This window comes from Perca flavescens, chromosome 12, assembly GCF_004354835.1.
Source record: "Perca flavescens isolate YP-PL-M2 chromosome 12, PFLA_1.0, whole genome shotgun sequence".
Taxonomy (NCBI): domain Eukaryota; kingdom Metazoa; phylum Chordata; class Actinopteri; order Perciformes; family Percidae; genus Perca; species Perca flavescens.
In genome coordinates, this window is record NC_041342.1 from 17890878 (window position 1) to 18035056 (window position 144179).

Genomic DNA, 144179 nt, shown 5'->3' on the forward strand with positions numbered 1-144179 from the left:
CATATAAAAAAGAAGGCATAGCAAATGCCAATATGGTGCACTGCCCTGAGATTTTGCAGGAGTAATTATCACATCTTTTCAAGAAGAAAAATACAGGCATTTAAAATTAAAAAATAAAAACAGCATAACCTGACACATAAAAATCACAAATCATATTCAGCATACTTTCTTCCCTTTGCCTCTGTGATACTTTCTCCTACGCTTTTTCTGCAGACATATGTTTGACACTTGAAGCTGTTATCATAGCTGGAAGTGTGAAAGAGAATTGTTGCAGTAATATGCCGCTCTTCTTGAGTGTTGTGACAGAAAAATGCTTTTCCGATACAGAATTGGCATTTTCAAGTCTTGTCTGATGCAACAGTGTTTGTCTTCCATACTGATAACAGTGAAGCCAAGTTTGCAAATTAATTTCTCCAGCAATGCTTTGATAGATTATTTGGATAATAAGTTCTGCGATAAAATTGTTTCCACACTTATTGGAAGACTTATTACATTTTTTAATGACATGTTTTACTCATAAAAAAAGATCTCATTTATTGCGTTGTCTGACCCTGTTTGTTTTGAAGCTTCCACTGAAGCAAGACGAATACAAAACACAAATGGACCATTAAACTGACCTTCAAACTGGGCCCTATGAAAAGTGTGTCACCACACTGATGGGTAAATTCACAGAACTACAGCCTGTTTCCCTCCAGTGACAAATATGAAAAATACACATCAGATGCTCGTTTTCATGAACCTCCTTTTTGAAGTAACAACAACGCTCACAGCTCGAGTGAATAAATATGAAAGCTTCGATGACAGAACATGAAAGGAGGGTTTACATGGATGGAAACAGCAGACTCTCCCCTGCAGACTTGCTTTGTTGGCCCGCTGATCTTATTGTTGCTTTTCTGTAATAGCTGTAGTACATTTTAACTGATCCCCTACTGAGCCACACACACACAAACACAGACAGCCCTGTTTTACTAGAAACATGTATGAAGATAAAACGACAGGTTGAGGATCGTGCCTACGAGGTGGATCTTCTGTCTGTCAGTTCCACAAACATGAACAGAAAAGTGTATTTTCGACATTAGCTGCAGAATTTGGCCAAGTCTATCAAAAAATTAAATCTTGTAACTTCTTTGTATCCCTTCTTTTGATATGTGTGTGTGTGTGTGTGTGTGTGTGGGGGGGGGGGGTGTATTTGACGATGGTACTGTTTGATGGTGCAATTGATGAGAAAGTTCTGAAGAAAGTCCCAAAGCCTCAGAGGAATTTGATTACCTCCATCCATTATCTGCACAGTGAGCAATCGCGAGGCTTACCATCTGTCATCCGTTTCATTTGCATCGTCAACACCTGCCCTGCCTGTTTATGCCTTCACATTTTTTATAAGCTGTCTTTCATAGCAGGAAAAAATTTTGACTTTTCCTTCTAAATACATTAATTCCACAAGTTCAAAGAACATATTGAACGCAAACAACTTGGTTTATATCTGATAGAATATGGGAACTGTCCTTTTTTATTGCTGCAGATTAAAAAAAAAACATTCAAGCTGCTTTCACAGCTTGGTGAACAATAAAGTGTTTCATTTCACTGATAAATTGATAATGATAGATAGATAGATAGATAGATAGATAGATAGATAGATAGATAGATAGATAGATAGATAGATAGATAGATAGATAGATCAATTTCCATATCATACATACACACACAACATCCCCCTTTTTTATTACGAACACATTGTGCTGCATACACTCCATTTTCTCTCCCCCTCTCCCTCCCTCCGTCCTCAATCCTCCCCCATCCATCCATCCCGTCTCCCATATCCCCAGGTGGTGCCGACGGCTGCGGGGCCCATTAGCAACAGAATTCCTGCCTCCAGCAGGCCATGCGTGTCCCGAGTGACACATTTTTGGACCGGCACCAAGAATCCAACCCTCCGCAGACAGCTCACTTCCCTATGCAGTCACCACAGTATGTGCATGTGTGTGCGTGTGTGTGTGTGTGAGGGGGAGAGAGAGAGAGAGAGAGAGAGAGAGAGAGAGAAGAGAGAGAGAGAGAGGCCTTGCAAACACAGCATGAGTCCCACAGGAAATGCTTGAAAGGCAGTATGGGACAGATTGGTGATGGCGCAGAATGGACTAGAATACTAAAAAGAAACGCAAAGATATTCAGAGAGATCATACATTGATAAGATGACTCTTCTGCCAAGTTGGGGCATTTGTTACAGTTGTAACCTCCACAATAATGTGCATCTGCATGTCTTACAATGTAAACTGCATAGAAGTACGTTCTTCTGTAAAAAAAGAAAAAGAAAAAAAAAACTTTAATTGGATTTTGCTGATGCACGTTGTTGTTTGTTGATGTTCTTTGCCAGCTGATGCTTGCGTACCAAATTTTATTTGACAAACAAATCCTGCTCAGGGAAGAGAACTACTTCAAATGAGATTTTTTATTAAACTTTGCATTCATTGCATATAGTGAAAGGTAAAACTGCAGTGGTTGCCTCATCTGAATCGAGTGATATTTGATGGTCGATCAAGATTCTTATTAATCATAAAGAGGAGTGATTATGAAACAATACGTTATGAGTTAAGAAAGAACAGTAAGTCCTATTAGTATAGATATTATGAATGGATTCTTTCTCCATACTAATAGATAGTTAATTATGTACCTAATGACTCCTCACAAAGCGCTATATAATTAGTCTTGATGAGCCAAGAAAGTTCCTACTTGTTCTTACATGTTTAATGTTGGTGATTTCTCATTTCCAAATGGGAATGTGGGTGATGGTGGTATAATATTAGTGTCAGTGGAGCTTCAGAAATGTCTGTCTGTCTGTCTGTCTGTCTGTCTGTCTGTCTGTCTGTCCGTCCGTCTCCAACATCCAATATACAGACTTGGACTTGTAGATTTGATGAATATGAAAATACTTATAAAGCAATTTAAAGACAAAAAAGTAGGGTATTCCTACAAAGTGACGTTACTCATGTTTGGGCACAGTTAGACCCCAGAGAGGTACAACTAGTTTAACCTCTTATGAACAAGCTTTGTATGTATCCATATTTTACAAGCTGGGGTGACCTTGTTGTTATTTATAAGCAATTCTTATAAAATGAGTCATGGTCATGAAGTATCAATCTGATAAATCCGCATTCTATCAAATTTCCAGCAAGGGGAGACTCCACTGGTTGCAAAAAGAATAGAAGTCTGCGTTTCAATAGGAGTCTATTGGATAACGACCCTACTTCTCACTTGATTTATTGCCTCAGTAAACATTTTCTTAACGCATTTATGGCCTCAATCGCTACTTTCAAGTCTTCTTCAATACAGCATGATGTTCATTTTGTAAATTATGGTCCCATTTATTTAAAAAAGAATATAAAGCTAATGTTTAGGGAGTGGTTACGCACCGACCTGTCAATCAGGACAGAGGCTAAGCAATGCACAGCTACCGCTAGTTAAATGGTAACTTAAGGGAAAGTTTGCAAATTTTCTGTGTACTACCGTACATGCAGATGAATGGCGCCAATACCTGGAGGTCCGCGTTTTCCTGCTGGTAAATCTTCACTGGATGACTCGCTTTAAGGCGAGAAAATCTTGAATTTTCCCTCTTTAGCATTTCGCTTAGCGCAGCGTCATTGTAACCATGAGCAACACTGGCTTGGCCGTTTCCTCCTCCCCAGCTCCACCCTCTCACCAAAAATCGCCACGTCAAAAGACCAAGATGGTGACAGCCAAATTGCCACACTCAAGGCTTCAAAACGGCAGTCCACAAACCAATGGGTGACGCCACTTCTGCTACGTTCACTATCTTACAGTTTATGACTATAAACCAAGTTATGTTCTTACAACTTGTGAAATAACCGTAAGAACCTGACATGAAAATTACACTGTTTGTCTCTCTAGCGTAGCTCCATCTATCTTGCATCAACTTATCTATAAAATGTATCTTTTATTGCTCAATCCTTTAATGTATGTAAGGAAATATAAGGAAAAGTCAATCTATCTATCTATCTATCTATCTATCTATCTATGGGTTGTACTTTCTGGCACTGTATTACCTGGTTTGAATCCTACTTAAAGAAAAGGGACTAATTTGTGTCTATAGGTAATTACCCATCTGAGCAGACAAATATGACATGCAGAGTTCTCCAAGGCTCCATTCTGGGGCCTCTTCTTTTTAACATCTACATGCTTCCACTGGCTCAGATTATACAACAACATTCGTTACCATAATTATGCAGAGGACACAAATTTACATAACCTTATCAGCAGGGGACTATCGTCCAATACAAACAGTGAGTTTGTATTGCAGTTTGTAATGCATTGCACAAATCAACAATTAGATGTGCCAGAACCTTCTTTAGTTAAACAAAAACTGAGATATTTATTTTTGGTGCTTATAAATAGGGTTGGGTACCGAAACGCAGTGCCAATAGGGCACCGGTTCCGACGTAAACGGTAGTAACGAGACCAAATAAGAATGAAAATTTCGGTGCCTGACTTTGAAGCATTGCTGCACGGGACGCTACGTTACCGTTAGCTAGTAGCTGGATTAAACACAATGGTTAAAATGCTGAAATAAGTCATTGTTATAAGTTATTGTTATTACATTATTAATCATTATAATAATTAAATAATCATTTAATTTTGATCATATGGCCTTAGCAATAAACAAGCCATTCTTTAATGTCGCCAACTGTCGTTTTGTGCTCCTTTTTTATACTTCATATTGTATAAATTATAAATATATTATATATATTTCGGTTCAGGCACCGGTTCAGGCACCGTTTAGGCACTGGCACCATTTTAAAAGTATCGTTTTAGCACCGGTATCGACAAAAAACAAAAACGTTACCCAACCCTACTTATAAAGCACTGAAAGGTTTAGGGCAAAAATATATCTCTGATCTGCTGCTACATTATGTACCATCCAGACCTCTCAGGGCATCTGGGACAGGTCTGCTTTCTGTCCGCAGAGTCAGAACTAAACATGGAGAAGCATGCGTTCAGTTTTTATGCACCACATATCTGGAACAAACTCCCAGAAAACTGCAGGTCCGCTGCAGCTCTCATTTCTTTTAAATTACGGGTGAAGATCTTTCTTTTTGATGCTGCCTTTTTTAAATCAAAGAATTGTTTATTTCTTCACACTGCACTGTAACTTTTATTCTTGGATTCTGTATGAATGTTTTTAATGTTTAATGTTAAGCACTTTGAACTGCCTTGTTATTGAAATATGCTATATAAATAAAGCTGCCTTGCCTTTGTCTATCTATCCATCTATCTATCTATTATATAGTCATGATTACAACACGCTCATGTTCACAGTCGAGGGAATCGATAACACTTCACCCAGCAGCACCCTCAATGTGCCCTGAAATAGGGTGTTGCTGGGGTGTCAAAGGATCACACTCCTGTATGCTTCCCACCTGCTCCAAAACCCACCCTATAGCCTACTCTCTCATATTGTAGACACACACTTTCTCAGACACATGCATACACCCAGTCAGAGTACCCCTAGACAAAGACCACAAAGCACAAAGGTGATGCAGTGACAGATGCTCCTGTCACATACTTAGCATATCTCCACCTCCAAAATAGTGCAACTGCAGGAGCTGGTCTGACTCTCTCACTCCACAGAAATCAGCACTCCTATTCATAACTCATTAATTTCACTGAAAAGCAGCTCTTAAACCACAATCCTTCACCCAATATTTATCTAATCTGACCAAATATTATAATTAATGCCCCGTCTCTTCTCTCTCCTTCAGGCCAATATATTCCCCTCATCTTCCTCCCTCCCACCCTCTCTAACCTCTCGGTGCCAAGTTCACAGATAGAGAGAAAGTACTTCCTGTGAGAGGCCGGGCCGGCTGCCAGAGAGACTGATCCACCAATCTGACACGTTAATGAGATCCTGGCCCATAGAACTGGGGTGTCAGGCCTCCTCTGCTGCAGCATCAGCCCTGCCATGACCTGCAACACACACACACACACACACATACACAATCTTTACTCATATGTGTAATTTTTTCACACATGCACCCCCACACACAAATATAAGAATACATGTATCTGAGTACTACTTTCCACACACACACACACACACACGCATGCACACACACACACACACACACGCATGCACACACACACACACACACACACACACACACACACACACACACACACACACACACACACACACACACACATTTTGAGAGGGGGTTCAGCTCCTTAAATCTGTCTAATTAAAACACCAAATCCCTCTACTCCCCTCACCCACCAACCCAATCCTCACTTCCCAGCCACACACACTCACACCCCACCCTCCTCCATCCCCACTGCCACCACCCCCGATTCCACAGGAGAAATGATTATTAGGAATTTAATGGGGGAACGTTTCCCATCCCACACCATCTGGGGCTTGGGAATGGCACAAAATTTGAGGATGCTTGCCGACGTGGCGGGGAACATTATTTTCATTTTGTTTTTGACTGGTGCTCAGATTTTCAGACATTGCAGGATAAAGGCTCCTGATTACAATAAATTACCATAATATATTACAAAAGAAATACATATAAAGAAGCATTTGTGTTTATTTTTCTGTTAAAGGTGATTGCACAAAACTTTTCTCAACTTCTGAGGTTATTGTTGTCTTTCTGCAATGCATTCCTATAGAAACACAATGTTTCTTTTGCACTAATTATGACACCACATCTCAAATTGCGAATTCACCTCTATACAATATATCCCCCAGTCCTGTCCTTAACCTCCCACACAGAGCCGGGCCATATGCTCCCTCTCTCTCTCTCCCTATATTCCTTCTCCCCCTCTCTCCCTCACTCTCTCTTTGCAGCTTAATGAGCTGCATGAGTGTAGGGGTACGTGTACACATTTGACCCTGTGCTAAACTGCTGTACGGCGCCTCGTGGACCCTGTGGGCGTGAAACACCCCCCACCCACCCCCACCCGCCCCCTTCCCTCAACTCTTCCAGTTTTATGGTGATACAGAGGGAGAGAAGGATGAGTGAGGGAATGAAGACGGTATTTCTAAATCAACAGGATACATGCTAACACAATTTGAAATTCTCTGCAGTTGCATCCACAGAACAGGTAAATGATATGTGGTGAAATGTACATGGTATTCTAGTTTGTGATCTCTAAAACTGATTCATTCATTCATTAGGGTTACTTTGTGTTTCCTGATTTTCATTTTGTTGTTGCTCTTTTAACTCTCCACAATTAAATTAGTTCAAATGTTTGCAAAGCTCTTATATTAATGTTGTGTTCACCTATAAAATCAAATGTGATTTAACCATAGATACCAGTAGGCTATGGCCCTTCAATTTCACTCTACAAAAAAGTAAAGAGAACAAGAATTTCATGATGATTTGCAAAGATGTGCTGTCTCATTAGTTCAACTTTGACAGAATAGAATACATGCTGAAATAGGTTCACTGCTCTTAAGTCATGCATGCTTAGTACACAAGTTTATTCTTCTTTATAAGTGGCTTGACAGCAACTGAAAAAAAAATAATATGTGTGTCAATGGCAAATAGGCGTCATTTGTTTGTATCTCTCCTCTCTCTTAAAGTAAATACAGTCAAATATGCAGGCCTCTTCTCAAACTCAGTTATCTGGTTTCCCTAGATCACTCATGTATCATCTCCTTGAAAGTCACAGTTATCCAAATACATCATATAAAAAAAGACAGTCATTTAATTAATGACAGGTTCTATAAGATTTGTTTTTTATGTCCTTAGAGGTTTTTTGCTGCTGTTAACTTTAATTTCATTTTCATACAAGTGGCTATCTCAACTATCAGAATTTCAGTAACAGCGTAAGCCTGTATATGTTTTTCTTTAAGCATTGCTTCACATAAAAATGAGCTTTGCTGCTGTGTTGTTTTAGAATTAATTTATTAATTAATTAGGGATAAATTAGACTTGGATACAAGTTTGGTACATAAGCCAAATGTTTAACAGCGTTTGTCCCATGTGTCGCCGCAGTGAACAAGGTGAACTTTGCGCACTTAGGCCTCAACGTTTTCAATAATCGGGAGTCTGGATCAAAGATCATTTAGTTTTCACCAGGTTTTAATGATGATACATGTAGAAGAAATTCATGTTTTTAAAAGTGAAAGTGAAACACAATCAAATCAGTGAAAATATATACCAGTTAATTCAGCCGGTAATTATAAACACTGATATAAACACAAACTAATTACTTTAGCCACATAATTTCATTAACGTCGGCTTGATCCTTTCTTCCACTGATTAGGATATATGAAATTATAGTCCTGTATAATAACGGTTTGTAAAACCGCGAGTAAAATTAATAAAATATAGGTGCGTACAACTGGCTGACATCCAACACCTTGTGGGCATATTTGTCACAAATCAGCCATCTGATCGACTGGAATTTAAACAAGCCTCTCATATAAAGAATTTCAAAACTCTTTTTGCGTTAGGTTTGCGTAACTTCACAGATTTATATTTTAACTTTAACTGTTTAATTAAACCCCCCAATTTAAGGGAAGTTAACACATTTGTATCGTTATAGAAAATAATTGATTCAAAGCATTCTTACGGTTTGAAACTTAACATATTGTAAAAATAAAAATGATATACGCATCTATGTTGCTAATATACAAAAGGCCTTACTGTGTCACCCAAAACTCATGAGGGTATGCAAGATGAGACTCCATTTCTCAAAAAATAAATAGGCTAAATAAAATTACGCTTGGAGCGTTTTTATCTCAATTTATTAATCAAACAGTTTTTTTTAATTCGCCGTTCCTGCCTTCCTGCTGTCGATCATTTTCACAGAAAGCTGAAAAGCTTCAAAAGCCTCTAACAGCCTCTTCATTTTATTGGGACGAACACATCACAAAACATTAACACATTACTTCACGAATATTTCGATCCATAACGAGTTTCCAGTGTGTGTGTGTGTGTGTGTGTGTGTGTGTGTGTGTGTGTGTGTGTGTGTTAAAAATGAAGAACACCATCCAATAAACATTCATCATTCGGTTAAAGTTACAAAAGCAACAGAATTTATGAGTACAGTCACCAACATTGTGCAGAAATACATGAAGTGTATTACAGCTGCTCTTCAGCAGGAACAAGGAAGTGTAAAAAGTTCACATCAAACTATCCAAAACTGTCATTTCGTTGCATATTGATGGTCATCATCTCTTTTTTAAGGCATGTTCGCATTTATATAATTTTGAAACATTGTGTTCACCTCACACAAAATTATTTTCCTTTCAGCTGCAGGGAAATATACAACAATGCAACATAAACAAACTGTTAATGTATGGGAATTCACATAAAAAGGTAACACCATTGATTTTTACAATATTTCTTAATGATATATTATCCACATTAAAATTGACGGACTTATAATAAATAAGCTTAAATAAATAAATACAATAATAATTTATATTCACCTCGTTACCACACTATTTACTCCAACTACAAATGCATTTAGTTTTTAAACTTACTTTCCCCAAAACTTCCTGCATGACATCATCATCATCAGGCTCCTAAACACGTGCACAATTCCAAACTGGCTTTTTTCTATAACCAATTTTGTGTTATTGTCATCATTTTAATTAGATATTAGATTATGAGAAACGCCTTGTGGGAGGAAATAGACACGTTTTTTTTATAAGCAAAGATTGCATTTGGCTGCCTTGCATAGCTCAATTGACCTTTATTGCTAACAGACTTAATCTCTGAACTCCAATCATGGCTCAGCAAACTTCCCTGATGAGGTGAAATGCTTTAGATTCTTCTTCCTCGGTTGTTTCATTTAGCTGATTTTATTTCGACAGGTAAATCATTTTTCACTGGCTGCTGTGATCTAATTAAATAAGCAGAAAATTCAATCATATTAAAATCAGCTTTAAATAACCCATATCACGACCGACATCTGCAGTACAAACAAATATCATATCATATATGTCATTTACTCGAACCCTGCATCTTTAACGAATTAGGCCTACTCTATATTTGTGGTTTTCCAAAGGAAACAAATATGTGGCGGTAAGCCATTTAATCTTAGTTTTCTTTAAATGAATCAGAGAATCTGCCTTCAGATTGAAATCATTTCAAAGCAAAAGCGTTCTTGTGTCTTTTTGTCTGCCTTATATCGACACAAGACTTGAGATCAAGTGAAATCCTCATATCTCATTTGCAGACTTTTGCCATGTTTCAAAGAAAAACAAGACTGAACATTCAACAGATAATGTTAAAATTGGCATTTTTGCAGTACATCAGCGTGTCTGGAGTACATTTCTTTCCACTCTCGACATCTGCGGGGGGAAATTGCATTGCTTCTGAAACTTGAACTTTGTCCAGCTGATTGATTAATTGTGGAAAGAGCCATTAACTTCCCCTTGTGCTTGAAAGGACTGGCTGCGGACGTGCAGATCGTAGGGGAAACGGCCCTCTGGGGAGACGCGGTACATGGAATTGTGCGCAAGAGCCGTGCGCCCTGGCGCACTGCAGTAGCGCATGCCATAGTGGCTGCTTTTGCCGTAGTCTGGCGGCTCGTCGTGTTTTAGAGAGAAAATCCCGTTGAAGTTCATCGGGGGGCTCAGCTGGCCGTCGAAATGCGGACTCCCGCCCTCTGGGGACGGGTTCTCGTAGTAGGGCTCGTACGCGCCGCTGTAGCTGTAGTGTCTGAACGGCTTGGCGCTGCTGTCCAGGTTGCTCCCGCTGTGACCGGGGGGCGTGTTCATGTCTGAGCCGGGGTACGAGTACATGGCATCGTAGGGCGATCTGCCAGAGAACATGACCTCCCCGTTGTGATCTGTAAGGAAATTTCTCGCGTTCAGCTGCAAACAACCGGCCACCAAGTTGGTTGTTGGCTGAGATAATCCTTTGCACAAAGTCTGTACGAAAGCGAGGAGGTCCGGTCTCTTCCCAGCGCTCAGAGTCTCTGACAGGGCCCAGATGTAATTTTTAGCCAGTCTAAGGGTCTCAATCTTGGACAGTTTTTGTGTTTTTGAGTAGCACGGCACAACTTTGCGCAGGCTCTCCAACGCGTCGTTCAAGCTGTGCATCCTGGTGCGCTCTCGGGCGTTGGCTTCATGGCGCCGTACTTTGGACCGGTCCATCTCCTTACCGGGCCTCTTTTTTCGCGGGCCGCGCTTTTTAGGAAGCCCGTTGTCATCGTGATCGCCCTCCCTTTCGTCCTCATCTCTGTCGGAGATGTCGTCCTCGGCCTCCCTCATGTCTGAATTGGACCTGTCTGGGTCGTGTTGTCGCTCCTTCTCCAGGCTCTCAGGTAAGTTTTCACGGGGATAATTGGCACCAAACCGCGGCTCACACATCATATGAGGTTCCTCAAATGGCAGTGTCAACATATTTCCTGGAAAATCAAAGCCAAACTATGAGGACAGAGTACAACACTGAAGTCTTTTGAAGGTTGTCAGTTAATTACCTTGTGATTGGGCCCCCCAAAGAGGAAGAGGAACAAATTGGCAACCAAGGCCAATGTCACAGCTGGCTACCTTTTCAAAGACACTCAACTTCATTGTCTTTTGACTTGTGGAAAAATAACCTTAATTGTTTCAAGCCTCTTATAACATGATATTTGTTGATAATAGGCTATACGTGATAAAAGCCTATTGTTTGTTTTTTTTAGCCAAAGCGCAGCACAAAACATAACAAAACCAAACATTTAAAATCAATAAACGCAAACTCTCAAAGTCAAAACATTAATAAGTCATAATACTAATAATACTAACCTCTGATCAGCGTGCACCTTGCATGTTCCCAAATAGCTCTTCTGAATCTGCGCTGCAGCTTCTTCTCTTGCAAACCACAAATTAAAGGAAAAAGCTTAAACCGTGCACACTCTTTTCTCTGCCTTGCTGTGTTGTGCTCTTCCTCCTCCTCTCTCTCTCTCTCTCTCTCTCTCTCTCTCTCTCTCTCTCTCTCTCTCTCTCTCTCTCTCTTCCCCTTCCCTCTCTCTTTGAGGAATGACACTCATGCCAACAGCGGGTACCCATGCCATCTGCCGCTGACGTCTTGTGGCAGCCGAGACCACGTGTTCAGTGTCCCATGGGACCTCCATTCCTACCGATCATCTGGCAGCTCCGGTAATGGGCACCGGGAGGCCCGCGTTTACCGTCAAAAACACAGACCGGAGAGGGATAACAATATAATATCTGCATCTCCCCTTGTAAGAAAGATGAATTAATGTATTTTTATGTGGAAAATAACGAGGGACGTGCGAGTTTGCAGGCATCCTCAACAGGTGAGATAGATAGATAGATAGATAGATAGATAGATAGATAGATAGATAGATAGATAGATAGATAGATAGATAGATAGATAGATAGATAGATAGATAGATAGATAGATAGATAGATAGATAGATAGATTAAACAGGAGAATAGAAATATCAGTTTTAAACAATCCTAGTTTTATTCAATTTAGTGAAAGGCAATGGGAATAAGTGAAGTTAAAACCGTTAATTAAAAAAAAAAACATGAGATGGAGCAAACCTCAAGTCTTTTTGTGGAATTAGCTCCTGCTATAAAAACGGAATGCTGCTTTGTTCAGTTTTGACTCTGTTTGTATTTTGGTCCTAAACCATGGTCCTGAATTGTATTTATTCAAGAATTTGCACATACATACAAATCTAGGAATGTAGAAGTGTAAGACATATGCAGTTAAACACACACACAGTATAAAACCTGTGAAGGTCTTGTACAAAGACCTGCCCTAAAGCTCAAAGCATGATAATTTAATTACATTTAATGAAACCAATTATAAATGCATTTCTGACCAGAAGCTGCAAATAAGACAAAAAACATGTGACCAACACGATTTGAATTATACAGCTGTATATGTAGATCGTCTGTCTGTTAACTCTAATGTTAGGCATTTATGCGCAAAAAGCTGACACAAACGATTAATCGATTATCGAAATAGTTGCATACAAATTTTCTAACTAATCGTTGCAGCACTATGTTAAAAATTCCAGCAGGCACCTCACATGCAGAGGATGGTGTGATACCAGGGGGGCGTGCACAATGTTGGTACCTCAGGACTGTAGACATTAAGTACACCCCGTGGAAAAGGCCCATTGGCACGCTGCCAAATCCATACTGGGGCACAGCTGGCACTCGATATGGGTACATGCACTCCTCAGTTATGTGAAACACACACACAAGCGCACACAAATGTATCCCTGTGAATGACCTTGTTGCAAGGAGAATCAATTAAAGTGAAATATCAATCTCTCTGTATTGGACATTATAAGACATTGATCAGCAGTAAGGGCCCAGCAGCAGAGTGCTACAGCATGTTGACGACACCTGACGGTGTGAGCTCAGAGCATGAAAAATGAACGGCAAAGGTAAAGATTGCAGGTGACAACGATAGCATCATCTCACACACTGGTGACTGTGCATACACTTAACCCTAATGTGTGTGAGACAGAGCACCAAACGTGTTCACACAAATACAGGCAAGTGTGTGTGAGCGTGCATGTGGACAAACACATACTGTACATGAGCACACACCCCCCCTAAAAAAAGAGAATAACAAAAAAAAAAACAGTCCCCTCATCACTGCCTTCCCCCTAAAATGCCTCAGCTGGTCTGCTGATCGTTCTGGACCAGCACACACACACACAAGCATCTGATGAGTCAAACTCCCCATCTCAGACTAATCAGTTGACTGCACTAATTGCAAATGCAAATATGCAAATTTATATTAATTAATTACTCCACTAATTAGTTCTCTTGTCTTTTCAGGTAATAAATCATGGTGTGGTTGAGAGGGAAAGAGAGAGACATGGCAGTGATCTTTTGTCTGCTAGAAATCCTCCTTTCAGGCCTGAATCTAATCTTGTTCTGATGTTTTAAGGGCGGTTTTCATTTAAAACTGTTAGACTTAAGCAGTCCTAACCTAGTTCATTATTTCAATTGATATTTTAAGTGTCATACTTCAAAGGTGGAAGCATTGTAATTTGAGAGGTATAACAAATAGCAGAGGTTGGTAGAGCAGGGTGTCTCGCTGACAGTTCTTGCCTGTCAGCTCTTTTAATTATCACATTATCAGCTTTTATAGGCACGGTGCGTGGTGTTGAGCTGCAAATGAAGGCGCCACTGATCGCACGCTGAGTTGCAAGCGTTTCTCAATTGATGTCAGCAGTTAAAGCGAGTTTGTGTCTGGATGATGAGTGCGAGGTGAAGTGGTTGAGCATACGGACTTCAGACATAACACAGGCAACTGTCAACTTCTAGTAGTTCTCTGATGATACAGCCATCATTAGATGTGCATCAGAAGGGAACAAACTGGAATACAGGAAGGTCATCAAGGACTTCAACCACCTTCACCTAAATGCCAAAGACAAAGGAGATGGTCATAGACTTTCGCAAGACGACACCCCAGACTTCATCGGTGAACATGCAGGGATGGTATATAGAGACAGTGGGAGCGCAACAATACCTGGGTGTTCACCTCAACAATAAACTGGACTGGTCAGACAACACTGATGTCCTGTATAAAAAGGGCTGAGGTCCCACGGAGATCATTTGGAGGTTGCAGGACACTGTTAAGAACATTTTAGGACACTGAGAGGTGGCATGTGGCATCTGCAATTGTCTACGCAGTGGTCTACTGGGGAGGTGGAAGCACGGAGAGGGACGGAAAAAAGACAAAGTGATTAGGAGGACTAGCTCCGTCTTGGACTTCCCTGTTGACTCCATAGAGGTGGTGGGTGAGAGGAGGATGTCAGCCAAGCTGACTTCAATCATGGACAACACCACTCGCATGGGACTGCGTGGGCCTTGCGCAGCTCCTTCAGTAACAGACTGCGACACCCACAGTGTAAGAAGGAGCGCTACCGCAGATCCTTCGTTCCGACAGCAGTTAGACTTTTTAGCACAAGCATAACATAACGTAACACTGTTGTTGTCTGTCACCATCACCCACCACTTACAACATGACAGACTATCCTGTGCAATTTCCTGCTTGTATCCTGTACAATTATATTTATACTGTAGATATTGTTTTATTTTCTAGTACAATGCTATGTACAACGCCATGTGTGTATTACAATGGGCAATTAGCTTGTGCAATTATCCATTATGTACATATCTGTAATAGTTAAAGGTGTATATAGATTTTATATGATTTGATTTCATTTGTATTTGTCTTGTTTTTTTCTCATTTCATTTTTAATCATCACTCAATCACTTTGCTTTTTGACTCCTGAGCTGCAGTAACAAATATATTTTGTGGGATCAGAAAAGTTCTCTTTATTCTTTAGTGAAGGTGTGGTGATACAACGGGATACTGTCCAAAATTAAATTCCCTGCATTTTTCTTTATAGTTCATTTCTTTAGTTCAACCCTGTGAGGCAGACGCTCCAAAATGCAACGCAAAGCATGTATTTTTTTAATCATGACACTGACTCCATAATGAGCCTGCTGTAAATTTTCAGTTCAACAATCTAACAACTCTCACTATTTATTTTGCATTGCTTTACGCTAAGGTGCATGTCCAAATAACTAAAGCTAAATAAGGAAGTGCTTAAGCAGTCCCAAATACAAGTGCAAGTCATTTATTTTGAGCACCTAATACACAGATGAATACCTTGGTTGTTGCTATTAAATCATTCATTCATTCATATAGTTTCAGATTTTTGTTCTCATACCGAAAACCTGATGTTGGCAGACTTTATTTATTAGAAAATGTTTCCAAACCTGACATTTTGCTCTTTTGTAACACCAGTTTATTTAAGTTTAAATGTATTTGTTCCTTTCTTTTCTCCCCCTTCTTTTCTTTAACCAGGTAGAAGTCTCATTTCAAGAGAGTTCTGGTTTAAGAGGGCAGATTAAATTGTGTTACAATAATAAAGCACACAATATTACCAGCGTGTCTCCTCGAAATGACATATACTGCTAATTTGTTTGTTTTTTCAAACAAAACACGACTGCTGCCTGGATTATGTTCAAGTACACGCTATGTTGTTGTACTGTGCAGGACTCCCAGTTGGTCGGGGTGGATTGTGGACATAAAAACTGAAGGACTTTGTGGCCGGGTTATCTCAGTTGGTAGAGTAGGCGCACATTTATAGAGGTGTATGCCTCAACGCAGAAGGTCCAGCGTTTGAGTCCGACCTGTCATCCTCCTCTCTCTCCCTTTTCATATGTAGCTGTTCCCCAAAAAATATATTAAAAAAATATAAAACTAAAGGACTTTTACACTGGAGGCCTCACCTCCTGAGTTACACATTCTGTCAACAAAAGACTTTGGTTTAGGTGGAGCGAGTGGGGTTTGGTTAAATGTTAATAAAGTGAACATGTGCTTTAAGTCTTAACTACCTAAACTCTCTAACCTTAGTCATTTGAATGTCTAAACATGAAAAGTAAAAAGCATTATCACCTAACCTTTAGTTGCTACAAGTACATATTGTATTGCTGTGAGCAAATATAGTAATGTATTTAGTAATAATAGTGACATCGTGACACGCTCCACAGTGACACTCTTTACAAAATGTGTACAGAATCAGTCAGCATAATTAAGACAAATTGGAAATTAAGTCGACATTACATTTCAGTCATTCTGCAAATGATTTTGTCCAAAGCAACTTGCAATAAGTGCATTCAAACCCAAAAGGAACGAGCGCTAAATGTCCAAAACTGGAAGTTCAGGCTGACAAGTCACGATTTAAAAACAACCTTGATTCAAAAGGGAAAACATGTTGTTAAACACTCTTAGTGGACAAGTTTCATCTTGGTTTCAGCAGTGTATCACACTCAATAACCCCCACCCACCCACCCAAGGTGCACACGCAGCACAGTGGATGTGTAGAGGAGGGCTGAGGATTGTGGGACTGATTACCAGAGGCCAGGTCCTGGACTGGTGTCCTCCAGCTGTGCTGTTCTACCCAATTAGAAACTCCATATGCTGCCCAACTCAGCTGCTGAGTAGCCACACCTCCCACCCACACAGGTGTGTGTGTGTGTGTGTGTGTGTGTGTGTGTGTGTGTGTGTGTGTGTGTGTGTGTGTGTGTGTGTGTGTGTGTGTGTGTGTGTGTGTTCATGTTCGTCTATGGAATCAACACAAACACTTTGGTGAGAGGTAAAAACAGAGCTTCTCCTGTGCCCAGTTGTGTTTGTATCCAATATTGTATAGCGTACAAAAATATAATCAACTCACAGATCTGATTTCATTTTGTGTGATGGTCCACAATACTTTCTTAATCCCAACCCATTTCTTTACACCCAAACAAAGTAACTCTGACTGTCACTCCTCCTTTGATAAGAAACACACAGGTATTTAGGTGGGTGGCATAGAAGTGCTAATAGTATTAAAATATGGGGATATGAATAATGGATATGTTTTTGAAGATGTATAATGTAAAGATGTTAGTCCCGTTTTCAGACAGAGATGGGATGCAGACGTGAAATGTTGCCGGAGGCGCTCGTTTCTTTTTCAAAGCACAATCTGTTCGCATACGTTCAAAGTGGCTGTGACAATCTGTTGTGGTAGAATGCAACACTTCCATACCCAGAAAGTGATACAAATAAAAATGTGTCAGATATCAAAAGTCACATCTTTAGTTTAATATAAGTATTGTATGAAATGTATGATAAACTCACAGCAGAGGTGGTGTCTGACAATAATGACCTACAGGAACTATATATGTCAAGAAAAACATTCATATTCTCTGACATGAGGAACACTGTTGAAGGAATTTCTCACTAGTATGTAATAAAAGTTTTAAAAAGTGTTTTTGCCATGCACTACTGACTTGCCAATTTCTACGCATTTTTCTTAATAGCACCTCTGCTTTTTTTCCAAGCATGAAGCCAAGATGATTGACAGGGTTGTAATGTCGTTTTCTCACCTAATCGACGCTCTAAGTGTTGATATGTCTTTCTCAACTGTGCTCAACTCCCCATCGTCTCGCTGCGTTTGAAACTACTTCTCATTCTTAACAAAGTGTGGCACAGATAGAGCTTTAGTGTGCAGTGCAAATACATTTGAAAGTTGGTTTAGACTTGTTTTTGCTGACTGTAATGCTGCTGTGTGACATGCTGCCAGTGTCATCAGCCACATACAGTAGAAGACATTAGTTTGGCTGGTACCACAAGGACTACAAATAGAGTATTGTTTGAAATGCTTCTTCCCCACTTTTAAGCTGTAAGTATAGAAGAGCCTTTGATTGCTTTGCATTGCTTTTCTTGTAGGAAAAGTTTAACATTTTGGGAAATACACTTATTTGGTTTTTGCTGAGAGAAAGATGAGAAGATCAATACCACTCTCATATCCATTAAAACGAAGCTACAGCCAGGAGATGGTTAGCTTAGCTTTGCAATGTATTCTCATCCACGGGTTTGCATGATATCTTACGGAATATTGAAGTTCTATTTAACGTTGTGTCGCCGGTTAAGTTTCGGCAGCAAAACTACCGTTAAGTGAACAGTTTAGTTTAATATGACCATTCTATTTAATGCTGTGAAACAACAGTGATGGTCCAAAACGACTCGGTTAAGATAATAAAAAAAGTTTTTGGTTTGGGTTAAAATAAGTACTTTTGGGACACAAGCACTGGTCCCCCGGGTGAATGTTCTGTGTTTGGTAAGAATATTACTCTTTAAATCGTGTTTCTGAGAAGAAATATCTGCAAAGTCATATTGTAAGGTGAAGAAGAAGTGCATTATTCCATATTGTGTCCAAGAGTCCTAAAGAGGAAGAAGAACAAGGACCTCACAGTGACTTTACTAAACATGCTGCTAGTTAGCAGCAAGTGGGTTTGTTCAGTCTTTTTTAGTCTGACCTATATTTAATCTTTTGCTCAGACAGCTTATTCTGTGAAAGGAACAAATTCCTAGAACTCGCTGCCTGATCACTTGAAATTTGCTGCACCACTTTTAAGAGAGCTACCAATCCTGTTTAATTCATCAACAAATCTGTACTCATGTCAAGTTTTAAATGTGATGTGTCAATGTGTGTTTTATTGTATCTTGTTGTATACAGTTGACCTTTTTAGCTCACTGTTCTAATCTCTTAGTTTCAAAGCCTTTCTATTAGGGTGTTGCAAACTAGCTATAAACACAATATACTTGCATCGGATAGCTTTTCTATGTATAATGTATCTGTCCCTTTCAAATAAACTATCAATAATGATAAATAAATCTGCATCATAGCCTGTTAGGTCACAGTCAGTTTATCAAATTCATAGGCCCAATCCCAAATTCCAAACTCACAGACACCGACTTTGAGGCACGTTAAATGTCTTTTGCAGACATTTTAAGCCCTTTATGCACACTTCCCATAAGTTTGCATTTCTTCAGACTTTACCTGAGGGATTTACCTACAATTCATAGCATTGTGACGTTAAACACAGCGTTTCCAGGGGAAACCAGAAGGCCTTAACAACAAAACAGTAAACAAGGAGGACTGGCACATAGGTGTTCAGCATGGCATATTAACTTGACAAAGGATTAAACATGGTACATTAAAAACACCAGGAATGAGAGCATAGGCCATGTTACACACCTAGTTTATTCATCAACTATTTATTAAAATTTTTGCTTTTCCACTCACACTTAAACACTTATGTGGACTTTAGGTTTCACACAGGACACAAACCTCAGTCCTGTATCAGACCCATTCATTCACCACAACCCTAAGACATTTAGGGACTGTTCGTTATTTATTTAAGGGGCCACCAGAGAAGTTTTGGGACCTTTAGTCAAAATAGACATAACCCTCCCATCATCAATTTTTCTAAGACCCTCCAAAAATCTTCGGAAAAAAGGAATGACCCTTCCCCAACAATTTATTGATACCTTCTGTACTGGTTTGTGCTTGGCAAAGATATACAGATTCCCATTGTTTTTTACAGCAATGACATATGTGACTAAACCTCTGCTTTCTCAACTGACGCATCACACTCCTCTGTTATAGTGTGGTGGCCATTTCTGTAGATTTACTCACTAAAATAGTTGTGGAAACACAATAAGCATGGAAACTAAATGCACACTTCCTGCATTACTGCATTACTTCAAATACTAAGTTACTCCTCTAGTCAACTAGTATTCACATGAAATAAAACAATAAAACATTGAGATCATTCAGCAAAGCACTCTGGGTAACATTCAACACACAAACTGGTTGCTATGGACTCGTCACTAGGCTTCCTCCACTTCGCCATTTAAACAAAGTGGAATGTAAGTCCAAATCTACACAAAACCTGCAAAAGTAAGCTGACATCAAATGTATATATATGGCATTTAGGAAACCTTTATTGCAACCTTGGCACGGTAAGATGTCCAGACTAGAAACATTCATTTTTGTTTTTTGCGTCCTGCTTCAGACTCCTATTTTAAATGGGTGCCAGTGCTTTACCTTCAATTCTTTATTCAGTCCAAGGACAGGAATAGTTGAACATTTTGATAAATATACTTATTCACTTACTTGCTGAGTTAAGCCCCTTTCACACAGCCTCAAGGCGGGACTGATGCACCCGTAAGCCGCATTGCCATCTGTGTGAAAGTTATGAAGACGCAATGGGGGGACAGAGTTGTTGCGCCTTTAACACAAATCACACATTGGGAAGGCGTTAGTGGCGCCGGCAGCCGTAACTGTACGCACTGTGCATACATTTGTTTTTTTATGTAGGCTATCTCTGTTGTTGTTGTTGTGACCGGGGTTGGATTACCGAGGAGTAAAAGTGCTGTTTTCTGTGAGACAACATACCTGTAAGTTTTCTCTGCACTGTTTTTCCTTTGCTTTCCTTTATTTGGATCCCCACTAGCTGCTAAAAATGTAGCAGCTACTCTTCCTGGGGTCCACATCACACACAGTCACAACATATACGTAAAAATACCAAACATAGAATTGTACATACATTTAAAACAAGACATATAGTTCAAGTAAAAGAATGTTTCGTAAATTAGCGTCAAATAAAATAACATCACATTCCGACAATACAGTCCATCATAGTTGGATCAATTAATGTTTAGTTATTGTTGAAGTGTTTTCTAAGTAGTCTTTTAAAACTGGCCTTATAGCGCCTTCACTATGATAGTTGGCAAGCTATTCCACATTGTGATGGCTCTAAACATTAAGTGGTTTAATAAACCGGTTAATGTGAGTACTTTCCTCGTCTCTGAATCGTAGTGAATACTTACAGTGAGCATGTGTATAGAGAACTGTGAATAAATGGATCTCCCAATACAAAGTTACACAAAGTTTTTGCTCAGAAAACGCGTTTGAAACAAGTTGAGGGGCAAAAGCGTGAACTTGCCACTACAGATATGAAACCATTAGTTTGACCATGTGTGAAAGTATTATTGTGTGAGAATGTGTGAGTGTGTTTCTGTGTGTGGTATATTTGGCCTTCTGGGTGATTGTTCTGCAAATATGAGCTACGGTATGAGAGGCTATTGTGTGTACTATGAAATGGAATCCTGCCAGCGCCACTGCTGCATTATGCCGCCTTTGCTTGTTGCTTGTTTTTTTTGTAAATAAACAAAGCCAGCAAAACAGCGGACTTTCACTGCAGCATTTTAAGACATTTCTGTGTGAAAGGAGCCCAGAGGTGTTTAGCTTAGCTTAGCATTAATACTGGAAACAATCTAAAGCTCACAAAGTTGGCATACAGACTGAAAACAGCCCTGCGCTGAAAAGGAAAGATGAAGAACTCATAATTCATAACGAGTAAATTCACCTCTGGCTGTTCAGAATATCTCCACCTACTTCTCCACTCTATTACACTCCATTGTAAGGTTGCTGGAAATATCTCAACATGACATCATGCCATCTGTGTTTAACCAGTTTTAGCAAGAACGAGCAACATGGTGTTGCAGTGTTAAATTGGCTCGAGTTTGATTTAAAGGGAAAGTGCTGCTGATGAACAGCAGCTCAAAATAGAGTCAACATAAGTATAATCAATGATAAATTTGCAAGTGGTAGTAGTAATGTTGTTAGTACCTCCTCAGCAGCCAGTTAGTTAAGTTACCAAAAGGTGGAAGAAGTATTCAGATCCAGATAAGGGGCAAACAGTATTACAGCAATGTAACAATACTCCACTACAAGTAAAAGTCCTGCATTCAAAATCTCACTTGCATTGGCTCTTGTACAGGGGAACTCCACTGATTTTACACATCTGTTTACAGGTGTTGGAGAGTATTACTGCATATGTGGAAAAAGCTTTGTATAGCTTTTTGTGGCTCCAGAGAGTGCTCAGTGAAATCTAATGAATTAATAGCATTGGTTGGGCTGAAGACTACAAGTTTGAAAATTAAACAAATCTGTTGTTGTGGAGTTAAAAATTAGTGAACCTACTAGACCTCTGTAGCCCGCTCCTCATCTCTGCTTTAGGTAGCGGCTCAAGGCTACATTATAGTAGAAGTACAACGTAATGGAAATACTCAAGTAAAGTAACTAAAAACTACACTACAGTACAGGACTTGAGTAAATGTAGGCTATTTTCCACCACTGGGAGATAATGATTAAAGTGAAATACATTCAGTCACAAATTTTCATTATTCTAAATTAACTCCTCACAATTTTGTAGTTAAAATATTTCTGTATTTTGCATAATGCATCACTGCTGTGGAGTCTACTGGAGTGATTACCCCTTTCACAGCAGATCTTTGTCTCGAGACAGGGATCTCAATGCCCTCTGCAACTTGCATCATCATCTGCTGTGTGTCACAATGCTGGAACCGTGATGGGGGTCTGCCCTGCCTCTTGTGCTCACCTGAGGGGGGGTTACAGTTGGCAGCCTTGCTCCTCACCTGTCAGGCTTCCAGAAAGGAACCTCTTGGCTGCCAGCAGAAATAGCTTCTTCCTATTTGGGGGTCTGCCCCAGTCAAGATGAGGGAAGCTTGGCTCTTTAAGAGTTGGGCCAATTCCCAGACACATAGCAGCTCGTGCCACAGGGCCCTTTGATTCTGGGCTCTCGATCAGTCACTCTAAATAGAGCTCTGTGCTCTTTCTAGTGGATAGACTAGAATTAATTTTTATTAAAGAGCTTGATATGCAAAGTCTACTTTACATACTGCGTGACACGCCTCTTCAACATTGCGTGGAAGTCTGGGACGGTGCCAAAGGAGTGGCAGACCGGGGTGGTGGTCCCCCTTTTTAAAAAGGGGGACCAGAGGGTGTGTGCCAATTACAGGGGTATCACACTTCTCAGCCTCCCTGGTAAAGTCTAGTCCAAGGTGCTGGAAAGGAGGGTTCGGCCAATAGTCGAACCTCGGGTTGAAGAGGAACAATGCGGATTCCGTCCTGGTCGTGGAACAACGGACCAGATCTTCACTCTCGCAAGGATCCTGGAGGGAGCCTGGGGGTATGCCCAACCGGTCTACATGTGTTTTGTGGATCTGGAAAAGGCGTATGACCGGGTCCCCCGGGAGATACTGTGGGAGGTGCTGCGGGAGTATGGGGTGAGGGGGTCTCTTCTCAGGGCCATCCAATCTCTGTACGACCAAAGTGAGAGCTGTGTCCGGGTTCTCGGCAGTAAGTCGGACTCGTTTCGGGTGAGGGTGGCCTCCGCCAGGGCTGCGCTTTGTCACTAATCCTGTTTGTAACATTTATGGACATGATATCGAGGCGTAGTCGGCAGAGGTGTCAAAAGTATTCACATTCATTACTCAAGTAGAAGTATAGATACTAGGGTTTGAAAAGACTTTTGTAGAAGTTGAAGTATCAACTCAAGCTTTTTACTTAAGTAAAAGTGTAAAAGTACTGGTTTCAAAACTACTTAAAGTATAAAAGTAAAAGTAATGTAAGGCAGAGATCTTCAACAGGGGTCCTCAGAGTCATTGCAGGGGGCCTCCAAATTATTGTACATTTTTGAGTCTTTAAAAAAAATAAAAATAAAATGCCTTAACATAATTCCAACATATTATTAGCAAATATAAATTCCCACTGATGATAGGCTTACTGGCCTATAGGTAAGGTAGTCCCTAAGATATCAGCCCACAGATAAAGTTAATCCTAGATTTACTGTGCCACATACAGTATGTAACATTAAAATATGATTTATAAAATCATGCCAACAATTAATATTTTAATAGCTTATGAAAAAAGGGTATGTAAGAAGGCTTTAGGTTACCCTAACAGTTATTGTAGGCCCAGTTTAATATGCAACTTAATTTCATACAATATGTAGTAGGGGGTCCCTGCTACATCTCACTTTAAGTTAACGGGTCCTTGGCTTAAAAAACGTTCAAGACCCCTGATGTAAGGGGGGGGAAATGCCATTAAGGACAAAAGCTTAACTCTAAAACGCGGGGACAAAATCATATGACTATAATAATGTTACAGTATATTAAAATCATACCTGAAACTCAGAAGGGCTGAAAAAGTAAGGAGTGAAAATGTAAGGAGTAGAAGTAAAAAGTATGCTGTAAAATAATTACTCCAGTAAAGTATAGATACCCAAAATTTCTACTTAAGTAAGGTAACAAAGTATTTGTACTTCGTTACTTGACACCTCTGGTAGTCGGGGTGGGGAGGGGTTGCGGTTTGGTGGGCTGGGGATCTCATCGCTGCTCTTTGCAGATGATGTGGTCCTGATGGCATCATCGGCCTGCGACCTTCAGCACTCACTAGATCGGTTCGCAGCCGAGAGTGAAGCAGTTGGGATGAGGATCAGCACCTCTAAATCACTAGCGGCGCCATGATATTGATTGTAGGTGGGCCTCCAGAAAACTGGATGGGCCAGTTAAAATAACCCAACAGGTTCCCCCTGCATACAGACAGCCAGACACTAACGTTAGCCTAACTGTTAGCCTACTTGCCTTGCTGGTGTGAGGGGGGGTGGCTACGGGAGGACTTGATGGGGAGAGGGCGGCCAAGCAGGATGGTAACTCGTCACTTGTAACCGCGTTACTTAAAATGTCCTCCTCCTGCTCCTCGGAGCGTTTCTTGCTGAATTTAAATGAAAACGAGCTGCTTTGCGTTTCATATTAGCTAATAGCTACCGTCTGTGTCTTTTTTTTTTTTTTTTTTTTTTTTTGAGCTTGCTTGAAAAGCTTGCGCACAACGTCATTCATTTCATTGGATCACTTGCTGGTGATGATGCAGCCTGTGGGCGGGGCTTAAGAGGCCGGGGTAGAAGCCGCTGATTGGCTGAGAAGCTTTCACTCAAAGCTTCCCTCTGGCTGCTTATTGGATTAACTGCTAGAATGAAAATCACTCACTACTCACTATAGGCCTGGGTCAAAATGGGTGGGCCCGGACCTAAAATGGGTGGGCCCAGGCCCACCCGGGCCCAATGGTAGCTCCGCGGGTGCTCTAAATCTGAGGCCATGGTTCTCAGCAGGAAACCAATGGAGTGCCTACTCCAGGTAGGGAATGAGTTCTTACCCCAAGTGAAGGAGTTCAAGTACCTTGGGGTTTTGTTCGCGCGTGAGTGGACAATGGAGCGGGAGATTGGTCGGAGAATCTGCGCAGCGGGTGCGGTATTACATTCAATCTATCGCACCGTTGTGACGAAAAGAGAGCTGAGCCAGAAGGCAAAGCTCTCGATCTACCGGTCAGTTTTCGTTCCTACCCTCTGGTAGACCTTTGGTCATGAAGGCTGGGTCATGACCGAAAGAACCAGATCCAGGGTACAAGCGGCTGAAATGGGTTTCCTCAGGAGGGTGGCTGGCGTCTCCCTTAGAGATAGGGTGAGAAGCTCAGTCATCCGTGAGGAGCTCGGAGTAGAGCCGCTGCTCCTTTGCGTCGAAAGGAGCCAGTTGAGGTGGTTCGGGCATCAGGTAAGGATGCCCCCTGGGCGCCTCCCTAGAGAGGTGTTCCAGGCACGTCCAGCTGGGAGGAGGCCTCGGGGAAGACCCAGGACTAGGTGGAGGGATTATATCTCCAACCTGGCCTGGGGGAACTCGGGATCCCCAGTCGGAGCTGGTTAATGTTGCTCGGGAAAGGGAAGTTTGGGGTCCCCTGCTGGAGCTGCTCCCCCCGCGACCCGATACCGGATAAGCGGACGAAGATGGTTGGATGGTGATGCAGCCATGTGCAGTTAAGTGGCAAGAACATGTTGTAGTTCTGTTAAGGTTAGAGGATGGATTCCCAAAAGGACAGTCATACTGGAGTCTTGCTGTGACAGCGGCAGATTTTATTTACAGTGATACATTTGCTATATATTTGGCAGCTATTTTTAATTCATTAATTTTCACTTAGTTTCAGTCTCAGTTTCAAAAAGGCCTAATTAAATTAGTTTTACCTTGTTAAATGTGAGGATTTGTTGCTTTTCTTTGACCTAAATGGAAAAATACAAAAAATACATTGCAATGAAGATGTTTACTTTTTTCTAACATTTTAGAGAACAACGAAATTGAAAAAAATAATCTTTAGTTTCATCCCTACTTTTCTTAATTTTATCTCTGCCATGTATCCACCGTGTGTGTGTGTGTGTGTGTGTGTGTGAGAGTGTGTGTGTGTGAGAGAGTGAGTGAGTGAATGAGTGAGTGAGTGAGTGAGAGAGAGAGAGAGAGAGAGAGAGAGAGAGAGAGAGAGAGAGAGAGATAGAGAGCGAGAGAGGAGGACAATAAATAAGAGTTATTTGTGTTTGGGTGCCTCCACATTTTCATGTGTGCATATATTTTACATACATAATGTGCAGTTGAGCTCATGCTGCCCACAAATGTGGCTGTTTTCTTTTAGATGAAGGAAAAGCAAACTTATTAGCAGGTCCAGGTAAAATCAGAGCAGCAGTTCCTGCCAGTGGCCATGTGATTAAATCACACAGAGTGAGTCTCAGGGAGCTGGGTAATGAAGGGACAGGCTGTCGGATGCCTTCACACCCCTCCCTCCTCCTCCTCCTCTTCCTCCACCATGTCATACTGGAGCTCAGCCCGAGCCGGGACAGGAGGCGGGGTGGAGCACAAATACCAACGCTCACATAAATGCATGGACAAACTTCATTTCCATGTATGAGAGCAATTGAAGACCAAAACATGCATGTTGTCTTTTTTGTTAATACACAAAGGCATGAGCATGAATTCAGAAGAAGACACACAAATACAAACATGCACAAACAGAAAGAAAGAATAAAAGAGTTTATGTATTTGTAAATTAGCTTTCACGTGATAAAACGATGAAACCAGGACACACACACTCGTATTTATCCAACCACCCTTGACTGGAGTTAATACCAGAAAAGGAAACTCATTTGCACAGTTTACTTCCAAGCAAATTGACTATTTAAAAGAATAATGACCAAAAACAAAAGCTCCGTAAATCAACAGTGAGCCAAAAAAAAACAAACATAAATCTTACTTTGCAGCCTCTCCAAATTCCTCAATCGTACAAAAAAAAAGCATTAAAAGCTCTTTAAAATACGGTTGATGGCTTTTGGTTACAGGCAGTCCCCATTTTCATGCCTGGCAATGGTATTTTATGGCGAGGGACCTAATACAAGATTTCTGTTCTAGTGCAAACACAGTGGCCATGGGCACCAAGGAACAGCTGCCGTATAATTGAATTAACATTCGCCTTCTGCTTCGGCACTCAACGCTGTGCTGAGAACTCATACACATCTCTCCACGAGCTCCATCAACCGGCCCATGAATATGCATGCTGCTTGTGATAAATATGCGTTCTGTGTGTAATGTTTGTGGAGCTGCCTATATAAGGGATAAAGAGCTATATAGTGACTATCTTGGGAGTGTGACACAGTGTACATCAAGTCCGTTGATAATTTTTAGTGATGCAGCCCCTCTGAGGCTGAGAGAGGTGGTGTTGGTGTGATTTGAAGTCTAATAGAGACATCTAGTGGATAACTGACTGTGAGACATGTATGTTATAGCTAATGCGCAATACAGTTCATAGGCTTTGTTCACTAAATGTAATCCTATGTTCTTATTTCAATCTAATGAGGTTTAAATATCCTTATATAGTGAGCTATTACTACAGTAAAAGCAGTGTTATCTTTCATATAATTTGTCACAACAAAAAAGCATTATTAGACTACATCACTTATACTACATCCATTAAATAACCTGACACGTCTTCTCTTTTAGAATCAACAGGAAAATAAAACATCACCAAAGCAGACAACACAGAGATTATAACAATATTAACTCCACAGCAACTGCAGCCCATATCTAAGCTAAAAAACAACAACAGCTGCACAGTTTTTACACATGTAATGTTAGTGAACACACATGCACAATGTTAGGCATTGTCTAGCAATGTTGACCTTCTCCTCTGGAGAAAGTTAAAACCATCACAGAAAGTTTGTTATTGTACTTGCCTGTCTGAATGGCTTTATGGGAGTCTTGAGCACTGCAAAGTCCTCCACTATCTGCTCCATGTTCCACTTCTCAGCTCATTCACTCTCAGAGTATAATATAACCAGTCCACTCAGTCTCTCTGTCTGATCTCCTCAGACTTTTCAAACATTTCATGCTGAATGACACTCTGCAGTCACAACTGTGACAGAGGTTAACAGTCACAAACAGCATAAAGGCCTCACACACCTCACTGAATCTAAAAGATCCTCAGCAAACGGAGAAGTCACCGCTCGAGGATCCACCATGAGCATTTTAGCATTAGACATGTTAGCCATACCCAGCATGCACCTGTACATTGTACAGGTACATTGTGGGTGTGTTTCATTTGGGTCACTGAGTGTGCTGGCCGGGTGGTGCATTAAACCAGTGATTCATTTAGGTAGATGAAACCTTTTTTTTAATTTCACCTATGCCGAGATAAAATATTGCAACCCATAATTGTTGTACTGTACTGTACTGAAACCGTCCTTAGCAATCCCCATCAATTGGTCCCAAAACGTCCCAGTTAGATAATGAATGTTGTAAACATATTCTGTGTAAATCTTTACAATCATTCCCCGAAAGAACCAAGCAGGCCTGCCTTATTGCACGATCCAGGTTTTCTTCAAACCTTGCCATTTTCAACGTGTAGCTTTCTAGCTTGAAATTTGTTGTTGTTTCCCGAAGGGAACGGTTTAAGAACGGCAACACACAGAGCGAAAGTGGGCAATTATCCTGAAAATGTACTTTCATTGATCGAGACTACTGTCCTGCAGCTGAAACATTATCTGTGCAAACACAGAATAAATTGTATACTACTTTTATACTACTAATTAATTTTTGCACAAAACAAGGAGATTGTTGTAGATTGTTTCTTTTCATCTCTTACATGCAAAGCACATTCGGATGAGATATATTATGCTCAGTATAAACAGGAGGAATGATAACAGTCAATGCTGATATGGGCACACAATTACTGTTTTAAGAGAGGCTTGAACAATTGTGGACCTATCCTTTAACTGTTTTTGGAAATTTAGACAATTAATTGATGAATTGAAAAAATAGTTGCCCCCCTAGATCTTACACTTCTCAAAATACAACCCTGACACTCCATTGATCTTCCATGTGTAAAATCAGCGGAGTGTCCTTTAAATATGTTATATAATACTGTGGTGGTGTTGTAGAAAATAAAGACAGGCAGACATGATCTGAGCCCTTTGAGTCCAAATTTATTGATACAGCTGTGCAGTCACAGAGCATGGTGGCACACACGGCCGCCTGGCCGGCATGGGACAGTGACACACACATGCATGCACATACATGCACACACACACACACCCATACACACTCTCTTAGTCCCTCTGTCTATTCATAGATGCAGTGGAGGTTAAACCTAAGGCAGTGTTCTTTTTTTAGCTAGTTTGACTTCTCACCATTTAGCCCAACATAATTTTATCATTTCATCTTTATAATATGTCTACTTCTGTTTTATATATGTAAACATATACAGTGGAATCGGCCTGATATGGTAGTCCATATACAAAATATGAGCACTGGATCTTTAATGTGGAAAAAATTGCTGACATCTGTTGATTATGCTTTTAGGGTTGAGAATTGTATACCAGCTTTAACAGTCCACTGCATCACTTTTTGTTTCTCTCTCTTTCTCTCTCTCTCTCTCTCTCTCTCTCTCTCTCTCTTTCTCTCTCTCTCACACACACACACACACACACACACACACACACACACGCACACACACAACTTAAGTCACTTTTGGGGACATACAAAGACGTACATTAATTTCCTGGAGACTTACCCTAACCACTGACCCAAAAATCGTCTTTTTTACCAATTGGAGAGACTGTCCCCAATTAACTAGCCTTTAGCCTAAATGTGTCCCCGAAAGCAGCCAAGTCATGAACACACTTACACACACACTCACACACTCTCATCACACTCTCATCAATAGACCAGGTCACAGTGAAGAGATCAAAAATGCACATTAAGTATTTTTCGGCAGTTTCACACAGGCACGCACAAACACACACTCACACACACACACACGCACGCACGCACACACACACACACACACACACACACACACACACACACACACACATACACGCACAAACACACACTTTACGTCCGTTTTAACCTCAGTCACTAGAACAGTTTAAGATCCGTCGTTATAGAGTGATTCAGACTAAACAAGGAAACAAAGCATTAAACAAACGACAAATAATCTTTTCATAGTGAAACAACATGTTATGAAGTCTTTACCTGTCATAAATACAGCTATGTTTCTGATTATGGTTGGTATAAATTCTTGTTAAATATTCATACAGTAGGCTATCACAGTAGCAAGTGAAAGATGGAGAAAACTACAAGACTGTACATGTGTTGGTCCCTGGATACAGAAAGCATATTCCACTTTACCAAGTGTCAGGCAGGCTACTTTGAGCACACAATGAGCTTTGTACTTGTTCTATTTATGAATTACATTCTTATATGATTGTTACACTTAAGATTTACAGTTATGAGTCTTGAGCCACTTGAATTTTTTTGACTTCAGAGCTGGTGGAATACAACATATAACAGACACACACAGGGACAAATAAAACCAGAGAGGAGAGACAAAATGACAACAGAAAAATGTCATTACATGTTGACGACGTACTTTTTGACAACCCAGCGAACATTACAGTAAAACCAAACAAAAAGATATACAGCTATAAAATAGATTTTTCTAAATGAAAAAGAGCAAAATATATCACTATAAATATTACACATCTGCAACATCAAACTTCTGACTTTACAGACAGACTTCCCAACAGTGTCTTAAATAAAGTATTTTCTCAAGACTCTTTAGAGCGAGTAATTGTAGTAGGATATGATCTGTTTTGTTCAACTGTACCTGGATCAGCACAGATTCAAATGACATCACAATATCTGTTTTCCTACAGGTGAAAGGTGTCAAAAGGAAACACACACACACACACACACACACATATATATATATATATATATATATATATATATATATATATATATATATACATACACACACATTCAGGCAGTTGGCTTGCTAACCAACTGTAACTGACTGTATTTTTTTTTAGGTAGAAAGTAGCATGTGGTTACATTACATGATAAACTGCTTTATATCTCAACACAATACTAAAGTTCTGTTAATAATATAAAAATGAGGAGTGTGTATTAAAACAAAGAGGCTAAAAAATAATTCCAACAGTTTTATATAAATGTATAGGTGTTAAATTATGTAACCCTTTTGAACCCCTGTTAAAGTATACATAACAGTATACACATGTACAGTATACTTTAAAATAACATGCCAAGAACTTGATCTTGGCACAATCAATTTTAGGATTCCCATACCAAAAGAATTTAAAACATAAGGAAAAATAAAATAAAAGTGCACAATTTTCAGGAAAGAAACTCATCAATATGCAAATACTGCCAAAATGCTTCTTTTCTTCCAATTACACATTTTAAGTACGTATATATTATAAAAGCTGCATTGCAGAGGTACAATATTTTACATATGCACAGTAAGCAATATTTGCATCTCCTCTACAACATTACAAGCCTTAAAAACCTGGCAAACAACCAAGAAGCAGATACAGTTTGGACTAATATCTTCGGATGCATCACAGAAGCATGATGGATTCAACTGACTAGGTGTACGAGCACACTGTAAACACATCGATAAAAACATTACACCAACAACCTCGTAGGCGAAGCTGCTCTAACATAACTGTACTGCAAAAAAAAATACATATATAACATTTTTTTCTAATTCAGCAACAATGTTGACTTTTTGCTACAGCTTAAATACATATAAGAAGGCATTGAAAAGAAGTCTTTTGGCGAAGAAATTACATACAATGTGAGGATATTAGACACACCTAGTGCATGATTCATATAGGACACAAGTGCAAAACAAATATGAATGTTACAAAAAAGTAAAGAAAAAGATTGTATATATAACAAAAACTTGAACGTGTGATATGTTTGAAATGCAAAAGTTGCATTCTAATTTTTGGACATTTCTCACTACAATATCTTACATTATATCACAAAAAAATATCTGTTGTGGTGTATTGTATTGTGTATTTTATACTTTTCCTCAGATCCATACATATACAAGCTTTCAATATATACAGTAAAGACGACAGAAATACCAAAAATAATATATAAACCTGGCTACAAGGAACACAAAGGCATGTAATTGCACAATGTCTGAGGAAACGTGAAAGGGAAAAAATGAGCCACAACTGGTGGAAAAAAAAACTTGTTTTGTAGTAGTCTCAGCAAACATAGGAGACTCTCAACAGGAGCTCCTAAAGCACAGGGAAAAGTTCAGTTTTCTACATAGAGTGGAAGTGTTTTAGAAGTATTTTCTAGTAAAATAGTAGTGCTATAAACCTGTGAATTCAACCCCAGTGTACAGTACACATACTCATATGCTGTACATACTGTGTAGCAGCTATAGACATCCTTCTATTATGCATTTTCCACAAATCCACACTTGTGTATTATTCAGTAAGTACCAAAATAAATGACTGTGACGCAAAACCTAATGTCTCTAAATAACCTTATTTTACCAGGCGATACTTGTGATGTCAAAATCTAATAAAGAGATAGTCCGGGATGCATAACACAGCAGTGAGATGTGGGACTTGTACAATGGCTACATGTCTGTGGCTGAGTTAAACACACAACTTAGAGCAAAGTAAAAGATTGGATAACAAAAAAAAGAACATTTTCAGTGTCAGTCTTTCAAAGGCTCCTCTTGATCCCCACCATCGCTGCCGTCGCCTTAAGGTCATTCCCTATCAGGTTTAACCTTATCAATAAGCAGGTAGGTAGGAATAATGCACATGGGTAGAGTTGCAAGCTCTGTATGTAAGAGCCTAGGAGTATAAACATGGTAAAAGTAAAAACACAGAGACAAAAAAGGAAGTGAAAGTATTAGTTTCTTGGTGTCCTGTAGAGGGCGACACAGTCCAACAAATGGCATTCCCTCTGGTGTGAGTTTGAGTCCCCCCTTTACAGGTGACAGCAGGTTCAGGTCGGCAGCAACACACCAAAGATGCAACAGTATGGCCGCGATTCTCTACAGCTCGCTTATTCCATCGCCACCTCTGCTTTGGGAAAAAAAAACAAGGAATATTAATAATTTAGGTGAGAATACATATCAACAAACTGATCATCTATTACTGGGAAATCTCCCTGGAGGACGACTAATTTCCATGGATTACAATTTCTGTTTAATCTTTTGATCACAAAAAATCTGGTCAAATGTTCCACATGATTAATGAGCTGACTTCAACTGATTGAAAATATTGTTTAAATTGCAGGTAAAAAACTGTCTTTGAATCAACATTTACACACTGCCACCTCTATGAATCTTCATGTAGGTACACATACAGTGTTTTCCTCCTACCGCAGAGTTGTATTTCAGTGCAGATGTTATCTCTCCACAGCCTAACGAAGATTTAGGGAGAGTGAATTGAAATACTGGTTGAAACCTTTTTTCATAATGCCATGAAGTACATGCCAGTTTATTAGGTACATACAAGTGTTTCTATTATTCTGTCCACCCAATTTATATCAAGGAGGTTAGGCTGAATGACAGAAACACCTCTGTATAATATAGCAATAGCCTAGAGATTCAAAGTAAATTACAAATTACCTTAATGAAGGTAGGATTTATTGCAGGGCTGTTCTGATCTTTAGCTGGGTGTACCTAATAAACTGGCATCTCAGTGTAGACACTTTAGTTTATTTTTTGTCAGTAGTCGTGGGCTGCAGGAATAAACTCACCATGGCCACTTTTGTTCTTTTCTTCATCCTCTGGAGATTCAGTCCCTTCAGACAACTCTCCTAAAAAGTCAGAATAGTCGTCTTATTTGTCACACTCACACACATTTATTATTGGGAAACATGTACTCAATCCAAACAAGAAAATGAAATCCTCAAAGCATCCTCTCTCCTTTATAAACTTTGTAAGAACATGTTCAACCTTACTGACCTGCCAGTCAGTGACTACAAACTCGTAGTGGCATGCAGCAAACCATAGTTCAAACCCACAGAACTTTATTCAAATTCTAGTGGACATATTCTTGCATTGATTCAAAACATTAAAAAGGTAATGTCTAATAAATATTGTACAATGTTAATACACATATCTCCTACAAACATTGCAATAATATACGAAGCCCCATAAATACAAGGGACACAGTGGGAATTTCTTTCTGAAGTTCTTTTACATTCTCTTGCAACACACTAACTGTTCCTATTAAGGGTGTGACGAGATCTCGTTTTACGAGATCTCGCGAGATTAAAACGTGACGAGATTTCTCTCTTTTCTCTCTACTAACTACTGCACCCACGACAAAAACATTAAAAGGGCAAACAACTCTAAAAGCCTTTGCATCTCTGCCACCGGTAAGTGCAAGAGCCACGGCAATAACGAGGGACATAGGTGTTTTCATTGCAGCTCATATGAGGCCATTTTCTGTGGTGGAAAATGTCGGATTTCGGTGACTCCTCCACACACTGGAAACGAGGTACGTCATCCCATCACGCGCGCATTTAACTCGCACTGTAGTTCCAAACCTCTACAAAGAAGCCAAGGTCAGTTGAATAAAAAAACTATTTTCCATTCATATATTTCATCATTGAGGATTTCTTTAAATTTTTTTTAAAAATCTCGTCTTGTCTCGTTCTCGTGAACCCAATCTCGTGATGTGTCTCGTCTCGTGGAGTAAGCGTCTCGTCACACCCCTAGTTCCTATGGATCATATAGCACATTTAGAGAAACTGCCATATGTGACCTCATGCTGTGGGATTTCACCGTTAAAGGGACGTACCGTTCTGCAGTGGAGGATTCTTGTGTGTGGCGCTCCCAGGCTGCGCTCCTGGCTCTGTTTCCCCCATGTTACCATCTTGTTCGCTGACCTCTGCTGACTCCTCTGCCTCCAATTCGTCCTCCTTTGGTTCAGGCTGTTCTGGTTCTGTGTGGACCTCCTGGGGCTCCCTAGCCTCTTCCTGCTGGGCTTGCTCCTCCGCTTCCCTTTTAGCTCTTTCCTCCGCCTCTGAGGTCACATGGAGGGTGGAGGCAGGTTAGCACATGTGTGAATGTGTGTGTCATTCATTCAGTCCAGTTCATCGGTGTCCATGTGCATTAATTCATCGCTACCTGATTCCTACTTCAAGCCAGTAAAGGTTGAGAGAGCTCATTGGACCGTTTGTTTTGTTTCCGACCTGATATGAGGCAGATATCTAAAACCTTTTTATGAATATTAACTTAAAGAGAAACTATTAACCTGGACCCTATTTTCCCATGTTTTTGTGCCTAAGTGACTAATGGGGACAACAATATTTGAAATTAGACCAGTATTGAGCGAGAGCCCTGCAGCTGGCAGCCGCGTAACAGGCTGCAATGTAATCACTTGGGGCAATATAGCTTGTTTTTACCTCTGAAAGGCTCAGCTTGTTATCATAAGTGTCTGACAGCATTATAGTAAAGGACCCTAGAGACATTTTTATTTACCTTTCGCTTGATCCGGTCGGTTTGTTATTGTGTCTAATTAAGTCTCGCTCAAGTCTTATCCTGAAATCTCACGAGAGGTGACTTGTTACCACAAGACAGCAATGGAAACAGTGAGTGAGAGTTGGAGAGAGGAGGGTTGCAGGTTGTGAGAAAAAAATCTCTTTGTAGGTGTTGATAATAAATATTGGTAATCAACTAATAAATGCACATTAATTAAATCGCATTTATAGTCCAACAAGACTGCAGTCAGAAATGTCAATTATTCATGAATAAATTCTTCTTACAATAATTGTAAATGATAATAAACTGTTAATAAATTGATTTAAAAGCTATTTGAAAGGATAAAACAAGTATCATGCAGGAGGAGGATAAATACAAATGACAGAAATTATATATAACCTGGCAACCTAAAAGCTGTTCTTATTCATTATTAAAAGTCCATTTCCATTTACGGCATTTACTATCTAACTGGGACATTTTTGGACCGATTGGCAGGATTGCTGTGGAAGAAGTACACACGGTGATGCAGTGTTAAGAGCAAACTATGTATTCAGCTAATTTAAATAACTCACGTTACTGTATTGTGTGAACAATATTTAATGTGCCGTTTTCTTTTGTGGGGTGCAAATGTTTCACCGAAACAAGTTCGTTTTCAAGATTATTTTGCAGAGCCACCGTTGCTGCGTCTGGAATACAGCAACGCCAGATGATTGTGATTGGTTTAAAGGGGTGATAGAATGCAAAACCGAGTTTACCTTGTTATAGTTGAATAACAACAGTTCGGTGGGTAAAATGGGCATACAGAGAACCTCAAAGTCCCATTGACACCTCTTTCCTATGCAAATCTAACAATTTGAAACTGCCGCTTAAAAAGGGGGAATCCCAACGAAGCTAATAGTTGACGTCAACTCGGTAGCTGTACCTTAATTGGCTCTGGTCTGTACCTTTTTCACGCCCAAAAATGTACATACAGACCACTGGTCTGAGACCAGCTGGTGTTCTGAATGTAGGTTGCGTAGATCTCAGACACTAGTTTAGCTGCGAGCTGCTCCACGGGAATTACAAAGAAGAAAGTTTGGAAGTTTTTCAAGGATTTTGAAAATGTAAATTCAGTGTTCAGAGAAAAGTGTTTGGAACTTAATTAAGGAGTAGATATCGGACAATGGAGCAGGAGTTGTGGATCTAACGCGGTGGCGCAGAGGACTCGCAATGGGCGGTGTGCTGCTGGAGCTGCTGCTGCTGTTGTGGAGCTGCCTGCCGGTGGCTGTTCACAGTACGTTGACTTTTTTTTTGTTCCCAACATGGATCCTCGGGGAACAAGGGGCTGTGGAGCCACCAGGACGAGACATGATAAGAACATAGTCTGTGTGCCTGTGGGCTTCGCTAAATGTCCCCGCGCTGTAGCTAGTTCAGTGTCTCAGCGCGTTGTGATTCCTTGTCTGGAAGTGGAGCTTTTTTATGTCCCAAGTGTAACGTTACAACAACAAGAGTTGTAATGAAAGTGTCGAAACTTTGCATTGGTGTGTGTGTGTGTGACTAACGTGTAAAGCCCGTGACATACGGGGCCGATTATCGGCCGTTGGACAGTCTGGTGAGGTCAGTGACTCGAATCTGTTCTGTGTGTCCCGTGCCGTCGTCAGTCTGGGGGGTTGTCGGCCCTCATTTTGGCCGACCTGACATGTTCAGTTGGCGGCGGGGCAGTCGGGACTCACCCGGAAATGGGGAGCGGAATGAGGTGACTAGAGTCTCTCAAAATCTGACGAAAATCTTTTAAACTGACCTTTGTTGAGCTGAAATGAAGACAGATTCAGGAACTGCATGGCCTATTTCTCGCTTAAAATGTTTTCAGAAACACGTTTCAGTTAACTATTTTAGTACAATATGAGATCGCATTCTGAACGGCCGCCATGACAGTCTGGCTTTGAATTTCCGGAGAAAACAAACCCATGTGATGCGTTCGTCCAATCAGCTGCCGGTTTTCATTTCTTGGGCAACAGATTAGCGCCGCCTGCTGTTATAGAGATGTATTACGTCTTGTCTCGGCTCGTCTTTTTGGTGTGTTCTGTGGCACTTTTTGGACCTCGGGGACGCGACTGATCATTTCACCATTTCCGCTTTTCTGCCGAGGGTTGGCCGTCTGGTTGGTGTGTAACCACTTTAACTAAACTGTGTCTCTGGTGCTTTGTACATTAGACATTAGTTGATGAGTTTATGTGTCAGAGCAGAAATGAAGTTTGAAGCCAGCCGGGGATATTTTCTCGGGCTGCTCCAGCCAGTCCTGCTCCCGCGGTGCGGCACGTTTGGAAGTCTATCGGTAACGTTAACAGAGAGTGTATGATGGAAAGCCAAAAAAGAAAAGGGAAAGGTGGCACATCCGCCGGAATTTTCTGCGGCACAGGAGCAATCCCTGAAGTGGAACGTCGTGGATGTAGAATAACTAGAAAGTGGTACCAACTTACATAATTAAATATTTAAATAAAAACATGTATGTGGACGTACTGATCGCTGTGTATCCCACAATAATGCAGGTCAGTCAAAATCCAGTAAAAAAAGAGCTATGCACAAACTGGTCTTACTATTCAACAGGACAACAACATGAGGAAAATTAAAACCTGAAAAGAAAGACCATCCGTAGCAGTTACCTGCACACTTATGAAACAAATTACCCCATTCAGACAGAGGACATTGATGTTCCCTGAGTACCCAAATCACCTTCATTTTTGTGTATATTATTATTGGTTGTTACCTTTAGCAGCCTGAGCTTTCCACCTCTCTCTGTTCTGATAAACCTCTTCGTTCCACAAGGCCTTGAAGTTCTTCTGGTCCACCGTCAGCAGAGAGCTTTGTCCAGATGAGCTGCTGTCAGAGCTCTTCAAACTGTGCCTCTTGGTGTCTTCTGCGCTAATACTGTTCAGACTGGACAGAAAAAAAATTAGAAGGAAGAAGGGAGTTAAAAGTTCAACAAGACGAAGAGTTTACAGCCATGATATAAGCTCTGTGTGGCTCTACTGACACAGTGGTCACAAAAAAAAACAGGAGCTTTCAGATTCAGAGGCACAATGAGAAAGAAAGAGAGAAAGACGGGTGGATAATCAGAGAGAAGACATAGTTACAGAAGATTGAAAGCAGCTATAAATGCTTGGAAGAAAAGTCTATGGAACCCCATTAGCACCCAGGTGTGTACGAAGACAAGGAGACTGCACAAGTGAAAATACTATCTGAGATTTCCACTCAGTTAACTTTGACTGGAGGCCCACTGAGTGATGCTAATGACTGCTGTTGAGGAGAACGGGGAGGCTGATATTGATGTGCAGGTGCAACGGAAGATGCAGAGCCAGACTCCCCAAGTACTGCTGTATTTTCTGATAAGCTCACTTTAAAAGACGCAAATAACAGACTAAATTGTTTAAAATTATCTTTCTCTGGATAGTTTGATTATTAGTAACGCAAGAGCAAGTGGAATTTACTTTCTTATCTGGATGGTTTCAAAGTACTGCGCCGATTAATTAAGCCAGCGGAGATAAAATCTCTTTGTTTTGTATCTCGAGAGGCTATTGTGTATGCCAATCCAGCACTGAAGCCCACTCTTGATCAGTGACTATGAGTTTAGCATCTATAAAATATCAATTTCAAGGTGTGTGGCTCTGCCCGATGAAAAGTGGAGACATTTCCACGCACAGAAATGGATTACTCATGGGAGACTCATTTGCTGTTCTCAATACATCCATTTGATATGCTGTTACTGCAGGGGAGCTGCTGAGGTTTAATCACGTCATTGAGCGAGCAGTTACTAGAATAGCAGGTGAAGGGAAGAAAACAGTAGATTTTCCATTCTTGATTAAGCAGGTAGGTTGATTAAAATTTGCTCAGCTTTACATACAGTCACCCACTTCCATCTACTGAAGAAGAATCCAAAGTTTTAATTTCCAAATGAAAGTGCTGCAGCTCACCTTGAGCGTCTAAAGCCGGCAAAACCGGAATGGGATGCCTCGTCGATAAGCGGTTTGACGATACGTTCCATCATGTCCGTCAGCACAGTGAAGGTGGGCACCACAATGAAGTCGATGAACCCTGGTGACAAAGATATCAGCAATAATAAAATAATATCAGTGCATATTTTCACATTCATTATTTAAGTGATTGAATTGTTTAATGCAGACCGGGGTGAAAAAAAAGCACAAAATAAAGCTGGAATTTATGAAATTAAGATTAGAGAGTAATTATCAACTCTGAGATACAAATAAAAATAAGTCTATAGGTGTCATTAGACTGTCCACCTGCCAGAATTAAGATGGGAGAAACTCTGAGCTAATAAAAACATAAATATTCTCATCTAGCCTTTAATTATTACTGTGCTATTAAAGGGTTAGGTTCAAATGGTTAAAGTCTATCTTAAACAATACTCACATGCCTATCTGTACATTGACACTGTTATTAGTCATGCTTCCATCTAATTGTCAAGTGAATTTTAAGCAAACTTTTCAAATGTTGCGTTTCCATCAACTGCTTTAGAGCGAATAAACTAGACTACGCAAAGGGTAGTTTCATCACAAGTTGAGGTTACGCATAGTTGTAGATTGCAAACTGGCTTGCTAAAGAGTTTAGAAGCTAAGTTCTTTGGCTACAAGGAGAGAAGTAGCATTGTACAAGTTGGCCATCTGTGCAGAATACAGGGTTGTGGCATAAACATGTTCGTAGACTGGTTGGAAGTGGATTAAATTCCTCGAGTGGAAAATACCCGGGAGGAAGGGAGAGAGGGAATCCTCCAGGGAGTCGACGTCTCCCATTGGTTGGACCGTCGTGTGCCGAGAGGCTGGGACCAGCCTGTGCACCAACAAGGAAGCGCCGAGTCTAAACCATGGTTGCCTCCCACCTTAGTATTAGCCAATCATAATAGCTTGCACATTTCTATATAATCTCATGTAACCAGTATTCAGTATTCTTTTTGGAGCGTGAAGAGACAGAGTAACAGCGGCTGGCTGACTGTGGACTCACAAACGGAAAAGATCCTTGTACAAGTTTTTTATTATTATTGCAGTTTTAATAAACCACCTTAAAACAAGAGAAGTAGTTTGTTGTCTGTCCTGACTGACCAATTGGACCGCGTCAGGACGCATATCCCAATCCTTCCCCCATTCGATGGATACTGGGACTATAGTCACGTGAGTTACATGTTCGCTACGTCACAACTTATTTGGCAAAGCTGTTTCCATCTCCCATTTTGCGCATTAACTCTTTTTCAAAAAAGGCAAAACCAACTCAAGCGAGCGTAAAAACTTTTTTGCGAATTTGAGGAAGTGTTTTTGAATTTTGTTGTTTCCATCAACATTTTCTAATGCGATACTTCAAAATGCGCATTAAAAATACGTTGATGGAAACCCCACTATTGGTTGCTGTATTTGTTCCTCTTTGTAGCTGCAAAGATCTCTTCCTAATGCTATTTTGATGTAAGAGATGAGGGACAAAATGCACAGTCCTCACTCTGTGCAAGGATGCCGTCTAAACGTGAGAATGTGAGTGTTTAAGAAGGATAAAACCTTCAAGATGTCCTTTATTAAGATTTACAAGCGATGAGCGAGTGCTTTGCAGCCTTGTTCCCTGGATTTGACCTTTCAGCCATAAAAAGGCTGCCTTATCTTCTTGGTGGAAGTTGTTTTTGTTTTGTTATTTATCATATATCAGTTCTCTATCAAGAAAACTGTCATACTATCATTATCAAGGGAAGCACAATAACCAATTTAATTGTAATTTGTTACTTGAGAGACTAATATAAATGTACAGAAATAAAGAAACTACCTTGACAAAAGAAAAAGAAAACAAACGCATGCTGGAGCAGAACTTGTATACCCACAGCATTATGCAGCTGGTGTACATGGAGATAGAGAAACCACTCACCAATCTGGGACTGGGCCACCATTGTGGACTTTCGGTCGCAGAGCGGAGAGAACGGCAGGCCGAGCTCAGATTCTTTGTCCCCCTGGAAATATAGCAGCTTTCTCAGTCCAAATCGTTCTCAGTCTTTGGTTTCTATAAAAAATTTACCCCACCCTCCAGACATGCACACACAACTGACTGACACACACAGTACACGAACACAACGCCATAATATGCTCACACTTCTATCAACAGGCTTGTCTGGCCCCCGCCCCCACGTTGTTTTTGGGCCACAAATGTGTTTCATTTTCTCTTCTGATTTGTCACAAACAGATGAGATGTGGAGTTAGGAGGCAATATTCTTTGGAGATGCTATTTATCAGCAAGATAAAGGCCTCATGAAAGCAGCCACAATAACAATAGCACTGATAATGAGAACAATGTGGATTAATAATGGAAGAGACGAAAGCAATGTAGCACCAGTTAAACGCCTGTCCTTCTTGTTGACGTTAACAAATCCACAATTCATTATTTATAGACAGATGCATTGTCAAAGAGGTAATGTTGTGCATATTAATCTACTATGGCGCTTTGTCACGGCATCATTTCTTTTAAACGATAAGAAGCAGAGTGTCTTCAATTAAATTTATGAATATGACTGCATATTTTACTAATGTAAAGTGCTTTGGGAGGTAGAGTTGTTCCAAAGCACCATATTAAAACAATCATTCACTAATAATGTCATTATTTTATTCCTGGTGTGAAAGAAACTGAACACACTTGGGACTAAATTGGAAAAATAGATAGCTTTTGTTGCAACCAGTACAATCCTAAACACCAATACCAAAGGAGCAGCTAAAAACAATTTAAATTAAAATTTTAAATTAATTGACCTGTACTCTTCCCTAACTCCTGTTTCTGTCTGAAACAGTTATTCAGAGGTGATGTTTCAACTATATGGTCATTTTTGAGGCCGTAGATTATATAGCAATATATTATAAAGGTGTTTCTAATATTTAGCTCTGTGTATGTGACCAGCTGGAAAGCATGCTATGTTCTATCATCATGCATCTGAACCTCACATCTTCAAACCACTGAAGCATACACTGGACTCATGCATTACTCTGTGACCTGTCTGGGTACTGTACACCCACTCACCTGTCTGAAGAACTCCTCCAGCAGGGAGGTGGTCCAGCGATGGTGGAGGTCCCAACTTTTGGCTGGGTGGCTGATGTCTGCTGTGTGCAGCAGCAGTGACAGGGCTTTGGGCTTGTCAACGCTGCAAAAGAGAGCAGATACAAAACTGAAGTCGGCCAGAGAGTATCTTCATTTGTTTTGTTTTTAAATGGTCCTGTAAACTGGCTTTTTAAGTGTGGAATGTTGTTTTTAAGTGAGGTAACAGATCTCTACAAATTGATCAACTGAAGTTGTATGTATTTTTCCCTTGAATAAGATGCCTAAATCATTACAGGTGAAGCCAAATGGTTTTGGAGGTAACATAATAACTTGAAATGAGATCACCTTTATGTAATGAAGGGATTTTTAGCTTAAATAAACTAGCATCTGGTATGTCAAACCCCTGCTTAGTCAATGTCCGGCAAAAACTACATTATGAAGACAATCAGACATTACAGACAAAACTGCAACAAGGTTATTGGAAATCTACCAATCGGGGAAAGGATACAAGAGCATTTCAAAAGAACTGAGTGTCCCTGAAGCCAAAAACTATGTCAATATGCTATATGTGGCTAAGTGCAACATGTGCACAAACAATTTCAACTGGATCACATTTATGTAGTGCAAACAAGATGTAGTGCTTTGCAGCAGATGGAGTAAAAACTCACCATTGGAGGTTGCATAATTGCAAAAGATGCATAGAATTCAAATGAGCAAGATGTAAGAACCCTTAAAACATATGCTATTTCAATGGCTGACTGCAAAAGGGTTTGGGAGTCTGTAGGTCAAGGAGTATTTCTACTTTAAGGCTGTTGATATTGTCAACAAATCCCATAAATAGTCTAAAACAACCAATGTATTAGTCTGTCTCTTGATAATATTATTCCCACTGAAGACTTAAATCTTTATTTTTTTTTAAAAGGCTTGGTGATTTCTTTGAAACTAACATTAATTTAACAGCAATAACCAGTGCTTTGTTAGGGACTATTTTCAGTGGTGGATTAATACACATTTGGTAGTGCTTATTTCTAAAAGCATATGTTGATTGACCCAAAATAAACTACAGTTTGTGTTCATGGTAATAAGGAAACATGTCAACTGGTACAACAGTGTTGCTCATTTACATGTTTTATTAGGAATGAAGCTGTAGGACAATGTTTATTATTTATTATTAGGATCAATTGTTGGTGTTATCATGGGATTTGTTGCCAATTAGACATCCTTTAAGTGTTGTGATGGCACTGATCTAATAGAGGCCCTCCCAAGCTATCAAACTAGTGACAGACAAGAAAATGCTAACATGTTTCACTGCTAACGCTTATTAAAAAGATGCTGAAATATACATAGATGTATATTGGCATGGGCATAAAAACACACACGTACTCAGCCACCTTAAAAACAGAGAAACACCTCATCCAAAAAGAGTAAAAAAATAAATAACATACTGCCTCGATTAGGCAAATCGGTTCTCTACGCTGGAACACAGTGTGAAGACCTCATCAGACATCAGCGGTGTCTGAGATATCATCTGATAACCATATAAAAATATGATGTTTAATGAACTGATGCATGAATGAACAGATACAGTTCAATATGGAAAATAGGCACACAAATGAAAACACACACACACACACACACACACACACACACACACACACACACACACACACACACACACACACACACAGCACAAGGTTAAACAGAGGTGAGAAAGACTGGCTCAAATTTCACCTCATTCCATTTGTGGCAGATTGGGTCTTGAAGTACCCTCAAAGCAGCCTTGGAGCAGACTGGTTTGAATTACTTCCCATTAGAGTCTATTCAGCATTACAGCTTCCTGCAGACTGCAATCTCGTATCTGTGCATGTGTGTGTGTGTGTGTGTGTGTACTCTATACTGTGGCTTGATGATTGCTTTCCAGTCAGCACTCTTTGAATTTTGAGATATACAGTAGTCACAAGTATAGGCAGCAGAATATTGTTGATTCCTACATATGTTCTCAGGAAGCTGCTTATCTCCACATCACTGCTTTCTGAGCAGTTTTTTAATTGTGCCGAGCGCTGGGCATTATCACAGTGAAGAGAATACCCAGAGATCAACGAGTTTCTTACAGCCGTCTCTCGTCAGCGTTGCAGCTACATCAGTAGTGATGACTCATCACGTCATATGATAGTTTGCTTGTCTTTTATTTCTGTTTGCAAATGACAGCTCTTTGTCTGCATGTACAGCAGTCCCGGCTATCAGTCACTGTAGAGGGTGCTGTGCTCAAAATGTGTGAAAAGGAAGTTCTGGCTGCAGTCTGGTGACCTCAGGTGCAGCAAAAAACAATCCATTCATTTGAAACATATTCACTTCCTGTTGCGAATAGAACTGGCCTTGTCTTCTTCGCACAGACTTCAACCTAACTGAACTTTGGCTTGCTACATTTTAGAAAATCTTTCTAGATCTTCATGTGAGAGACGGAGACAGTGAGGAAGACGTAAGTAGCCTATTTTTTGGTAGTATTGCTAGCTTGTCTACTGTGACTGGAAGAAGTGGATAACACAACTGTTCCTGAGAAATGCTTACAAACATAAAAATAAATAAATAAAATAAATCTGCCAACACTGTAAGTGGTGAGGACGCATTTATAGCTGATATTTCTATTTGTATGCACGGATTGCAGAATACAAGCAGCAGAACATAAGTGCTGGTAAAGACAATATTACATAGTTTGTGGGAGGCAAATGTTTATTAGATGTTCATCTTAGCTGAAGCAGCCTACAGTGTTCCAGCAAACCTGCCAGCAATATTTCTGCCACCAGCTTTTTTTCACCGCAGTGTGCAAATAAATTTCACCATGTCAAATCTGGTGTGACTGCACCATAACTCTGCTGGAGACTTCCAGCTCAGAAGCACAAATTATACTATTTGTGTCTTAGATGGCCTGTAGCAATACCCTACTCTACCCTACCCTTCCTGTATACCTGGACTGCATAATGCATAACATTTGGTACTATTTGGCTACAAAATATTCATTCCATTTCTAATATTAATTCAGAGTAAACAGTAGGTAATATCTGTCTGTTTGCTAAGAGTCCATTGTATGTCAACATTAATGTTTGTTGTGTTGTGAATGTTTGCGTGTACCCCAGGGCAGGGTTAATTGGGTTGTAAACAGCTGGAGGTTAGTACACAGTGGCTGATGGCAGGGTTAATGAGGATATAGATTGCTGGGACGAGGGCAGGGAGTGTAAACAGCAGTGAAGGACAAGTCAACTGACCCCTCAGGTTGCTGGAGGAAGTTCTTCATGGTTTTAACCTGCTGGAAGTGGCAGGACATATCTGTGGCCAGCACCATCTCCACCACCAGAGCCCGCAGCTCTCTGTATGAAAACAAAACAGAGGGAAACATGAGCCATGTGCTGTATAATTAAGTGTCAATCTCGCAGGTAATAAAAACAGACTTATTTCGGAAGTCACTAAAAGTAAATGTAGCCAGCCGGCATGGTTTTTTAAGAGCTATTTATAATATCTGTTTTGACAAGACCCAGCTTATGCCGTGAGAAATTGGATTGCAGCTGTCTCTTTTAATGTATTATCACACATAACAGTTCCATTTAGTACAAAGTTGTTGGATCTTGAAGGTAATCCAGCTTTTCAGATTTTTGCTCCACCGAGCATAGTTGTTAAAATGTAAATGTTGAAAAATAAGCGATAAGGTTAACTTTGGGCTTTGAAGAGGTGATATGTTCATTGTCAAAGTGTTCTGGTTGACCTGCTTGGTTTCCACCCGTCATGTCTGCCTCTCTATCTGTCTCTAGCTACAACATCTCTGAGTTTGATAACATTTTGCTGTCACTCAGCTCTCTCAGTCTCTTATTGTCTGTCGAAGCATGGGTATCACTGACCTCCAGTCATCCTTGGAGAGGTTGTACAGGATGTTCATCTCATCGTCATCCTGCAGCAGGCGGTAGGCTGCGCTGACATGGTGACTCTCCAACACTGCACGGTCATTGTACAGGATAGCGGTGTCTGACCTGTCAAAGAGAAAGCAAGGCAATAGTTTGGTCTATATTGGAAAGAACATCTTATAGAGAAATAATGGACCCCTGGATGATGCTACGTCTTCAATGTATATGTAAAATGTGTCTTATAGGGTAGACTCTTGAGGGACAAAGTCAAACACAGAACAAAACAAACACAAAGCCCGAGAATGATTTATGCATTACCTCTACTGCACCAATAATATATATAAAACGCAATTCGCAATGTCAAAGATATACAGGTTGTACACAATACAAAAACGATTAAACTGCTAGCGAATGGAATGAAATAATCTGAAAGGCTTCCCTCTCTGAAATGTATCATTTATAGAAAAATTCTTATTCGGACAACATTATTTATATGAAGTTTCAGTTTAATTCACTGTAGAAAATGGACTAAAATGAAAATAAGGATACATTTGAGATTAATAAAGGGTATCAACAAAATTAGTAAATTTTATTGTAATTATAAGAAAAGATTTTGTTACAATGTGTTCTCTCCAACTCCAGTTCTCAAGGGCAAAGAGTTTGGAGTTCATTTGGACTCCCGTATGCCCCAGTGTTATTACTGCACTGCAGGCGATCTCAGTGTGATTGTAAAGCCCCCTCGCTGCAAATGAAAACATTGATCGGGTGAGTCAGTGCCATGCATTTTTGATTTTATGATCCATTACCTTGTCTGAATGTGGAAGTTGTTTGTGGTCCCTGTGTGCTCGTAGTCGTGCACCGCCGCCGCAAAGATCATGGCAAAGATCTCAAGCTCAGTCAACCAATGCTGCAGGCAAAAGAGAAGGAGAAGAAGAGGAGGACGGGAGAGGAGGGAAGAGGTGGGTTGTGAGGTGAAGATAATTAAGAGGAGGGGGATATTGAGAGAAGTATATAGAAGAGGGGGTTTGTTGAGGACGGGAAGCAACAAGATGGAAAAGACAGCGACATCGACAGGAAGGAAGGAGGAGAAAGTAATGAACAGAAGAGGAAAGAATGGACAGAAATTAGAGAAGAGAAATGAGAAGCCAGCGAATGGAAAAAAGGGCAATGCAGCAAATGGTACATCACAACAGAAAGATTTAGAGGAGAAAGGTGATATTAAGGATGCCATGAGAAGCATTTGGCATGAGGAATATATTACCATCAGGGATAAAAGGAAACAAATGGAGAGGAGAAGATAGGGGAAAGGTCAGAAAAGCAGAGGAAGCTTTAGATAAGACAAGCTCTACTGAAAATCACCACTTTAAACTGTCACCTCAAACACTCCTTCATCGTTTCCTCTCAGAGTCTCAGTCTATAAATGAAAAAGCCATGCTGTCTTTAATTATATTATGAGTTAATGCCGTCATAGGTGAGGATACACATAATGCTTTTCTATTTGTGTTTTTAAACCTTTGTGTTTATATGTTTAAACCTTTTAAGTCACGATTCATGAAAGAAGAGGATGATGTGAAAATAGCAGAAACTCTTAAGGAATAGCTCGACGTTTTGAGAAATGCACTTTGACAGTTAGATCAGAAGATCGATACCACTCTCATGTCTGTAGGGTGAATATGTAGCCACAGCTAGTTAGCTTAGCACAAAGACTGGAAGCAGGGGGAAAATCTAACCTGGCTAGCTGCGCCCAGGAAATAACCCACCGTAACACCATAACGTCATTCTGCACTTCAGTTTTTGTACGGATTAAACAAGCAAGATATGATGTGGTAATTAGTGAGCTTAAGAGGTGCCGGTAGGTGGATTTAGTTACCTTCAGAGCTAGGCCCCCTGTATTAATAAACCAGTATTCATTTTGTAAGCAATTTTTAGATTTTAGTTTTAGTCCTGAGGTCAAAAATAGCCGACTAAATTATTACAAAATTACTAAATTGATTCTGCAATTTGGTTAGGCCTTAGATGTACTGTCGTACTAGACTGGGTTAAAATCATTATGTATATATTGTGTTTATAATAGTCCGTACTCTATTTGCATAAATTTAAGATAGGATAAATTTAACCTTTTTTAATCCCCAGAGGGGAAATTAGGTAATAAAGGGAGCTTTTTCTGACCAGGAATCAAACCCGATCCGCAGCGGTGATAGCGCCAAATCCCACTAGGGAAAGAAAACCTGAAGAGATTTCGATAGATGATTGTTTTGATTTCTTTTTATTGTTTTACATTTTAGTCACAAATTGTTTGTCAACAGATTTCCTCTTTTTCATTTCAGTTAGCAAAATTAACACTGCAAAGTCTTGAGAGTGGTATTTATCTCCTCATCTAATTCTCGCAAAGTAAGTCAATAAGCATATTTCCCAAAATGTCACATTTTTCCTTTAACTACCAGAAAAACAATAATTGTAAAAATTTTGTTCCATCATATGAGCAACACCCACATTAATCTAAAGATAAGGACGTAAGTAGTAGGACTGTACCTTTATGTTTGTGCTTTTATTTATGGCAACCACACACCTGTGAGTGGAAAGTTTTCTTGGAGATGTGCATGCATCTGAGTCCACTCACAACACAGAGTGGGGATTTAGTTTAGGAAGCCCAGTTGATATCGGTGACTAATCAACAGTGGGGGATGGGGGAGAACAGAGGGTGGGGGTTGGGTGGGGGCAAGATGGCCACTCCATCCCTCAGTATATTTCCTTATTGGGCTGGCTTTATGAATGAACTGTTGTTGATTTAATGGAGTCTGGAAGGCCTGTGAAATGATAGATACTGTTATCCGGCTCTCCCAGGAGCCTGTGGTAGTAGCAGTAATGTGGTTTACTCCGCAAGGCAATGCCCAAAGAAACACACCATGTCGACAGCTGTCGCAGCCACCTTATTAAGATGATTAAATAAAAACACTGGAAGCGGGGGCGGCCGGCTGGTTGGACTTTAAACTTGGCTTTACTGAGGCTAGTGCTTTATTTTGGAGTGAATGCAGCATCAGAAATGCCCTAAAGTCACTTCAGGGGAAAGGAGTGAATAGGTCACCAGATGGGAGAAAAAACACAAAAGCAACATGAAATATGAAGAGTAGAAATTAAGCAATGTTTGGGCAAGAAGTCAGAAAACATTTGACTTCAAATGTTGAGAAAATGACCATTAATACGCGTCACATTTTGACAGATATTCTTAGAAATGTGGGTTGTTGTATCTCAAACCTGCCCTGAGGAATACTGGGGTGTCTTGTTTTTTTTTTAATGAAAGATTGGCTTATGGATTATCCAATGAAAAAATAAGCCATATTTAGAAGATGACATGTCAGACAAAGCTGCAATTAGGCTGGCAGCTGACAAGAGTTCTGAATACCATGTGGATAAAAGTATTTCATTATTCATTATTTCAAGCTTTCCTACTGGGAACCAAACCAACTCTTATATGTTCAACTGGTTTCTGTAGGTTTCTTAACATGTAGGTGTGCAGTCAAATGCTTCTCACCACCATGCCAGTCTTGAGTAGCAAGTAGTGTACAGTCTGTGTGACATCAGCAGCATGCATCAGGTTGTGGTAGGGGTTTTTATGTTTACTGTATCCCACTTCTAGGGCCTCCACGAATGACACAACCGCAGAGATCGGGATCTGACGGCAGACAAATCAACAGCAAATGACTGCAAGCTAAAAACAAACAAACAGTAAAACAACAGACAGTAAAGACAACTTCTTCAGGCTATTTGGTAAATAATGAACACATACAATTGCAATGCATGCACAATCTCCTCAGTATCTGAAATTGATATCATAAAATCATGGATCGTGAATCATTTAGGCTACTGCACACCACGATTACATATTCATGTCGGCTTCATTGCCCGTGTCATTTGCTCCAAGATGCTGTCACTTTAAGTGGAGTGTCCTAAGTTATAAGACGCTGTGGAAAATGAGCTCCACCAGTGTCAGATGTCCAACCCCCTTCATAATATGGTCATTGTTGTAATACAACAACACAATCTAACACTTAAAAGACAGAGAAGTGAGTGTGCTGACTTCCATCAAATCAGGCATGGTGAAGGGGAATTGTGAAGGCTCTTGTGATCTGTATTGAATATTTTAAGCTTCTCCTTGTTTTAATGACACAAAGGTATAGCAGTGAACAGTGGTACAGTATATAGGCTAGGTACTGTATATCCTTGTGGCTTTACCTTGAAACGGCTAATGAGGTCATATCTTGTGAGCAACTCGTAGAATATGAATTTAAGTGCGTGATCCCCGCTGGCCTCATTCAGAGCGAACACGTCAAACGACCACTTGTCAACATGCTGTAAAAAAAATTATATATAATTAAATAATTAAATGCTTCTCCTTAAACAACATATTCATCTTCTCATCTTCTCAACAAATTGTTAGGATGCATTGTACTGCAAGTCAAATTTGTGCTAGGCTATGTAGTTTTGATTTTGGCACATAGTGTACAAAGTTATTTCACATCTGTGTGCTTCTGCTTGGATGTGTGTGCAAGTGTTAATACCTTAAGCACAGATATGACAGACGAGGGGTAGCTGAGTCCCACCATATTAGAGGTACGCCGGTACATCCTGTTTGGATGAGATAAAAACATCAAATAAAGCGTACCGCTGAGTTTAAACAGCAGAGGTTACCATACTGGCCCTAAACCACAGCCTGGAAGCTTCCCCACCAAGACTCACGATAAACCCTAAAATCAACACAACTCAGTATGAAACTGTGTTGAAAAGGTTAAGTTGGGAAAAGGCAACAGCACCTGCAAGTCTGCAGTCTTTTTTCACATGCAAAAGGTTTAAGGCTTTGTCGAATATGATGGACAGATTAATTTAATCGTAAAATCTAAACAAGCTGTGTAATTCTCCATTAGATTAGATTAGCAGTTGGAAGGCAGCAACGTTGGTGTACATTGCTCAGCCTTTCAAAAACACATAACAGTGGTATACAAGAAAATGTGTAATTATTTTAATAGTAGGTGTCTTACAATAGCTTCCATAAATGCAACTCAGTTAAGCTGGCCATTTTGTCATAACTATTTTCATCCTCTCTTTTCCCAATCTTTCTTTATTGTAAATGTCTGAAAAACAGACAGCCCTCTGTAAAAACAGATTAAGAAAGATTACAGCTTACATGTTTGAGGCTTAATGATTTGAACAAATGCATGTTGCATGTTAGTGTGTGACGAAGCACAGCCTTGGAGCTGTTTGAAACTGAATGATTGTGCTTAGCTGAGCTTGCGAAGGCTGTGGTGATGTATGGTCGACTCAGGTGAGTGAGTCACTGTGCAGATGATACACGCATATTCCCAACAGATTGAAATGATAAAGGACCATACCAGTTTTCAAACCCAGTTGTAGCACTTTAGAGGTTTGTGTTGTCTTCTCCACCTTTTCTGCTGACACTAGTACTAAGTACACATACAAGTTCAGAGAGATTTGAAAATTATGCACTAAATTACCAATTATCTGGCCAAGACAACAAAAACATTTAGCGATTTCCTGTATCCATAATCAATCCCCCTTTCACTTACATCATTCACTACTTCCTGGATCACTCAATAATTGACTCTGAAGTGAGCAATACATTGAGATTTTATATACTTATAATTCATTGTTTTTTTGCGCCATCATTGATTTTGGCATCTATAATGTAGTAATGTAAATGCCATGGACACTATTTTTTTTGTTCCTCTGTAGACCTTTCACACAACTCGGACACTCAAAAAAATGATGGCGAGTAAATACAGTGCACTATGTTAGGTCTGCAACTAACAATTAATTTCATTATTGATTAATCTGCCGATTGTTTTCTCTATTAATTGATTCATTGTTTTGTTTATAAAACATCAGAAAACAGTGAACCCACATGTCCATCACACTATCCACTATCCCAGAGTGCATGGTGTCATTAAATGTCTTGTTCCATCAACAGTCCAAAACTCCAAAAAATAATTCACTTTAGCATGAGAACAAGAAAAGCAGCAAATCCTCTCATTAGAGAACTGAGAAACAACCTGGAAAAATCAAAGTAACAGCTGAATTATTTAATTTTAAGCAACAGTTGCAGCTCTACACTATATAGTAAATATAATATGATTTGGGACATTGTGTTCACTTTACTGGATCACCTATGAAAAGTAAGTTTCTACATTTTTATATCCAACTGAAAAAGGTGAGAAAATCTGAAACAAACTCTGAAACACAAGGCTTTGCAAAATGTCAGTATTGTAAATGTATGTGCAGAAAATACACTGAAACGTGTAAAAACGTCATTGTTGTCCATTGATAAATCAAGGCTAAACTAAAGATCTTGATAGATCTGCTTTAAGTTGGTCTGGGCCATGATAGATTTGCAACTTCAGTAGGAGAAAGATAAAGGTAACAATCCATATTAAATATTTAACATTGATGACTACTTGCCAATATGTGAATGTGGCTGTGTGCTTGTGCATCACAAACACGTTTACCTCTCAACAAATATGCCAGCCTGGACAGCGTGGACGATACTGCGGAAGCGGGGTTTCTCTTCATTGCGCCGCAGCATCAGGCCCATCTGGCGAGTGAAGGTGGAGGCCAGCCAATCCCGCACTTCTGAGGGCACCGACTCTGACTGGATGTCACTGAGCTCATCCTCTGTGTCCACCAAACGCCTGAAAGATGGGACAAGGGAGGGATGTAAGGTAAATGACAGAAGAAACCAAAGAAGGGGAAAACAGACAGATGCAGAGAGACTAAAAACATATGAAAATATGTTTGCATTTATCGCAGCTCTACCTTTACAGGGGATCAAACTCAAAATCCCAGCGCTGTCCATCAAATAATATCACCTCTTATGTAATATCCAACATCCCAGGCCTCTTGAAACACCATGATGGGGAGTATTCAAATCCAATTGAATTGGCATTGACATCATTCTCCACAACTACCCTGTTGTGTTGACATGTACAGGGGATCAAGAGCAAAGCCTGTTGGTCTCCACCCTCTGAACTGAATACATGTTCTTATGGCAAAGAAAAAGCATTGACATCACACTGATAATCATGGTGCCACATGGATTCTGCACTGGATAGTTCAACATCCTTCATCCTGGAGTGGTCGTGCCCTCGCTGGCCCTAATCTGGTGAGATCTAGATGACGAAAGGCTTACATAATTCCATAAGCCTGGTCATATCTCAGATTCTGGACCTGCAATATGCTATTGACATACACTGACCTAGTGTATTCCCTAATCTTAACCATACAGTACCGTAGCAATTTTTTGCCGTAGTTTTTGTTTTCTAAACCTAACCAAAGAGGGCGGCAGATCAGGAAACGCTCAATCTGTTTTGTTATTTTGTCTATCTGCCGACATTTGCCACATAAACATCAAATTCAGCGGGGAAAGAAGTATTTAGATAATTTATGGTAGCAATAACAATGTCAAAAATACTCTTAAGTCTTGCATTTAAGCACAGAAGTCATATTATTATATAATTAAATCATTATTATTGATGCACTGACATGTAAGCAGTATTTAGATGTTGTAGTTGGTCATGGTGGAGTTAATGTTTACTGTTTCATATGCTTTTGGCTAATCTGTAACAATGCATACTTCATCTGAAAAGTAACTAGGTATACTGGAGTAAAAAGTAAAATATTTCTTAGATAGAGTAGTTGTCACAGTTTCAGCAGGAGGACCCAAATGCAAGACTCTTTCAGGCAGATGTGCAGAACTAACACACTTTATTTTGACTCTACAACTTAAAAACTCACAACTACAAACAAACAGGACTCACAGGAACAAACAGAGAGAGACGAACCGACAAGAGACAAAGGAACAGAGGGGTGTAGAAATACACAGACCAATGAACAGAAAGACAGAGGATTGGACAAGAGAGTAACAAGCAACAGGTGAGAGCAGAAACGGAGGGAAACTAACGAGACAATTGAGAACAGGTGAGAGCAGAACTGGAGGGAAACTAACAAGACAGGAAGTGTAGACCAAATAAGGGGATGGGCGGAGACAAAGACACATGACAGACAGGTAACCACAGAACACATGGAACACAGCAACAAGCACAAATCACAACACAATACACAAAATGGCCACAAGAGTGGCACAAAAGCAGTCAGTCACAGCCGGATCCTGACAGTAGTACTTTAGACTTAGGTTAGGATAGGGTTTGCAATTTGCCTGTTACGCATTTACATGTAACCAAGCAGGGAGACAAAATGGTTAAAAGGAAACCTAGAATTCCAGTGTAAATTGCTATACTAATCATCTTTTTCCATTTTCTCAAGTCTGGCTGTTGTCAGTGCTGTTCTCAATAAATGAACCATGTCAATAGTTGTTCCACTGTAAGAAGCTACTGTTTTCTTACCTCGTCTCCTCGATGTAAACGGATTCCAGCACCAACGCTGCATACTCAAGGTTTTTCTTGAGGTCAATGAGGGAAGCCTCTCCTCTCTCCAGTTGCTTCACCAGACATCGTAATCTAAAACAGAGATTCAACAGTCATTTAACAAATGGGATTACTCCCCCTGCCTTCTTGACATGAGAAATTAATTGCAACTGATTGAATTAGATTAATCTGGTCTGGGGTGCTGGTGCACTAGACAATGTTTTTGTTTTCTTTTGTGAAAATAAACCTGTCCTCTTGGTTTAAATCACAAAGTGGGACAGCAACAGACAGCAAACACAATACTATCTGACCAATATGATTAATTTAATTGTGATATTAAGTGCACACTTCCATTTCCACATCCATATAAAGCTGGTCAGCAGGGAGTCAACAAAACCAGAGAAAACTGTTATTTTCTATTTTTAATATAGTTCATTTACTCTGCCTTGAAAACCGCGGCCCATTGCCGCATTTCAATTCAATTCAATTCAATTTTATTTATAGTATCAAATCATAACAAGAGTTATCTAGAGACACTTTACAGATAGAGTAGGTCTAGACCACACTCTATAAGTTCCAAAACCCCAACAATTACAGTAATTCCCCCAAGAGCAAGCATTATTATGTCATTTCATTTCATACTCTCTCTCTCTCTCTCTCTCTCTCTCTCTCTCTATCTCTGTCCCCCCCATCCCCTTTTTTTCCTGTCATTCTCCAGCTATCATAAAGGCAATAAAAGCCCTAAAAAAAAATAATCATTAAAAAAACAAAAGCAACAACAAACTTAAATAAGTTAATATATGGACCAAAAAGTTGGGTTAGGGTGGGACATATAACACATAACACTTTGTTTTCATACTGTTCTCCTTTAAGTTCATGGGAGTCTTTTTCTTTAAAAAAAAAAAAAAAGTCCTTCTTAAATGACTTGATTTGCATAAGTGTAACATTGTCTCATAAGAGACATTCTGACTTGTCAAACACAGGTGTAATTAATACCATTAATAACAACTGCATGTGTCAGGTAGCTCCAGAGCTCTGGTATCGTGCACGCTGGCTCACTACTGGGACACTTAATTGGAATGAAGCCATCGTTAATGTTATTAGTTCCACCTGTGCTGTTCCTGCTATGATGAAGTAAAAATGTCCGTAGGCTCTGCTTGGACTCATTTGCATGCATTAGCTATTTAAAATTAAAATAGCTTTAATATTGCAGTTATATGTGCTCCTTTGTGGCTTTTGACACCATTGACAACTCAATTGTATCAGATTGCCTGCAATACTAGGTCAGTGTCACTTGTTTTGCCCTTGACTGGTTTAGATTGTATTTTTGTAATCTTGAGCACTCCAACAGTAATTTATGAAGACAGAAAAGTCCTTCTTAAAGTTATTTTCGCTTTCATGGTGGCAGGCATGTGTAAGCAATTGCGGGTTTTGTGGCTGACAGTTAAATAAATTAGTTCACTGCTAATTGTCACATATACCAGTTGAGTTTATAAAGTACAGTTAGGTGATTTTACATTGAAGCATAATGAGGAACTTTCCTATACATGAAAAATGTAGGTTGTAGGTTTACCTGAACATAACTGAATAAATGTAATATTTGAGGGGAAAAAAAAAATTAAAAAGTGTGTTATCACTGAAACGATCAAAGACGATCTTCTCTCTGTTATACTTTTCAACACCAATTCACTTGTGTAAAAATATTCTCGACCCCGGCAAAAACCCACTTTAAATAAACACTAAAGAACAAAGCAACTTAACATCAATTTCTGCACACCGCAATCTCTTGCACTATAACACCTGCTGCTGTGCTGGAGGTCACGCGCTCACTTTCACAGTGAATACCTGCAGAGGCTACGCTTGCTGTTGAATTATTAAGCAGAAAGGTGGAGAAGGAAAAGAGATTTTAGATGCATTCATTTATTGTAATCCCTGGCAGCGGTTGTAATTTTTGTGAAGGCTTTAAAATATTCCTGTGAAGAAGCTTGAATAAAAATGTCTTAATCTAAATATTCATAAATGTATTTTCCATTCATTAAAATTGTTATGGCCAAAGTTGGGGTTGGGGCCTAAATGTATTGTGTGCACAGCAGTGAAACACCCTACACCAGATAATTTTCAACACTCAGCCGACTTTCTTTTGAATGTTATTAGAAGCCCTCAAAAATAGCATGCAATTTGTGTCTATAGATCTGCACGGCTTCATGTGAACCACTGACATACTATCTGCTGTGCAATATCAGGTAGGAAATGCTGAAAATAACATGGGTATTTCACCAAGTACACCTCTGCAAAAGAGCCACACAGTTATAATTTCCATATTCATGCAGCGATGACCCTACACTTTCATGGCATAGTTGTCCAGACATTTCACTCTGAATCCAAACTATCAACCTGCAGGCGATCACCAAAGTCATAAGAACACATTGTCTGGGGAACCATGAATGTCTGTACACATTTCCATGGCAATCCATTTGTTGAGACATTTCAGCCTGGACTAATGTGTTGGACCGACCAACCAACAGACAAACTGACATTGCCGTACATAGAGCCATGCCTCTAGTGTTGCCCAGAAGAAGAAAGATTGCATGAACAAGATTTGTTCCTTGAAAGGGGCCCAGTGGAGTTTTCTTGTAAACGAACAAAAGGTATGTTCACTTGCAGGGCGAAAAAATGGCCAGAGTAGCACACTGATAGGCTTGCAGTCTGACTGACGGTTTACATTCAGTGTTTTTTAGTTGTTTTTTTTAGTTGTTTTTTAGTTTTTTGGTGTTACTCACCAAAATGCATTGTGTGTATCCTTGAGGTCTAACAAATGTTTTAAATCCAGCATTCTTAAAGCAACACTAAAGAACTTCTCCCACTTCGGTCCCCCTATAGGTTGGTTGGAAGCGGAATTGTACATTACATTTCATTATGCAAGTTTGCCAGATCGGGTAGGGTAGCGGATCTGTAGTTCGAATGAACTGGACAATGTAATGTAATGGACAATTCCGCTTCCAGCTTGTAGGTGGACCAAAGCGGTAAAAGTTTTCTAGTGTTGCTTTAAAGGAAAACTCCCAATTTTACGTGAATAAACTTCAAGTTTTTTGTCGCAAAGGCATGACTTGTCCTCTGGAGGACATAGCCAGACCACCGGGCACTTGTGGATTGTTGTTGGCAGCAGCAGGCAACGAAGGCGGGGACGGGAGAAAAAGCAGAAGCAAGGATGCCGGCCTCCTACTTACCAACGCCAGATCGATCGCACACAAAATGGATGAGCTACATCTACACACGGAACTGCTGCGTGATGATTATCACCGAAGCCTGGCTGAACACACTCATTCCAGACGGCAGCTAGCAGCTAGCAGCTAGCAGGGCGAGCTAGCTACCGGCAGGATCGAGACAGGGTAGGTGAATTTAAACAATGTCTGAGTTGAAAAAGCATCTTGTTGTCCATAAGGGCCCTGTTCATGTTGCACAGACATTTTAATTGCATTTTGTGTCTGTTAAGAGACACAAAGGCACTCTTTAGAACATGCCCCCACAACTGCCGTTTTAGGTAACTGGTAGCTCTAGACTGTAGCAACTCCAGCTTGCTAGCACCGATTCTGGTCATTTTTATTTCTATCGACAGTACTCACATAAAAATTGGCCGGAGTTCTCCTTTAACAGCCATATTTGCTAGCTTGCAGTCTTCGTCTTCCCTGCCTTGGCTGGCACATTGCAGCAAATCTTGGCGTGTTACCGCCACCTGTTGGTTACTGGAATACGCAGATCAAGGAGTGGCTCAATGTGGGTGGAGCTAAACGCTTGACTCCGCCCACTTGCCAAATAGCAATTGGCAGAGCCATTTCTCTGTCACTCTGGCAATTGGTCTGAGGGGAAAACACAGGACTTTCAAGCTGACCGGAGGTCTTTTCCCGTTGCTGTTCCCGTTGTTGTTTTTCTTAACCCAACCGTCCCTTGTTGGCGTCCCCCAGAGACATGGGCTGTTTCCCGCGAATTACGTTTGCTTTCCCCTTTATCCTTTTCCTTAACCCAGCGGCGGAGTGGAACCAAAACATCTACTGGGAAATTTTGTAGACCACCGGCCGGCAGGCAGTGTCCGTCAGCTGTTAGGTAGCGTCCGTCCGCGGGCAGCCAGCGTCCGTCCGCGGGCAGCCAGAGTCCGTCCGCGGGCAGCCAGCGTTCGTCCGCGGGTCGCTGGCAGGTAGCGTCCGTCCGCGGGCAGCCAGAGTCCGTACGCGGGCAGCCAGCGTCCATCGGCGGGCAGCCAGAGTCCGTACGCGGGCAGCCAGCGTCCATCGGCGGGCAGCCAGAGTCCGTCCGCGGGCAGCCAGCGTCCATTCGCGGGCAGGCAGCCGGCAGGTTAGTTCGTCCAGACTTTCCCGATTGCCACTCCGCCTCTGCCTTAACAACCGTCAGTTGTTGTCTGGCGTTCCCCAGAGACCAGGGCTCATTTCCCGGGAGTCATGTTTGCTTTCCCCGTTCTTCTTTTCCTAAACCCAACCCCGTTCTTTTTTCCTTTTTACAATTCAAATATCATTATTTATTATAATCTATATATAATATATATTATATTATAAAGGTGTTGCATTGACTTTTGAGAATGTGCTGCCTGATGTCCGCCACCAGATGGCGCGCCCACGGAGTCAAACGTTTAGCTCCGCCCACATTTGGCCCAACCCCGATCTGCGTACTGCAGTCAGGTGCAATTGGAATTGTGTGACCGGATTGGTAGGTCTGCATTGCATTAGATAAACAAAAAAAACACTCATAAAAAACAGGTCCATGGGGCAACTAGAAATCGTAGGCCTATAGAGAACCTTCAACTATGACAACACCTCATTCACATGCTGAAATATCTCTCTTAACTTCCCATAGAGCACTTAAATCGAGAGTAAGAAGTGGAAAATGAAAGGAATAAGAAAATGAGTTCACTGCCGCACCATTACATTTTAAGCCATAGCAAATAACATGGTTGTTGCTCCTCCACCCTATCAGCTTTTTCTCTGGCCTAATCCTGAATTTCCCAAATTGGCTCTGTGCCCAGGAGTTACTTTGCTTCCCGCCTGACCCGGACTATTAACCCAGCGTGTTGCCTCCCTTGGTAATGACAGCAGGTAAAATGAGCCAATTTTATTTTGGTTGGCAGACAAATGGATTTATCGTACGTTTTGGCACTGGGCTCTTCATCACAAGTCTTTGTTTTTAGTTTTAAAAAGAAGCCTAAGTGGCTCAAAGCCATACAGCCTCGATAAAGTTTATTTTTGAACGGTTGTATCAGATTTTAACTTCTGTCCTGCAATCTGCAATGCACAAAGAGATGTGAGGAAAAAAGTGTTTCTTTCTCTTAATTGTTTCAACACATTGAACATTTTAACCTAATTCTCTCATGGATACTCTACATCTAGTTAATCTTTTGACTAAACAACGAAAATTGTCTTTTAGTCTATTGTTAGCCAAACAAAAGTCAACAAGCCTGTTTCAAAGCCTTTTTTTACAGAAGCACTCATGTGCTAATGTCATTCAACAAGGGCTTTCCAAGTAAGCAAAGCATGCCAGCACCAATGCAATTCAGGAAGTAACATCAAAGAAAAATACCAACTGAACACATTTCAACATTTATGCTGAATTATAGTCTGACAAGGAGCTTTGTTGAAGGAGGTATGGTATTTTTCTATTCTTAGCAGGGAAGCTCACATGGCACACAGCCGTTCTTAATAACCATCTTTAGTGCCAACCAAATGACATATGCTGTGATTCTAGAGTTGAGCTTACCCGTCATCCATTCACTTCCTTATGATTCTTAAAATAGCTGTCAGCAGCTTAAAGGGAATCTACTTTCTGTAAGCTAATAGTTTTAAAAAGCCATACAAGTTGAATCACATGGATTAAAATAGTTATAAACAATAAAAAAGTGTAAAAGGATAAGTAACCAATAAAAAACAGTCTGATGGGAATAGGACACACTGGGCATAAACATTATGGAGTACAAATTCCTCCAGCCTAACGTGAGGAATTTGGTGTTGCCTTCGCATAATAGTTTCAGATCTAGATGCTTTCAATTTTAAGTGCTAATGAAGCAGATAAAGGTAGGCAGCTGTAACACTGTAGAGCAGCACAATGCAGGTATTGTAAATAATAATAATAATAATAATAATAATAATAATAATAATAATAATAATAATAATAATAATAATAATAATAATAATAACAATAATAATAATACATGTAAATACTGGCACTGGTGTGTGTAAAAATATAAACAGAGGTTATTAAGTGTATATAGAGAATATTGCCTTGAAATACATTTTTCTCAAACTGAATATTGCTAATACATATACGTGAGATACAGTAGTGATAAATATGGTGAAGGCACTGGAAGGAGTTGCTTCTGTATGTGACTTCCAACATTTATACAGCACACACGTTATGAGCTGAGCTCAACACCAGAGTGCGGAACTTTTACATATAAATGAAGGTCTGTTACATTCAAGCCTGTGCTAAACAAGTTCACTCAATGCTGATTAAACTAATCGCCGCCAGGGAAAGCTCTCTGTATTTCTCAGTGTACCAGAGTTCTGGTGTCTGGTGGCTGTGGCAACATTCCTGCGCTGGCACAAAAGAAGTATGCTGATACAGCTTATTTGTGCTCAGAACGAATAGTTTCCACAACAATGTCGTTACATGAGCAGTAGAGAAAGTGCCTTCGAACCAACCTTGCTCGCTCACTTATAGTTTTTCACAGCATAGCTGTCTGATTGGTTACACAATATGACATCTGTATTACCCAATACCTTCAAAGGCAAGAAGTGTGGAGAGACCACAGCTACATGGCGTTATTATGAATCTCACTTCTTTCCTTAAGCACGTTGACAGTGTTTTTGTAATTACTTTCACTGCCAGAGGGGGAGACAAAAATGCTGCTCTCCAGCTTTAGCATAAGCAAAATGTGAATGGTTGAAACACACTGAGCATACAGAAGGAGAGCAGAAAAGTGGTTTGAAATGACATGACATGTTGAGGTCACCATTCTCTCTGAAAGTTTAAAAAACAAAAGCTGCTGTTTTCAATAAAAGATTAAAATAAAATAAATGTTTGATATGCCAATGATTACAGCAACGATTTTGGGTGAAGTATCAATTAAAGGTTAAGCATGGAGGCTGTGGATCTTCTACTGAAATATACAATCATCACTACACACTAATTCATACGAATATAGAGTCTAAATATAAAGACATATATGTTCTGTATAGATTGTAAAGCCCTCTAAGACAAAGTTGTGATTTTAGGTTATAAATTTATAAATAAACTTGTCATGGCTGTATCAGAATACACGCAACTCAAACTGCTTTCTCCTTTCAGTCTGAACAATGCAGTGTCATCTGCAAACTTGTGTAGTTTTACAGAGAGCTTTTATTAGAGCTGCAGGAGGAAAACAGCCCACAGCAGACCAGCTCCATTGCTGGAGGTCACAGTCTTTTATGTGTGCGTCTCAAACTTATTATGTGATGTCTCCTGTTTGACAGTTCAATATTTCACTGACAGGCAGGGTCAGCTGGTAAAGCTTGACCTGTAGGAGCTCTGATATCATGGTGTTGAAATCCACCTAAATAATTCTGGCATGTGTCATGATGGGAGAAATTAAGGTGGCATGCCACGTTGGGAAGTGGATAATGACAATTTTCTCAAAGCTGTTTGAACTGCAAAGGAGCAACATTGCTTTTTAGGTAGGAATAAGGCATTTATGATTGGAAAAGTAGTATTTTGCTTTCAGCAGAATATACAGCAGAATACAAACTCTTGTTTCCTTTTTATTCCAAGTCCTATAACTTCAGGACTTTTAAACAGAATTGCAAACAGACTTTCAATATCAATTTCCAGCCAGACAGTGGGACATTGAACATAAAGTCAACACAGTGATCACTGATAGTGCACGCAACATGATTGCAGCGGCCAGGCAACTCCCATTTCAGCATATGCCTTGCGTCGCACAATGGCCCTCATTTATGAAACGTGCGTACGACCTAAAACAGGCGTACGACGGGCGTACGTCGATTCCTACGCAAAGCTGGGCATTTATCAATTTCGACGTGAGCGTAGGCTGCGATCAAATCTCACGTCTGGTCTGAACTCGTGTACGCAAGTTCTCGAGTCAGTGTGGACTTGCGGTGCAGCATATAATCAGTTTAACAGGAGAAGCAGAAGTCATCAGTTGATCACATATCAGCAATGGCAGATCTGGCTCTTTTAGAAGACCTCTATGCGCCGGTCTGCAACATTGTTTTAGCCTGTGGGGTTCTGCACAACATCTCGCAGGAAAACACGGTGCCATAAATGTAGCGATGGAGCCAGATGACCCGATACCCAGAGAGCAGTGTCCAGAACAGCCATCAACTGAGGGCTATATGAAGGAGACAGGATATTATTCCTCACTTTTAAAATGTAGCCTATAGTGTTATGTTTGGCAATGATATTCAATACAGGAAACATGACGATGCACAACATTTTTATTTATTCTTCAGGTTTTTGTTTCTCTTTCAACTGAATGATTTATTTCTGCCATTGACCAAGTTATTTTGGCTTGTTTTTCCAGCCCCTCTGCTGTCAGGAGACAAGGTCCAGCACGGGGGGGCGGAGGACACGCGCTCTCCCTCAGCTGTTGCCTCGTTCCGACAAACACGAGTAAAATAAAAGACACTGCATAAACTCCGCTACCGTGTGTTTATTTAATTATAGGTACACCTACATGTAGGCCTAATAGATTGCAATAGAAGCCTGTATATTACTATTAGGACTATAGAAAATGTGTCAAGGATGTATAAATTAAATAGGCTAAACTTCAGCTGGAGTCCGATTTACTACGGCAACACTGTTGACCGCATCAGTGATCTCTTTTCATCCCGCATTCTTTCTACAGCCTTTAATACCAGTTTTCAGGCTGCCAAATAGTACACACGTTAGTGCAAATGAACCTGAGAAATCAGGGTTTCAATCTCCACCTCTGAAAAGTGTTGCTTCTCAGCCGGATTACGTCTCGCCATGTCGTAAATTGTAGGGGCGAGGCCTCAAAACCCAGAATATATTGGGGCGTGATATTTAAATGACGATCGTTTCCAGCCGCCGCATTTATCAATGTACGACCATCCTTACGCTCGGATTGGTGTGATACGAACGTTTCATGAATCCCACGTGAAGCCTGTCGTAAGACGATTTCTGCGCTCATATCTGCGCTGGTTTCTACGTTAGGTTGATAAATGAGGGCCATAGCCTCCACCGAGCCATCAGTTTCTCTCACACTTTATTTATTGTTTGTTTTAATTTTGATCCCACTATGAAGAAGGGGGTTGTTTTTTGTGAGACTTATTTTTCCCACATGAGGTTAAACACAATTACATTGATAAATTCAGCTGACCAATGCACATTTGTACTTGCACATTGGCCCTCATTTATCAACCTAACGTAGAAACCAGCTTACGACAGGCTTCACGTGGGATTCATGAAAAGTTCGTATCATACCAATCCGAGCGTAAGAATGGTCGTACATTGATAAATGCGGCGGCTGGAAACGAACGTCATTTAAATATCAAGCCCCAATATATTCTGGGTTTTGAGGCCTCACCCCTACAATTTACGACATGGCGAGACGTAATCCGGCTGAGAAGCGGAATTTTTCAGAGGTGGAGATTGAAACCCTGATATCTCTGGTTCATTTGCACTAACGTGTGTACTATTTGGCAGCCTGAAAACTGGTATTAAAGGCTGTAGAAAGAATGCGGGATGAAAAGAGATCACTGATGCGGTCAACAGTGTTGCCGTAGTAAATCGGACTCCAGCTGAAGTTTAGCCTATTTAATTTATACATCCTTGACACATTTTCTATAGTCCTAATAGTAATATACAGGCTTCTATTGCAATCTATTAGGCCTACATGTAGGTGTACCTATAATTAAATAAACACACGGTAGCGGAGTTTATGCAGTGTCTTTTATTTTACTTGTGTTCATCGGAACGAGGCCCCCCGTGCTGGACCCTGTCTCCTGACAGCAGAGGGGCTGGAAAAACAAGCCAAAATAACTTGGTCAATGGCAGAAATAAATCATTCACTTGAAAGAGAAACAAAAACCTGAAGAATAAATAAAAATGTTGTGCATTGTCATGTTTCCTGTATTGAATATCATTGCCAAACATAACACTATAGGCTACCTTTTAAAAGTGAGGAATAATATCCTGTCTCCTTCATATAGCCCTCAGTTGGGGCTGTTCTGGACACTGCTCTCTGGGCATCGGGTCATCTGGCTCCATCGCTACATTTATGGCACCGTGTCTTCCTGTGTGATGTTGTGCAGAACCCCACAGGCTAAAACAATGTTGCAGACCGGCGCATAGAGGTCTTCTAAAAGAGCCAGATCTGCCATTGCTGATACGTGATCAACTGATGACTTCTCCTTCTCCTGTTAAACTGATTATATGCTGCACCGCAAGTCCACACTGACTCGAAAACTTGCGTAAACGAGTTCAGACCAGACGTGAGATTTGATCGCAGCCTACGCTCACGTCCAAATTGATAAATGCCGAGCTTTGCGTAGGAATCGGCGTACCCCCGTCGTACGGCTGTTTTAGGTTGTACGCACGTTTCATAAATGAGGGCCAATGTGTCTGTTTCTGTAATACATGAAGTCCATCATTTTATGTTGAGCTGCTTAAAAAAAATGGGTTGATAAGAGCATTAAAGTACATAAAAAATGTGCGATTAATTTGCAATTAATCTGGAGTTACCTATGGACAATCATGCATCGCGATAAATTATTTAAGCGATTGACAGCCCTAAACTTAACTCATAAAATCCATAATATTGTCTCACTGTTATTATGAGAAAATTGTTATTTTTCCCCCCAAATTCCAGTGGCCAACTAGATGAAACAGGTCAGTGACAGAGCGAGGCAAAGACATGAGCCTCCAGCTGTCTGTCTCTGTATCTGAAGATGAGAGATTTATTTGTTTTCCCTCAGAGAGGCTGAGCAGAGTGCAAAAAGAGCATCTTCTTCCTCTATTCTCATTGCCTCCAGTTCTTTGGCCTCAACTGACCTGCTCAGAGAGAAGAATGGAAATAAAACAAGAAAGGACTGGTTTCAAACTGGAGCCACCCAACAGTATACAGTGGGGCTCCACAATGCTCAACCTCTTTACAGCTATTGTGACAGCCAGAAGTGAACATGAAAAAAAAGATAAATTAAACAGCAGAGGGTAACGTAGCAACAGCTTTTTTCCTTCCTCTAACAAATGCTTTGTCACTCAAGCAAAACATATTTTGCACAACCACAGGGCCAAACCTTTAAAAAAATGAAATGTATCCCATTCTGACCTAACTCATAATAAAAACAGGTCCATTTCTGCTGCGAGAAGCCACAACGACAGTCAGAAACTATTTTCCACACAGCAAAAAGCAGGGGAGAGGATAAATGGTGTTGGTTGAGCAGAGAGCGCTGCCAGGATGCAAAAATTGGTCATCGCCTGTGTTCCAATGACATTCCAGCCTAGACGGTGTGTAATCAATGGGCTGGGGTCAATGTAATCATCCAGGGAGATTAGCGTGCTTTCAGGGAACACACACAGGTTTTCAGGCTGATAAGCGGAACAAGCCCTGTAATAACATGATAACTTAGTTAAGCCACGGTTACACATATTCTGCAGCCTCCACCGTGATTTGTGACTGTAGAGGAGAAGAGGTTAGTCAATAAAATAGAGATTTTAAAGATTTAAATTTGAATTAGAGTTGAAAAGATAAAGTCAAACATTATCTGGTTCCCGATTCTCAGGGGGGGTGAGTTGCTGCTTCATTTTGTCTCGTGATTGTAAACTGAGTCACTTTGGAGGTTTCAACTGTTGGTTTAAAGAAACAAGACATTTCTAAGATGTCAGCTTGGCCTCAGGGAAATTGTGATGGTTAAGTTTGACTATTTTCTGACATTTTATAGAGCAAATGATTAATAATAATAATAACAATAATAATAATAATAATAATAATTAAAGCTGCAAGCAGCGATGACGGGCCCTCGCTTCTTGCCCCGGGGGGTACTGGCAAATGCAACATCACATGTAGACCACACATTCTAAGTTTCATGTAAATCGCAAAACTTTTGCCAAGATAGAACCGTTCATGTTTCCACACCCACCTACAGGAAGTTGTTCCTCCATAACTTGCGCATTGTGTTAGCTATCAAAATTCTTTTGATAACTTTTAGTCACGAGGGTCAACCAAGTCTATATCCAAGTTTTCGTGCAGATTGGACTCACGGCCCAGGAGGAGTTACTGTACTATATGTACTATATTCCGATTGGTTGCTGCCGTTTGCCGCTGCTTGCCGCTGAACCGCGTCATAGCTCATTACCATAAAGTTGACCAAAGTTCAACTTTCTGATTGACACTCAAAACGCCCAAAACGCCCAAAACGTGACGCCGACAGTTTTGACGCTCCTTGCAGCTGAGAGAAGCCAGCTATCAAAATTCTTTTGATAACTTTTAGTCACGAGGGTCAACCGAGTCTATATCCAAGTTTTCGTGCTGATCGGACTCACGTCCCAGGAGTAGTTAGACAAAGTAGGCTTCCCATATGTCAATATTTTGATGATTAAATAAAATAAATTAAAACAGCGCCATCTAATGGCCGATTGCAGCCAACTTTGGCACAGTTGCTAAACCGGCCAGGAGGAACATCCTTGTCAAGTTTCAGGGCAATCGGAATAGTTGTTGTCAAGATAACGCAACTTCCTGTTTAGACAGTAAGTTGCTATAACTTCCACATTTTTTCAACTATCAAAATTCTCTGGATAACTTTTCATTATGAGGGTCAACAGATACTTTCTGCAAAGATTCAAGAAGATTGAAGTCACGGCCTAGGACGAGTTCGAAAGAATGTAAAACACCTGAAAAATGCATAATTAAAAATGGCGGCCTTCCGGTTGGGCAGAGCTAATGAATGTAAATGGGAAATATGTCTGCAATGATTAGAGCAATATGGGTATTACATCTGGTGAAGATCGGAGCAACTATGTCCAAGTTAAGGCCTTCTACGCATTAGGGGACGCTATGGAGCCCGCTTACAGGTATGGGCCAAATCGCTGTACAGTCTCGCAAAGCTCCCAGGTGTTTATGTGGGCGCCAATTTTTGGGGGTTTTGTTATTTTGGGGCCGTCAAAAATGTGCCCAAGGGCTAAAACCAATTAGGGGGCGCTATAGAGCAACCATACCACTCCCAGGCCTAAATGTGTATTCAGATGAAAGAGTTTAATATTCTGCAAATGGCTGCAAAATTTTGCATCCTAAAGTCCTCAAACAAGTGTCTGTATAATGAAGATTTTTGCACGAAAACCAAGATTTTGGAAATTTTTGAATTTTGTAATTTTTTCTAAAAATAGCTCCATGGAGTTCAAGATGAGACCTATGTTCCCTCAAAAGTTGATATATTAACTTCTTACTTATTTCGGAATTAAGGCGCACGTTAGGGGGCGCTATGGAGCCTCCTGGCAACACCCAAGGCCAAGCACTACAGAACTTTGCAATTTTCACCAGTTGTGACATGTGTGCAATTTTTTGTGAGTTTTCGTGCATGCTAACGCCCTCAAAAATGCGACAAAGGACTCGGAAATATAATAATCTGATGAAAAACAATAGGTTCCTTCGCACTTTCAGTGCAAGGTACCGTTGGGGCCTTGCACTTTCGTGCTTGGGCCCTAATAATGGAAATAATTGATAGTTTCAGCCAAATTTCAATGGAACCTGTTTCTACTTAAGTAGATGGCATTATGGAAAGAATAGGGGTTTTCATAGATGTCACTCTTTGAATTTAAATTTAAATTTAAAAACAATTTAGCTTGAAATGAATAAAAATAATTCAGCAGTAATGTGAAAAATAAGTGAATACTTATGTGGGGGAAACTGTCTATGTCACGTCTGCCTCCGCTCTTATTGTGTTTTCTGTTTGTTTTCATGAACTTCCTGTTTTATTTTGCATCCACTGTGTGTCTTCATTCACTTCACTTGTCTTCCTGCCTTTGTTTGTTTCCCGCCGTTTTTGATTACCTGTCTCCGCCCTAATGTTATTCACCTGTGTCTGGTTGTCTTCCCCTCCCCCGTGTATATATACTCACCTGTGTTCCCTTGTTCTCTGCCAGATTGTTATAGCTCCATGTTGACTCACTTTCCAGCGTTCCCTTGTTTTGTTTCCCCGTGTACCCTGACCTATTGCCTGTATCATCGACCACGTTTGCCTGCCTGTTGGATCTGTACCGTTGCTTGCATTGTTCTGGGAGCAATAAACCGATCACCTTTATCCTTGTTTCCTCAGTCGTGCATTTGGGTCCGCCATTGTAGCCTGACAGTCTAGTTTTACAGAAAAGCAAGCATAAAGAGATGTTCTTTATCAATATGTTACCTTTTGATACTTCTGCACAAATTTGGAAAGAAAAAATATAAAAAATTAAATACATTATTATACAATGCCAATTATTGTCTTCGGATTCAGAAACATGTCCATTACAGAGCCAGTGTGTCCTGTTAAAATATCCTCTCTCATTGAGTGTTGCTGTGGAGCGTGAGCTAAATGCCTAAATGGTATGTAAATACAAATGTTAATGTGACACCCACACAGAGCATTGGTGGCCACTCAGTTTTGGGTGAGAACAGCAACAGCAGGCTCTGGCTGAATGTTTCTGCTGCTGTTGATGGCTCTTATTAAAATTACAAATACTGTTACAGTACAAGCCAGCTGCACTCTCTGAACAATATTGGTAACTCCTTCAAAAAGTTCCCATATCTGTTCTAAACAAAGCCTTTCCCGTGGGAGGTTGTACATGACAGATGTGACAAGAATGGCGGGGGACAGAAGAAACCTTAAAAGAGATCAGTGGTTGGCTGAATGCAGCCCACTTATGTCAGTGTCTGCCAATCAAATCCACACGATAAAGTAAAAAAGAAAACTTAAATAACACTATGAGAACAAAAAAAAGGATTAAAATCCAGTGTTTATATTGGAGAAGGTTAAAATAATTCAGTGGTTTAATACAACAAGGATACAAAGAGGAAGACTATACATTCAGTGATTAGACCCTGTAATTCTGTCCATTCCTTGTTCAATATCCACCTTTAATGCAAGACACCAAACAGAAACCCATGAGCTATTTTGAGTATTTTTTGCTGTTATCACTGAAAATGAACACAATTAGCAATGATGTAATGCACAAGTCACTCAAAACTTGACAAATACTGTATAGCACCGACACAATGGGTTAACTCCACTCACTGGGTTATTTTGACCCAATGTTTGAAACACTGCTCATATAAACTGTCACAAATCTGTTAGTTGTACAAAACAATGTGCATTCAAACCTGCAAAGAAGTTATAATTAACAATACAGTAAGTAGCAATTACATGTAAAAGAGTTGAGTAGATTATAACAGGTAAATAACCCAACAGTAATATAAAGACTAACACAAACAACCACCCAACATTGTTTGGGTGGTTTTCTACTCTTTGGTACTGAGTAAAGTTAACTTAGCATTGCATTGGTTCTATTTTGAGACAATTATGACCTAATATTTTTAGTGTGCAGATACAAATAATCAATGTACCAGTATGTATTACTGTAATAATGTGCGGAGATATTGCATAAACACCAAATTGTGCAGCATGTAAATAAAACAGAGACAACATGCCAGTATTACACAAGTTACCACTTGACCTAAACCTTGCATAACACCACCTTCAGTTGTCAGCTCCATGTAATGCTATAATGTTGTTTTCTTTTATTACCTTTAATGCAGCTGTGCAGCATTTGAACTTCGGTTCAAAGCTTCTCCAGCCAGGATGTTTGTGTATAAAAGGCAGTCTTATCTAAAATGGATTGTGAAGGGCAAAGACGGTTGCTTACATCGTACTGCAATATTTCTGGCTATGGAGTTCAAACACCCTTCAACCATTTGCTTCTTGCTGCCATTTGGAACCCAGAGTGTAAAAGATTGCTGTTTGCAACTTTACATTGGCCTATACTGTACATGTATGTAAGCACAGCATTTAGTGTGTGAAAGTGAAATGTGAATTTTCTGCACATTCACTATATTAGCAATATGACCCATTTTAACAAAATATAAAGAATAATATTACAGAGCATTGGAAACAGGACAACAATCATGTTTTTATGTGTCCATGGTCACACCAATATGGACATAAAGATATGAGACGTAAAAAAAAAAAAACTGATTCAGCAATTCAGCCTGCACATAGTGACTCAATGATAAATGATGGACCATTTGGCAACAGCAAAAGGTGGGTTTTTGATTTACAAGCAGCCAAGTCATCATTGTAAAAGGTTGCACATTCATCTGTCATATGGGCTTTTATCATCCATCTTAACTCTGAAATAAAGCACCATGAATTCATATTGCAGCTCAAGAATCTTAATTTAAGAGCAATCGCTGATACCGAGAAAAGCTTTACTTCAAGCAGATCATAAAAGTGGAGACTGCCCTCAGCCAAAAGAAAAATGACATAAATGTTTTCATTAGAATTCAGTTCCTTGGGTCTTATTTTTGTCTTATGGCAAATAGTTGTGATAACATTGTATTCTCCAGAGTAATGTTGAGATCTAGGAACACAACCACATTGCTACAATGAAGTCTGATGGAGCAAAAACCGCAAGCAATCAGACAATCAGACACTTACTAGCAAAATTATCTAAACCACTTTTTTTTTAGTTAAACCACAAGTGAGTGCACCCAAAATGTTGGTATCAGGGTTGCAACTGTATACGATTTCCACGGTATGATAACCACCTCAGATATCACAGTATTATGGTATTACACACTTATTATTATTTTTTTTTTTTGGACCAGGAAGTCTGTAAACTTTGATGGGTGTTTAAAAAGGACAGTCTTGATAATAACTGTATCACTTGTTTTTGTTTTTTCTTCCAAACAAGTTTGGTTAACCTGGGATTTTGTTTACAGCCTGTCTGATAATTTTTTAAATGTTGTTGTGTTGTGTTGTGAGATCTCAGCTCTTAACTTGAGTTCAATGTTTGTATTACCAATAGTAGTGATGGCCAAAACTATGGAAATAAGATCCAAGTTGTAATAAACTAGAGTTTGAAACTTTCTGACTTTGGCAATCCCCAATGAAAAAGGAACACTTCTACACCTCTACTTCCACTCTAAGGTACAATCCTGCACTTCTGCCTTCCCTTAAAATCAAGCCTTTTTTCCTATAACTTATCCCATCGTTTACGTTACATTTTCAATTAATCCTTTGCTGTGCTATGTCCCAACTCATCATCCTGTTTCAACATCATTTGGCAAGTAATGACACCATTTAATGGCACCCTCATCCATTGAGTTGGCGGGTCAGAAATTGTTGAGAATGTTTTGGAAGAAGACCAAAACCTGTTAGAATGACAAAATAAATAATTACGATGTCCTAATTATCAAAATTCAAATTTCCACATCATCTTTAAAAAGATGGCTTTTTAATGGAGATTATGGCACCATATCTGTCACACAGAATGACAACAGAGGGAGAGCACTAGATTTTGAGAGGGTAATAAATATAATATGAATGTGGTTAAGAGTGCATGAGTGGTTGTACTGCTGTATGTGTGTTAATGAGCGAGTGGGTATGTATTTGCGTTGTGTCTGCAAGAATCAAACGCCTTTCTAAATCCAAACTACATTTTCTTTAATCCCAGTAAGCAATTTGTGACTTCTTGGAAGTCATTTGTTCTGCAGGGAAATAAAACAAAGCCAACAGCTTAACGGAGCGCATTGAGTCTGCAATTGAGTCACAAGCAGCATTACAGCACCACAACACAGCAGTGTGTCACAGAAACTTCAAGCTGTGTGTACCTGTATGTGTGTGAGTGTGTACTGTATGTGTGTTCTACAGTATGTGTGGGTGTCAGCATGTGACAGAGTTACAGTAGGTAACACCCACTGGAGCACATAAGAGCATGGCCAGCGGCCAGAGGAAGGTCTGAGAGCTGACATATACAATCATATGGAGTAACAGTGCTGGCATAACTGAAGGAACATTTTCCACCTGCTTGGAAAATACTTTAAGGCAGGATATTTAACAATTACCTGGTGTATAAGAAATACACATTACATTTGAGGTAATTTAAAACAGTGTCAGCAGAGTCAGCATAAGTAGGAAAATTGCCATTTTTAAAAAGAACAAATGGTTCAATTAACAAGTTTGCTCATGGTGTTCAAACCCTATAATTCGAACACATGCAGGTGGTTCATTCAATACACATGGATATCTTGTGTCTGGATTTGGGTTAATCTAATGGTTAATGGTGGAACGAGCTCCCCATCGACATCAGGATGGCCGAAAGCCTACACATCTTCCGCCGAAGGCTAAAAACACATCTCTTCTGACTACACCTTGGATAAAATCAAAAATCAAAAATAAAACCTGCACTTTCATGTCTCTTTGTAGCTTTGCTTATTTAAAGCTAATGTACTTGCACTTACTACTTGTTGTCTGGAGTTTGAACCTTCACAGTTGAAAGCACTTAATTGTAAGTCGCTTTGGATAAAAGCGTCAGCTAAATGACATGTAATGTAATGGTTAAATTAGAATAATTCTGAAATTAAAGTTGCTGTTAAAAAACGTTACGTATACTTTATTATCTCTGACTCGAAGGAATTATGTTATATATTACTAATTAATATTACCAGATGTGTATCGTTGGCAATGGTTTTTTTTTGAGTGAAGGAACAATCATTGCACACAAATCGTAGGAAGGTGATTAGGTTCAGGGCAACTGTGAATAACACAAACACCAAACATGCATGAAACTTGAAAAAGCAGACATGGCCAATTAAGACTGTGACTTGCACCATTAATTAGCAGAAGTTGGTAAAATGGGTAGAGAGGAGAGGAGGTCAAATTGAAGCAAACAAACTTGCAGTAAAAAATGCGAGCGCACCGGAACATAGACACCACTGCAGGATCGCATAATTAAGGATTTAATGGGCACACTAATGACTGTACTATTATCTGCCTTTCATTTTAAGGGGATTTGAGCAACACATTGGGAAAGTGTTTTTGAAATTTAGTGTAACAAAAGTATTGTTTCACATCACAGTCACAGAGAGCTTGTGCTGCCAGAGACACAAAAGTTTGACATGCTTACAGGTACACAATGATAGCTTTGACATAAATATATTATTACATAATGATTATTAATAATCATCTATAATCTATAAGTCTCTGCAGTCAAACCTGTGGTTGCCTGCAAGGTTAAAAATCACCTACAAATGTGTGGTATACTTTAGAAATTAGTCAGCAGTGATTTAAAGTACAGTATACCAAATGTGTAATATAAGTATAAGAAATTAAAAAAAAAACATTGGTCTTTTGATAAACTGGACTTTATCTGTATAAAAAAATAATCACAAAACGCTGAAACTTTTGTTCGTAAGAAGTTTATGGAGTACATTATCTAAAATCAGCAACATGTAGTTCAAATTTGCATAAATAGCTGGAAATGCTACTGCAGCACACAGATAATATGCCTGTTATTCTCTCTGCTACTTGATTAGCAAAGAGTGAAGAAGCACAACATTCAACACGCGACCTCACAGCAACTCAAGTCTGTTAAAATGCAACAGACAGATATTTGCAATTACAGAAACCTTAGCGTGTAATCAAGGTTCAGTGGCCTGGCACAAAACAACCCAACTGCACTAATTGACCTCACCGAGCTAAACCTCCTGTCACTCCAACATTTCACACAGGGAAATGATAAACATATACAGTTATGGAACATATGCCTCTCTTCAGTGTATTCAATATATCTACAGTATGACACCTTTGTCGTTGTACCATATGTGTGTGTAGCAGGGACGTGCACAGACATTTGGAGGGGCTATTGCTCTAATTGCCCCTAATGTTATATGATTTGGCACCATAAATAATATTTATGCTTATATACAGTATATATATATATATATAAAATATAAAGAACAATTACAACATGACTACAGCTAGTAAAAGTATTGTACTTGTTCCCCAGGTTCTCAAATGCTCTTTGAACTGGAGCTCTTGATATACATAAAATAATAACTAATTCACAATGCCATATACGGCACAGACACAATTGACTGTGCATTTATTATTAATGAAACATTTGTTTTTAATGAGTTATTAGCCTACTCCAACTTAAAGAAAATGCCCCTGATAAAATAGGCCTACTTCATATTAAATGAATAATGTAGGATGGTTGTTTGACATTATCAAATGCTTCTCTCACAGCTGGCCTGCTGGCAGTTTGAATCCAGCTCTGCAAAGCTGCAGATCTTTTAGCTGCTTCTTTGAGCTCTTTCTCTCTCTTCTTCAGTTGTTATGAAGGCATACTTAAGCACACAAAACTAACATTAGGCTATACATTTTTTTAAATGCAAAGTTTATTACATTAACCATTTGGGACAATCATTTATCATCTCATAACAAAGTAAGACAACTTCCACTTTCACTAACATCACATCTGATTGTTGGTTGAAAACTCATGTAACATATTGACTGTAAAAAAAAACATATAACCTAGCATGATTCACGAGCCCAAACCATCCCATCTCTGAGCCTCTCTTGTCTCTACAGAAGAAGAAGTTAGCCTGCTGCTGCAACATGTTATGTCATTACCTTTGGTTGATAACGTGTGATGCACACGTTACAAGCTGAAGCTGCACTTTATTCAATACAGGGCATTTGTCATAATCTCCATAAATTTAAAAACTCACGTGAGAGAAGGGCTTGCGGTGCTCCGTGTGTTAGAATATAAACAAAGTCACGTGACTGGGGGCAGAGGGCATCGCTGAGGGATGGACTGAATGATATAGCACATTTAATTTGATTTAACTTAAGTAATGATGGGCGTGTTATTGTATTAGCAACAACAGCAAAAAAAGAAGAAAAAGAAAGAAAGAAAGAAAGAAAGAAAGAAAAAGAAAAGTTTATTTAGTCTTTATCGCCAAAGGGGCAGGTAATCCAATCAGGGAAAACGAGCTGTTGCCCGGGCAACAATAGCCTGTATCTGTGCACGTCCCTGGTGTGTAGTACAATGTCCGCTCTGAATAGGCTACACTTCCATGTTTCTAAAAACCAAACACCATAAAACAAAAATACACCACTGTGTCTGTAATCTCACACACAAATCTGCTCCTTGATTTCTCTCCAGTGACCAAACCTCCAGTATAGCTGTCCTGTCAAACATGCATTCTCCCATGACATGTGCCAGCGCTGGAAATGTAATCCCTTACACTCTGTGGTGCACAAGTTACATAACCCAAGAGATTAAAATATGCATCCCATGGCCAGCGTAGGTCTATAGGAGACAGAGGCAGAGAGAAATTGTATGTGGACATGAGTGTCACTAAGTAAACTTGGGGCTGTCAGTTTGTTACCTTAAAATGACACTGAGTGCCAAGTTTGAAACAGTAAATGTCTTATGACCCCTACGATTTAATGTAAATATTTCTTTCCTCCTAAATGGTGCTGTCTACCTTATCGAATCACTGACAAAATCTGAGTTGTGGCTCATTGTTCAGAGTTGTGAACCATATTAGACTTTAAAGACAAAGTAAAATGGTGTGAAGTATTTTCAGGTGAAATAAAATATATGAGCATAGTTTACGTTTGTAGGTAGTTAGCCAAGCTAATGTAACATTACATCTTCTGTTATAGCAGACAAAAACCCCAGAGTACTCAAGAGTACCTTTAATTATTGAAAATAGTTCTTTCAAATGTTTTCTGTTTTAACTGATTCTCATACGTGACTGCCTTGGTCAATTATGTTTGGTCATGTTTTGTCGCTTCATTCAGTGTTGCCCACTATGTCTCCAGCTCGTAAGAAAGTACAAGTCATTAAATGCCAGAAATTCACTTACAACAATCTAATATGGTAAAACCAGATTTGAATTCCCATGTCAGACGAGTCATGCAGGGCAGGCTAGAGATTAAAAAAACTTTCTGTCTGTCTGCCTCTGTCAGCCACAAAGACACAAAGACACACACACACACACACACACACAAGCAAACGTTTCACTGCTTCAAATCCCGACAAATTGAGTCACAGAGTGGAAAAGGGGTTCCTCAAACCCAAACTGACACCAGGGTGCCCTTGAGCAAACCACTTAACCCCCAGCTGCTTCATTAATGCTGCTCAGTGACCAACAGTAAAAAAACAAACTGTGGAAATATCAGGCAGCGACCCAAAGTCAAATGTGTGTAATGACATGAATGGTAAGTAAGGTGTTGCTAAAAACAGAATATTCATACTTGGCAAACCCAGAACTAATTGTATAAAAAGCATCTTTTATCACTAATTAAACAAATTCTACATTTAGATGTAATTGCTGCTAAGAATAGCAATCAACCCAGGAACACTCTGGTTTCCCCATCAGATGTTTAGGAATCTTTCCAGCACTGATTAGCTAGCACCACACTTGATGCCAGCAGCAGGTGTTGTCATTGCCAATTGCTACTGCTAAGCTAATGATTATAATATGGATTTTCTCCAACCAGACAGGCCCATGTGAGCACAGCAAACTCAAACCTCTGAACAATAATCACAACAACGACAACCAATCTACTGTAACTGAAGGGTGGGAAAAACTTCCCTTGTGCTGTGGAAAGTGAAGATGACTTTGAGAGCAATTAAAAAACACAATTACACTTGAAGACTTGGCACAATATGAACAAAACTATCACATGCAGACAGAGGATGGTGGGTCACAGTTGTAGCAGACAACACAGAAGAGAGGACGTTCGCTCAGTGGCGCAAAAAGTGGGTATGCGCTATATGCGGCGCAGCTCCTTGGGGCGCAGCACCTTGGGGGCGCCAAAGCGATGGTTAAAAAAAAAATAATAATAATTAAAAATATTTGTTTTGGTGTTTTCTATATTTAGCTGCTTTTGTGCGTTTCTAAATCATTTCTGCATTTCCTCAATGTAATTATATAACATTGTAGAGGACTAACAGGCTTGAGTAGACGCCCAGCTGTCTCATAAGATTCCATCATAGATGAGAAGAGGGAGCGGGGGGCGCTCCCGTTTATATGGGTCAATGGGCTCTCCCTACTATGGCCACGCCAAGACCCGGGCTATTGAAGGGCGGGTCCGGTCTTGGCGTGGCCGTAGTAGGATTCGTAATATGGCGAGTGGGGGCGCCGTGAGCGCTGAGCGAACAGGTACAGTAGTGAGTTGTCGTCTGTGGAAAAAGAAGGATAAAGCAAAAAAGCTGTCGGTGGCTAAAAATAGAAAAAGAAAGAGTGAAAAGGAGATAGCATGTCAATGGATGCAACAGCAGTTAAATACGTGGATGGTGAAAGGCAACAGGTAAGATTTAAAGTGTGACGTCTGTGCTTGGAGGCTTGCAAATATTCATGTTAACAGACTAGCTAGCGTTTGCTAACACTGGGAATGGAGCAGGCAAATGGGGGTTTACGCAGAACTGAGGTTGCTGAGCTGAAAACTGGAAAATATAAGGTAGCATGTACAATAAATGACAAGAATCTGGAAAACATAACTAATGCTATAACTTTGGTTTACCATGGAATCATTAATATATTTTGTGTTACCATTAGCTGTCAGACATACCTGCTAGGCCTATACATCTGTACATCTGTTGGGTGACATGGAAGCTGTAATTACAGGGTCTCTCTCTCTCTCTCTCTCTCTCTCTCTCTCTCTCTCTCTCTCTCTCTCTCTCTCTCTCTCGCTCTCTATTTAAAGGTCTCTGTGCTAAGTGGCTCTCCATATTTGTACTTTTTAAAATCCAAAAACAACAGCAGCACAACCTTACTGCATAATAGTTGTCTTATCTAATGCCATCACTAGGCTGATTTAAGAATTGAATTGAGGCTGCTACATTTAACAGTGAGTTCATTTCATTCAGGTGTGAGGATGGTCGATCAGGAAACAAAGGGGAAGGCAATGGATAGGTCTAACATTAGGTGGAAGTGTAGGGGCAGCCACTTGATACCATCATATTCATTTCTTAATATTATGGAAAAACTAATACATAATGTTTGTTTGACAATATGTCTTAGTGGAGAAGAGCACAGGCAAGGAGTGAATGAGACAGACATGAGGTCGGCGATGGCTAGAGATGAGCCCAGTGATGACATCAGGTAGGAGTTCTATTAGATATATAGATAGATAGATATAGACCACACAAAACTAAATGTCTACTATGGTTTAAATTTCTGTTGACCAACCTATTCACTGTGTCCTTTTTGGGGAAAAAATAGTGCAGACAGAGATGGAAAATATAACAATTAGCCTATGTCTGACAGCGGGGACGTAGTAAACATATCAGAACGGGGGGCACACTTATTTATTTATTTATATGTTTTTTGGGGCGCCAAAATTGTTGTTGCATACCCCTCTGACACTGGGTAGTTGCGCCCCTGCGTTTGCTGATACGTATTTGTGCAGGTCAAGTCATTTCTTCAGTTGATCATAGATTAGATTAAATTAAATTAAAGACTTTCAGAATTTTGGATTTGCTTTCTCATCCCTTATGAAGCTTTCCTCGCTGCATTGCTCTGTGAGGTCATCTTGTTCTGTGATGATACCTCCTTGCTGAGCTCTTCCTTGAGCAGATCATCAAAGCCTTTGAGCAGTTGAACTTTCTCTAGCTCATGGCAAAGCTTCTCCTTCATCTTAGAGACCTGGATATACAAATCATTATTCAGGTGCCTTTCTGCTTCAAGCATTTCTTTTAACTCCTGAACATCTTGTTGTACGTCTTCCTTGCGTTGGCACTCTTGATTCTCCTTCACACGGGGGCAGCAAGCACAACCTAAACCTTATACTTGTTGGCAAAATCACTGCAACTCACGACCTGCCCTTTTCTCAGGCTGTCCATGACCTGGAGCTGTGTCTCTTCTTCCTCCCAGGCCTTTAGTTTCATGCTAAATTCCTGGGCTACAATATTTTTCTCTTCCAGGAGGAATTTGTCCACCATTTCAACAGACATTTGATTATATTGTAAAGGTCTGTATTCTCCAAGTCGTATGCCCAAGCCATGGGTTGTCAGAGGATGCTCTGAAAGAGCCAACATTATGGTGGAGGTCACTGATCTTTCACAGAAGTGTCTCTGTGGAGGGCATTATTGTTGAGGGTTTCAATGTGGGTTAAGCATTCCAGTGTTTCTATTGAGCGTTGAGGAAGGAGTTGTTGACTTGACAGAGGGACTCAAAAGCTTTAAGGGTCACTCTGATCTGCCTTAAGGGTGATAGTCTGCTCTTGCCAACTCATTTTTGTTGCCAGTAAAAAGACCTTTTTCTGTCATTAATGAATCCTGTGTATCTTTATTTTTTCCGCCTCTACACTAAAAGGATTATTGTATTTCATAATAAAAAACATCTGAATAAGATAGTACCACTTCATCTAAGAAATATTCTTCAGTATTCCCCTCACTTTTTCTCTCTTCTTCCTCAGTCTTCTCCTCATCCTTTGCACCACCCTAATAGCAGCCTTCACTTTCCTCATTCGTAGGATTGAAATACCTTGTGTAAATTGTATATTACAAACAAGCTTAAATGGTATTACATCTACTGTATAATAAACAATAAAAGATACATTACTAGGTCAATTTTAAATATCATGCTAAATGAAATGCTCTTCAGGGAAACTGCAGTTATCATGTCAAGTGTCTCGTATCGTAAAATCCAGATGAGATTTAAGACACATTAACGTCACATATATGCGTCTCCGTTGGCCAGATTAATCTGATTGCAATCCGCCTTTGTTCCCCATGCTTCGTGCCAACTCCAAGCCAGAAGAAAAATACCGTCTGTACATTTTAGTTACAGCAGTAATACTGTAGATTAGATACCGTTAGCTACATAACAACAATCCACAAACACATGAATGAATCATATGAATTGTAGTTTTAACCTTAAACACCCCATGTTTTATGATTTCTAGTCATGTTTTAATGTGCAGAAAGTCAGGATTGCAGCTTGAAACTTACTTAGTACAAACATTTGGATCACTTTGAAATATGAATAAAGCTACACCTGGTAACTTTGAATGTATTGGCTCCAAAAAGCAACTGCTTGACAAATTTGGTGTGTTTAATAAACTCCACACAATATAATTATGTCTAGCAATTTAGTCAATCTGTGATACTATTGAAGGGCAGGGTCAATGACTCTCATTTCTCAGAGCACTTTCTGAAATAGGCTGACTTGAAATAGTATGTGTATAATTATGAGAAAGCTTTTTTATTTGGACATGTATGATTTGAAATGAACACAATTAATGCATTCCAGCTTTAACAGGATGTACACACTAGCAACAATAATACGGCTGAGGAATATATGAGCCATAAAACAATTTAAGAAGGTTCAACGTTTAGTGGGACTCCAGGGAGGGTCCAGCTGGGGAATAGGCCTGCACGATTCGGGCTAAAATATGAATCATGACTTTTTTAGCTTAGAATTGATATTACGATTTTCTGTTACGATTTTTTTCTCACAAAGCACGAAGTGTAATGTTTATTGCACACATGAACCATGACAAAACAAAACAAATTGGCAGTACCAAACATAGATTTTTTTTGGCACCTATAGCACATTGTGCATCACCACAAGCCTGTAAACATAGAGGCTCCAATGAATAAAGAAAATAAAGTACATAATTCCCATTTAAGTACAGTTGGCTACCAAAAATAGTGACATATAACACATTTGACTAAATATGGCCCTGATACAGGCTCTATTTGAACTCCTTGAACATGTCTTTACATAATTAAAACATGTTAATGTCAATGTCAAATGTTTCAATAAATTAAGTGAAGGAGAAAAAAAAAATCAAAGTCACATGGGTGAATTGAGATCGCGATGTTATAACGATTTATCATGCAAGCCTACTAGGGGAACTATTGTAAAAATGTAGCATCACAATCGACTTTGACTGTCCTTTCATGGGTGATTTATGTGTATTTAAGTGTAGATGAAGAACAGTGAAGGTTATTGATAGATACAGAGGTGGGTTGGGCTGATATAACCTTACTGTACATCCCTGAAGCAAAAAATAATGGCATAGGTGACTTGTAGATGGACACACACACACACACACACACACACACACACACACACACACACACACACACACACACACACACACACACACACACAAAGGTCAGTCAGCTAACTCAATGAAATAGAAAAGGTAAAAAGCGCTTTTAATCCAATTCTCTGTTTGACTCTCAGACAGAACATAATAACAGTCTTTCAGAGGTTAAAATCCAGACATAGTGATAACCAACTATGGCTGCATCTGCGTTACTCTAATGATGAGATCAACACAGAGACAGTGTGGCATATCCTCTTAAGCTGAATTACCTTGATGGTGTCATTAGAGGAACAGATATGCTCATGTGGAGATAATGCTGGTTAATTCTAAAACACAAAGAGGAAGAGATCATGAGATATTAAGAGAGAAGGAGGGGACCTGATAACGCTGGTCACACACACACACACACACACACACACACACACACACACAGATGGATCAATACAAGCTGAAAAGTGGTACACTGTGGTGAGAGAGGTCATCCTTGGTCTGTCCTTCAACCCCTGGACAAACAAGGACATCAGAGTGCACTTTATTTGGCAATGGGCCACATCGTACAACACAGCAAAGACCTTGCAACCACAGCCTTTATTCACAATTAACCATTATTCAGTCCAGCTGAAGTGCCTCACATATGGGCATTCAGCATTTCAACATCTTGTAAATGTCACTGGTAAAATATGAATCATACCAAATGTATGCTGAGCTTTTGTCCAAAATTCATTGAATAAAAATGTAAAAATATACCTCTTGAATTAAGACTTTGTTGTGTATGTGTCCTTGGGTATTATGTACGCAGCTAAACATTCACCACTGCACCCTACATGCAGGAAAGTACAATCCCATTATGAGCTCTCAACAAAATGGCCAGCTCCGTAAATAGGGAAATGTAACCAAGGTAAAACATACAGTTTTTTGTTAATAAAGTTTCAATATTCTCTTTCCTACAAATTAATAGATAAATAATTAATAGAGTAGGCCTAGTTCAATAATTTAAATAGGTTGTAAAAATAAAGCATTCATTTACTTTTTTCCCATTTATCATTTCATGACATTTACTCCAACTTGTCCTATTTTTTTTCTCCTAGCATTTATTAAATCATTCATCTTTTCATTTCCCATTTTCCCTAAAACAACATATTTCTCTTCACTTAATGAGAAAAAAACGCCTGAGCAGTAACAGCTCATGTGAAGTTTAAGTTTTCACTCCATCATTCTTGTTCTTACATCAGTTATTTGTTGATTATATGTTTTTTATTATTATTGAATCTGCCAAGCAACTAAAGGTATTAAATTAAGATAGTGGAGTAAAAATTACAACATTTGGCTCTAAAATGTAGTAAAGAAGAAGTAAGAAGCAGAAAATGTAACCATCAAGTAAAGTACAAGTTACTCCAAATTGTATTTAAGTACACTTTAGAAAAATGTTATTGTTTTCCTCCACATAGGAATCATATAATCAGGTGTGCATGAGAGTAAACTGTATATTCTCTTTAGATTCCACCGTCATTTATAATCATACAGGAAGATATCCGTCACTATAATGTCCTCAAGAAAAGTGCGACGTAGCCACAATACACGTTGCGCTTTGAGTAAAGTACTTTTTCTTGCTCTTGTACCTAGCTGTTGGGTTACAGAGCAAAAGGTTTAGGCCCATTCTCTGATGGTTTCTTCAGTCACTCTGGGTGATGTAGGAAATCACTAACTGGCGTAAAGAAACTAAATTAGAAGTGGCAGGTACACAAAGTGCAAAAACTACAACTGTAATTTCTGACATTTACTTTGGGTCCAGAACATACCTACAGTGTGTTAACATGCTGCAAAAGACTGCAAAAACACTTTGGAAGAGATTCCACCCACTTGTATTTTTACCCAAAATGTAATGGTAAGAATAAATGGCACCCGAAAAGCAAGCTACATTATTCTAAATTTCAGAAAATGAAGACTTGTAGCAGCTCTATAGCTAGTGTATGAGTTCATTTTAACATTATGGAATTGGTAAAAAAAAATATAGGAAAACACAAATGGTTCCTCCTTCAGTGGCTGTTGATGAGTATGATCACTTTAAGCTAGACAGTGTTTTGCTCTGTTGGATTTTACCAATGCTAAACATTAACATTTTGTTTTTACAACTGATAAATTGCCAAGCCACGGAATTAAAGTCAAGACCATTTCACATTGCCTAAATGCTTGCAAAAACTAAAAATGACTTTCCTGTTATTACTCAAGATAATATATGCGAGTGTAAGTCTCTGATTGTATATTGGTTACAAAAAGCTGGTTTTCGGATCCTTTTTCCATTTACATTTCTAAATGTTTAGAGTAGTAGAGAAGTAGAGAAAAAAGGCATTCCACCAACACCAAACTATCCCTTAAGGCATCTAGAGACACCAAATGTCTCCATCAAATACCACACTTTCCAAATTAGCATTTCTTTTATGACTCAATTAAGCTTCATTATGTTCAGTAGAAACAAACAGTAGTGTGGAGAGGAGAGGGCTGTTGAGCTCGCTGGCCACTTATCTACTTTAGATTGTCGGACTGGGAAATGAGGTCTCAGTTAGACACTAGTTTGATGAGAGGCACTGCTAATGAAGAGTGTGCTATGGTAGACCCTCCTGAACTTCTATGCACACAAACCGTTTACATCTTTAACATTAACTTAATGTTAAATGCTTTAAAAACATCTGTTAGTCGTGTATTTTCCTGTATCTGGGTCTGCAAATGGGACTGCAAAAAAAATAAATAGTTAGGACAATTGAATAGTACATCAGATTGTACATTGGTCCCATGGTCTGTGTGTCCATTTGCTCATGTGGGTACAAATAGGGAAAATACACAATGACTCATTCTACACCATAGTATTTGTCACAGTACAATAATTTGTATTGGCCTAGTCTGACTGAAGAACTCCCTTTGGTACTAGTACTGTCCCACTACTCGTCTTCTTGGTGACATTTTATTCTATCCCCCACTATTTAGCATTAGGCATACAAGATTGTTTGGTTGTGTTATGTGTTTATATTAAAAAGAAACATTTCTATCGGTTATTGGATTTGTTTTAACTCCCATATTGCGATGTTGGTATCTGCCTTTAAAATCCAGTATTTGTTAGGCTATAATGGTAAGCCTGTATAGGGACATTGTGTTTATTTATTTCTAAGATAAGATACAAGATGTGGCTTAAAGGTCCGATGTGTAGGAATTTCTCCCATCTAGCGTTGAGATCATATATCGCAATCAACTCTCTCGTACCACGCAGTTCAAAGTACGTATTACAGCTACGGTAGCCTTCACGCTTCAAAAAGCCGGTCTCTTGCTCTTTTCAATATCCTTTTACTTTTTCTGGGTGAAGAAGAAGACTCCTGTTCCTAAAATTTTTATTTTGAATACATGTGGGAAGCTTAGCAGCATTAGCAGCACCTGTGAGTTTATCATGTGACAGCGAAAACGTGAAAGGTGGAGCAGTATGTCCTGTATGTCCCTTACTGGCTAACGTATTTCAAGATGGTGCATGAATATGGAGCGTCTACCCCAGTTCATGTGAATGCAAATGTAAAATTTCAAGCCAAAAGGAATACTTGAAATTGATGGTGGTGGTAAATATTCATGAAAAAGGACAAGTTTGTGAACGGGAAACACAGATTTTGATAATGAACAACTAAACATGTTACACACTGGGCCTTTAAGGTTCTTTTTTTTGTCAAACTACTATTTCCAAGGTCAAGAATGAAATTTTAAAGTGGTGATAGAATGAAAAAAGATTTTACCTTGTCGTAGTTGAATAATGACAGTTTGGTGGGTAAATAGGACCTCAAAATCCAATTGACACCTCTTTCCTCTGCAAATCTCACAATTTTAAACTGCTTCTGAACCTGAACCCCAAACTTCCCTTTCCCGAGCCACATTAACCAGCTCCGACTGGGGGATCCCTAGGCGTTCCCAGGCCAGGTTGGAGATATAATCCCTCCACCTAGTCCTGGGTCTTCCCCGAGGCCTCCTCCCAGCTGGACGTGACTGGAGCAGGGGGCATCCTTACCAGATGCCCGAACCACCTCAACTGGCTCCTTTCGACGCGAAGGAGCAGCGGCTCTACTCCGAGCTCCTCACGGATGACTGAGCTTCTCACCCTATCTCTACTCCGGAGAAGAAAAGAGTCCAACCCCTATCCAGGAGTATGGTTCCAGAACCGAGACTGTGCGTGGAGGTAAGCCCCACCAGATTTAACCGGTAGCGCTCCACCTCCCGCACCAGTTCCGGCTCCTTCCCCCACAGAGAGGTGACATTCCACGTCCCCAGAGCCAGCGTCTGCTGCCCGGGTCTGGTCCGTCGAGGCCCCTGACCTTCACTGCCACCCGTGTGGCAGCGCACCCGACCCCAGCGGTTCCTCCCACAGGTAGTGGGCCCATGGGATGGAGAGATAGGTGCCACTTAGCTTTTTCGGGCTGTGCCCGGCCGGGCTCCGTGGCAAACCCAGCCACCAGACGCTCGCTGATGAGCCCTCCATCTGGGCCTGGCTCCAGACGGGGGCCCCGGGCTTCCTCCGGGCAGGGTCACTCTATCTCTTCCTCGGTCACTCATAGGATTTTTGAACCATTCTTTGAGACCACTTTGCCTTGGGACACCCTACCACGAGCACAAAGCTCCAGACAACACAGCCCTCAGGTTCATAGGGACACACAAACCTCTCCAACACGATAAGGTGATGGTTCCCGGAGAAGCTGAGCTTCATACTATTTTAAAACTGTAAATACTGTGCCTGTAGTTGGTTTGTATTTTAATAATTCTGCATCTTTTAGTAATAGATTGATCCAAAAGTTGCACAGCAATTCTTTATCTGAATATGGTATAATGCATTTATTGTATTTCATTATTATCATTCATTTAAAAGTAACAACCTCCAGCATGAAATATCTAATCATATCAATATCATCTTGTGACGCAGCATAATGTTACTTTCCTGTTTTCTTTGTTCAATAATTCAAGAGAAGAATAATTAAAAACTCTCCAAGACCTACTGTGTTAACACGTGTGTCTGTCGTACCATGTGTGTCAGGATAAATAAACATGACTGAGGAAGTGTGCAATATGTGTGAGGCATACAGTGTGAAGTCCCCATGAATTGAACTATGTAAAAATGAACTACTGTGCTGAATGTTTATTTTTTGGAAAGGATGTTTAGTCCAGCGTGTCCAAAAAAAGAATTTAAAAAAGTGTGACAGAAAGCAGAGACCTAACTGCGTCACAGCTGTGATTCACAGCATTCCTCCTGAATTAACATCAAAGCAAACACCAGTCGTGCATTTATACGAAGCAATTTACACAGAAAAGAAGGTGTGATGAATGTTTGCAAACATGTCATTCTCGCTTACACACAAAAAGAAGCACACAACTGAAGTAACTTTCAATCTTTTCATATTCGACAAAAGAGTTTTCTACCAAGTGACAAACGACATGTTTAACTTTACTATGCCAAATCCTTCAACTGTCCTCCGTTTACATAACAGCTAAGCAGCAAAACACCACATCACTAATCAAGCCATTATCTACTTGGCTACCATCCAACAGTGGCTCAATGCTTTTTTATAATTTTTAATTTTTTTAAGTGTCTGACAACAACACTATGACAGCTGTGAGAGTGAAATAAAGAGCTGGTGAGCTGAAACTCTGGAGCTATAAAGCTCTGTAAAGCCAAGCGGAGCTGCAGATTTAGGAGATCATTATCTGTGGATTCATCACTACCTTTCCCATTTCTTTCACATTTTATTTGATACATAGAAATATTGATTATAGCCAGTTTAAAGTAGAAGATAACGAACCCTGCAATAAATAGGCTACTACAATGTTTGAACCGCATAATGTTTAGTTTAGTCGTGTAAATGCTGATTCAGCAGCATTCGCAGTAGTGTTATCCGATTCTTTATTCTTCAACTTTTTTTTTTTCTGCTATTTGTACTTTTTAAAATATTAAGCCTATTTTTAAATTCAAATTTTACATTAAAGTCAATGGATCAATCTTCAAATCCTCTTCAAGCTTCTTCCTTTTTGAAATGCTGCTCCTCCAACATACTTTTACCTACAGACATCATTCAAACTTCAAACTGTTCAAAAAACCTTTAAGTATTACGGTTGTATTCAGCTTTCCTGATATATTTTACAGTTTTTGTGGTATCACTGTTTAAGTTTAGTGTTTCATTCAGGCTTTTTCTTTGCTTATAATGGAGTTAGTATTGCATGACTTAGTGGGTGGTGACATTACTAGAGTGGGAAGCAATCTAGTTTAGCTTTAGCAATTTAGCTTTTCAGCATTCACAGGCATTTTCTGCAGGAAATTCTATTTCTAGTTAGGAATTAATAATTCAGTTTTATTACACTTCGCCCATTTCTATGTTCCTGCAATGAATTCCCCCAAATGATGTCCATACACATAAACCAGGGCTTCACATCCAGTGATATACATAAAACATGTTTAACTGCAACCCTATCTACTGGAATGGAAACTACATGTATATGAGGGGGTTTAAAAAATCGATTTTTGATTAAAATTGACTTTCATTTGAATGATCCAAAATCGATTTAAAAAATGCATAATCAATCTGTATCATATGAAACTAAGAAAGATCTAAGAAATCCATTGGTACCAACTATGCCATGCTAGCTTGTGAAGGGAAGGGGGTATAACGCTCCAAAGATAGGCTATATTTTGGTGAGGGAAAAACTGGCACTGTCATTTTGAAAGGGGTCCCTTGGACTCTTAATTTAATATAACAACATAATAAATGAAATGTCACTCAATGCTCACTGCCTGTAAAGTCCTGTAGAGTTGCACTTTATTATGTTGTGACTGCTGTAGTGTCTTCATGTTAAATAAAAAGTGCATTAATGAAACTGCCTTTAGGTCAATTCTAAATGTTAACATTAATACTTTTAATAATGCAGCAGGTTAGAGTGTGCGGTGAGTTGAGACACGTTTATTAGCATTTAACCAAAACTATGATCTTTCCCTAACCTTGACTACTTTTGTTACCTAAACATAACCACAGTCAGGACTCAGGATGCAAACTCTTGTCTTTTCTGGTGTCAAAGACCTGCTGTTTGTACGTACACCCTACATCTATCCCGACTACCTCCAGCCCCGATGCGGTACATAAATGTAGTGCTCGATTCACTCAAAAAATGTTGCCTCCATACACAATCAAGGTTATCACCACAACATAAGTTTTACTGTATCTAACTTCTTCCAACTTCTGGTCGTGCAAGATCACTCAGAGCTCATTCCCATACTCCACCAGCCTCCTTTGATAGCACAAGGAAGCTCATTATACATAAACATTACCTAGATCCATCTCATGCATTCTTTCTGCCTTTATCTATCTCCTGCTTTAGCAAGGAAAGCCCATTTTGCAGATATAGTCTTTCACATTGGTTATGACAGAGGCTGTGGGCCACAGAAGGTATGTGAATAAACTATATGTAAGGTCTGCGACTCCCACTCGGACCAAAATGACTGGCTTAGCTGAAGATGAATGAGGTGAGATGATAGATAGCTGAATGGAAAGAAAAGCACACGCAGTACTCAAACAAACACACACACACACACACCAATAGCTGTTAGTCATCACACATGAATACACACATTCAGCATACAAAACACTACAGAATGATGTCTATTTTTTTGCATTCTCACACAGCGTGAACAAATATTTCCCCTCACTCTAAAATACACAAACCAACACTAAGAAATAGTCACACATTACTGCTCTATCTCTTTGTCTACTTGGGGTAATACCCTTTGGACAAACAGTAAGCAGGGACCAGGGTAGTGATGGGATGAAGTGGCAGGGGGTTGGAGGAAGGATGGATATAAACAACCAGATTAAGGAGACAATCTGCACCATAAATCTGCAATATTATCTGCTGCAGGCAGCAGGAAGGGTAAGCCTTGTGTGACGTTTCTGTTCTCATCTCCGCCGTAGACTCAACTTAGGATAAAAGCTAATCATTTAGGTCTTCATTATCAATCTTCAGACTAGCAATACACTTAGCTCAATAATGTCCTTCTGAGGTATTCAAGCGAGTAAACAATCTGTGTAGAAGCCCTCTGTTAAAGTCATAAGCAAAGAAAAAAAAATGTCAAAGTGATTTGGCCCATTGTGTGCAGCAGCTATTGAGGGGTATTGTTTGGCATGAATGGGAAATTCATCACACTTCAGTATATCCAAGCAGAGTTTTTTCTACGTTGCATATGTCTGTGAAATAGCTGCATCTTGTATATCAGAGATTGTGTATATTCTATGCTTTTAGTTTGTGCATGTGTTCCGATGCACAAACTGAAGGGTGTCTTTTAGCACCTGCATAGTTTAGAGAACTGTGAATCATGCTATCTGAGGCGGTTACCTTAGAAAAGAAAGGAGCACCTGATGTGAAGCAGAGGGGAAGGAAAAGGGAAAAAGAAAAAAAAAGAAAAAGAAAAAAGATCGGTTGACAAGAATGTAATTAGCCCAAGCTTTAAGATCCATTTGAGCCGGGCAATTAACCCCTCTAATCATCAGGTAGTAGGAGAGAGGAGGAGATGGGGTGAAGGGAGGAAGAAGGAGGAGAAGAGAGATCGGAGGGAGAAAAGAAACAGCGAGAGGCATAATCATTAGTGTATCTGTTCTGTAAACCACAGCAAGACAATAAAACACAAAATCACAGCCACAATAGGTTTACTGCTGCATTAGGTTAAATTACACACAAAAATGTTCACTCAAACAAAGAAACGCACCCCAAAAAAAACTAAAAACAGCCACAGTTCATCAAAACAATTACAGAAGAAACAGTGAGTCATCAATGGCTGAAATTGAGGTCTTGAGCTCGCTCAGCTGGACTGCTGTCTGTTGAAACACCCACAGACTTAAACGAAGAAACAAACGCCTCAGCTTTATATTATGAAAGGTCTATTGACCAAGCTGGTGCTCAGTCTGGCTAGTCCTTAGACGTATAAGAGATTGTGGCCACCATAGACTGTATAAAGGTGGACAATCATGAGATAGCTACAGCCACAGTACGATGAAATAACAAAATATTTCTATTTAACTACCCCTAACTGGTAATTATATCACTTAACAGGTTTTCTTTCTCCACTCCATACAATACTTTTTTTAGTGAGATAAAAACAGCAATTGATTTTTAAGCATGGATGATGAACGAACACTGAACAATGAACACAAAACATTTAAATTAGCCAGTTGAAAGAATGCTAACTGAACTGTTAGCTGTAGAAACAAAACAAAAATGTCATCAAAATAACATTTTAAAAAGTATTTCTTTTCTTTCCTCTGCTATTTGGTTCAGATTTTTGCTCATAAACATATGTCATTGCTTCAAATTATTATTTAAAATTGAAAAAAATATATATATTTTTTAATTCATTATCTGAGCACATCATCATATTTACTGACACTGTAATATCTGGCCCTTATTGCTTAATAGACAATTATTTGTTTGTTTTATGAGATGTGATTTGCATTTGTTCCGTAGCCAGCTAATCCAAAAGTGAGACCAATAGCAGTATTGCATTGTTGGCCCCAAATGAATCATCTTCAATAAATAGCCCAATAGCTGTGGTAACAAATGTCCCCGAACCACAGTAAAAGAGAGTCAGAGAGACTGAGATAATGGCATCTAATGGGCCGTTCTTGAAAGGCAGTCAATGCCTGGGAGATTTGCTCCCTGATTGCTGGCATTAACCAAAGAGTTCAATTTCCCTGACAATATCTGTCATCCTCTCTATTAATCTTGCTCTTTTTTCCCCTCTGTCAATGGGGGATTTTTGTCATTCACTGTTTCCTCTATTGTTATTTTTATTCAAATGATATGCCATACTACGTGGACCAAGAGCTACCTACAGTATATATATATTACTTGTTTCAGTAATTTAACTTCATGGCACTTTGAGATAAGATCTGCCAATTCATTCTTTTATGTTGTTTATTAAAACTGTTGTGACATTTTTGATAATAAATGGTCACAGTTGAATTTTCCAGATTGATAGCCAGGATTTCAAAATACTGAGGTCATTATTCCAAGTCCTCCCAACACATTCCAACCCATCACCCATCCAGCCCAGAAGCAAAGTCTTACAGTGTTTGTATTGATTTTGAATACATTTTATATACAGAAATAATGAATCTTTATTCTTTTTTATGCCCTTTTTTCATAAGTAACATATATAGTCTATAAAATACAAGTGTTAGCATATAAAATACTTTCTATGTGTACGTTTTTAAACTGTAGAATGTATATTCTCCCCAGGTTGCTAAAACACCTGAAATCCCCCCTTAAAATAAACCCTAAATGTTAACTAACGACCTGTTGTTTTCCACTTTAGTGAACATACAGACATGTTTATCTCTTTTCATTTGTTTATCAAGTTTGGGTTTCTGTAGGTGGCACTTTCTTCAATCACTTCCTTCAGAAAAGAAAATAATAATTACTTCCCATCTTGCAGGTTTTTTATACAATGGGGAAAAAAGAAATCTGCCTCCTACTTGGCATTTAGATCATAAAATGTCAGCTATTATTACAGTACATGATGGAGAGAAACCAGAACATCCTGAAATTTGTTTGAAATCTCTTGCAAACCTGTACTTTAAATGCAATTAAGTAGAGATGTAGAGCTGTAGACTTTGGACTAACCTGACTAGACTTATCTCAGCTACCTTGAGACTTGGACTGGCCCAAAAAAAGACTCTGAAATGAGCACGACACTGAAGCATTAAGACACTGAACAGAGACACTGCCCTTAATCACAAAACGTCTGTCCTGCACAAACACATAAACTTAACACAAAAAGTAAGGAAATTTGTGTTTGGTAGATTATTTCACTGTGGTAACAATGGTTTTTATACTGTTGCAAAGCTTGTTTAGTTCCCTTTCAAATGGTGCCCCAGTTGTAAGGAACATGCATTTGTGGGATGAGCAGCAGCGCTGCGAGTATGTGGCTTACGCCCATAAATAATTTGCCAAATCTTCTCTGCCAATGCCAAACAGCTTATTCTGCCATTGACGTGTTTGGTGGATTGGAGGATTAAAGTTTGAAGAAACAAGACATATTGGCAGTTTAACATTTTATTCATTTCATAAACAGGAGCCTCAGTCGTGTGTGGAAGAACCATACACGGCCACAACATCCTGGCACCTCCTCCTCATGCTGGTCACCAGCCTGGTCACACACTGCTGTGGGATGGCATCCCATTCTTCAACTAGCATTTGTCGCAAGTCAGCCAACGTGGTTGTGTTGGTCCCTCTGGCACGAACTGCACGCCCAAGCTGATCCCACAAGTGTTCAATGGGGTTGAGGTCAGGACTGCTGGCAGGCCATTCCATCCTCTCCACTCCCACATTCTGGAGGTAGCCTCTGATAAACCCCGCCCTGTGGGGGTGAGCGTTGTCATCTTGAATGATAGAGTTCGGTCCCAGACTGTCGAGATATGGGATTGCCACTGGTTGCAGAATCTCATCTCTATATCTCTCTGCATTGAGATTGCTTCCAATGATGACAAGCCTTGTTTTTCCAGTGAGGGAGATGCCCCCCCACACCATCACACTGCCTCCACCAAAAGGTGTTACTCTATCGGTGCAGCAATCAGCATAGCGTTCTCCACGTCTTCTCCACACTTTGACCTTATGATCCAACTGCCGTAGGCAGAATCATCCAATCCAGCAAACACCAAACGAGTCAATGGCTGTTTGGCATTGGCAGAAAAGATTTGGCAAATTTTTCATGGGCGCAACCCACATACTCAGCGCTGCTGCTCATCCCACAAATGCATGTTCCTTACAAATGGGGCACCATTTAAAAGGGAACTAAACAGGCTTTCCAACGGTATAAGATTTATTGCCAAAAAGCATTGTTATCACAGAGAAATAATCTACCAAACACAAATGTCCTTACTTTTTGTGCTCAGTTTATTTACTAGAGCAAAGTGGAGGAGACCAGGCTGTAGACACCTGAGTCAATACTGACACTGAAAACATGTACTGTAGCCATGCAAAGCTTCCAACACTTCATTAAGAAACAAACACAACAGCACTGTTAGAGAGAAAGGAGACACAAAAACACTCACGTAAACACACAGACACACACTCTTAACAGAGTTGGCAACTGGGTAGGCTGACCATTTAAGGCTGGAGGCTTGCCTGGATCAGAGGCAAACCACTTAAAGTCTTTAAAAGCTGGGCTACAAGGAGTGACTGTAGCATATGTAGCATATTTACAGGCTTAAGTAAAAGCCTGTTTCATTCAGTGCAGTATTCAGGCAGTGCCTGTCAGGGACTACAAAGAGACACACAAACCATCTGCATGTTGCTTTGTTGATGAACAATAACTGTAAGTGGTGGTGCTTGTATGATCAATGCCTTTTTTGTAAACTTAAGAGAAGATTTACTTTTTTTATTTGCATGTGGATTGAATCAATTTTCTCTGGCACATTCAGAAGCATGAGATTAGGCAAAGATATGTCAAAGACGTGACACATTTTGAATCGATAGTTATTTCTTCACGTCATAGCTTTGCGCATGGGGCTGTGGCAAGAGCAGGTTTGGAAGGTAATGTCTTTTTTCAGCCTTTACAAAAACTAAAGCAAAAGTACAAGGAATGGATTTAAAGAATGTGTTTGTCTGTTCCAACCCAATGTAAACTGCAAATGTTAGTATCTCTGGCTAACAAGCTTACTATCTACTATAGCAACCTAACCCAGCGTTACCAAAGGTCCTCTATACTAAAGATAGCGCATTTCAAGCAGCGCCAATGATATGAAATGGTACACACTTCCTGACTCTTAAATGGGTGTGGCCTCATTTGAAAGTGTAGTAAACGTGTGAATAGATGAAATGTTTTTGTATAATTTATTAATATTTTTTTTTGCTAACATTAGATATTTAGTTTAGTTAAGTTTGTCCCTGAGACAGAAACAGGTCTTGAACAAAGTTAACTTTCTCCTGATGTGTCTGTCTGAAAAATGCCATTTTAGTGTCAGAATGTTCAGAAGATATGTGACTTGTGGAAGGTGCCTCGGTTCTAAACTTTCTCTTGCGTTACTTCCAAGGCCAAGAGTTAGCATATCATTAGCATTCACATCAGGTATCAGTAAAACTAAGAAAATAAACCTACATGTAACCTTAGTCTTGTTTGTTCAAGTATGTAAAGTATGGATCCAAACAGGGATATGTTAGAATTAGTCTCGCATTGCCAGATCTACCTGGCAATGCAAGACTAATTCTGGCTAGTCCACACAGCATTCCGGGATGGGAGAAAAACATGCTGTGGTTTATTGGCATTTCTTTAAACCAATTACAAACGTCATGGGCGGTGCTAAGCGCCGGCAGCAGGCCCAGTGCCCCTGCAAAATAGCCTCGGGAAGGAACTTGTTCCGGTGGAGCATGTGTACGTTCAAAGGTCGTTTTAGTCGGGCAACAGAAAACTCAGATTGGACAGATAGTCTAGCTAGCTGTCTCGATTTACCCTGCAGAGTTCTGAGGAGCAGTTAACCATAGTCCTCAGAAATCGACCTGAGTTTAGAAAGCCAACACAAAGAGAGCAGAAGGTAATGGACATCCGGCCGAAAAGAAGGACATCTGGCGGAATTTCTGGCGGCACCGGAGCAATACCAGAAGTGGAATGTCGTGGATATAGACTATGTTAGAATTGAAACATAGTCTGCTATATTTTTCCTGATGTTTTTTTTTTTATCATGATATCATGTATGTAGCCATCTAGTGCATATTTAATACATTCTTATAAAGTATTCTCATTATAAAAGAAGTCATCCAGAGCAGTGGTTTCAAACTATTCATAGAGCTGATGTTAGCATACTTAGTTAGCTAGCTACAACTGATAAAATCTTCCAGCAACAGATGCCATTTCAAAGTCGACGGTCACAGGCTAAAATCAAGAAGCCTGCTTTCGTCTTCCTCTGTCTGAAATCAAGGACTCGTGGTTGTAAAAAGTTACTGAGAATTTCGAGGGGTAGCCTAAATCTGCCCCCGTTATGTGTTGTGGCGAGAATGGCAGGTTTGACAGGCATAGCAACTGTTACCAAAGGGGGCAGAGCTTAGACCACTGGAAATTGTTGAAAAAGCACAATAGTGACCATGTGATTAAAAACGATAACCAAAATAGTAACAGGCAAACTGTTTCCAACCCACATAAAACACACAAACAAAGACCTAAACATACCATTTTTCCTTTCTTTACAGCCTTTCTTCCATCTCTCTTTACTCCCTTTCCACACAAACACTCCTCTCCCCATCCCTCCATCTGCATGTGTGAGGGTTTGTACTGGTGTGTCAGTAATGACAATGTCCCAGTGTTCCTCTCTGCCAATTAGCCTGGCCGTAATTACACAGACACATATGGAGCTGTCATTCACCCATCTCCTCCACACAGGAACTCACCCACCCAGCAGAAAGAGTGAGAGAGACCGAGAGAATGAGAGTTTCCAGCAGCTAGCTCTATACCAATCCAAATGACCACACACTGTGCCAATAAGTAGCATGAGAAGAGTTTCACTCAATTATTCCAACTGTGCGGCAATCCCAGAGTTCACAGGAAACCGCATTAGAGCGGCGCTACGGAAACCTATTTTTATTATGAGATTCATTCGTGGAGTACCTACAATTTCCTATTCACTGAGTTCACACAAAGAGAAGAAAAGGGGTGTATTGTATGTAGAAATAAACATGTCTTTTGTATTAATTAGTCCAAAATGCTCACATTTGAAAATTATAAAGAAAAATGGTTTGAGGATATGTTAATTTAATCAAAACTGAGAACATACCATTGCATATTTACCATCCATGTCACCCTTAAAGGATGCAGCTGGTGGTATTCTGTATTGTTTTTATTATCAAAAACCCCATGACAAAGACAAGAATAAACAATGTATTGATTCTACTAGCAAGTGCCTGTATAGCGAAACAGCTTATTCCTCTGTGCCACAGAGCTCCATTGTTGTCCAAAAACGATTGAGCCAAACTGTTGTGACATGTGACTTCATTATGATGAACATGTATAGTGTTGTTTATTTTAAGTCAATCCCACATACACCGTCCTGCTGCTGTAAATACGCACTAGAGCACCAAATGTGTAACAATCCAAAAATAGTCCCTGACAAATGCACTATTTACACCTGTTTGAAAAGTGTTTGCTAAAACCTACAGTGAACAGTTGTGTTAGGAAATTACTTAGTAAAGTAAACAATATGTTTGTGACCTGATTTTAAAGATTTACATTCTTTAATAGGACAAATGGTCTTGGGGTTGCCACAGACAAGTCAGACAGTAGATACCAAATGCATTGTTGGTCTAGGTCTTTTTATGGGATTTGGTCTTTTCTGGTCCCTGCCTTTGGTTGGGAAAACTGGATGCTTCTATTCAATCCCAGACAGAGGAGAGCAAATTGTAACTGTTTAATGTAGATGAGCATAACAATTAAATGCATTTCACACTACTATTCATTCAAAACATAAAAAAAAACATCTCTTGTAAAAACTAAGCTTTGAGACAGAGAGAAAGAGTGTAGAGAAGATACAAAAAGTGAAGGTTTTGGCAAGAGTTGAACATCCACTAAATATGAATGATCTTAGAGCTAGGAGGTTTAACCACTTACCACAAATGGACCTGGCTAGTTTGATTTCCACTTCAGACTATACACAAAATATTGGAATAAAAATATCTTCATCATTTTTCCAGATGGGACATTTTACACTTTTACAAGGTCTGTTGGGTCCTCTAAAGCATTACAATATGTCCTTTGCATCAGAAAAAAATCATCACAGGGAAGATGAAACGAATGATGAAGGACACTGATAGCATGTGTCAGATCAATACAGAATTTTTACTCTACATTACCCACGCATCCAGTGGCATCAATGAATCCTTGCCTTCGTGCTTGTAAATAAATGCATACAAGTCCCAGTTAATAGAGAGCGCCTGATTTCCCCTGAGCATCTCCAACAGAACTAAACAAATGAGAGTTTCATAATAGAGAAGATAACGTGCATGGCAATTGAGTTACTATTCGTCAAGCTTTCAAGTTCTGAGTTGTCTATGGTTCTAAAAGAACTTTGTGCCCATAATTTCTGTCCATTAGGTTGCTAGTTATCTGGTAATGACAATGAGTTGACATTTAAATCAATACAAGAAAGAAAGAGCCAGATAAAGTGTTGAATTATGAGTGTTGAATTTCTGCAATGTCTCTCAGGAATGATGTTGGATGCAAGGAGGGGATAATAATGATACTAATCATATAGCAATAATATTAATAACAACTTTTATTCAAATTACATTGTCATAACAGAGCTGTAAAGTGCTTTGCAAGACAAGCAACATTGAATAATATGGAAAGAAAAAATCTGGTAGAAATAGGCCCAGCAAAAGTCCAGGGATGTAGGAAAGTGGGAGGAAATCCAGAAATCAGAGGAGAGTAGGAGAAGGAGGAGATAGAGGAGGAGATGGAGGAGGAGCAGATGGTAAGATTGAGGAGGAGGAGGAGTGGGGGAGGTGGTCCAGTGTCCCTGCAGCAAGTCTTACCTCTGGGACGTCTTCTTGTACTTGCGCCTTGGAGAAAAAAACAAACATGAGGATAGTGAGGCATTGATTGAAATGTTACTCTTGGATTCATTCTTAGACAGAAATAACAGACACTGAGCCATATGCAAGAAGCATCCGTACGAACAGATTCACTCAAGGCACATGGAAGTGATTTCAAAGAATTTGTTTACTAAAATGTTCTTACGTATGAATAAGTCGTGCAGATTGTCTGCCTTTCTTCACAGGAAAAAAACAAACCCTGGTTTGAATCATGAAGAATCACAGTGCCTTAATTAGAATGAATTTGGAGTTCACCTATGATACTGAAATATAAATAAATGTGATGGAATATGAAAATTTGCAACATTGTGAAATTCATACGCTCACCATATCATCATCATCATCATCATCATCATCATAGCTTGCCAGTTTAGTGAGAGGTTTGAGAAGTTTATTACAATATTATTGGCATATTTTTTGCAGAGCAATTTTTACAGTTCAGTAGTTCGGAAAAAAGAATCTCTACGTCCAACAGCTGCCTCAGGGACGTTATGCAGGTTGCTGTACAGTATAATGCTCTGGTGCACCTGACAGTGTAACATTAGCTGCTGTATCTTGTTCCGTCACATCGCTGTGACCGCCTCACATCTAGGTCATGGACCAATTTGCTTTTTAAAGATGTTTCCTAACAATCTAACTCCAGGTCAAACTATTCACTCTTTATTTCTGTCATTTTACTTTTTGTTTAACACTTTTCTGTATTCAATTTCTCCAGAAACGGATTGGAACAGGTGGCCTTTTTTAGGCAATGATTATGTAAATGATTATGTAAATGATCAAATATCCTACTCATGCACATTGAAACGAGCAATACGTTTGTCTGATTTGGAACACTCGTATGAGCAAACCTCACAAAAAAAAGTAAGAGATGTTTGAGGTAAGAATACAAAAATGTTCTTGCATGAGAGCCAATGTGCCTTCAACACCAGATCATGTCCCAAAAAATTAAAATAAGCAACCAGGAGAATTATACTGGACCAAATTTGTAGATTTATGGCACTTATATGTAAATAAGTAAAGTTGTCTTAATTGCACTGGTTGTTTCCTTTCCTCATGCTTACAATCACTTATGCAGATGAGGCATTTAAGAGAAGCATAATGATATGCAAAACACATGCAGCCACACACCACCCCTGACATCCTACCTACTACTTGACTACACACACACACACACACACACACACACAAACACTCACTTACACACACTCACGTACACACAGAGGGAACCTACACACACATTAAACATTAAAACACACCTACTTTCACTTACCCCAACATTTGGCCTAAAACACACCCACACCTCTATGAAGAGATAAAAGCGTGGCTCTAAAAGCTGAATACATACAAACACACACGCACACTGAAGGCACTCATAATAGCGAAGTGGAGGGAAGGGTGTCACGGTCGGTCGACAACAGAAATGGATTTAAATTCCAGTCAGGCCGAACACTTAGCTTGATTTGTTTCACAATCATTTTCTGTATCAATCTTTCCTGAAGCTCAGTGTAAAACTGCAAGCTAAGAAAGTTTTTCCCTGTAAATATATGTTATAAGAGCTCCCTCAAGACTAGTGGGAAAAAAAGATTAAATCAATCACTTGGGGTCCATCAAGCAATCAAAATTAAAGAGACACAGTCAGATGGGTGTCTTAGAGCATGTCGGGAGTTTCAAACAGAGTTAATTACACAAAAAAGAGGAGTTTTACAATAAGAGAAGGACAAAGATAACAAAAGCACACAAGAGGCAGATAAATAAGGATAAGAAAAAGGTCAGTGTGTGTGTGTGTCAACAACATAGAGCTTCTCCTAATTAGAAGGCTTTAATGCAATGTCCTCGGCATAATGATGATGTGGGTTGAAAGGGGTCATGGAAATTCCAGGATTTATTGTAATTATAAAGGTCACAGAGAAACAAAATTTTACCCTGTTAAAGTAAATGTTTAGAGTGTTTTCAAGTAGCTGGCTGAGTGGCAAACAGCAGCTTGTTTGTTTTGGATTATTTTATTTTATTTTAGTCAGTGCACCACAAATCAGAGAGTGTCATAAAGCGGTCATCTGGCCACCTTGATCCACCTTGGACCAAATCTCAGTTGCCCATCCCTTAAGGGAGCTCTCAGTGATGAACTGTTGTTCAAGTGATTAATAATTCATTGATCAGTAGGTGACAGAGAGGTCGGGTGCGTCGCAGAGCTCTAATTTATCAATGGAAATCCAATGGAATTCATTCACTGATGGAAAAACATAAATGGGGCCATTTGTCAGAGGGAAGTAATTATACACAACACGCTGTTCATGCCTTGATCAGTGGATGCCACCAGGCTTTATTCAAGGTTGAGCTGCTGGAAAACAGTCCAAAGCAAATGTTCTCTCTTTCTATGCATGATGATTGGTGTACTCTGTGGAGTACACGGTGCCAGAGAGAGTGCTGTGATGGCCATCCACACTTACACACACTGCCTGCACAGACACAAATCATACAGCTGCTAAATAAATCGCCTAGGATAAGCTGGCAGCACATACAGTAAATGTCACCAAGCCGCCAAATACACTTCCAATCTATACCATCCACACGAGCACATGCAGAGTCAACCTTTCCCAATTACACAAACACAGTCATATGCTGCATATTGTCAATCCCTCCCTATAAAACACACAACATACACTCTGACGCTTTAACATCTGTGGTGGATGCCTGTCAGTTGGAGCTCCCTCTCTTTTGATGGAGGCTCTTTGTGAGATTAAAGGCTAATGTGATCTCTGACACGCAAAAGGAGCCCTCAAAGCACCCAGTAGACTGTAGCATAGTCGTGATGAGAAAAAAAGAAAAAAGGCCCAGGCCACCGTTACATTCATCTGACTCACTACCCATCAAATATCTAAAAAGACAGATGGTTGTGATAGGGGATTTACGACGGTGACCAAATGGAAGAGACAATGAAGTCAGCCGAGGAAACTAAATGTGGCAGAGGATGATGGTGGAGGGACCCACACATCGAGCTTCTGACACGGGAGAAAGAGAAACAATGAATAATCATGGAACAATAGAAATATCATGACATGAAAATAACTTTAAAAAAAGCAAATAAAATAGAGTGATGTGCGAGGAGAGGGGAGTAAGGCTGACAGATTGACTGCAGCCCCATGAAACGGTTCATTTAGTCCTCGTCTGTGATAAAGGGGGAAACTGCATTTCATTCAGAGTTCCAGCAGTAACATTAAAGACTATTTTCTAAACACAACCGTCCTAGCAATACTACCATCCCCTCCCCACTGCTGAGTAAGAAAGAACTGAAATTGGAAAAGAGAAAACCTCAACTTCAACTTGCAGATACGATGCGTGGGGCTCTCTTCACAGGGCGAAAGGTCATAGAGGTGTTACAGTACAGCAGGTAAAAGGCTGCCTTTTGTGACTAGCTAATATTACATTAGCTGTTATGTGCTGGCATGCATGAGTAGTTAAATTGATACCATGGCAACTTGCAGACCAGAACACAGGCAGTGTCAAGTCATTTAGGGCGCAATATGCTCTGACAAATAAAAAAAAATCAGCGTCCTGCAATTGTCTGGGGCCTGTCAGGAAATGCTAGTTAGGACCATCTGATTGGGCTAATGTAACTTAACCTGCATCTGATTCAGTTCTGTGTCATGACTCATGGCAGTGTGTTAAAGGTCCCATGACATGGTGCTCTTTGGATGCTTTTATATAGACCTTGGTGGTCCCCTAATACTGGATCTGAATTCTCTTTCCCGAAATTCAGCCTTGGTGCAGAATTACAGCCACTAGAGCTAGTCCCACAATGAGCTTTCCTTAGTATGTGCCATTTCTGTGTCTGTAGCTATTGAGGAAGAGAGAGGGGGGGTTCAAGGTGAAAGGTGGGGGTGTGGCCTTGACAAACTGCCACTTTGCTCGTTTGAAAGCAAAGTGACCTCATAAGGAGCAAGATTCCAGATCGGCCCATCTGAGCTTTCATTTTCTCAAAGGCAGAGCAGGATACCCAGGTCTCGGTTTACACCTATCGCCATTTCTAGCCACTGGGGGACCATAGGCAGGCTGGGAGAACGCATATTAATGTTAAAAAACCTCATAAAGTAAAATTTTCATGCCATGGGACCTTTAAGATTACCTGTTTGGCTTCCATCATTAATGTTTGTTTGATGCAAGCATTATAGTTGCTCTGATTGAACAGTGTATCTGTTTAAGACACAGACATTACCCAAAACACTTTAGTCAAAGAATTGAATAGGCCTGATATAATGCAGGCTGAGACTGATGAAGCAGTGCAGTGGATGAGGTTAAGACAAGCTCAACTGACTTGTCCTCCTCTCTGCAGAAAGATGTTTCACCTGAACATCACAGTGAAGGAGCTCTTGGTGTCACAGCTTTGGACCAGCGGTCTGCTGCAGTGTTTCCACATGTGCTCACTGAGTCACATCACAAGCTGGATAAACAGCTGATTCTGTAACTGAATCAATGGACACCACTAGACTCAGGACTTTTACTTTCTCTAACACATAGCCATTTTATTGAAGTCTTTGATTTTATTTTAGCTTGTAAATGTTTCATGTTTACATAATATAATTTCCGTACCTTTTTTATTTTGCTTGTTATATATTTCTATTTCCTACTACTGTACATATCTGTAATTGCTGCTGTGACACCTGAATTTATCCTATAGGGGAGCAATAAAGTCAAATCTTATTAGGCCGCCAACTGTAACTATTACAATTCAGTTATGATTATGTAGTTAAACATTTGCTCTGTGGAAGAATCGGAATTTGTTGAGACAGCAAAAATTATGTGTATTTGTATTTCAATAAAAGTGAAAATAGGCGTAACAATTCTGTTATGTTTTGTTCATTATGCTTCAAATTGTAACAAAATGTTAAAATAAGTGTTCTTTAATAAACTATTGCTACAATGAAAAGTTCCGTCTTGAAATCTGGTCTCCCAGACAACGGTCATCTTTGCTAACTACTCGACCAAACATGACTCAGCTCCATTATAACACACAGATCTTTATTGATGTCACCTCACAACGAGTCCTGAACTGTGAACTTTTATTTCATAAGTCAAGTTTAACTTTCATCCAAGACAATGTGATCTGCAGCGGGTTTAATCAGCCTGGATTCAAGAAAAGGACGGCGTTCTGTTTCTTGTTTGGTCGACCTGGATTACGTCTCGTCCCCTCTGCTTCGGGACAAAACGGATCATTAAGCTCTGGCAAGAAGTTTTAACTGACAAACAACGCACCGTAAGGAGGCTTTTACACAGTTCTGGGCAGATATTAGAACTAGTGCGTTTTGTTTTGTTGTTAATGAGCAAAGGGTTCGCTACCATTGTTGCCATTAATGTGATCTGATTTAATCATGTACTGGTCCATATGTGATTATTAATCTGTTCTGTGAATGTATAATAGATCAATTATACCGTTGATTTATGTGGTGTTAAGTAGCTTGGTATAACTGTAATCGCTACCTGCTTAAATCACTCCTTTCAGGAGTTTAGTTACTGTCTGCGATAGAATCGCGAAAATCAGCTGTTGGCTACTGGAGTGGTTATAGTGACGTTTCCCTCAGCAAAACCAAAAGTCTCAGTCTGTTCTAACTACACGTTAGCCCAGACTTGAGTGGCTGAGGGGAACTGGGTCATTATTGATAACTGGGATCAGAGTGCCTCTTTTCTTTACTCCTTTACTCTTTCTTCTTTTACTAACATACACACACACACACACACGACACAGGCTAGCCACGTAGCTCCCGAGCTAACGGCTTCACACGTGGAATTGGCTTACGTTCGTATAGAGCTAACACAGGAACTAGCTACCATACCGGCTAAGCGTGCGCGTTGCCTAGCAACCCCCCGGCTTTTTCAGCCCTGCCCGTGCACGCAGCACCGCTACCGCCCTCATGAGGCTAAATAGTTTGTGCAGCTCACAGGAGTAGCCATTTTTGGAGTTGTTTTTGGGGTTAGAACTACACTTCGACACCGCCCCCCTCCTTTTCCACTCACACAGACGTGTCCATGCTGCGTTGTTTTGTTTTTGCTTTGTTTTTGGTTGTGATATTGTAAAAGGTATATAAGTTTATTATTGAAGGATTATTGATTAGCTACTGATAATTGTGACGTTAATAAATCTTATTATACTTAATTAGCAGTTGCTTGTGATTATTTGTGTACTTGTTGTAATAATTGCTGGTCGATCAGGTCCGTGCTTGGATTCACCCCTTCCTTTATTTTCTTTTTAAAGGATTACCACAGAAATGAGACTGTTCCACAGTTTGATTATTGGTCCCTGACTTGCAGGGTGGTGCCCCGTTTTGATTGTTTGTCGATTTGATACAGTTATTAATAACCATATTCATAACTTTATTAATATTGATAAAACATCTTTGATAATTTGCCAATGATCAAATCTGTACCCTACGAGAATCCTACACTCCTTTTTAGTCCTGGTGAATTTGTGTGTGAGGCCACATGAGCAGGCATGTAAGAAAATGTTCACCATCAAGTTGAAGCCATTGTTTTATAAATAACAATCCTGCCTACAACCCTCCCTCAACTTGCTCCGTTGTCGCCGTTTTCAGGTTGCAGACCTCCCTGCTCCCCCTGCTGTCCCTAAGGTGTCTTAGCACCCGTTCCGTTTCAGACCCTCCCACCAGCCTTTGGGCCACACCTCAGTCCATCCTTGGTTCTTTCTCATTGATAGAAACACACATACACACACATGCACACACACACATGCACACACACACACACACACACACACACACACACACACACACACACACACACACACACACAGATGATGCAACTTATACATGCTGTAAACAAAAGAGATGTAGCATTTGTTATGACCCCCAAGCTTTTTCCTGAGTCCTGTTAGTATGTTTATATTAGAATGTATCTGTGATAAAGCTATGACAGATAAATACACTTGTAAATATTAAAAGCCTAGCTTAAGCACAAACACAAACACACACACACCCTTGTTGAAAACAATAAAAGTGGAAATACTCACAGTCCCCGGAGCCTGAGCCAAATCTTTTCAATCTGTTCCGGCTGCAGGTACTTCAGGGCCGTGCTTTCAAACTCCTCGATCTCTTTGGTGGGAGACTCCATGTCAGAGACTCAAAGAGTTCTGGATGTGCAACAAGAGGTAAAAAAAACTAACTAAAAAGTTTAATCCCTCTTAAGTGTGAGTAGTGAGGAAGACGCAGCAGCGAGCAGAGAGAGGTTGTGATGTGGTGGAACCCAGTGACCGAGGTTTCCTCTTTCTTCATTCACATTTGCACCAACAGCTGTGACAAATCGGCCGTCATCCTTCCTTTTTCTCTCGTTTCTCCCTTGTTAATGTGAGAGAGTGTGCAGTGCAGTGCTCAAGCAGCTGTGACAGCCCAACTGTACCTCTTTCCTTTCTCCCTCTCTTGCCTCTCTCTCTCTCTCTCTCTCTCTCTCTCTCTCTCTCTCTCTCTCTCTCTCATTCGTTCACTTCTCTCCTGTGTGAGCACAGGGGTCCTGGAGTCGTGCCATGGCCCCCCCACAACAACGGGATGTAGACGGCAGGGCAGCGCAATCCGGGATTAACGCACACTGCCGAGCTCTCCACACAAGAGGGAGGGAGGAGTAACACCACCAGTCAAAGAGAGGGAGGAGTCTGGCTGATAATGAGAAACCATGTTCTGTTTCACATCCACTGGAGGAAAAAACACAGAGGTAGAGAGGGAGGAAAATGAGTGGGGATGGAGAGGATCAGGAGGGAGAGACCTTTAGGAGAAGAGATGATGAAGGTGTGAGTGCCTTGGATTACTTTAAGCAAATATCTGGTTAAAGAAAGATTTTACTGTTAATGGGACTTTTTCCATTCGGACAGTGCAACGACAACATATCATTTTCTTATCTTTTTTACCATATGATTCATAGAGACTTTTACGCACATGCTTATTTCATCAGGAATATGAAGGTAAATGTCATGAAGCAAATACAGACTTCATCAGCAGCGTAGATCAACTTTCAAAATTATGAAAACATTCACTGCAAATGTGACAGCTTTAGATCTATAATGTATTAATCTTAAAATGTAGATAATACATTTGCTGTACAACATGTTAAATGTCATGCCAGAGAGGATTAAATAGCGTGCAGACACATTGACTCTGATTTGACTGAGATTACTCTGATCCATTGAGCGCATTCAGGAACATTTCAATCCCCCCAGATATAATATTCTTTCCGTCTCGTTTTCTTGATCTCTCTTACACACAACCCACTACAGCATGGCCTCATTTTCATAGAAAATTTTCTTTCTACTTCATTTGGTTAGACTTACCAGGCCAGTTTCAAATGTAAGACTGTTTTATGATACCCGCAGCCATATAAACCATCACAAGGCAACGGGTCCTGCATATATTATGTGTTATATTGCATCCACTATGAAAGCTGCATCAGTGATTGCATTCTGAATACATAAGGTGCTGTGTACTCTAGTTTCTGCATTTTTCTAGTCTGGACAATTTCTTCTATAATGTTCTCTTTTATTATTTCTACTTTCTTATTAACTCAGCCTGTAAAGCACTTTAAATTGAAAAGAACCACTATGAAAGGTGCTATGCAAATAAGTCAAAAGTTTGATTGATCTGATTGCTATAATAAACCATTACACGTTACACATTTTTAACCCTTGTATTATGTTGAAAAAAAATTACATTGAAGATGTTACGGGTCAAAATGACCTGTACAGTGTAAATACATTCAAAACTAACTTTTTTTCATCATCACAAACATTTTTTCCCCCAAAACTGTTTTATAAAATATTTCCGGTATACACTTGCATATTCCATGCATAGCTAGATTTGGCATCCTAGGATGCCCATATTTTGATGCCATACTTGGCAGGCTTGTTGGGCATGTACTGTCAGAAGGGACAAGGCCCCCTGAATGGAACAAGGTGTTCATCTACAGTGACATGGGGACCAGGATTGTACAAGACAGGTAAAATGTTGACCCATTTATCCCATACATCTCTGATCTCAGCTAGTTTGTCTCTTTCATGTCGACCAGCTCTAGTGTTGTGGAACACCCAAGCTTTCGTATGAATTGACTCCAAAGACATTGTTGTTAGAAATATTGGCATTCCACTCTCGTCATTCCACAGACTGGCAGTTGCTTCTCCCTTTGACTTGTACACTCCAGCTAATACTATTCAATTTAATTCAATTCAATTTGATTTATAGTATCAAATCATAACAAGAGTTATCTCGAGACACTTTACAGATAGAGTAGGTCTAGACCACACTCTATAAATTCCAAAACCCTAACAATTACAGTAATTCCCCCAAGAGCAAGCAGTATCAGTGGCTGTTGCGACAGTGGCAAGGAAAAACTCCCTTTTAGGAAGAAACCTCGGCAGACCCAGACTCTTGGTAGGCGGTGTCTGACGGGGCCGGTTGCTGATGTGATGAACAGTAGCAGACAATAGTCACATTAGAGATAATGGAACAGTGACTTTGAGGTAGTCATGGAAGTTCATGTCATAGCAGGGCACATTGTGTCATACTGAGTAGTGCAGTCTCCAATACCGGATCCTGACTACTCTGTGCATATGAACATCACAGCAGGGTGTTGCAGGATGTAATGTGGCGCTGCAGAGCATGGGTGGATGCTGCGGACGCAGCAGGACTAGGATTTCAATGTATGCATGCAAGTCAATCTGATCCAGTGGCTTCCATTTCTCTTGAAATACACACCTCTCCTACAAGTTGGTCATGTCCACTATGATCCTATCTGTTGGTTGGGATATGAAGAGATGAAATGGTGATTGAATATCATCAACTAGTGTGGCAGAAAATCTTGTGGGGCTTGGAGTCATTTTGATGACAGTCAGTCAGTCAGTCTGTGTGGTGATGTTGATCATTTTATGTTACCATCTTTAGCTGTCCATGTTGAGGATGATTGCTGCCCATTGTTTTCAGCTAATGTAGAGACTACACCAGACTAGTCCCCTGAATCCCCTAATTGTCAATAGCATTGTTCTCGGTCTCTGAAAGATCCTCTGACTCTGAAATCTCTTCCTCTACATCACTATTACCATCACAAATCTGTGCTAAAACTTCTTCAGTTGCAAACCTTTTGGAGCTCATTTTGTAGTGTGCGTGTCAAAGAGATGACATTACAACAGAGAAGAGGACAAGCGCGAGAAAGCTCCTCCTCCTTTACACACACACACACACACACACACACACACACACACACACACACACACACCTGGTTCTAAATGGGTGTTGAAAGTCTCCGGGTCAAAATGACCAGCAACATCATCTTTGTATACAAACTCTGAACAGACAAATTGACCCTTAACATAATACAAGGGTTGACATAGAGTGTATGTTAGAAATATATTGCGTGCAAACATCTATATCTTTTTGAGCCATTTCTGCCGTTTTCTGTTGTTCTTCTCCTCTTTAGCTACCTTCTTGCTCACTGAACATTTAGTAAAAAACAATTCTAAACCAAGTCTTCTCACTTTCTGCAAGTCCAAAACTTGCAAGGATGACTCAGCCCAGACGCCCCTTCCTTCGAGCCCCGTACCATACTCTTAGGTCTTTCAATTACTTGATGCAGGATGCAGGGCGCCACCTCAAAAAGGCTCTTGCTTTCATCTGCTGAGATGGGTCCTCTGTGAGTATGGAGGAGAGAGGTCTGCCTGAGTGCCATGAAGCCTGCTGATGTTCTCTTCAAAGGCGCACTTATCTATGTCGCATTCTCCCTTTATCTTCGGCTTTTAGTTTATTTCTCTTTCTATCTGTCTGTCTTAAGTCCTTTTCATCGGTGTGTTTTTCTCCCTTTTTTGGAGGTATGCCGGCCCCTAGGAGATCTCAAGCCACAGACAGAGTTGACAGGTCAACTGCGGCCCGTTCTATTGAACTGGTTTGTGTGATAAGATAGACGAAAATGTATGCACAACAATTCGTATAACATCTTATGAAATTACAGCGACCGGTCACGTCACAATTAAGTTTAGCCAAGAAAAAGTGACTATGAGCCAGGTAATGGTCACCGTGAAGTGACGGTCGTGACAGCGGCCATAACAGTTGATACTTTTCCTAGCTATATGTACGAATGGTTTTATGAGAACAGCCTGCGACAGTAGCTTCATATTTCACAGCTTGCGGTTCACATGTATACACCCCAGGGAACTGATGTCCCGTGTAATCTGTATGTGTAAATGTGACACAGAACAAGGTTGAGCCTGGTGAGATTGGTGCTGTCAAAAGCACTGCAAGGACTAGGAAGGTCAATTTAAGCTGCATAGCACTCAGAATCGAAAGTTTACATGGAAAACAAAAAATAAACAGTAAGTGCTGACTGAAGAAGTAGTTAGAAGTTTACAGGAGATGACTCTTGATTGGAAGGCTGCAAGAATCAGATGGTACAATCTGTGTGTGGGAAGAGAAGAAGAAATGTGGTCTCCTCACTAAAGGCAGATTTTCCAATTACCTCCAAACTCCAACACCTCCACACAAGAACGTCAGTATTGAATGATTCAGCATTACAAGTTTTTTTTTTGTTTTGTTTTGTTTTGTTTTGTTTTGTTTGTTTTTTTACTTCTAATGCCAAAACCTTAAAAATTCACATTGTACCTCATCTTCTCATATGCAAATGGCAACTACAATATGGTTACGGTTAGGAAAAGATTGTTGTTATGGCAAATAACTTATGGGAAATGAATAGTTAAGATGTAATTATGCTTCAAATGAAGTGTGTCGGATGGTTGACCAGCATCTGTAACCCCCACCCCAAAGCCTTTTGGAGAAGGGCGTAGGTTTCGTTTCAACATTGGCGGTGGGGACACATACTGTATTGAGTGGGGTCTTAGGCTCCTCCCCTATAAAATTAATTTGTTTATTTATAACCCCTGGACATTAATAGGTGATACGTGTTTCAGTAAGATTTCTGCTCATTTTTAAAACATATCCCACATATCTGGGTTCTCTGAGATTTCGAGAATAAAGTCGGAATTTTATGAGAATAAAGTCATAATATTTCAAGAAAACAATCTACCTGCCCGCCTACTGTAACCTGACTCCGCCAGATGGATTGCTTCGCATTTGCTCGGCATATCCATCTGGGAACTTTCCGTTGGAGAACTTTTGGGAAGGGGCGGAATACTGGTTATTTGATTGGATGAACCATCTGTCTATCACCTATGTTGGTGATAGACGGGCCAAATCAACCAATCAGATCCACGAAGTGTATGAAAATACAACCACAAGCCCGCCCCTGCTGCTGCAGGCAAAGCATAGCTCGTAAGCTCAGCATGCAAGCAACATGTCGGTAAAGGATATTTGCCATTTGTGTAATGAGAATTTAGGAATAAAAGGCACCATTTCAGGTTCCCGGACCATATTCCAAAAGAAGGATCCAAGAGAAAAAAAGCATTAGCGAGCGGCTAACAGAATTAGGGCTACCGCTGGCTGATAATACTGGTTAGCTGATTGGATAAACCATCGGTCTATCACCACCTAACCCACCTCAAAACCAACGCTGATTGGCCCGGTCGTTTGGCTAACGGCTCCAAATTTTCTCTGCCTCAAGATCCCAGACTGATCTGCGAGTGGAAAACTGGAGCTCGCGAGATCAGGACGGTCTCACGAGGCTACGCCTACTGTGCATTGATATGCTAAAATCCCCTTCAGACTAACTATGGTCTCCTGCATAAAGGTCAGAAATGCTACACGCCGACCTCCTCACCTTTACTTTTCCGCCTCACAACATACAGGGCACACAACTCTCTGCACTGGCACTGAATATAGGCATTGGACATAAATTGTGAGGTGCATTTTCCTATCTTTACTTTACAATTAGAGAACTTAATAACAATAGGTACTTATCACTCATTGCTTCTGATTTGGATCTCTCAGTCACATTTAACAACTTTCTTTGCAGAACAATAAGCTTTAATATTGTTAAAGAGTTAAAGAGAAGATAATATTTATAGCATCCCACATTCACTAGAAAAAAGCTCTTTGATGCATGAAATAGCAGGATCAAGAATGCCTTTGCACACAAAGAATCTCAGAGAATACTTTGCCAACTGATGACTGAAACACCTTGCAGACTGTGAAAATGTGGCTAGTTTGGACCACTGGATGGTGAGAGGGACAATACAACAATGTTGAGCATGCGATGAAATATTACGAATATGTGGAGGTCTTTTGCATGTTCATTTCTAAATGAAACAGTATGTCTTTGTTGCTGAGGAATCTGAGTAATTAGCGGTCTGAAGGACATATTCTAACAGATACACACCCATACAAAGCACGCAAAATGTATTACATAGTCAGATGTTTAAACCAAGTTCAAAGGATGAGAAGCAAGTATAGCAAAATGTGAATAAAGGCTTGCCTGTCTGAATGGGTTTCACACATATAGCCAACATTTCATTCAATTTCAAGACTGATGAACCAACACAAGAGTCAAAACATTCATTCGTTCATTTCACAAACAGGAGCCTCAGTAGCGTGTTGAAGAACCATACACAGCCACAACAGCCTGGTACCTCCTCATGCTGGTCACCAGCCTGGTCACACACTGCTGTGGGATGGAATCCCATTCTTCAACCAGCAGTCCTGACCTCAACCCCATTGAACACTTGTGGGATCAGCTTGGGCATGCTGTTTGTACCAGAGGGACCAACACAACCACGATGGCTGACTTGCGACAAATGCTGGTTGAAGAATGGAATGCCATCCCACAGTAGTGTGTGACCAGGCTGGTGACCAGCATGAGGAGGAGGTGCCAGGATGTTGTGGCTGTGTATGGTTCTTCCATACACTACTGAGGCTCCTGTTTGTGAAATGAATAAATTGTTCAATTGCCAATATGTCTTGTTTATTCAAACTTCAATCATCCAATTCACCAAACACCAAACGAGTCAATTCCAGAATAAGCTGTTTGGCATTGGCAGAGAAGATTTGGCAAATTTTTCATGGGCGCAACCCACATACTCAGCGCTGCTGCTCATCCCACAAATGCATGTTCCTTACAAATGGGGCACCATTTGAAAGGGAACTAAACAGGCTTTCCAACGGTATAAGATTTATTGCAAAAAAGCATTGTTACCAGAGAGAAATAATCTACCAAACACAAATTTCCTTACTTTTTGTGCTAAGTTTATCTTTATTTTTTTTGTTATATGTTTACAAAGTGAAAAAGCCCAAAGTCCACCCCAAAGGCACTTACCATCTCCAACAGAAATCACTGTTCATATACTGCTCCAAACAGCTCTGTTCTAGTACAGCCTTTACTTCCGTGACGAACATGCGTCACTTTGTAACACGTTATAATGCTCCCCTAGCTGCTAGCATGGCACGCCCTCATACTCTGCTTCTGACTGGGTAGTAGTTTACCTAGCTACTGTGCATGTGTGACTCCTAACAAAGATGGAACAGAAGTGTGATGCCTCACTCTGTAGCTAAAACAGAGAGCGCAACACACAGGGTGAAAAGAGGAGCTGCAGCAATGTGCAGTACAACAAAAATATGGTGTTTTTTGAAAATTAAACCATGTAACCCAATTCTGATATAACCTCTAAATACAACTATGAACCTGAAAATTTGCATATAATGAGCACTTTAATTAATCAAATCTTGGGAGAATGAATTATTTGTCTGACTACGACAGAGGGACTTGCTGGAAATTACGCTCTAAGGTATTCTTGTCACTGTGCTCGGGCTCCCTCAAAGCTCACACATTGAAATCAAGACATTAACAGCCCAGGCCATTTGGAGGTACATGAAAAATTCAAATCTCATTTAAATTTCGCAGGCAAGTCGATAAGGAGATCTATGCATCAAAATAGCAGTCGCCTTTGCAGTAATGACCACATTTTGGTGAAGATAATCTATCACAAAATACAGTGTGTTTTCCCATCTATACTTAATTTCACCTTCTGTATTGGAAGTAGTGGAGATGGAAGGATTGGTGGGAGAAAATGAGGGCACCCGGCCATCAAGCTATATTTATCTGCAGAGGGATGAAGGTGGGAAGAAACTTCATATAACTTCATCCCCAAGAGAGATTCTAAGTCAAATGTGATACATAGAACAGCTGAGGTGAGGAGGGAAACAATCACACTCAAGCATTTGAGTAGCACGGAGGCAGTAAACAGAAAAATGAAAACAGGCCTTCTCGTTTGCACCTGTAGTTACAAAGGTACAAACAGTTACCACAGCACAAATTGTTTTGTAACTCCAATATGATTATTTTCATGCACTTCACAATATATCCAATGATTGTGACATTTGCTACATATATTTAAAGCCCCTGCAGGATAAATTATAATGACTTTGATGATCCCTTGATTTTTATCCTAGCACCAACAGCAGGTCAACATTTTTTTACTAATTCAGTGAAATATCTCAACACCTATGATATGTTGTTAGCATTCTGATGTTAGCATTTAGCTGTGCTTGAGTACAGCCTCACAGCTGTAGCAGCCTAATCTCTTGTTGACCTGACAGCAATCTCACAGGAACAGAAGTCTGATATACTAATGGCTTAAGTGCGTATTAATGGCCAACATGTTAGCAAACAATTGCCTACTTACATAACTACTACTTCAGTAGGCACAGAGCAACATTAGTATCCCATTGGAGCCATGTTTTCTGGCCATCTCATAAATAACATGTCACATTTGCATTTTAGCTTTGATTTGGTCCACAAATTCTGTCACTTTGGCTTACTTTATACTCAACTGTTGCTGATTTGCAAATACTATCTATCATTCACACTGGACAGGTAGTACAGTAGGCTTTCTGAGCTAGTGGGAAATACCACCTACACTTCCAGGTGGGGTTAACTGTGGGTGTTATTGATAGGCTTTGGGAGGCAACCGCATAGTCTAAATACAGACTGAATCACCCAAACAAAGTGCTAAAAGCAGCTTACAGCTTATAGCTCCGGTGTTGGGTGTTGCATTTCACTGACATTGGCAGTAGCCTACAAGAGTCCCTTTCGCAAAAGATGGAGTTATTTTTGTCATTGTCAATATCTTTTTAGATTGTTGTTTAGATATTTATAGAAGTATTAATGTATTGAATACTAATTCCACATATGTTTATGCCTTAGAATGTTTTATGTTTGTCATTAACAGTTATTTTATTTCATCCTATCTACTGTGTGTGTATTTGTTTATCTGGGTGACTAGCTCCTGCATATAATTGCCCTTACAGAGATAAATAATGTTGCATTCAATTGAATTGAATATTAAAGATGTCACTTGATTTAGTGTTATCTTTAACTCTACTGTCAAGAATTATTTATATTATTGAGTTAAAAAATTTAAAAAAAAACCATAGAGGACAATGTGATCCTTAAACTAGGTTTACATTGTTAAGAAAAGAAAAATGATTGTCACTTTGCATGTAATGTTTTCAAAAGCTTTTCAAAAACCAGTGTTTGTGGACACAAGTGTTCATTTCAATATCATGAAATCTCATTCGACCTTGTGTCTCTGTCACCAGCGATAATAATAATAATAATAATAATTAAGATGGTGATTTTCTGTCCAAGAGTTCACTTCAGGATCAAGGTTTAGGAAATGCCACACTCACTGTATCTTACACAGCTCAAAGTAAAAAACATTACAGCAAATGTATGCCATGCAGAGAAAATACTCTCCTGCCCCCCTAAGTGCCTAAAGCCTGTAACTGCTCTGATCCTATTACTATATTAACCCAACAACAAGATGTGTGCAAAGCCTAAAAAGAGGGAACTATTCACGTCATGGGTGAACGATTTGCAATTCATATAGTGTATTTAAAAGCTGTAATGTGGGCAAAGTGAATAGGCTGTTAGAGAGTGAGGTCAGGAGGTATGAGGTAAGGGTGAGGTCAGATTCAAAGAAATTCCCTTAATGTATTTTTAGCCTATTTGTGAATGCATTTAAAGAAAATGCACTGATCTTATCACAGCAGATGGCAATGCTTTAACCCTTCTTCTGGAAAAACCCCAAAACTATATTTATAAGTAGATTTTATTTTTAAAATAAAATGTGTTTTAATTTCATTCACCTTTACACATATAAATAATAATAAATTACAAACGTATGTATGATTAAACCAAGCTGACCCTCAACCCTCAAGAGCCTCTATTGATCTATACTTTAATCAATAACCAGTGTACATGCTGCACACAAGGGAATAAACATAATGACCAAAGCAAAGGTTTATATGACCCCAAACATCATTAATATACTGGATATATTGCTAACATAAGTTCATACTCTGGGCAACTCTGGATTTGGTCATTAGAGGTTTAGCACAGTTGCAATTTTTATTTTATTTCCTGTTGTTGAAAACAATTATAAAACAGAAAACTGTATAAAAGCCCGATCCAGAAATATGTGGCGTAATTTGGCAGACAGCAGTGATCTAGCTCTTTAACATCAGAACTGTGAGGTCATGCCTCAATCATTTTGATGAATAGCTCTGCCATTTGCCCATGTGCTTCCAGTCACACTGGCCAGCGGAGACTCATTAGCTAGCTATTGAGGCTAGTGAGAGGGAGTTTGTTGCTGCACAGGGGATGTCAGTGGGGGTCTCTGAACCTGCGGGTCAGCCTCCAAAACTGTGGGCTGCCGCGATGGAGATAGCAGCCTTAATCAACTGTAAAGTTCACAGCGGCACAAAGCATCCAATTAACCAGTAAATAAATCACACAGATGACCACAGAAGAATGTCTGAGTTTCAGCTGCATGTGTGCATGTGTAAATTTCTCTTAATGAATGATACCTGTACTGGCTGTTTTGTACTCAAAACGCACTGGAAATTTGCAACAAATATTTTTTTGTCACTAGTCACCATTTGATAACCTGTAGTTACCTTTGTATTCTTACATTGTTTATTAGGCTTTAGCTCTCTTTAGTTATTAGTTATGAATTTTATTTACAAGAGATTTAAAAGATTGTTGTTTTTGATAGTCAAGTCAAGAAGAAACTAGCCAAGTTTCCATCCCAAAATCCTAATTTTAACCAAATTATCAGAAAGTCTGCAAATGAAAATGTTAATTAATGCATGTTTCCATCCACTACTGTTTAGGAGTTGGGGATATCAAGAGCCATTTAACAATTTCAGAAAAAGGCACAATGTGAAGATGTCATTAAAAGAGCACCAGTTAAACACTGAATGAATGAAAATAGTCGCATGCTTGCGTAATGCTAACGTTTCCAGTTAGGTTCTTTTAATGCACAAATTAAAAATGTGCATAAAACTATTATTCTTGCTGGCAAAATATCTATTTTTAAATCAAATTTTATCAGGTGTCACATAATAATAATATCATTAATAATAATGTCTTTTTTATCTGTCTCCGGATGGACAACACCGGATGTTGTCAGGCTTTATCCCAGCAATGTACATCTGTTGAGCCAGACTACACTAGTCCTAATAACATACATTATGTGTGAAATACAACAGAGCAATTAGTCTCTAATAAAAAAGTAATTTTGACTAATGAGTAATAACTTATCCTTTGACAAAAACCTTTCACTTCCCCTTCTCCTGGGACCAGAATGGAATTAACCTTAATGGCTTTTTGTACTTTTTGCATTTTACCCCTTTAAAGGTTTGGCTGCAACAGCAGAGCTGCAATTTTAAATGGAAACAAAAATCAATCACTCAAACCAGTCGAACCGGATGAGAAACACTGCTGATGGAAATGATGGTGAAGATACTGTATTCAAATCACACAGTGATATCTAAATGACAGCCATTAAGATGTTTGTCTGATTCAATAGCAAGCAGAATGGAGACAATTTTAAACAGCATCTACATGCTATCGCACCTAATGGAACGTGTCAAGAAGAAGTTAGCCACTGTTAATATCACATACAAATTGTAATTGGTGAAGTGAGGTGATGGGTACACACATTATATTGAGAAAGCAGTAAAACATTAGAGTTATAACTTGTATCTACAGCAAAGTAACTAGTACATTTACAATAGCAACTTAAACAACATGTGTGTGGCAAATTGTGAGTGACTTTGGAGTAAACGATGACACAACAGTATTCATACACAATGCCATTCAAAAATATCTCTGGTTTCATCTTCTGCGTGAAAACCCTATACAGCCCATTCAGTAGCTAGCAAGTGCTTTAAAATGCATAAGGAATTCCTAATGAGCAGAAACAACAGCATGGCACCAGCCACACAGATGAGTCAGCGTGTGTTTATACACTAATGGCTCCATATTGTTTTCTGTCCCTCACTGTGTGACTAAGCATGCACTCTATTGTGTTGTAGCAGCAGCTCTAATCATGAACAATTCCAGCAGCTGCTATGTAGCTGGAGTGTTAGGCAGCCATTCAGCTGATCTGAAAATAGGTGGAAAAAAAGGTAAAAAGATAATAAGGTAGCTTTGTAAAGTGGAAAACTGCAGCCAACAAAGCACATAAATGAGCTATTAGGATACTTGCAGGGAAATGGACTGTTGAGCTTAATTAAAATGTTGCAAGGGATATAAGAAAAAAAAAGTCCAGCTAATGACTAATTTCCTTTAAATCACTCACTCTCATCCTTCTACACTTAACATTGTCCCTCTCAGTTCTCCAATAAAATCTAATTATCATCGCCTGGAGGATAACAGTCAGCTCTGGCCTCAGAGGTGACATGCTTTCTGCATCATTTTATGGATTAGGCCTACTGCTAGTTCCTTGGTCATTTACTCATTGTGTGCCATAATCTTGCCGTCTGTCATTCAGGTGTAGATCCCCACTAGTCCCTGTGGGTGTGCCCTCTACACTGTATTGATCTGGAGATATTAAACAAGACATCTAATGTTCGTGGTTTCGTGTCCTATGCGACACGGACGGAAATTGGCAGCAAGGATATTTTTTGGCATGTTGTACTTTTATCTAAATTGTTAGTGCTACTTAAATTAATCATTCCCTTGCAGGCCAGAAGACAAACGCAAATTGTTCGGTCTCAGCCAAAGATTTAGCAGCCTTTGGCTTGTGCTTTGCATTTGTTTCCCAGAGCGATTAAAGCTAAAGCTATGTTTTAATAGCGTATGACACTGAAATAAGTCACTGTCTCTATGGACAAATTAACTGTTTCCTCTATGGAAAGTGAGAGTGCTTTTAGCTGCCCTGCGCTGACTATGTTTTTCTTAAAAAATCTAGGCTGTAGCTTTTAAATGAAGGAACAGGCCAGTCAAGTGGAAAATCACTTTATCCTTGTCACCACCCTACTCTGGAGAAAAGGGCCTGCATTCTGGGGGAAGACTATGGCAAAGAACAACAGTGCTTTCATTTTAAATAGCATGGAGAAGTACCAGAGAATAAGCATGTGTTACTGCAGTGAGACTTTGCAGAAAAGTAGAGTAAAAAATGAGACAATAGTCAAATGGAATTTCCACAATATCATACCAAACACCCCATCAATTATAAATATCTGTGAATGTTTGCACATTGGGGGGGAAAAAGCTGTCCCTTCAAATCAGCTTGCCATAACTCTTTGTCTATTTTGTATACATTAAAAGCTTGTTATCACGCACTAGGTGTATTTTTAGGATCCTCTTACAAATGCTCACTTCTCGCCACCTGCGGCATTTCTAACGGTCTCCAGAGCCATCAAGGTTAATTGGAATCAGGCGTTAAAAGACGTTCAATATTCTAAAAGTGACAACAAATTATGTTAATCGTGGTTTGAAGTCCTTGTTGTCAAGGTGGAATCAATCTTGCCCACGTCCCTTGAGGTCAGCAGCCAAACAGCAATTAGCACTGTGTGTGTGTGTGTGTGTGTGTGTGTGTGTGTGTGTGTGTGTGTGTGTGTGTGTGTGTGTGTGTGTGTGTGTGTGTGTGTGTGTGTGTGTGTGTGTGTGTGTGTGTGTGTGTGTGTGTGTGTGTGTGTGTGTGTGTGTGTGTGTGTGTGTGTGTGTGTGTGTGTGTGTGTGTGTGTGTGTGTGTGTTAAAGAATGAAGAAGAATGTTAAATGTCAAAAGGAAGATTATCCAGCAACTACTTCAAATCTTGGCAACTTAATAATCAAGTTTACATTAATCAAAGTACAAAAATACCAAATGAATACACAATGCAGAATGATGCCTGATGGTATACATTGCCTTGTGTCCTCCCTATATGTTAAAAGGAATATCGACAGTATGCAAATTACAACAAAATAATGAGCTGGACATAGCTGTCGATGTCTCACCCGCAGCCTGACACAGGATTTAATCCATGATAATTAACAAATAATTAAAAATAAAAAAATAAATAAATAATCTAAAGCAGCCTGGCAGCAGCAAACCTGATGGCCGTTTTCTCTGTGACATCTGGTTCATCTGCTGTAGGAAGATCATCAGCCAGAATCTCTTCAGGACTCCGTGTGTCATTCGGGGGGGCTTTCTGTTCTTTGCCTTTGATCCCCATCCCTGCCGTGATGGCGTTCCACAAAGCACTCTGGGACTTTGAGCCTGCAAAAAATAAAAAATAATAATAAAAGCCTTAGTGGTGTTTCAGTTATTTTGTATAGTGCCATGAACCAAGCTTATATTTGGTTACCAGGTGGTAGTTTGTATACATTATGTAACAAAAAGCAGATTGTTAAATCTCCACTGAATGGCTTTCAGGATCTCACAGAGTAAGAGAATTCTACGCCTTTGTAATCCTGCCCCCATGTGGATGTATGTTGCCAATGCTAGTTTATCTTAAGTATCACATTTACTACACCGTGGACAAGTAGTAGTACTACTACAAGTAGTAGACTATATATATTAGAGAGCACCCCCTGGAATATACTGAAAAGATGATAATTAATGATTTCAACACATTTGATCTTGTAAAACAGTATGGTTTGCCCCTCTTTCTTTCTTCTTCTTTACTTCTGTTAGAAAACAGTTCCCAATAAAATAATAATAAAATCAGACAGAAAATTTGATAATTGTTAGAAACCGCAAAATTATTTATGGGAAATATTGTTATTGACTAATATATATAATATATATAATAATTTTTTCTTGCTTCAATAACACCCAATATCACTGATGTGGTCACAAGTCTCAGCAGCTAATCTCATTAATCTTTGTATTCTTTAATCTGAAAGGTGTGATGAATTGAAATAACTGAAGTTAGTTAACTGACTAATAATTAAGTCTGACTAATAGAGAGAACACTTACGTGCAAAACTGGCCTGTGGTCTGGTGGAGCTTTCCCCATCTTCATTCGCCACTGGAAGAAAACAGATGAAGAGAATCTAATGATGCCAGAAAATGTGGGTTGTGTACGTACTCAACATGTTTATGTGATACTATTTCAAAACATCAAAGTCTTTGGTAATTACCAATTACTTTAAAGCTATAGTGCATAGTTTCTGTCACCCCCATGAGGAATTTTAAGTAATGACAACAACACTGTTGGCATAAACTTTTAGTGATCTTGCACCACCCCCACCCCTTTGTATCAACTCATTTGGCAATGGCTTGAATGTAACGGACGTTCATTAATATAAAATAGTTGTGCACTATAGCTTTAAATATTTAGCTTTTGTTTTGTTGTTACACACACTTGTTCTGTGTTGAATACTACAGTTACTCAAAATTGTTTGCACTATCTGGAAATGTGGCATCTTCACATGTGCAACAAAGACCAGTGAGTATTCACAGCTCACATGTTAGTCTTAATTATAAAGAAAGGTGTTGTGTGCATAATCACTCAAACATACAGTATGTATACACTACATGCTGCACAATTAATTTTAATGAGCCTCTCCACATCCTGTCCTTACTGCCTTTGCTGTTTATTTATTTTGATATGTACATTATTATGTCTAAATATTTATATATATTTGCTCATTGAGAATCAACAAAATAGCTGGGGAATCTTGTGCAGATGTGTAATACACACAGTCATGAAGGTCATGACTGTTCCAATTCACCCTAGAATTGCCGTGACGTGTGATTTCAGTGATTGGGAAAAGCCCTATAATTGTTGCTGTTCCTCCAAAGACATGGTGCTCTGCTGCAGTCTCTGCCCACTTAGTCTTGCTTTACCAGACCTTCCTCCACAGTGCTGCGGAGGATGGTCTGGCTTGTCCACACAGCATTCCGGGATGGGAGAAAAACATGCTGTGGTTTATTGGCATTTCTTTAAACCAATCACAATCATCTTGGGCAGCTCTAAGCACCAGACAGAGCCATGGTGCAGCTGCAAAATAGCCTCAGGAAGGTAACTTGTTTTGGTGGAACGTGTATGTTCAAAAGTTGTTTTAGTCGTGCAAATCAGAAAATGCAGAGGATCTGAGGAGCAGTTAACATAGTGCTCATAAATCGACCAGAGTTTAAAATTACAACACAAAGAAAGCGGAAGGTAACGGACATCCAGCCGAAAAGAGTGAGCAAAAGAGTTGCTTCCGGCTTGCTTTCACTGCTGCACATAAGGATTGTGATTGTGCTCCACATTTCAGTGGTTATTGAGGCCAAAGTGCCTTAAGAAGCAGTTCCTCTATCAGCCACTAGATGCTGTCTCCATAAAACTCAGACATTACAGTAAGGAAGTCAAGACAGAAGCTTTCCTCTAACAACAGAATGTCGACAAATGTTTTTCATAGGTAAAAACTCTAAAGGTGTCATAGTGGTAATTCATAATTAATAGTAATACAAATTACTGTATAATTAAGAGCAAGTTTAAAAATGAAAGAAAACTGTGTTTGACTGCTCAGTCAATCTTTGGGTTTGATTCCAGTCTGGGGACCTTTGTTGAATGTCTTACCACCCTCTCTCTCTCTCTCTCCTCCCCCATTTTCAGCCAGCCACTACACTGTTTTCTGTCAAATAAAAGAGACATTAAAAAAATCTTTTATGTATGTTTATGTTGTGAGAGGGTGATGAGACAACAATTATAACATCATGCTTTGATGTGTGTCTTGATTAGATATTTGTACAACATTCAAGTAATAAATTAAGATGATATGCATTTTTCTTTTTGGAGCCATGGAAGTTTGCACCTAAGCACAAAGTTCTCCCCCCCCTTCGCATTTAGCTGTCTTTACAGTTAAATGTACCTGATAAAAGGTGGGTTAGGCACCAAAAACGACTAGTTGAGATTACAAAAAGTGAAGCTGAGATCATTCCGTCTAGCTGGAGAGATCTTCTGCACAACAACGGCCTTCGGTCCTCGCCACCCCAGAGATTTTTGAGTAACCTTACAACAAACCCCTTTCGCCCCGGTGTTAAAAACATCCAAAAGGTGACATTGACAAGTGACATATGTGATATTGTGACAATGTTAGCTTGCTTGCTCACTAATTGGTCAGCTACCAATACAAATCAAATCAAGAAAAACGTAATTATGTTGGGAAAATTGCAGCTATTGTATTAGAATGACATGAATAAACATTAAGAAGAGGAAGAAGAAGAAGAATGCCTTTATTTATCCCGAAAGGGGAAATTCACAACTACTTTATTACAATTACTAAACGTAACGTGAATTAACATTCAATGGGTAATCTCGTCCTTGAACAGATGCATTCTAATTGGTGATGGTGTTTAACAATGAAAACTACAACTCCCATAATTCCACGCAACTTCACAACGTCATCAAACGTCTGTGTTTACCATCCTTTGTTTTGATTTAGAGACCGCTAGCGGCAGAAAATTACATATTGTACATTTAGACAAGAATTCCAAAGAGGTCACAGGTTTCCACTGTAAACGAGAAATGATTCTAGGTGAAGGACATTCTGGCCTAATCAGTTAATTATATTTCAGGGATTCCCAGTGTAATTGGCTGTGCTCACAAAACCCGCATACCCATCAAAGTAAATCCAGGTGAATGTGTAAAAAAGGAAGTAATTCTACAGCATTAATATGCAGGAAAAGACAGAGCTGGTTATCATCTTCTTATAAAAAGCTTCACTTCACAATAGACTGCACATAATTACTACGACTCAAGTGGCCAGGCTCCAATTCACAGATGTATTGTAAATCTACAATGAGGAACAGCTGCACAGGAGGAGTCCAATTGTGTAAGTATTTTTGTAAGGACATCTTAAGTATCAAAACTTAACTGTAGCCCTTAGAGCCCTAGATTCCAGGAGTTTGATGGTTTCCTTGGTGACAGAGAGCACCGCTACCGATCTCGCTGAGGCACTGACTCTGACCGTCAGCCTGGCCCACAGTAGGACTAAATCCAGGATTGAGATGAACATCTGCATGCTCAAAGCTTAGTTCCACAACCTGTGGATGTTCAGGCTTAACCCTGATGGGTCATGAGACATTAGTCAGGCCTTTGTTGACCACGAAAGTGACGCCAACCCTGAGGATCATAAGAAAGAAAATACTCTTCCATCCTACCCTACAGATCTCTGAGATAAAAAGCTGTCTGAGTCATAATTTCCCAAAAAACATTTTTAATTGGCCTACCACAACTACCACAAAGGTCTTTTTCATTTCTGAAGATTCAGTCACAAACTGCTTTAATATTCTGTTACTGTAATAACGTAATCTACACTCTCCCACCCACCTTCAATTTGTGTACCAGTATCCGTATTTCTAGTTTTGTCTAATGTGTTTCGCGTGGAAATTGCATTTTCCCATTTGTGTCAGTGTCAGAACCTTTACAGGCAGCATAGAAGCAGAAAAGACCTTGAGGTTGTTCTATAGTACTTTTCTGTATCATGTCAGTCTGCAGTTCTACAGTTATAATTCTAGTCTTACAGTGGACATCTTAGTGTGCTAAATTGTGCCGTGGAGGTGGGTTGACATTTATCCTCATGATAATGGATAGCCATGCTCTGTTAGAGGGCATGCAAGTTTTAATGTGGGATAAAAGATGTAGAAAAGAAGAAAAGGCCATTGGCGATATTAAAGATGCATGTGTATGATTGTGGTCCTCATTAAATCTCTCCCACTGGCAGAGCATATAGCCTCTTCATCACCTCCCTGTGATGGATATAAGCAATATTGTTTGATTTAAGCTTATAACAATATTCAGATTGTCCACAGATTTTCCATGTACAGTTAGCGCTGCCTGGAAGGAGCAGTTGGGGGCAAAAAACACCACTGAACGTTATTTGTGTCTCACTAAATCAGTCATACACACAGTCCTGTCCATCTTCTATCTGCGGACATGTTGCTATGCTGTTTTTTGTGAAAACAAACAGCGTAATGTGTTGTTATAAACTGACATTGCTAACAATGGCTAACCTGGCTAGAGCTAATGAAAACAATGAAAATCCGACTTGTAAATGGAACGCATTCAACTCCGGTGTGAAGTCATTACCAGCTTCGGCTTCCGAGTTCTGAGGTAAATGGAACGCACTATAAGCCTCTGTGAGAGGTGGCATTGGGGGTCCCTACCTATGTTTTATCATCAATGTTTTGGAATCCATCATCTGGTAAATGTTGACAGAGTGGACTACGATTTATATAATTAGTGTTGTCAGCATTGTCTTTTTCACACAACATTCACTCACTTTCTCTACTGCTGATGTGCTACCATTTTCCAAAAGGTATCTCTGTAGTCTGAATACACAGTCTTTAATATTTGTTGCTCCACTGGAGTGGAATAGGAAGTTCTGCAATATCTTTTTTTTAAATGGAAAATGATGAATTTAATGAGCGCTCAACTGACAACGTTTCTTTTACGCTCACAGTGAATGAGCTTTAATCAGAATGAACCCGTTTAGATTTGGTTGAACAAATTCTTGTTTGGAAACTAAAAACTTGTCTAGTTTGATCATCCCAGAGTTTAGGATTTATGGTTTGTTACACCACCAACCTAGAATACCTTGGGTTCACTGCTGTAGACAATATTGATAACGACAAACCTGCAGCAGCATCCAAAAACATCAATTACAATTGTTGACTAATGTAAGTCTGTAAACTAAAGGTGCACTCCACCAATTTTACACGGAAAGGTCAGTTTACTGCAAGGATCATCACTCAGCCTATGATGTGTTTTAACAATAGACATTATACAACAGAATTTTTATGAGTTTGAAAGATGTGGGCATTTACCAGACAGGGAAGGTCTAACTAAAAGATGCTGTTAGGTGGATTATGGGAAATGTAGGATTCAGCAAGAACAACAAAAATGTTTTGAACACAGAAAAACACCACCATGATCTCACCATGGAAATATACATATGTTCCCTTTGATTAGAATAAAGTCTGTGTGTGAATCTGAACTTCACCACTGTGCCCACAGAAGTATGACTCTCCTTCTGCTTTTAGCTGCTTTTTCACCCATGCCAAATAAGAGAGAGAGGGCATGAAACAGACAGAGTGAGATTTGGCATTACAAACGTTGATGGAACTAACTTGTCTAAGGTTTAATATACAGTACCCTTACTTTTGCCCTGCATGGCGCTAGTACTAATTATAGTAATATAAATTCATTAATTTCACAATAATCAGTTTTAAACTCCTCAATCATGCATTCGGTCTAATATTTAGGGAAGAGGAGGAAATATTTTTGTTGCATCTCTTTTCGTTGTTGTAATTTGTAGACGGCCCTAAGCACTCATCTTACAAACTTTCCAATCCATTGTTTTATGAGTACATAGCCTATTTGTACTAGTGTAGAAGTTTGGTATCATTTCGGGCATTATTAGTGGGGTCATTTACGAGATACAAACGTGGGTCCATTAGCCCGTGCGCTAAGCTATTCAGCTGATAACGCTGCTACGCTAACTCTCCCAATGTTAGACCCAGCTGAAAAAAAGCTTCTGGGGGGATGTTTGGCTCGAGGTCATGGTGCAAAGGACCCTAGGGTGAAATTACTCCGAACCATCACTTTAAGTAGTGTTAACACCTTATCAACAACGTATGGTAAAAGTGAAATGTATCATCCTATACAGTATATAAAATCCCTAAAATCTACATACAGTATAGCCATACTGGGTCTTTTTTATGAGAAGAGGGGCAGTGGGCATTCCTGATTCCTGATCGATAATTATGTGCTTGTTTTAGATGCCCTGATACTATTGATAATAGCCTATCAACAAGGATTTTTTTAAGATTGCTTTTTATACAGTGTTATATGATAGTGTAGAGACATTAAAGACATTTAAAAGTTAGATAGATTTTTAGGATAAAATATACAAGAATGTTTAGTCAATCTATGTTTTAGACTTATTTCAGTAGTGTAGAAAGACGTGCCAGGAAAAATATATACAAGTGTATTATATTATAAAAATAATAATATTGTATAATCTTACACTTCAGAAGTTTACAGAGATCTGTATGGAAAATAGTTCTCAAGATCAATAATCAATAATCATGTGTCAAGCATGGAGTCTGTACCACAAGATATTAAGAAAAGAAAAACAGACAAAAATGCTTTTTAGTACTAACAACATTCATTCCCAATAGAGCCTCGCTTTGTTCAAAATTGCCACCAAGCCAAACCTGTATTTACCATGGCAAGGACACAAATTAAGAATACACAATTTTCTTCAGTAATTTGCTATAGTAAAAGATAAAAAAAAAACTAAAGCATGAATGCTCCATACCCCCGCAGATGAGCTGAAAAGTTAAAATATGTTTTCTCCACATGAGTTCACAACATCAACAAAAACATAACAAAGCTACCAAGCATAACACACCACTAAACACCTCAGTTGGAATGGCGCAGCCTCAGAGGTTAATAGAGGAGTGAACACAAGGTGTCCAGCCAGGCAATGAGCTAGCAGCGCTTAGTAGTCACGCTTCAGAGGAGGTCTTTAGAAAAATGCTGTGCAGACTGAATCTTAGGACCAGTGAGCTATTGATTGTGACACTTGTGGGTTACCATGACAACTGCCATGCTTGTGGGCAGTATGAAATAGGCCATGTGTGATCGAGGCAGGTTTTGAAAGGCAACAGGATGTGTCCAAGCGAGCGGAAAATCCAAAGTCTATTTTCTGTGGGATCATAAATATCATAAAATCCTTTAGGGTTGCTTTTAATGCTTTTAAAAAGATATCCGGAAATTATTTGAAGGCGTCTGTCTTCCTGTTTTTGTGTCTTCATGCCCATAACACTAATACTTTTCCCTTCATATCAGTATATCCATATCATGCAGATAAGTTAAGGTGGGCAGTGTGTGCAATAGACCAAGTATTTATTGTGTCTCATGCTACACAATAACAACAGCACTGAGCTCGTGGCCCAGAGTTCAACCTAGGTGAAATTTAATATAAAGCACTAAGACAACACTTGGATCACCCAGTAGTAAGAAGGCACTGATCAGACCATTATGGAGACATTGGTTTTGGCTGTCTTAAGTCCCTGACTTGACATACATTTCAAGAGCAGAATGTGTACAGTACCTGGTGAGCATGGAAATAAAAAAAAACACTTCCTGTTGTGTACATCAGCTTACATATGTCTCTCACAAAAACAAATATTGTCAACATTAATGCAGGGTTAAATAATTGTTTTGCCACTTTGGGGCACATATTATCATCGTATAAAGTTGTTGCAGTGTAAGTAAAGAGTTGCTTATTTACACATCCAGCAGATATAGACATTTGTTTGAAGTCATGTTTCTGACCATAGGGATGGGTATTATATTGATATTATATCAATATCGTCATATGAGACTAGATATTGTCTTAGATTTTGGATATGGTAATATCGTTATAAGGCATAAGCGTTGTTTTTCCTGATTTTAAAAGCTCCATTACCATAAAATGATGCAATTTTCTGAACTTACCAGACTGTTCTAGCTGCTCTATGATTTGCCTTTGCCCACTTAGTCATTATATCCCCCTAACAAATTTGAAGTCCAAAATCATTTCTTTTAGTTCTGTTTCTTACCAACTCCTGGGGGAATTGTCTGGCTCTTTAACTTCTAAATGCCCCATTATCTTCACCATTACGTAATTCTATGCTCACTGCTGTTTGGGCTAGGTGGGTTGCGTGGGTTTATCAGAGTTTATTTGCTGAAAACAGCTGCTACATCTGAAAACAAGATGAGTCAAGTTGGAAGCTCTAAAACCAAAACAATGACCTGAAAGAAACACTGTGTAAATCTGAGGCAAGGTACCAGGTTTGGTGATAACTCCCTCTGCATTTGACCGCTTTTACACTACAACTAGTCATCTCAAAAGTTGTTGACGTTGACACGTCTCTCTGTGGGATGAGACTTACAAGCTTGTTGGATATCTCGACCCAGTGACGTCGCAGCAGCTGTTTACTATCAGCTCTGGCAAAACCCCTGCTGTGACAACACTGACTGGGGCGATGCAAAAGGTGCAACGACAGTTTATTGCCTTATGTGATTCAGTGTTGAATTACCCCTAAAAGCCTATGTCCAACAGCAAAATGCACATATATCAGTTTAAACAATTTAAACTTATCTGTAAAGAAAGACAGCTTTAAGATAAAGGTTTTATCTTAAAATATTTACCAAAACGAGACTGAGAAAAACAAGGCAGCACATGTTGTTTATCATCACACTTGTGACATTAGCTCTGCTGTGTACACAACAAACGCAACAAAGCTGTCAAACTATTTCTAATAACATACCAACAGATTTGGGGACACAGTCCCTTTAAAGTCTCCAGCACAGAACATCTTCACATTGTTCTATTTTCGACATTGTCAGCACTCACTCCTGTGAGAGTTTTCTCAAGCACTCAAAAAAAATAAAAAAATAAATTTAAAAAAGGCACATAAGTGTCACATAAGTTCCTCAACACTCTGGTTGTCAAGACAATTGAATGAATTCATGGTGACGTCAGCAGCACACAGCTTAAGTCTGAAGCCCCCTTGTTTCCATGGTGTACTTGAATTGCAGAGGTACGCATCAACTTCAGTAGAATGGACTAAACATAGCGAGTTTTGCACAGGGACTGAAATGTGATGTGTTTAACATCAGTCACTGTGTTGGAGCCAAACGCCTCATTGCTCTGCCTCACACTCTCTCACCCACATGTATTCTGCTCCTGTCACACACACTTTCATGCATCTTGCTCACATGCAAACACACTTTACCTTTCCTCCTGCTCTGCCTACCCTACAACGTCTTACCTATGGTGATGTTGAAGCCGTCAATGCTGAAGGTGGCACTCCGACCCTTCCTAAATCGATGCTTCTTGGAGTTAGCTTCCATCGCTTTGTCAACCTCCGGTCACCTGTGCACCTTTGAATCTGTTTCAGTGCCTCTTGTCAGTTGCACTGTCTTGTTTCAGTTTTGTTTGGGTAACTCTCCTCCTGGAGAGAAAAAGAAATGTAGTCCTCTGACTCGCGCTGGAGGAGAACTGTCAAAGACTCACCACTTCTCAGTAAAGGCACCGAGCTGGAGTATTTCTCTCAAGTCCTTCTCCCTCCCCTTGTCTTTGTTGTACACATCTTTTCTCTTCCTCTCTCCGTTTCTTACACCTCAACAAGCTAATTTCAAGAAGCTTTCGGCTCTCGATTTGTTTTTCTTCTCTCGATCTCCCTCCACCTCTCCCTCCACGCTCTCTCTCCTCGTCTCTCTTCCCCAGGAGGTACAGTAGGTGTGAGTGGTGGGTGGCGTGGTAGTGGTGGTGGTGGTGGAGGTTGGGAGGACAGGACATCTCTAGAGGTCTTCAAATGAACGTGACTCCTCCTACTGTCAAGAATTCATAGCAAAAGCATTGAAAAGCTCGGAGTTGGTTTGACACAGGCCTATTGTAGTCTATTCTTGTTTTGCTCACACACACTCAAACATACAAAATCGTGAATCAAACAAATGAAATCGTGTTGAGCCACAAAATGGTTGGGTGCATGAGCGCTGAGAGGAAAGGAAGAGGTGGAGGGAAAGATAGACAGAGTGATTATGTGTATTGAGTCAAAACTAGTCATTAAATCAATGCCACTGCTTTTCATTTTGCAGGAGTTACTCAGCCACAGAAAGCTGGAGCCCATTAACAGGGTACATAGTATACTCTTCTTTTGAAGGAAAAAAAACAAGCTCTACATTGAGTAGTTACATTTGTAAGAGCACACATACTGCCTCGAAATTATTTATTTTAAACTGGAAATGACACTGGAGCAAGGACACTGCTTTCTTCATCGCTTTAAGTGTTACTCTGCAAATATTGTCCCTTTATACTTATTACAATTACATTTCCTTTACCCAATACACATATCCTCATCTATGCACACACCAGATCAAAAAAGGATAAAAAGTTCCCCTTATTAGCACCATCTGACATTTAGCTATAGAATTTTTTTCGTGTTTCATTTTCCCTGCTGATTAGTGTCTGTGAGTGCTCCTGGCTTCTGGCTTGTTCGCACATCTTTTTCTAAATTCAATAGATATAATAGCCTAAAATAGCAGGCACATGGGTAAGAAGACATAATGTATTTTTATTGTAATTTACCACAAATCACTAGTGATTACTTTATACTGCACACTCCTCTATGGTATAGCAGAAAAGCAAACTAAACCATTTTTCCTCTTTAACTTAATGCAGAATAATTTATGCTAATATTGGCCTACGATGTGTTCTTTGTGTTTGGTCTTCTCTGTTCTTCCCTTGAGCCACTTTATAATAACAGACACGATAAAAATTATGTAATTTACTTCAGTGGCATGTAATATAATCTAAGCAATGTGACAACAAAGACAAGGGATTTAGAAGCATTAACACATCCCCACATTAATGAACAGTTATGATTTCTGTGTGGCTGCAAATGTCAGTGGCAACACCTACTTTACAATCACACACTGAAGAGTGATCAAACATTGAAATGAGTGTGTGGTCTAAAAGGGTGAGTGTTGTCAAAGAAGGACATAGTCAAACATACATACAACGTATACATAACAATGGTACTATAAACAGTAATTATTGCACAATTTCTAAGTAATGTAGCAGTTAAGGTGTCTGAGGAAAAGAAAATTGATCACAATCAGGAGATCTATTGCAACAGAGCCAGTTTGAGTCCCTCAGTGCAGTTCCAGCAGACACATTATGCACTTGTTAGATAATTACAATCCATCTAATTTTGTTTGCTAGCTAAGCTACAGTAAGAGCTCTTTATCCTCTCTTTCTCTTCTGTGACCATGCTCTTTACAGCCTCCAATGATACTATATGTAGCAATAAGTGAGAATCTTAATTTTGCAACACTCTCACTTTGCAACATCAAGCGCATGCCTGTTTCAGAGCTATTGTGACTTTTTTAGTATTTACTTTTGTCACCAGGTAACCATTTGTTTGACATACCTAAACTGGTCACTATGTGATCTAATTTGACTTTACAATTAAAAATGATTAGCCTGTTGAGGCCACAGTTGTGTCAATATGATTAATGATATTATCATATTGCTGCAGTCCTGTCACCAATATAAAATTAATCCCTAAATAATGAGTCTAAAAGAATGTGTGCAATTAATGAAATAATTACAAAGGTGCTAAAGACCAATGTTTTCTTAAGGGGTTTATTCCATGAGAGTGGGTGTGTGTTCATCATAGTTAAAGTTTGCTGCAGTATATTCAAAGCTTCCCGTTTAATGCATTTGGGGTTATGGAAGATAGAGAGGAGATTGCGTAATACACTTAACTGAAGGAGTGTGCTTCTGCGTTTATGATGCTTTAGAGGGCTATGTGGTGCTCTACAGATTTATATTACCCTATTAACTATGCCAATGAAAACTTTTCACAAAACATTCTGTTAAAAGCCTCAATATATGCTAATGTAAGGATGGTGGAGGCGTTCAGCCAACACGTTCTCCAAACCATATGACAATGGGTTGTTCATTCCTGTTTATTTCCTCATTCCTTTCATTTCTGTTAGTTTTCAACAACGCTTTATAAAATGGATAATGTCAGTCCTAGATTTTGATTGGCTAAGCGGCTTTTCGAAGCCATTGTAAAGTATTCTATAAACACATAGCTGTGAGCATTCAATGGATGCCAAAATAAAAACCACAAAGATGCCGTCGAAAGAAACAAAGTTTCCTGCCGCTTCGTTGGAGAAATACCTGTCATTGCTGCTGCCCAATCCACTGGCCTTTTTATCCCCATCCAAAGCAGACATACTAGCAACAATCTATGGTAAGCTTTAACGATGTTCTGCTTAATGTCGCTGAAGAACTACATTGCTTGGCGGAAGAATGATTACTTTTTCTTAATAAATTATTGCTTTTTTTTGTTGATTTGTGTTTATTTTATGAAACATTGCCAGGTATATGTATTGACCATTGTATAAAAGCAATAAGCCACTTGAGGCCAGCGTCGTGCCAAACGCCCCTTAGCTGTTGTTAAATCACTGTAAACCATGCACGGCCTCTCAGGGCTTATTGCTTTTTTACACTACCACTACTTATAATAAGAAAGACGTAACTCACGGCTGCTGATACAACTTGACAACACAGATACCAAGTATGTGCCAAGAATTTTGGTTTGCACCTGTCAAGCAAAATACACAATACATAATCTGATGTATGTTGGTTTTAATGCCAGAGCACATTTCAAAAGGATCATGTGGTTTGTAGTACAACAGCGGCTCTAAGTGGTATATTCTATACCTATACATCTGTTGGGTCATTGTCAAGATCCATTTTGTTCAAGGGTCAATTCCAGGGCTACATCACTGTCACTAGGCAACGGGAAGTCCTTTCAGACATATTGCATAGATTACACTGAGGATGATGAAGGGGTTGATATGGCAAATAGCACGCTAGTGTGGTTTTTATTGTATAGTAGTAGTATATATACTGAAGTTATTTTACTGTGTTATTTTTAGTGTCTTCCACACCTACATTTTTTAACACGTTTATTTCACATAAACCTGGTAGAATAAACATACATTTTAATACTTAAGATGATATATTTTACAGAGCTATAAATAAAATCATCCCCAGTTCCCAGGCAGGGGAATCTCTCATCTGTGCAGACAGTGATCATTGGAACAATGCAAAAGAGACAGAACAGAAGTTTTGATGGGATGATGGCAAAAGTTACAACTTTTATGTGAATTTCTTGTAGCATTTTTTTTTTTTTTTTTTTTACTGTTTTACACATAAACTGTGGTTGTTTTTTTTAACAAACCGATGCTACAGTGGATTGCTCACACAAAAACACACCTGCTGGCTTTTTCTATGTCCATTGAAGGTGAAACATTGCTCAACCTTTGATCTGGCCATCAAACACCAGGACAGGCCATCACCACTAGATACTAATTGGTCGTGAAGATAAAGGGGAGGTGAGGGCTAACTTGGGGGATTAGAAATGGCCTCTTGCACCAAATGTATCCCAAACAGTCGTGTTTTATTTGTAGTGAGTAAAGGTCCCATCCAAATCAGCATATTTAAAGTATATGTTGACTCTCAGACAAATAAAATATGTTATAATTGACAATCACTACAATCCCTAACCGGATTATAATCCTACATGTTCCTTGTTATCTGATAAACTGACATGTCACTGTAATTTTTTTGATTGTGTAATTGATTCAAACATAACGTCAGTTTTGGGCCTTTTTGATTGTGTAATCTGTCCCAGTAACACATCGCAATTCAAGACAACAACTATATGCAATCATACAGAAAAACAATCATACAGAAAAACAAGCTCATTAGAGGTCTCCCCCAGACTGTGGAACAACCTGCTCTTTGTCAGTCCCCACACCACTGTCACCACAGTGACACAGTCACGTAATTAGGACACACAGGGTGTCAGGGAGCTTGCCTTTTCCCCTGCTAAATACTCATTAGAGGCACCTTCAAGGATAATGTTAGACTGTGTTTCAACCCGAGGGAAATGAGCTGACAAAACAAAGAGCTACATGAACTGTCATCTCCTGCTGCACAAAGACCCTAAAGAAAACCGGAGGAAAAAAAATATTGAACTATAAAGTGCACGCGTTTAGCTAATGATTTTTGCCCCAGCATGGTTCCGGGTCAAAGAAGCTAAACCAGTTAAGTGGGTGAGTGTCATGTGAGCATGGTAAACAAATGTAAACCTTTTGATTAGAACCAGGCATCTTACACATCCCAGACATACTCCCGCAACTAATCAGTGTTATGTGGACAGCGTCAAAACTACACTTTGGCTCTTTTCATGACAATGTCACACATGAAGTGTTGACGACCCTGCACACTGTGCAAATTATTACACTGGTCACAGAGGCCACACAGCTCATACACCAGAGCTAAATGCGTGCAGGTGTTGATTGTAAAAAATAACACCTAATTCAGTAAATCACGTGCTCGGTTGCAAAGGATTATTTTTCCATAGTTAAATGCATATAAAAAGACAGTACTTAACTGTATACAGCCTCTATGGTAAAGTAGCATCATCTCTTACAAATTAACCTTATCCCAAGGAATGCTCATATGAAGCTATTCTGCAAAAACGCATAAATGTAATTAACATTCATGTCAAACAACTCTGCAACATGTTCTCTGACCGCATATTTATAAACATATTTCCTAGTGCTGCCCCACCAAATTTGCTCTAAATGTATCTGTAAAATGTTCAAGGCCAGTGTTTTTAAATTGCCTATTACTAACATAACTACATGGTAACTGTAATATAGGGTATAGTTAGGACTTGGCAACAAAGCAACTCAGTTAAAACTCAGAGTTTTCTTGTGAGCAGAAAACGCATTATGTGTATCCTTGACAAACAAAAGTACTAAATGCATTTCCCTTATAAAACTTGCATTATCTATATCAATGTTTACTAGCTGGCAGTTCTTTTCTGCCTTTACTGGCAAATTGCTGCATTTCTTGGTGCATTCCCTCCACCTGTGCATTCTCACCACCTGTAAATCATTGTAACCTGTAAATCAACCCTACAGGTTGTCTCACTGGAACTACAACTTGCGTTGGGTAGCGCGAGTTGTAGTTTCAATGAGACAACGTGTAGGGCTAAAAGTTACATAGTGTTGCTTTAAAGCGTAACTCTCGCCAAAATGCAACCTAGGGTCTTTTTGTGAATCCACCCGAATCAAACTTTCGTTTAAAAGCATAATTAGTACAGAAACGGCACTTTTAAGATTTACCATATTCTCGTTTTTGGTCAAATGGCCTTTTGAGTGGGAGTGCTAGGGGCACTACTATGATAGCATCAAAATCGCTATTTTTGAACGACTCACTTTAGCAGTTGTTGTTTACACTATCCGCCATCTTGTCAGTCAAAAAGTGTCGATCTCCGAATGCGAATGAACGGACTCCATAGGAGGAAATGTCATTCTTATATGATGCTCCTTTTTCAACTACAAGGTCAATATTGTTTTTCACTAACAACAAAACAACAAATTATCCGAGCATTTATATGGAACTAAGCTTTAGGAGCTTTCCATCTTTACTCTCCTCCCTGTTACGTTGCATTCGGAGATCGACTATTTTTGACTGGCTAGATGAACGGCGATTGGAAAAACCAACAGCTACAGTGAGTTGTTTAAACCTTTCTTTTTAGTAAACTCTGTGTACACAAAAAAGGTTTTGTCAATGCTCGAGTTCATGTGTAGAGCCCCTGGTGAGACGTCGAGCAAAGTTTCATGTTGTGTTGAGCCTTCTTAGTGTTTTAAAAATAATGATTTTGATGCTATCATAGAAGTGCCCCTAGCACTCCCACTCAAAAGGCCATCTGACCGAAAACGAGAATACGGTAAATCTTAAAAGTGGCGTTTCCGTCCTAATTATGGTTTTAAATGAAAGTTTGACTCAGGTATATTCACAAAAAGACCCTAGACTGCATTTTGGCGAGAGTTAGGCTTTAAAAATTATGAATATAACAAATGTCAACACTGACTAGATGTATGATAGCACCATGTTGAAGGAGGAAGTTAATTAAGTTACTTTTCACTGTGCTACATGAACATCACACTACTTCTTGTACTGACACAAAATGCAAATGCAATTCAATTACGTATGAGCATAAATCACATGCCTGTTTGCTTGTAATGCTTGTAATGGATTATTAGCATTGTTTTGTTATCTTAAAGCTTGTTTTTGGTTATTGGTTCTGATAACTAAGTGTTTTTGTATTAACATGAAATTTGTTTTCTTACAGACAGGATACATTGTAAAATGATTAAGCAGTTTATCCATTTAAATTGAAGAGTTTAATCTGCAATGTCCCACTGAAGACCATTCATCAAGGACTTTGTGAATAAAGATCATTCAAACGTTGATTGAATTTGTAACTGCATTTTACACACTCAATGTTTAGCCAGCTCTAAACCAGATGACAGCCATTGAATCACAGACTTTTCAATAAGCTTGGTGTATTATTAAAATTTGAACACATTCATCTTTCACTGATTTGTGTTGCCTCTATACTGCATGCATTTATGAAGGGTTAACACATTTGTTCGTTCAGTGCCTGATGCAAATTTATACATGCTGCCTTCATGCGATGCTAATGAAGATTTACTGAAGATTAATAACTTAATCATGTTCAGCAAATGTTGGTAACATTTCACTTTACGTCCCCCTATTTAGGATTTATTAGCATAAGTAGATACACATTAAACAAATGGTACAATCTTTCCCCTCAAAAATGTGTGACACTACAGTCTCAAACACAACTATACTCCACCGCTTCTCATCCAAATGTGCTATCTAATAAAATACCATTCAGTATGACTAATATATGCTATGAGAGGGACTCCAGCTCCTTGTACGCCATGGGAAACTGTCAGAATATGACCCAGTTCTTGTGCCAGTAAGGCAATCAACAGCAGGGTAATTGCTGCTCTTCAACATCCCTGTTGTTGTACAATCTCTCCAGTAAGTTATATTTAAACCTGAATGTATGACATTTCCCATAAAGCGCCTGCTACACTGCTCATGTATTATGGGCAGCTGAAATAGACTTGACACAATTTAAAAATGATTCATCCATCTTAATTGAAGGGGCGTGTGGTCTCATTTGGCATGGCAGCTCAGAGCTGATGTCAAACTGTTGTAGTCCCCTAACTTTCCAACTACGCAGTAGTTGAGATCTCTACACCGCTGGGACTATCTAACACTGAAGGGACCCGACCAGATGAGCAGATTGGGAGGTAGGCCTAGGTGTCTGTGTTTTGTCCCTCAGGTCGAAGCAGATGAGTGTACAGTCAGCTGAGACTCCTCAACACACATGACCATCATTTGGGACCAGGGAGGAAACTCAACGGGAGTCTACACTGTCATAAGATCATGGAAACACCACAGTACAGGTGGTATTTTAGAGTCAGGCCGGGAGAATTATTTTCCTCTGGGACAGATATGCAGGGTGTTGGAACTAGAAGTGGCAGCAGTGGGACAGCGGAAGATAAACAAGATGAACTGAAGGAAACACTGACTAACACAAAGGTAAAAGTGTTAAAAAAAAACATGAAATAAGTTTAAGGAATAAAAATGCTGCATATATAACAGTAGTTAAAGGGTACACATATACTGGTACCATACAGAGATTCACTGAACTGTCAACTGCTGGTATAACTTTGTACCACGTACCTCCCATAAAAATACAAATGACAACTTAACTTAAATTTTACATGTTAATCCGTCTCAACTTACTTTGAAAAAGTCCAAATGTAGTCTAACTTGGTGATGCAATTAAATGATTGGAGCTTAGTGTGTGCAGCCAGTCTCTTTACAGATACAGTCATTATGACAAGCACCTAATTTCTGGTGTACATTCACCAGACAACTCATGCTGAGTCAGTTAACGTTTGTACCATATATTTCCAGTAAAGAAAACACAACACATCTCTGCAATATTGCAGTTTCACAATCATGTGAATTTTTTAAAATGAATAGGACTGTAATTTGGTTTATTTTAGTCCGAGGGACACATCAAAGAGATGCTTTGGTATAGTGGAGATATGTTGCATTGAGGCTGGCCATCAAAGAGCTTCGCATTCATTCAGTGAATACCTTTTTTTCCACTAGCATATTCACAGTAATCCTCTGAAGTGACCAGTTGCTCTCATCTACAGATAGATCCATGAACGGAACCACAGAGATGTGCAGTATAAAGACACACAACAGCTGTATTTGAGGCAAGGATGCTCCCAAAACAATGAGAGAAGCGAATAACGGAAAACATTTACTAAATTTGCTAATCTGACAAACTGAGTAATCATCTATAACTATGATAGCCAACTATTATAATTCACTGACTCCTACATCATTGAGTGAAGGAGTGTGCTCTATACATAACCTTTAGTTGGTGATCAATTCAAAAAAGTACAAAGCCAAACATAGATTAATTGCATGGTTAAACTGCAGGTCAGAGGTGTAAAGTATGTACTGAGATACAGTACTTAAGTACAATTTTCATATACTTTAATAAAAGTTTACTTGCAGTACAGAATCATTACAAACAAGACGTACTTCTCAACCAAAGTAAAACCATTAGGCAGCAAAATGCCCCCAAGTGTTTAATTGCTTGTAGCTGATCTACGGTACAAAGCATTAGTAAATTATTTAATAATTATGACTAGAACAATTAGTTATAACTAAGAAAGTCTTTGTGGAGGGAGCCTTTATAGAAAGTGGTAGTGTAAACTTTTGTAATTAAGAGTACTGCTGTCCCTGGTAAAAGAAAAAACAGTTTTCACAGCAGACATTTTGACATGTCACAGCAGGAAAAGCACAAGTGTAATCAATAACATAAATAATAACTGCATCCCATTTAAATAAGCATTCTCAGGGCCCTGTTGCTGGTTCACTGGAATGGTTTACAAGGATGTTAATCTTATTAATTCCACCTGTGCTTTTTCCTGACAAGTCAAAATGTCCGCTATGAATAGCCTAATGTATATTTGCCATTAGTGGTGGAAGAAGCATTCAAATAATTTACTTGAGTAAAAGTAAAGGATGCAAAAAAAAACTATGCAAATACGCCATTATAAGTAAAAAGTCTTGCAACTAAAATTGTATACGTAAAAGTATAAGTATTAGCAACAAAAAGTATCAAACGTTTGAGGTGGAGCTTTTTTTAGGCTTCATGTACAGTAGGCTACTGTTGGGTAGTTATAGAACAATGCATCATCTTTTATAAACTGATCATGTGTTTTGTATGAAAAATTGATCTGAAATGTAGTGAAGTAGAAGTACAAAATAGCATAAAAACGAAATACCCAAGTAAAGTACAAGTATGCTCCACTTAAAATAGCACGGTATGTTATGATTTCTTTGCAACAAATGCACATTAAACCAACAGGTGGGTAGCTTCTTACGTTACAAGCTCAGTAACTGTTAAACTTACTGCTTTGTTGGCCGTCAGAAGTGTTTTTCTTCAAAGTGCGTTTAGCTCCGACGGAGTCTTGTCTGCTCAGCACCTCGGACAGCGCCTGGCGGGAACTCTGCCGTCCTGTTTGGCTCGAGACGTTGAACCGCGTGCTCTTCTTCTTGGCCCGGTCCGACTGCGGAGCGGACTGGCTTCTGTCCGGGTCCTCCGGCTCTGAGCCCACTTTCACCAACGCGTTTCTTGTCCGTGTTAGAGCAGAAGTCACCGAGCCCATCCCCAAACAAAGGTTAAAAAGCTTCAGTCGGAATCGATTACTCTGAGTTTACCTATCGTGCCACTCAAAACCGGTTGAAACTTGACACAATAAAACAAAACAAAATGTTGTATATCTATGCTTGACACCATGTTTGTTTAACTCTGCGATACCAACGAACAAACCCCACGTCTGTCATCCACAACCCTTTAGCTTGTCATTTTTAGATAAATTCACCGACAGAAAGATATCAAATTGATTAAAGAACCGAAAAACAGAGTTTAACCGGAGAATGTGGGCATGTCTCCCTCGGTTTGTGTCTCCTCAGACTGACGTCACAGAAGTAAGTTGCTCTGCCTACAGACACGCGGATCTCTCGGGGCAGACCGGCGAAAACTAGCGACATTAATTAACTGCCGAGTAATTATTAAAATGGGCAGAAAGACACATGCACTGACTTAAAGAGGCCTAATATTATTTATGATAATCATAAGAATACCGGTAGATTTTCCTCTGTTAACATCACGTTTTTAACGTATCTGGGATAAATGTGATTTTATCAAGCATCTTGCTATTTCTGACAAAACGGAGCCTGCTGGAAATGACCCACCACTGAAGGTAGTTCAATTGAAATTAATCACCGACAGATGACAGTCAAATAAAGTATCTTATTTTCCACACATTAACATTAGATGTTATCATTGGGCAGCATCAATTATCATGATATTATTTTGAACAAGTGCCCTGTGACTAAAGGACCATAACTTTGTAATGATAAAATGTTATTTTGTCAAACTGTAGCAATGCAACAGTGTAAAATAACTCCATTAAAGAGGCCTGCATTCAAAATATTATTTGAATAAAAGCATAGCAGTAGGATTTTATCTGCAAAATGCACAAGCAGTACTCAGTATGCCGCAGAATGGCCTAATGTTGTGTTATAGTACTGTATTAGATACATGTGTGCAAAGTAATGTAAGCTGGTTGAGGTGGAGCTAATTTTAACAACTGTATATACTGTTGGGTAGTTAAATTAAGTATTGCATAATTATTTATGAACGAATCATGTTTTATGTGAAATGTAATCTGAAAACTAACTATGGCTGTCAGATAAGTGGGAGTAAAAAGTAGAATATTGTACTTCAGAGTGCAATATTCTACTTTTGAAGTGGAGTAGAAGTATAAAGAAGCAAACATGCTCATGTAAACTATCTCAAACTGTGCTTAAGTACAGTACTTTATTAAATGTACTTAGTAACATCATAACACAGCACATTCTATCTTAGTATGCAATGTCAGTGTTCATACATTTTGAAAGCATTTTGAACAAATGACCTGTGACAGATCATCATTTTTAAAGCCTTTTACAATTGATAAACAATCTTACCTCAAGGTCAATTTAGTAGCCGTCCTGGAGCAGCATCATTCAATGGAGTTTGCCCAGTTGTCATGGAATTGTAGATTATCAAATTTCCTTTTTTTCATGAACACATAAAACAATAAATGATCTCGCCTCAAGGTATATTTAGCAGTTGTAACTATGCCTTAATTACGTTTGTTCTTAATTACACTACTGTTACTTCTGTCTACTCTGTAAGACCCAACTCCTCCTTTCAGTAAGACAGAGTCCCTGCTGCTATTTGGCTGGTAATGTACCTGGGACGTGATGGATCCACTGAGACAAAGCTATCAATAAACTATGAACACCAAAAGTGTGACACTGCACACTGAGTAGCCCTGTAAAAAATATCTTTGTGAAGCTTGTAACGTTTTTGTTGAGCGATGTTGATTTAACCCTGGTCATTTTACTTGTAAGGCCACAGTTAGCAGGAGATTGTATTCTATGGTGTGGTATTTCTAATACTTTGTTTCTCTAAATGCCTTTAGGTTACAGGCAGCGGGGTATCACCAACCAGAGGACCCTGCTGAAGCTCCTGAATAAGAAAGTATTTTTATTCTGTGTATTCTATAAATGTTTATTCTGGTCTTTAGTGTCTTATATCTGCTTTCAAAAACATAAAAATCATGATTATGTTAATAAATCTGGACAATTTTGTCTCCAAATCAGTTTTGCTTCTTATAACAGCTGATGCATGTACAGTTTTTACCTCATTAAGAATAAATTAAGCTAAATAAAGCTTTTAAGTTGCACAATTTAGTTACTTGCAAATGTGGATGTTGTTGTTACTTAAAATATGACAATTTAACCTTTTATTCATATGAGGAATTGTTTTACTACTTCTACTTCATCACCATAAACCTATTACCAGCACTATCAGCAAATACCACATACAAGCAAAGTATTACACCTTGTGTGCACAGTATCGAGTTATAGTCCTACTGGTTTATTGCTGCATACAGGCAATTGTGACATATTTAGCATACAGATTTCCTGGAGTGTGCATGCTGTATTGATCAAAAAATACTACTTTGGTTACAAAGAAAGATTTTTGTAGACCTCAATAAGGATTTCTATGTTGTGCTGATTTCATTATTGTGTCTAAACAAATGTGACAAAAGAGAATACTTTCAGCAGAGGAGGAAGCAAAATACAGTCAGTGTCAACTAACAGGCTTACTTGTTCAACACATATAAAAGGCACTTTTCGAAGCTGTTTGCTTTTTGTGTTGTTTGTTTGCTTGCTTGTAGCCCCGGTGAAATGTGTTTCTTAGTATTGCTTTTGTTGATTGTTTGGCAAAGACATTATTACTCCATGTCATCGTGGTTCTGGGTTGACTCGTTGATCACCTGAACCAGGATGTAAGGACAAAGAAAAGGTTAGCAAGGTTGTCTGAGCTTAAATTATCATCAGAAAACTACTTCATTGATTGAAAATCACTTGAAGTGGATTCTACCTGACCATCCCTGGTCTCAATTGTCTTGATGAGAACCTTCTTAGTTTTTGTAGCTTCAAAATGAGGTTTTAAATCACTCATTGTTTCTAAAAAAACAAAACAAACAGAGGTGTGTTTATTATTAGGATGAGGCTATTTGCACCCCTGGTGCAATTAGCAGTGTATGCTATTTGCACCCCTGGTACAATTAGCAGTATGCTATTTGTACCCTGGTGCAATTAGAAGTGTATGCTATTTGCACCCCTGGTACAATTAGAAGTGTATGCTATTTGTACCCTGGTGCAATTAGAAATGAATGCTATTAGTACCCCGCCGGTGCACACAGCAATGTGTTCTATTAATACCCCGTCTGGTACTAATATCAATGTATGCTATTTGCACCCCTGTGCATTTACAGTACCTTGGCATATATTTACACACAGTTATCCATACTACTCATGTATTACACCTTTGTGGAATATTATCGCCCTGACATTCTTACCCTAACCATAACCAATCCCATTCCTCTTGCCTAAACCTAACCAACCCAACCAGAGTGGGCATATTCATGAGTCTTCCCCTACCACCCTGCAAAAAAAAATAAAAAATTTGCCCTCGCGGGTCCTGACTTGCGCAATTGCATGCAAATTATCCAATCCAAATTTTAAAAAATAAGATCACCACACAGGGGAATCAAACTCCTAACTCCCATACCCAAGGTAAGCGTACTAACCACTCACCTAGCAGTTATTTCAAGAAGTTGAACAACTGTTTACCACTTGGTTTCTTCAAGCCTCGGTTGTTAGGTAACCATACTGTATACAAAAAAATAGGTACTAACTAACAAACTAACGGTTGTATGCTTTCACTGAAGACAGAAAGCGCAACTGTAGTATCCATTTTCCGCTAGAAATTCAATTGTTATAAACTTTAGAGACAAAACTTCCCTAATATGCCAGTTT

The 144179-nt window shown here is 39.6% G+C and overlaps 4 protein-coding genes across 6 annotated transcripts in view; all 4 read right to left on the minus strand.

Annotated features, from left to right (window-relative positions):
* Positions 1 to 10302: 10302 nt before the first annotated feature.
* neurod6b (neuronal differentiation 6b) lies at positions 10303 to 11519 on the minus strand. Its single transcript, XM_028594056.1, has 2 exons — positions 11449 to 11519; positions 10303 to 11376 (listed from the first exon to the last, which is right to left on the minus strand). Exon 2 carries the CDS (start codon positions 11369 to 11371, stop codon positions 10370 to 10372), a length of 1002 nt encoding a protein of 333 aa, XP_028449857.1. The 5' UTR covers positions 11372 to 11376; positions 11449 to 11519; the 3' UTR covers positions 10303 to 10369.
* A 21644-nt stretch (positions 11520 to 33163) lies between these two features.
* LOC114565730 (calcium/calmodulin-dependent 3',5'-cyclic nucleotide phosphodiesterase 1C) lies at positions 33164 to 58940 on the minus strand. 2 transcript variants are annotated; one of them, XM_028593942.1, is made up of 16 exons: positions 58849 to 58940; positions 55205 to 55318; positions 53312 to 53494; positions 51353 to 51419; positions 51027 to 51143; positions 50326 to 50466; positions 47600 to 47700; positions 46791 to 46919; positions 46164 to 46265; positions 42883 to 43003; positions 41746 to 41827; positions 39801 to 39921; positions 38597 to 38766; positions 35168 to 35392; positions 34119 to 34178; positions 33164 to 33436 (listed from the first exon to the last, which is right to left on the minus strand). In XM_028593942.1, the coding sequence occupies exons 1-16, from the start codon at positions 58881 to 58883 to the stop codon at positions 33420 to 33422; spliced, it is 1785 nt and encodes a 594-aa protein (XP_028449743.1). In that variant the 5' UTR covers positions 58884 to 58940; the 3' UTR covers positions 33164 to 33419. The 2 variants fall into 2 exon arrangements, with proteins under 2 accessions (XP_028449743.1, XP_028449742.1); XM_028593941.1 differs by having other exon boundaries at positions 33164 to 33439.
* A 39946-nt stretch (positions 58941 to 98886) lies between these two features.
* Positions 98887 to 140828, minus strand: LOC114565731 (calcium/calmodulin-dependent 3',5'-cyclic nucleotide phosphodiesterase 1C). Of its 2 annotated transcripts, XM_028593944.1 has the most exons (6): positions 140149 to 140226; positions 130000 to 130564; positions 121163 to 121213; positions 120294 to 120459; positions 106007 to 106681; positions 98887 to 98955 (listed from the first exon to the last, which is right to left on the minus strand). In XM_028593944.1, the coding sequence occupies exons 2-5, from the start codon at positions 130079 to 130081 to the stop codon at positions 106474 to 106476; spliced, it is 507 nt and encodes a 168-aa protein (XP_028449745.1). In that variant the 5' UTR covers positions 130082 to 130564; positions 140149 to 140226; the 3' UTR covers positions 98887 to 98955; positions 106007 to 106473. The 2 variants fall into 2 exon arrangements, with proteins under 2 accessions (XP_028449745.1, XP_028449744.1); XM_028593943.1 differs by lacking the exon at positions 130000 to 130564 and having other exon boundaries at positions 140149 to 140828.
* A 1879-nt stretch (positions 140829 to 142707) lies between these two features.
* LOC114564995 (vimentin A2) overlaps positions 142708 to 144179 on the minus strand; it is an 8115-nt gene continuing 6643 nt past the window's right edge. The window contains exons 8-9 of the mRNA XM_028592758.1: positions 143239 to 143324; positions 142708 to 143131 (exon numbers count right to left, since the gene is read on the minus strand). Of these exons, the coding sequence (XP_028448559.1) occupies positions 143090 to 143131; positions 143239 to 143324 (128 nt within the window). The 3' untranslated portion in view covers positions 142708 to 143089. The remainder of the gene's footprint in view (positions 143132 to 143238; positions 143325 to 144179) is intronic.

Excerpts from the sequence above, each read along its gene's own strand:
- neurod6b (XM_028594056.1), bottom strand. The coding sequence starts at position 11,371 with ATGTTGACACTGCCATTTGAGGAACCTCATATGATGTGTGAGCCGCGG.
- LOC114565730 (XM_028593941.1), bottom strand. The coding sequence starts at position 58,883 with ATGGCTGTTAAAGGAGAACTCCGGCCAATTTTTAT. Across the intron at positions 53,495-55,204 it reads GTTTACATCGAGGAGACGAG|GCGTTTGGTGGACACAGAGG; the intron begins GTAAGAAAACAG and ends CCCATCTTTCAG. Across the intron at positions 51,144-51,352 it reads CTGTCATATCTGTGCTTAAG|CATGTTGACAAGTGGTCGTT; the intron begins GTATTAACACTT and ends TTTTTTTTACAG.
- LOC114565731 (XM_028593943.1), bottom strand. The coding sequence starts at position 140,404 with ATGGGCTCGGTGACTTCTGCTCTAACACGGACAAGAAACGCGTTGGTG. Across the intron at positions 121,214-140,148 it reads TTCTGACGGCCAACAAAGCA|TGGCGAATGAAGATGGGGAA; the intron begins GTAAGTTTAACA and ends GTTTTCTTCCAG. Across the intron at positions 120,460-121,162 it reads ACCACAGGCCAGTTTTGCAC|GCTCAAAGTCCCAGAGTGCT; the intron begins GTAAGTGTTCTC and ends TATTTTTTGCAG.